This window comes from Talpa europaea (assembly GCF_964194135.1).
Source record: "Talpa europaea genome assembly, chromosome: 13".
In the NCBI taxonomy this organism is placed as follows: domain Eukaryota; kingdom Metazoa; phylum Chordata; class Mammalia; order Eulipotyphla; family Talpidae; genus Talpa; species Talpa europaea.
The window spans coordinates 61685130-61790971 of record NC_140080.1 but is presented as its reverse complement, the minus strand read 5'-3'; the positions used below and the strand labels follow the sequence as shown (position 1 = coordinate 61790971).

Here is a 105842-nt window from a genome sequence, read left to right as displayed (position 1 = left end):
CACACGTGACTACATCAGTGACTAAAGCCACAAATACAGACGCTGAATTGCCTAAAAGTTACGGCTTAATATGTCTCCTCAAATCTCCCCTTCAGAGAACACGTGTCGAAAACCAACACACTTTACAACCGCCCCGCCCCGCGCCTAACCGTAGCTTCCACGGCCCCTCTGGGGCCCGGGGAACGCGCAAGGACAACCGTGCCTCGGGCAGAGGCGGCCTCTGGGGCTTCCGAGCTCCGGGAAACGGAGCGGGCCCGCACCCCTCACGCCCTCAAGACCCAGGCTGGGGTCTCGGGTCCCCGCGCTGTGTCTGGGCTCATTTTCTTGGCGTTTGGTTTGCTTTGTTTGGTGGGGAGGGCAGTACACTGGGAGGGCGAAGGCGTCCGCAAGCCGCGGACTAGGGCCGGGGGGCAGGAGCAGCGGCGCGGGGCGCAGGAGCAGCGGCCCGGCCCCCGGAGCTCGCCACAGCCGCGCTGGCCTCCGCCCCCGGGCCTCCCACTCCGGGGCAGCCGTACTCCTGCCAGGCACTAGAGGCGCCGTCCACTGAGCCTGAAAGCCGCCGGGGCCGCAGCACAAGGCCTTCTCTCCGGACTCGCCCCACCTTCTTTCCCGCTTCACTCGTAGGAGCTTCCTCGCTACCCCCTTGCCGGCGGCTCCTGAGGGAGAAGGCGCTCCCGGGGGTCCCTTTATACCCTCCGGCGTCGTCAGGGCTTACGTCACAAAGACCCGCCCGCTCACGGCAGGCTCTGGATGATCACGGAAGTAGGCGGGGCCTTCGCCCCAGCCAATGGGAAGCCGAAAGGGACAAAGGCTGGAATTCCGCGCCTGGAAGGCGTGCTTTGCCTCTTCCGGGGAAGGCAAACCCGGACAAGAAGGAAACTGGATGTTTCCGAAGGGCCAGGAGTCTGGGTGTAGGTCAAGGCTACGGCCTGTGGTCAATCAGTCGAAAATAAGCGCTTGTTTCGAAGGAGGAAGAGCGTTATGACAGTTCTTAATTTTGCTGTCACCGCCACTCCTTTCCACAAGCTCCTTTCCTCCCCACAAATCCGTTACTCTGGAATCATCTTTCCAAAGAAAGATTTCTGCCACTATGTACACAACATAAGTATGAAGAGAATGAATGATTTTAGGCAACAGTACTTTTCCTCTTGAGACACTCGCCTGCGGGAAGAGAATTGACGTCAGTCCTGAAGTTCCCGTTTCTGTAATTAGGGCTTGCAGTAACACCTCAGATACAATTTAACAGCCCTGTCAAATCACAGTGTCAGTAACAGGTTCCAGGTCGTCCAGTACTGTGTTTAACCTCTGCTTAGATTTACCAAAGGAATGTCGACTCATTTTAAAAATACCCACTCCTTGCTCTTTCACCCATTCCGCCTAACATATTTGGGCTAGGCATTAAGTAACACCATAATCCTGATTATCAGATTACAAGCAGTTTTCATTGTAACCCATTTTCTAATGTTTAAAAAGCAACAAGAACCACTGACTTAACTGTAAATCAATTTGCTAGTCATACCGGGGCACTTATCTGATAAAATCTTTTTTTTTTTTTAATTTAGAAAAAATAGCACTTCCTGAGCACTTCACAATGATTTCATGTTACAGCCAGTCTAAATATATGCAGAAAACAGTCTTTTCTGGGGATAGTAATCCAAAAATTTTAAATTGTTACTGTCCATTTATATGGCATGCAAGTTCCATCTTCTCATGGAGACATTTTTAAAACGCAAAAAATTTATACCACATGTAGAGAAACCAGAGTATAAGAGACTATATTTTCAAGATTAAAGGAGAAATGCACTTTAAATTGATTATAGGCCAGTGGTAGGTCTGTCCTTCCTCAGAGATCCCAGCCCCACCCAGAGTAGGATAAAATTGAGATGAGGCCATTTGATTTATAACACATGTAACTTTTCAGTTTGTAACACATTTTTTTCATATTTTTTTCTTACATCATTGTAGTCCCCACAGTTCTCCCACCACCATATCACCCGTGAACCACATTTTCTCTCAATTTCTTCCCTCCCCTGGATAACACATTTAACTTAATCAAAGGTGTAATGTAACTGAGACCCATTTATGGTGTCTTTTGAAATTAGAGACATTTATGTTTGTGTAGTCCAAACTCAGTGCATCATCTCAAGTAACCTAATTATGGGTTAGGAATTGTGAAGAGTATGTAACTCAGAAGGCAAGCCTTTACTCTTTCCACAATTCCCATGACTTATTTGTCCCAGTCCTTCTGACATGCAAATTGTTAGTGAAAACCTTTAATCAAAAAGTATTAAATCATTTGCTGATTTCCTGAACTCTCAATGATTTAATGTGGTTTTACAATCACCTTGTCCTTATGTTGTTACTAGGAATCTAACCAAAATTGAAATCTATCTTGTTAGTTATTGTTCTCTGCCCTTATCCCCATCCTTACCTCTTATCTTGGACATGGATAAATGTCCAAGGTTCTTGGTGTGAGCTCTGCATGCCTCCATCCCTCATCCCATGATTCTCACTTGACTCTAGAGAATAGGAATGATTACTCATGCCGTTTGTTACCTCTGTGCCTTTTTTTGTTTGTTTATACATGCACTGGGTACAGTCAGAAGCGCGGGAGGGTGAGAGAATTCACCAGAGCCAGAGTGGGGAGCAGAGCAGGCAGAAGGACCGAAGTACACTGCTGAGGGGAGCAGCGGGCGGCAGGAGAGGTCTGCACGCCATGTGGGACCCTCCTCCGGTGGCCGGGGAGCAGCCGGGGATCGAACCGGCGCCGCAGAGGCCTCGGGCAGCTTCACAACCCAGCGCTCAACCACTGCGCCACCGAGGAGGCCCACCTCTGTGCCTTTACTCATCAGATACATGGCATGGGATATCCTTCTAGTTATCATTTTCACCTGAATCTATGCTTTTTAAAAACTCAGCAAGCTCTAAACCCATTAGAAAGCGAATGGGTTAGAAGCATTTTCTTGGCAACCCCACAATATACCTTGAGCACAAGCTTGCTCTGTAGAATTGACTCTTCTCTCAGACTTACTAACTTTACTAAGATGATAACCTAGGACAGTGTTTCTATAACTTAGACCACCTGCATTAGAATAATCCTAATGATTAAATGGTGTCCCAAGCCCTACCTAGAACCTACTAGAATCTGAGTAGGGTTAATCTGAAAAAGACTAAAATTGAAAACCTCTGGCCTATGGGAGGAGAAATGAAGAGTAACTCAGAGATCACATGGGTTTTAGAATGTTGCTTCTATTTCATACCCAGTCAACTAGGTTTATTTCCACAGAGTTTATACCTCTGCTAGTTTTTATATGAAAGCTAAGTTCACTGTGTACTGGGTGATTTTTGCACACTTTACTAAAGGGGCACATCTTTTTATGGACCAATTTTCATTCTTTTGTTCTTCCAGTTCTTTTTCTGTGTTTCCTCTTAGCTTCTTTTTGACATTTTTATTGAGATACCATTGGTTTACAACACTGTATATGATTTAAAGGAATAGGATCACCCCTTTTGGGTGTATGCTACCTTTTACCATACATCTTCTTGGGACAATGTGGGCTTCATTTTTTTCTACAAAACATACCACCACCAAGGATAAAAAAAAAAAAAAGAACACCAAACAGTACATCCTAAATGCATAAATATATGTCTTTGTAGGTACAAAGCTATTTTTGAATTTTTACCACCACAATTTGCTTAAAGAAGCAATCAACTAGATTTTATACAACAGGGAAAATATATGTGAGTATATACACACATACACATATGTGTATTTAAAAATCAGATATGGATTGCCCTTTAATTTTAGTTGGCAGAAATATAAAAGTGCAAATTCTGTAAATAATTGACTCACACAATATGTGACAATAAATCTAATTTTCTGTGACATCTAAAAGTAACAATTCTATACTCAGTTCAGTACTTATGTGTCATGTGCTAAAATAAAAAAAAAAAAACTAACCTAGAAGATAAAATCTTCAGTATAATAACCACAAAGGTGACTATTACATTATTATTAGACCATGCCTCCATGTGTGTTGATGTATAAAAATTGTGCTGAGTACATAAAATATATATTAGATAGTTCTCTCATCATAGGCACAATCTAATACAAAAACATATTTATCACTTATAAATGAAAAGATCCATTTGAGAGCTTCCAATATAGGAAAGGGGAAGAATGAGTGAGGTCAACATAAAAAGGCACACGTGGATGCAAATAATCCTGCTTATATGATTATTTTCTTCAGCAGAGGGGGTAAAGAGCATTTTACACCAAGCGAAATTACCAGGCAGACTACAGTAGTTCACAGGCTTTATAAGTCATGGCACGCAGGCCAGGTAATTTTTAAGAATTCTTAACTCAAAAGAGACTTGGATTTCAGTCAACCTGATAGTATCCTTGCATCGTGGCTTTGATATTTTAGAGTCTTCATCTACCCCTTCTCCATGTCCTACTGCCATGTGAACACATGCATACTAGGGCTAAATGCACCAAACCTCTGAGAGACTGCTCTAACTATTTAAGAGAACCAGCTAGAAGTTGGTACAAAGATGTCTACTCCTTAACGTGGGTTAACCACAAACTTATTTAAAACTCTCAAAATCTCTCTGGAGAAATAAATTTTTTAAAGCTCTTAATGCAGAACACTTTTTAAAAGAATTCTAAAGTATAGGGTTTATGTAATCTTTGAATAGTGAATAAAAGTTTGAATAATATTTAAAATGAAAATTCAAGTATGTTTAAACTGATGAACTTCCAAGATTCAGAATGTTCCACAATTGTAACCAAGAAGTTTGCAACATATATTGCAATGAAGAAGACAACAAAATGGCTTGAGCCACATGTGAAAGATTCATAATGTTCTTCCTTTCAGCATTGATGAAACTAGGTGGCTAATATTTTTAGACACCAGTTTTTCTCTTCAGAAAGCTTCTACTAAGCTCACAGATCTACTCATTCACTGAATGCAGGATAGCAATCTTTTCTCTTTACCCAGAAGCTCAAACCAGTGCAAAATTCATAACATGAAGAATTTCCATGTGAATTAATACCTTCGAAGTGAGGATACACAAATTTTAGCAAAGTTATTGAGGAAGGATCATTTGGAAAATGACCACTCCCTCAAAACTAGACTAAGTAATTAAATCTGCCAACATTCTAGCTGCTTTTCCCAGGTCTTATTTTGAAAAGAAATATAAAAGTACTGACATTGCAAGAGATCATGCTTCTGCCAAAAGGTTATGTAAATAAATGACCCTAAAATGATTGTCTTTTGCTCAATATAATTTTTTTCTTAAATTTAACCTTAAGACTGAGTCAAGTTAGTCACACAATTATGGCAGAAATATGTGAAAGTGACAGAAGTATTTATACTCTTCAAAACCCACAGGTGTGCAGTACTAAATAAAGAAGTAAACTGAATGACAACAAAACTTTGTAATGAAGAATTGCAAAATAACTTTGACCTCCTTTTGTAACACTGAATAACCTGAGCGAAGGGAAAAATGATTAAAGCCTGGTAATAGAGCACTTAGCAAACCCTTTGCCATCAAATATTTTGAAGCAAAAAGCCATATGTTCATTCAACAATAACCTTTCCAAGGAATGAACCTTTTGAGGAATTCGTATCTCAATAAAAGATTTCCAAATTTTGGTAATTAGACAATTTTTAAGAAAGAAAAACTCTTTAAAAATATAGGTATTATTTGTCTAGTTTACAGATGAGCCTTTCTAATTAAATTAGCAAAACAGTTACACTTTTGGTTATAAAACTACTTGCTTCTATGTGGGTAGCTTTCAATGGAAAAGAGTGTTCATCATTTTGAAATATTTTGTATATAATCTGAAGATCAGTGTTTCTGGCACAAGTTTAGCTAAAAAGCAAATGCTTTTAGTGATAACCTATTTTTATTTTACAATAAGAATATTCAGTCCACAGTGAGAGAATTGCACCCTATTCATAGTTCCACCGATAAACCACATTAAGTAGGATAAGTTAATTAGCTTTTCTTTGCTTCAACTTCAGTGTCTGAAAAAAGGGGAATAAACATTATCTGTGCTGCTTTTCACAGGAATAGTTTGAGGATAAAGTAAAACACTAAAAAGCACTTTTATTTTTTTTCAAAACACAATATAAATGCTATGTCATGATATTGTTAATAATTTTACAGGTACCTTTTAGTGTTACCCCCCAGTCAGATGTGTGCTTAAGATTAGGCGTTCCTATAAGAACATAGGTTGAATAGTTTGATTGCATTTTAAAAATAATAAATCACAAAACTAAAATGTTTGAACAAGGTCACTTAGCCCTCTCCCCAGGTGGTTAGTTTATATTACTATTATCATCAGTATTATTACTTTTTAGGTATATGTTTAAAAGAGGAGATCTTTAATATGTCAGCTTAAATGGAAAAATGTGTCCCTGGCACAGGTGGTTTTCAGAAGAAAAGCCGATCTTCACAAGAGCTGTGTCCTCGGTTTTTATTTTAAAGTGCAGAACCTGGGTGGGGAGGGACAGAGTGGGAATTCCAGGTCTGTCACTGAGGAACCAGCTCCCTCAGAGAGGCTAGAGCAGCATGGATGCGGACATGCAATCTGTTTTCAAAGTCGTAGCCAGAGAAATCCTCCTGTAAAACCAAAGAAAGACATTTACTGACTCTGACCTGAGTTTTTGCAATACTGCAGTGTGAACTAGGCTAAGTTTTGTATTTTCCAAAGTAAAATCCCTTACATTTCTACTAAAGTTCTCAAGTTCACTTCATTTTCTAAGCCCCAAACCTCAAACTTCTTGTTCACCTTTAAAATGCCAACCACATGTCATCGATGTTGTTGGAAAACTTTCCTCATGTTAGTCATGAAGCACTAGTCTTAAGCTCTGCTCAACATGAGCTGCTGCTTGAAATTCTTAATCCTAAGAACCTAGTTATGAAATCAAGTTATTTTCCCTGCAAACAAGAAGCGTGTTCATAAAACAGGATGAGCAAGTTCATACTGATTTTTTATGATCTTGGAAATTGCACTTAAAGTCAAGTGCTCACTGATTCAATTAGTCATCACTTTCCCTTTCCAGAAATATTTTCAACTAGAACAACCATCTCACAAAATTCCTTGAATTCAGACTCCTGTGTACACTACAGTGGATGAGGAGAACCACTTGGAAGATGTTGATTCAGTAAATTACCTTTGCTTGAAGAAGTAGAGTTCTGCCTCTTGCTACAGTCTATGAATGGAAGGAAAGATAAAATGTCTTAGTATCTATAATATGTAATTACATATAGTCAAGCAGAAAATGCCATAATGGGGTATGTTAATTAAAACAATTCATAGTAGACAAAGAGATGAGTCAATTGCTCATTCAAGTATAATGACTCAAATTTTCTTTCATATGAAGATACTTACAAGTTTACATCTAGACATTAACTGAAAAATAACTTCATAATTTTTACTACTATCCTATGAAATATTACAACTGGGAAGAGTTGTCATGATTTAGGTTAAGATCTCACTAAGTAACCTAAAATTAGTGATAATTAAAAGGCTTATTTGGAATTAGTAAGTTATATCTCCTTTTGAAGGCGTTATTAAGTGAGAACATCAACTTTTTTTCCCAAAAACAGAACAGTGTTGTTATATTTTATGTATATATGTTAAGGTTACACAAAGAGTAAAAATGTCCTTAAAATAAAGAACATCTTATGAGGAATTTCTATCAAAATTCATAAAACTGATTTTCTATTTTTGACATTGGAATTCCATATGAAAAGATTTACCAACTAAAAGCATATCTTTGGCAAAGATAGGCTACATATTTTTGGGTTAAATTAATATCATACTTCTGTTGATTTAGTTCAACCTTTACTGGGTCCAACATCTTTGAAAGCCAAGTTGAATTAACTAAACATTAGAATTTATTATTATTATTATTTTTTTTTTTTAATAGAGGCATGCTTTATTTATTTGTTTGCTGGTTTGTTTGTTTGTTTTTTTGTTTATACATGCACTGGGTATAGTCAGAAGCGCGGGAGGGTGAGAGAATTCACCAGAGCCAGAGCGGGGAGCAGAGCAGGCAGAAGGACGGAAGTACACTGCTGAGGGGAGCAGCGGGCGGCAGGAGAGGTCTGCACGCCATGTGGGACCCTCCTCTGGTGGCCGGGGAGCAGCCGGGGATCGAACCGGCGCCGCAGAGGCCGCGCGCAGTTTCGCAACCCAGCGCTCAACCGCTGCGCCACCGGGGAGGCCCCAACATTAGAATTTAGAAAGCCAGTATTTCATAACTGAGTCCTAAAAGAAGGTATCAAGCATATTTGGGCATTACTGAAATGCTATTTTTAAAAAGAAACAACTTCCCTTTTACACTAACTTAGATATATACTTAAAAAATCCCCAAAATTGGTTAATAGAAACTGACAATTAAAAAATTTTAAAACAATCACATATCATTTTTATCTATTTCACTACATCTTTATTAAATTAGTAAGACATATACTGTTTATCCTGTTCATAGGTTAGGAAGAAGGTATCTGGTTAAGTAATTTAACCAGAATGAGACACTAGAATAAGTGGCAGAGCTATAATCATAATGGGATTCTTTGTTCTTCTGAATAAGCACACTGCATCATATCACATCATTCTAAAAAGGCAATGATTTTCCCTCAAATGAAACTTTATCTGAAATTTAATTTGTAATTAATTCTAACTCTAGATAAAAAGTATTTGTCCTTCAACTCTATTTAAAGATAGGATCTTTAGGGCCTCCCCGGTGGCGGTGGCGCAGTGGTTGAGCACTGGCCTGCGAATCTGCCCGCAGCCTCTGCAGCGCCGTTTGATTCCCGGCAGACTGGCAAGGGTCCCACGTGGCACACAGACCTCTCCCGCCACACCCGCAGCTCCCCTCAGCAGTGTGTTTCGTCACTCTGCCTGTTCTACTCTCTGTTCTGGCTCTGGTGAATTCTCTCACCCTCACGCGCTTCTGACTGTACCCAGTGCTTATATAAATAAATAAAAATAAATCTTAAAAAAAAAATTAAAAAAAATAAAAAAGATAGGATCTTTATCTTCTTGGACTCATTTTACATGAAATCAAGGAAAACAAAACACTGCACTCAAACTATTTTAAAATGAAGAGTGCTTTGTGCCTGCCTGTCCGTTTTCACATTTCTACTGATGAACATTATTTAAGAGAATACACAAAGTCTTACCTCTGGTTTGTCTAATAAAAGACATCCAAGTTCATAGCAAGCATATGGCTGAACATACAAGTTATTTTGACGACACAGCTCATCTTTAACAGCTCGTTGAAAGAACTGAAAGAATACAAATTTTGTTTGAATTTATTTACCTACCTAGCTTCATTTTCCTACCTAAGGCTCATCACATCTTCAAGAGGCTGAAAAGAAGGAACTCAGCAATTTCTGTATTCTACAATATATCAGATTTTCTCTTCTTTTGCATCTTTATTTCTTCCTATTCCTCCTCATCCATGTCTTAAAAGGCCTTTTACATGCTTGGCTGATAAGCATCCTTCGGCGTATGCTATTCACTAGTGAGTCCAAATTGTGCTACTTAATTTCCAGTGGATATACCAGCCTCCACTGATTTATTGCTAAGAACATCTTTGCATCTCAAAGTTTGAACTATCGCACTTTAATAGTTAAACAACATATAAGCCAAGAACCATCCCTTATGCATGTCTCAACTGTATCTTGCTGGTATTTACGTATATGAAATATAGTTATTTAGAGCTATGGAATTAACTATCATAACCGCACATTAAAGGTTAATTAAAAATTATAATACAAGTGCATCAATGGTCCAGGATTTAAAGGCCAAAAGACTATCAGTATACATGAACTCTTTCATAGAGCACTCAAATCAATACCACAATACACTTTAAAAAAAAAATCACTCCAAATATCTGAGAATATGCTCCTTTTTCATATATGTCCACAGCATATCCTAAAACATCTTTCTAGATCTTACCTCCAGCACTGCAGTAATAAAAGAGAAGTGAACGTGCTGATGTGCCTGATCATCTTTGTTTTTTCTAACTATGGGGCTTCACTCTACTCCTTCAAAACTGTCCATCCCTCCTCCTCTAATTGAGACTGTCATTTTGAGAAATAGCTAGTGCCAGCAAAGAAGTCCATCAGTAAAGAGGTTTACTATGAATCTGAAGTTACATTAAAAACTACTATTAACCACCATCAAACTTCTAACAGCAAATAAAGTGAATAAAAGTTCACAATGCAGTAGGAAGGTTAATGCTAATACATTTAAATTCTCCTTACTCAAGGAGCACAAGGGATTGAGGTGATGGTGCACGGGTGCACTGGTGAAGGAAATGCTATGGGGACTACACCTGAGGGAGTGGGGGGAAGCAAATATTGTTTAAAAATGAACAATGATGTAAAAAAATATATTTAAAAAAATCTTAAAAAATTCTCCTTACTCAGAGGCATGCACCTAGCCTCTTTTCAGTTTATTTTCCTCCACAATGACAACAACATGAACTGCTTACCTGAACAGCATCTTCTGAGTTTCCGAGACATTTGTGAATGGCACCAAGAAGCAAATACTTTAATCCCACAACAGATGAATCATCTACTTCATGACAAGCTTAAAGAGAAGTGAAAACAGCAGGAGAGAAATACATTCATTTAATTCTCTAAATCTGAAAGTTAAGAATTTCATTGATTAGTGTTGGTGACTTCTTCAGTTCATGATTCTGCTCAACACTTAAAAGGTTTTCTCCCTCTCCTCATCCACTAGTGAGTATCCTTAGCAAAAATAAAAACAAAAACAAATATATCAAACCTTACAGTGCCAAGAAGTCTCAAAATTGCATCATATTGTTACTAAGTGAAAGAAGCCAACCTGAAAAGGCTCCACACTATATGATTCCAACTATGACATCCTGCTAAAAACAAAATTATGGAGGCAGTGAAAAGATCAATGGTTGCCAGATGTCTGAGGGTAGGGAGGGATAAACCATTGGAATTCAGGGGATTTTTAGGGCAATGAAACAACTTTGTATGACACTGTAAGAGTGGATATATGTATTTGTCAAATCCCATAGAATCTACAAGATAACAAATCCTCATATAAACTATGGACTTCGGGTGGTATGATGTGAGTGTTGGCTCACTGGCTGTGCTAAATGTACTGCTCTGGTGGGGATATTGATAGTTGGGAAAGTTGTGTGCATGGGGCAGTGGGGGAGGGGATATGGGTGAACACCAGACTTTTGCTCAGTTTTGCTATGAACACAAAACTGCTTTAAAAAATTAACGTCTGGGGCCTCCCTGGTGGCACAAGCGGTTAAGACACAACCTATGAAGCTTTCCGCAGCCACTGCAGCACGAGTTTGATCCCCGGCCAGGGAGCTACCCAAATGGCACAGCAGACCTCTCCTGACTCGCCTGCTGCTCCCCTCAGCAGTGTATTTCAGTCAGTCTGCCTGTTCTGCTCACCACTCTATCTCTGGTGAGTCCTCTCACTCCCCGCATCTATGGTCTGTACCCCAGTTCTTGTATGCATAAATAAATAAATCTTAAACAATTAATAAATAAAAATTAAGGTCTGTTAAAATAACATGATATTAATTTTAAAAACCATGCAGTGGGTGCTTTTACATGTTTGTATGAGGTACTGCACTTAGAGAGGGCCAGACCTGATTTCTCCACTTCAAGAAGCTTGCCATCTACTGTGGAGGACAGACATTCCTATTGGAGGATGACATGAAGTTTCCAAGGAAATGAAAAAGATGGAAGTTGGAAACAATGATAATACAGACATTGAGGGCCTCCCCGGTGGCGCAGCGGTAGAGCGCAGGGTTGCGAAGCTGCCCGCGGCCTCTGCGGCGCCGGTTCAATCCCCGGCTGCTCCTCGGCCACCGGAGGAGGGTCCCACATGGTGCGCAGACCTCTCCTGCCGCCCGCTGCTCCCCTCAGCAGTGTACTTCGGTCCTTCTGCCTGCTCTGCTCCCCGCTCTGGTGAATTCTCTCACCCTCCCACGCCTCTGACTGTACCCAGTGCATGTATAAACAAAACAAAAAAAACAAACAAGCAAACAAATAAAGAAAAACATGCCTCTATTAAAAAAAAAATACAGACATTGAGATTTGATAAGATCTTATAAACACACACATATCCACAGTGCTATATATATATAACAATGTAGGCGTGTGTGTGTGTGTGTGTGTGTGTGTGTAAATATACATACAGAGCTCAAAGTTCCCAAACAATCAGAAGTAGTTGGAAGAGTTGGGTAGAATGGAAAGAAGGTAAAGGTACAGTGTGCACCTAGAGAAGCAGCAGATGCGTCTACAAGCTAAGGAGAACAGCTCCAAAGAGAACTTCAAAGAGCTTAAGGCAGCAGCATTCAGGAAAGGGGATGCAGTTCATTCGCTCACTTACTCATTCATTGAAAATCTACTGAGCACCAACCACATGCCAGTCGGTTCTAACCGTCTGAAATTCAGACATGACAAAACAATCCTGCCCTCAAGAAAGGAGCATTTTACCAAGAAGACAGACAATACAAAGGAACAGTACAATATGATGTAAAAGACGTGTATTAAGGTAAAAAAATAAAGCCAGAGAGAGAGAGATAAGTGTCAGAAAGGAGCAGTTTAAGCCTCACTGAAGAGTAATGTTTCAGTAAAGACACAAATGGACCCTGGGGTTGGGGGTAAGAGCATCTGCACGCAAAGAGAAGAGAAGAGCCAGTTCGAAGCCATTGAGGCCAGTACGTGTCTGTTGTGTTCAAGAACTGGAAGGAGGGGTTTGGCTGGGCCTGGTGAGCAAGGGGAAAAGCAGTGAGAAGCAATGGCACGGAGATGGTGCAGTGTCCAGACTGTGGGGCATTGTGGGCCGCTAGGGGACTTGGGTTTTTACTTTGAATGAGGTGAGACCACAGAGGGTTCTGAGCAGCAAAATAGCTATTATGAGACTTAGGCTTGTTTTTGTTTTTTTTTAATTTATTTATTTATGAATACAAGAACTGGGGTACAGGACAGAGGTGCAGGGGGTAAGAGGATTCACCAGAGACAGAGTGGGGAACAGACCAGGCAGAATGACTGAAATACAATGCTGAGGGGAGCAGCGGGAGAGACAGGAGAGGTCTGCTGTTTGGGCTGGGGATCAAACTCGTGCTGCAGAGGCTGCAGATAGCTTCACAGTGCTGTGCTTAACCCCTTTGCACCACCAGGAGGCCCCGAGACTTAGGTTTTGATAGGACAGTTTGGATGCTGTGCTCAGAGCACACAGAAATATCTTTAAAACCCAGGGAGAATGCAAAGGAGAGGGGAGAGTGGCAGGGAAGGGTGATGAACAGCACAAATAAAGATTATGAGAATTCAATTTAATTCTACTGATGGGAGTTACAGGTGGCTGACAACTGAACGTACAAAGCTGTGTGGGGTTGAAGGAAAAGTTTAATAGATGAATATGATCACGGTCACCCAGGACCAGTTTTTCCTGGATCTTACCTTTTTCTACAAAGATTTTCACTGTACTCTATATAGTTGAACGAATTTGAATCATTACTGCTTAACACTGGTGAATGAAATAATCTAATTAATAGCTCTCAGAACTGGGTGGACATTTAACCAAGACATTAAAGAATTATCTCACTTTTATTCCAGAGCCTAGCTCCCTCTCCATGACTACCTGCTTGTTGTTAGTTTATTTTGAAACCTGGGAAGAAGTTCAGAGAATATTTAAGTCACTTTACATGATAATCATTCTTGTGCCTGCCAATTACTGCCTACTTATATTTGCATTTGTGTTTTAATTAGCTGTACGTACATGATCCTGCACTTGTGCATTAAGAAAGTACTTAAATTTCTTTAGTATTCCTTTGCATTAGACATTGGTAAATAGTCTAGACTTTCATGTGTTTAAATTATGCATATCCTTTTTAAACAAACATCACAGAACCTGCACATCCTTTCAAGTAATCTCCTTAGGAGGGTTGCCTGTCTACTCTAATTACAGGCCCCGCACAACTTTGGGAGGTGCATTACTTTGATCTCTGGAATAACAACGTTTATGAAAGTTTTGATCTACAAAAGTGGACCTTTTCCTTTTGGGTTTTTTTTAAAATTTTTTTATTTTAACATTTATCTTTTTTTTTACATTTTTTAAGACAACATTTGCTTCCCCCCACCCCCTCAGATTGAATCCCCATAGAATTTCCTTCCCCAATGTACCCGTGCACCATCACCTCAGTCCCCTGTGCTCCTCCCTCCCTCCCTCTCACCCCCTCCCTCCTCCTCCCCTCCTGTCTCTGGTTTATAATTGTCTGTTTTTGCTTTGTTGTGTTTTGTACTGTTGTTATTTTTTTTTTACACTGATATCTTATTTGGTTCCCCTGTATTCCTGTTATAAGTGAAACCATCCAATATTTTTCTTTTTCCTTCTGGCTTATTTCACTGAGCATAATTCCTTCTAGTTCCATCCATGTTGCTGTGAATGGCATGAGTTTATCTTTTTTGATTGCTGAATAATATTCCATTGTGTATATATTCCTTTCGGTTTTATTTTTTTTGGGAAATAAGCAAAAAAAATCTGCAGGGAAGTTTGATGATAAAGTAAGTGATGCCATGGGTGAAACTGTATTTGGGCAAAAATGAGTGACAAGGCGGAGAATCTGACACATTTTCTCCAGTAGCTAACAAACTCTTTGGGGAATAAATCCAAAATATTAATGCTGAACCTTTATTGGAAAAGGGCATCCTCTTTGTGAATAAGAATACATTTCCAAAGTTATTCATCTTCTGGTAAACCATCTTTTGAATGTCTGTTTTAACTTTAACACTGCAGCCTCATGTGGAATCATATGGTGAGCTGCACGGTTTTAGTCTTTCTGCACTCCCAGGAAGACAAAGCTGTGTGTAGGAACGGGAAGCTCTCCTGGCAGGGCTAGTCTGGCCAGAGAGCAGCTGCACCCACACTCCTGGGGAGCCATCATGTCATGTCCTGCATGTCCTGGTCCTCAGTTTCCTCATGAAATGGGTATGGCAATATTGTCTGTCCTTCCTACTTTCCTGCGCTGGAGTGTGGAGCAAAGAAAATAATCTTTCAGACAAGAAAGAGTTGGCCATTTAAACTAAGAAATATTACAGTGTTTCTTTAAAATAGGGCTCTCACACAGTCCTATTTTATTTAAAAATTTAGTTTATTCTCCTTGAGAACTTTTCCTACAACTATAATAAAAATGACCTTAAAAAGATTATTATAACCTATGTTTTTATGGTTTTTTAATATTTGAAACAAGGACCTCCCCCCCCCCAAAAAAAAAAAGAAAGAAAAGGGCCTTTCCCCCTGGTGGCGCAGTGGTTGAGCGCTGGGCTTTGACATTGGTAAATAGTCTAGACTTGCAGCAGCCTCTGCAGCGCCAGTTTGTTCCCTGGCCGCTGGCGAGGGTCCCACCAAAAAAAAAAAAAAAAAAAAAAAAAAAAAAAAAGGACCTCCCCGGTGGCACAGTGGGTTGAGAACAGCACTGTGAAGCTGTCCGCAGCTTCCACAGTGCCGGTTCGATTCCCAGCTGGCCAGGGAGATTCCCAAGTGGCGTGGCAGACCTCTCCTGTCTCGCCTACTACTCTCCTCAGCAGTGCTTTCGGTCTGTCTGCCTGTTCTGCTCCCGCTCTGTCTCTGGTGAATCCTCTCATCCTCCTGCCACTCTGGCCTATACCCCAGTTATTGTATAAATAAAAATAAAAAAAATCTTTTAAAAAAATTTTGAATCGCAAATACAGGCATCTAATTACACTCCTAGGCATTTACTTAAGAGAAATAAGCATGTACAGCCACATAAAAGACTGTACACTTATGCTGTACAATTTCTTTGTAGCAATTTCACTCAAGATGGGTAAAAACTCAGGCCTCCTGGAGGCCAAGGGGTTAAGTCTCAGTGCTATCACTGTCAATGCCTGATAGTGGACCTTTTCCTTTGGCTTTGTTTTTTGAGAAAAAAGTACAAGACATCTGCAGGGAAGTCTGATGATAAAGTAAGGGATTTCATGGGTAAGACTATATTTGGGCAAAAACTAGTGACAAAAAGGTTAGTTCCCTTGTCACTAGTTAGTTAGTTCCAGCCAGGGAACTAACCCAAATGGCACAGCAGACTTCTCCTATCTCGCCCGCTGCTCCCCTCAGCAGTGTATTTCAGTTAGTCTGCCTGTTCTGCTCCCCACTCTGTCTCTGGTAAATCCTCTCACCCCACCCCTGCACCTCTGGCCTATACCTCAGTTCGTCTATGAAAAAAAAAAAAAAAAAAAAAAAAAACCTTTAAAAAGATGGGTGAAAACTCAATGAACTCCATACATTAATATCTGCATTTTACTGTCTGTGAATCACTTATATGAAATGAAGGGCTTCAAGGAAAAAATACATGCTGCCAGCCAACCTCATGAGAACAGATATAATAACAATTTTAATCAGTAGACATTGCCATACACTTATCAAAGGGAGCAAGTTTGTACATTGCACTCCTTCCTGTTCCCATCACTGAAGAGACTAATTTTCTTAGTCACTACACCTTTTATCCAGGGGTGGCAGACTTGTACTTTGAACCAGACAATATCAATGAGAAAATGTAAGTAGCAGCATTGGAAAAAACAAGGTGGAATGTATAGAGTTGGGTTCTTACCTTGACTCATTCTCTGTAGGTTGGGGAAGGAGCAGTTGGGAAGGGCTTTCCACAAGTACAACACTTCAACAGACGCCAGCACGCATAGCACTTTGGTTGGGGCTTGCTTCCGAAATCTCTCTGCCTGCAGGTAGACAGAATAATCAGGCTTCACTTTTTGAAAACAAGTTCATATGAAGAATATACTCTGGAGACATTTAAAAGTGCACAGTTCTTTTGTGACAAGAATGATCCTCTCCTATTAAGCGAAAATAAAGATTTCTATAAAAAAAACTTTGCTCTCTAATTTTTAGTGTTATGGTAGATATGCCTTCATTCATTATTCAACTCAATCTACTATCAAGATCCAGAGTATATTCTGAAAACGGGGGGATGAAACTAAATTCATTTCAGTTGAAATAGCAGAAAACTATAAATGTCTGTGACACATAATAACTCAATGTGTTTATATAGAGGGTGTCATACTAAATGTGTGTTAGTTGTGGTTTTATTGACTTTTTTGCTTTCCACTTGGTCCCGGTTCTCTCAGTTAGCATTCCACATTATAATATAGTTTATAGTCAGACTATGTCATTAAATGACCATTCAATAAAAATGTATAAAATAAAATCATAGAAAACTTAATGAATTATGATACAACCCTGGGTAATTCAGGTAAGTTTTATTCTTAAAAGTGTAGAATAAGGGCCTCCCTGGTGGCACAAGGGGTTAAGTGTCAGCACTCTGAACCTATCGGCAGCCACTGTAGCACGAGTTCAATTCCCGGCCAGGGAGCTACCCACATGGTGCAGCAGACCTCTCCTGTCTTGCCCGCTGCTCCCCTCAGCAGTGTATTTCAGTCAATCCCTCTGTTCTGTTCCCCACTCTGTCTATGGGGAACCCTCTCATTCCCTGTCCCCCGCACCTCTGGCCTGTACCCCAGCACTTGAATGCATAAATAAACAAAATAAATCTTTTTTAAAAAGTGGAGAATAAATTATGGACATTATGCCCACAGTCTGGAGTCTTTCTGCTGGTACATTTGATGCACAATTTTGCTTCTGATTAGGTCAAAATGTGATGTGTTCACCATATTGAGAACCAACAGTCTGCCTCTCTCGCACAGGTTTTGCAAATTTGTATTCTCCAGAAACTACCAAGCTCTTTAGACAGACACTTTTCCTCTCCAGATATGCTCATTAGCTCTGCAGGGTCTGTAACGCTGCTACTCATCCAAAACTACAACAACTGCTTTAATTATTTGCAGCAACACAAGCACTTTCTATTCAGAGCAGAAGTGTGGCCATGGGAGCAAATCCTCTCCAAGTGGAGAACTGCATTTTGCATGGCAAGTAAGGCTCCAGCTTTGAATGATTTCCTCAAGCCTGTGCAAGGCAGCACCAGCTACAGATGCCCAATGCCACGATACATCAGGTTCCCACATACCTTTTTCACTGAGAACTGTTCAATCTGATTGTTTTTCCTTTTGAAGAGTTTCTGAACTTCTTTGAAGACAATCTGTGCCCCATCCACATCACCGGTGGCGCCCTGACAAACTGCAAGAAACCATCATCGTATTCTTAAGTATTAGGGGAAAATGACACTAAGCACTCCACACCCAGGTGGATGACATTTGGAAGATGTTGCCAAAGAAAAAATGGGAGTAACTATTTTTAAAGACTCTTACACAGAGCACTATACCATCCACCCATCATTCCATTTATTCAACAATTATTTCCTAGGTGCTAAGTTGCCAGAGGTTTGGAGGGATGTATGGGAAAGCCGTGGGCCTAATCCTCTGGTTGGAGAGATTCTCACACCCCACAAAATCCCCAGTTTGCAGTGTGGTTGGAGTCCACATGGTCAAAAAGTAGACTGAAAAGGAATCTAGGAAAGGACAATGAGGAGCCCAGAGGGTCACGAGAGTGTCACAGCAGAAGGAGACTGTCCCTGTGCCTAGAGGAAATGAGTTAGTCCTGCACAAGGTCACGCGTCACCGTCACCTACAATCCATTGGCAAGCTTGTGAAGAAGAAACACACATATTTGCACTCTGATGAAACTTAAATTTTAGCTGCAGAGATAAGACACATGCAGTCTCCGCTACAATGTGGAGGGTGATAACAGCCTTTAGAGGTAGAAAATCAAAGTGTTTTTGGAAAAGTTCAGAAAGAAAAGAGATCATTTCCCTTTGGAGTGATCAGGGAAGCTGTGAGGACCAAGGCATAGAATAGAGCTTTGGGGGATGGTAAGATTTTGAGAGTCTGCAGAGCATCTTCACCCCACCCAGAGTCCCAAGCAAAGTGTTAATCATAGCCCCTTTGCTATGTCTGTTTTTTTCCTTCTCCAAACTTCACACTGATTTGAGTCCCACCTTCTTAATGAAACTTTACTTACTCTTTATCATCATCTTCTCAACCCCTAGGGCACCAACTTCATTTCTAGTAGTCTTGTTAGATGTCTTTGCCATGCGCTGTTTTTCAATCACTGGTTGGCATACCCATTGACTTGCTAGTTCCTCCTTCTTTATTCAAGTACCCCTACAACTAGGTAGTTGGTCCTGCCCTCTCATTTTTGGGCTAGATCAATCAGAATACAAGGCCAGGTAATGTCAAAGGCAGACAGGTAGCAGCTGGGCCACTGAAGCAGAAGCAGCAAGGTTTGAGAAAAGTTGAAGGCAGTGAGGTGATGGGAAAGTCCAAAGATTTCTACGGGGCACCAGAGGGTTTAGGCTAATATTCAAAGGGAGGGACAACCCTATATACAGTTACGAGGGATGCCCTAGTCCAGCTTCGGGGATCTAAAACCATCCAAAATGACCTCACAGCCCAAATATTTAAAAAAATTAGTGATTGTTTTAGAAATCAACCCCATCAAGTTAAAGATAACAGAATGCAAAGGTGCAGAAAAGTTCAACGACTTGCCTCAGGTTACACAATTAACCAATGAAAACGAAGTGAAGTTCTGTAGCTTCTAGCTTGAGGTGCCCCTCAAATAAGTGGTATCCTTCTCAGAATCATGTGAAAAAGAAAAAAGTGAGCAAACAAAGGAGAGTGAAAACAGAAAGATTATGAATGAGGCACAGTGATAAATAGTAACAGTATCAGGTATCTCAGCCAACCTTTCATATCTACTACACTAAAAACCCCTAATCCCGTAGAATACATTACACCACCTTCTCCCACGGACACTTAGAGACAGTTGAAAGCATGTAGATGCGTGAAGGCTTGCGCATATCTGGTTTGCCTTAAATCTGAGACCTAAAGACAATTTAAGAAGCTTGGCTCTTCCATTAATCTAAGTTTATGCTACAACCTGTAAGTGATATTTGAATCTATTTTTAGCAACTTTTAATTACATGATTTCAAACCCAGAGAAGAGTTGCAAAAGTAATACAAGGATATGACTCAATAATCCTATTTCTGGATATATATCCAAAGGAATGGAAAGCAGGGTCTCAACAGACCTGTGTTCATAGTAAGCATTACTCAGAAAAGCTAAAAGGTAGAAACAACTGAAATGTCCATCAACGGATGAACAGGTAAGTAAGATGCAGCGTGAACATACAGTAGAGCATCATTAAAAGTGCATGAAAATTCTGATACAACAAAAAATATAGATGAAACTTCAAGACATTATGCTAACAGAAATAAGCCAAACAGATACAAAACTTTCTGTATGTTCTACTTACAAGAGCTACCTAAAAGTCAAATTCATAGGGATGCAAATTAGAATTGTGGACCAGGAGGAGGAGGGGTGGGGGTGAGAAGTTGCTGTTTAATAGATGCAGTTTCTGTCTGGGATAACCGAGCTTTGGAGATGGAGAGGTGATTGTTGTATGACATTATGAATGTTACTCAGGAATGCCACTGAGCTGTACCCCTAAAAATGGAAAAATAAATGGCTAACCATGGTAGGTTTTATGCTATGTGTATTTTATGACAAAAATATACTCTAAGGAACTAAGTCCCTGGTGGCAGTGTTTCTGCTTCCCAAATCCCATCCTCTCCAGCTCTGCCTGTCCACCTGCACCTGTCCTCCACGGCCAGCTCAAAAGGCAGCCCCCGCAAGAGGCCTTTTCTGTTGGTTTGACAAAATAATCCTTTCCTTTCCTGTTTATTCCTCATAGTGAGCTATTCACATGTCTTGTCATCTACACAAAATCCCTTGCAGAGGCAGAGAGCAGAGTCATTTGTGTTCTGTCATCATCTCCTGTAACTGACACTCTGCTGGAATCTCTAATATTTAGAGAATAAATATGTTCCTCTATGTAGCTGCACTGTATATTTCATGTTCCATGCTCAGCAAAGACTTAAAAAAAAAAAAAAAAAGCTGCTCACAACTGACTGTGTGACCCAATTACACCTCAACAGCCTGTTGGGTTATGGTGCAAGCCTGTCTTCTGGTTCATACATTCTGGAATGTGTTGGGCACATCAAGGTCACTTAATAAACAGATGCTACATTTTTATCTGAAATGCCTACAAATTCTTGTGGTGTGAGACAGCATACTAGCCAGCACACTGAAAATAATCCTTTTCAAACATTGGCTGGAGAGACAAATAAACCAGATGCCTTGCAGGTACTGTAGTGAGGCATGCGGCAGCAGGAGAGCTCACATTGATTGCTAATGGATTGTGGTCCTATCAGGGACTATTAATTCTACCAGACTCTAAACAAATTATCAGTTAATGGGGTTTCATTAAATCCAAATATTCAAATAAATAAGGAAATATTTTTCTTAGTTTGAATTTCAAGTAAGGGAATTACTTATGTGGCTGAAAAGGAGAGTTCATTCTTAAGAGGCAGAAAGAAAATGTTCAACCTCCTGGGTTTCTTCTTGCCACCATGGCACCTCATGCATCTCAGGGCACTGACAACTCTTGTCCACCAGATGGCAGCAGGCCTTCGCTTATCTCCTAATGCAAACAAAGTGCTCCTACGCACATCAGAAATTACAGGTGTTTCTGCGGTAATGATATGCCATTTAGAAACACCGTGTGTTTCAAAATCATACTGTAAATATAACATGTTACTAGTAAAATGAGGGTGGAGCAGACTACTCAAAATCTATATGAAACACAAATGTTAACAAAATTTTACTAATACATTGATGTCTTAAAAATTCTTTCAATTCATAGTAAACCAAAAAAAAAAAAAAATAGAAAAGAAAGGAGTGGGGTAAGGGTAAGTTGACACTATTTAGAGGCAGAATGCACAATACCAGGGAGACTCTCACAATAAGAATTTCCATAAGGGAGCACATGACCGACCGCGCCAGCCAGGGGAAAGGCAGGAGAGGGGGATGGTATTCACCTGAGTTGGTGAACGCTGAGTCCAGCTGCTATTCACTGCCATCCTGGGAAAATCTCAGGGGAAGAACGCAGCTTCTACAACCCCAGCCACTGTGCTCCCCTCTGCCAACGCATCTGAGCTACTGCAAGACAAGAGAGGTCAACTCACCTGCAGTTAAATAGGCGTAATAGCACTGAGACCACCGGGACTCGTTTTTCAGCCTCTCAAAGGCATCAAATGCATCCTTGAAATTCAACTCTATCATGCTGCACCATCCTAGGAAAGAAACATTTTCAGTACACCCAAAGGAAGGAGCTTCACACCCCGGCTTTAAGCAACAAATCACAGATGCTGATATCTTGCTCTTGCATGCTATATGTAAAGTTTAAAGTTTATCTTTTTTCTCTTAAATTTTTTAAATGCAATTTTTTGCATAAGAAAAGGCATTTTAATTCCTCAACCGATCACACAGCATAAAAGAGAGTAAGGCAAAGGTTTCTAGGAAAACCCTCCAGCTTGCTTCCTCTGGTGGTGAGAGGACTTCAGGCTCAGCAGTACTTTTCCAAAAGCAGGCACAGAAAACGAAGCAGCATTAGATTATGTACACAGTGACCATCTCACAAAGTCCTAAAGCACTCACCTGCTCACTAATAGCTACTATTAATTCTCAAGCCCTTGTGAGAAGTAGGGAGTAATCCACTCAGAAATAAAGTACCTCCTTGCCTTCCTTCTGCAGGTTAGTAGTGGAGCCGCATAAGGACCCCATCTTTCCCAGGTCAAAACACAGTGCGACTGATGTTGTGCAAGCAGCAGCAGCAAAGAAAAGGAAAGCTATCTGATCTGATCCCCATTGTTAGTAAAAGTATCTCCCATCAACTGAGCCCCAATGAATACCAAGCCTTATGCCAGGCACTTGATATCATTCTCTCTAATCCCTGCTCAGACTTACAAAGGTGGCTGATGGTGTGCCAAGGAGAAAATCTATGACATGGAGAGGTTTTGAGACTTATTCAAGGCCACCGGCTAGTAAAAGGGAAGAACTAAGGATCAAAAGCCAACACATACATGATGTTGCCTCCATAAAAAAGAAAATTCTGGTATCATGTGCATCACAAAATAGTTGTGTTATCTTAGAACTGCCATTTAAACTTAAGGGGATAAGTAAGTTCCACTTTTCCAGAAAAATTCCATGTTAAATTCTATGAGCTTAGACATGAAGGTGGCATATTTTAGAGTAATGTTGGGGCTAATTATTTCCATCCTATAAAAGACATCAGGGTAAGATCTGAATTAAGTGCAAAATAGAGGTGGGAGGAAGCGCTGAAGCTAAGAAGCCTGACTTAGGGTTTTCCTACTTTTCCCACTGAGTTAACTTTCTAAAGGGCCTAGTGTTGGATTTAATAACTCCAACTTCCTAACATTCTGCCACAGATCTTGAAACGGTACATTAAAAAAGGCCACACAACCATTTTGCAATATATCAATATATAATTGTTTATATATATTTAATCATTGTTTGCCAAAGTTATGTAATTTACAGAATTATGTAATTCATGATTGAAATTTTTCAAAGGTCTCAAATTCTCAAATCTTTACTACTTCAAAGATCAGCTCAGAAAACAGAGCTCCATGTGTGAAAAATATTAATGAAATTGTCTTAAAACTATACTTTTGACTACAAAAATTATTATGCCATAGGCATTCAGCTTATACATTTATTATAGGTCAACTTAATGAAACCAGGAGAAAAAAGTTAAGTGTTTCAAGAAAAAAGCCATCATAGCTAGGGCTTATCATTCAAGTCCTTCTACATTATGGCCACTAAACAGAATTCCAGTGGAATTTAGCCTCACAAACATACATTTTACATGGATTATACTTCATTTGCCTCCCTAACATAACAGGCATTTAAAACCTAGTGCTGTTCATTGGGCAGCTTCCCATCTTTTAGTTTGCACTTTTCTTTTAAAAGATTCAGGAAGATAATTTTGTCCACAGCAGGCAAAGCAAGCAGCATGCACCCTGGAATCACAAAGACATTTCAATTGCCTCCCCAGGGAACTCTACTTCTTCCATCCCTACAGTAATCTTTTCAGTCCAGGTTTCCCTTTTAATTTCCATCACTACCTCATCCAGTTCTCCTTTCTCTATCCCATCTTCATTCTTTTACTATGTGCTCTATGATGTATGTAGTTTGAGGCCAAAACTTTAAAAAGTATGAACACATTATTAAAAATGTGTGTTCTTTCAATCCAAAGTTGAGTTTATGCTTCTTAGCATAAAAAAAGCAACTGTAACACTGATAATAGAATTATTAATGTAACAGGGCTGGGCAATTTTCATGCCATCAGTAAAAAACCTCATGCAACAACTTAGGAGAACAAGTGGGGAAAATCTTAAGCAAACAGATGCTTCCAAGTCTGCTTATAAATCTTTCTCCAAGAGGGGAAAAAAGGAAGGAAGTAACTAACATGTGGAGTGCCTTCGGTATGCCAGGGCATCCTGCTCATTCATGTGATTTTACGTTTGCAAGAGGAGTCACCCTAACTCCAATGGCAACTATCAGGGCTCCTCAACTCGACCAGCATCCCCAAGAGCTGTGGTTGGATCTACATACCCACTTCTCTCCTAAGCCATATCTTCTTTCCAGGTAAATAGTGGGGGAAGGAGGAGAAAACAGTTTTGAACTCTAAGGTTGTAGTTCAATACGTATTTACAAATGATTGGTTGATTGAACATTATCTGTTGTCTTAAAATCAAATTGTTATAAAGAATAAGAATTAATTGTGAAAACAATTACTCGTGCTATGATACCAAAGTCCTCTTATTAAAAAAGGCAGAACCAGCATGCATTTCACAAAGATATAAGCTGAATAGCATTAATGATGAACAGGTGCATTAGCACTTGCATGACAAGAGCTGGACACAAGCGAGCACATGCATACTTGCATTAAGATTATTTCACGACAAGAAACCAGACAGGCATTTCATATTTACCAATTTCATACAGACAGACATGTTGGATTTCTCTCTGATCTATGGCAAGTTCCAAAGCAGTGTGGAAGGAAGTCAAGGCACTATTAATTTGACACTAAGGGGAAAAGTGAAAATAGAGTTACTGGCTAAGATCTGTCATAAACATTACAATCATAATTTGAAAGCATCTTGCCCCTTAGCAGTTGTTTACACAGTTGAAGCAGTCCAGGTTTCCAAGATTCCGGTCAGCACTGCCATGGACCTCACAGTTGTGAGATGAACCCAAGAACAGAGATCCTTTTGCTCAGCCAGGAGATTCCAGGAGCGAGGGGCTCAGCTCATACCCACTTTCTCCAAAAGCTCTCTCTTCAAACTTGTAAGAGAGAACTTCTTGTGGTCCAAATGCTGACCTAGCCCCTAGTAGGCTGATGCCCCATCCTCCTGTGTATACCCACTCTGGCCTGAAAGACTCAGTCAGTACTGAGTGACTATAAGGTGTCAGGCCACTGGTCCTGCCCCCACACTCCTGTCCCCCAACCACCCACTCACTCTACAAACAAGCACTTCATTTGCACTTCATTTGCTATCCAGAATGCTATTCTCTGATTGGTTCTAGTTAGCAAGTCTCCTCTCTCAATTCTTTAGAAATTCTGAGGTTCCAGAGTGCATTTCTGACTTTCACATTCATCTAGCACTCTCAAGAACTCAACAGACTGCCAAATATCTCTTCTACTTCTTCCTTCCACTAAAGATCTCTTTCAAAGCTAGCCAACCTGATACCATAAGGCCTTGATAAGTACATCTAAAAAGCATCACCAGTATAAAAAGGGTTAGATTAAAATCTAAACACAACAAAGACAGGTGTTCCGTATCACGCATTCATCAAATATGTGTGTGTGTGTGTGTATATGCGTATACACACACACACACACACACACACATATATATATAGATATAAAATCCTAAATGCTCCAAGGATTGGGGCATGCTGAGGAGCGCTGCTGTCTGGCTCCCACCAGTGCTAGCATGGCTCTCTCTGCCCAGGCTCAATGCTCCTCTCCGTGTCCCCCTGTGTGCCTCCTCTGCGCTACCACTGCCTCTTCTCCTCCCAGGCTGGAGCAAAAGAACAGATCTCAAAAAAAAGGCTGCCAGCTACCCTGTGGACCAGCCTCCACCACATTCCTCACTTCCTCGGTGATGCTCGGTCAGTGGGGAGACCCCTGGGACACAACAGAGAACTGCTGCATCAGCGCAGAGTCTCAGGGCAGTGTGTGACTTAGAAACACTGTACATCAAATGTCTGATTGCACCAAGGCCATGGCTGGATCAGTAACTGCTCATACTCCAAAGTAACACTTCAGTCTGTTGTCAGAGAGGTTCAGGCTGCAGCCCTCAAGCCCTCATCACCATCCACAAATGCTGACAGGAGATACACATCACCTGTTCTCAAGCAGCTTAGCATCTAGGTAGAGGAAGCCCCACAGGATTGTGAAACAGGCCTGCGACTGTGAACTCAAAAGTTTCAAGCTGACTTTAAGTACATGCTCAAAATACCAGCGGCAAAAAAAGTAACAACTGTGGTAATCTTCTATGCAGTGTGTGTGCATGTGCTGTAAAGCAAGACCTGCACACGCACTCTCTCCATCCCTAACTTCCCTTTCTGGATCAACAGTTCTTTCCCTGCATCATACATATGCTCAATTTAGCATAGTTACACAGAAACCAGCATTAGGGATTTTGCTTGGCATGTACCCGCCCTAACCCTCCTCCCCGCCCAGTTTGCTAAGTAAATGACAACTAACACACACTGGATATTTCAGGATGGACACCACCAAATTGTCCTTATCTGGGTTCAAAGCATGACAGTGCAATGTCCTTCAAAGGACAGAAAACAACTTGGGAACATTTATTGTACAACTATATGCCCAGGTGGACTGAGGCTTTGGAGCTACAAAGACGATTCAAAACAGAGCTATGAAAAAGAGGAATGAAAATAAAATCCAAGTAATACTGGAATCAACATTTCTCTTAACCCTCTCTGTGACAAGCATTAGTTCTATTTTCAGACAAAGAAACTTAAGTTCAGAGATGTTAAGTAAATTGGCCAAGGTCAACAAATTAGCAATTGACTAGTATTCATTCTGCTCTGATTGCCTCCAGAGTATGTTTTCTTCCAGGAGAGTATGTGCAGGTAGGATTAAAAATCTTGAGGTGAAGGGTATTGCAGATTGTTGGTAGACCCTAATACAATCACAAGTGTCCTTAAAAGAGGCAGGGACAGAGAGGGTTAATAAACACAAAGGAGAAGGCAGTGTGAACAAGGAGGCAGAGTGAAGCCAGGCACCCTCCAGCCTGGGAAGCTGGCCTGTACGAGGGCTTAAAGAGGCAAAGATTGGACTCTCCCAGGAGCCTCTGGGGGGCGTGCCACCTTATCAATACCCGAGCTCAGCCAGTGAAGCCGATTATGAACGCCAGTCTCCAGAAGTATGTGAGAATAAATTCAGTTTGTTACATAGCCTTAGAAAATGAAAACAATCTATTTCTTTAAAATACAAACTGAAGGGCCTCCCCTGGTGGCGCAGCGGTTGAGCACTGGGCTGCGAAGCTGCCCGCAGCCTCTGCAGCGCTTGTTTGATCCCTGGCCGCTGGGCGAGGGTCCCACATGGCGGGACAGACCTCTCCTGCCGTGCCCGCTGCTCCCCTCAGCAGTGTATTTTGTCAGTTTGCCTGTTCTGTTCCCCACTCTCGCAAATTCTCTCACCCTTCCATGCTTCTGACTGTACCCAGTGCCTGTATAAATAAATAAATGAATCTTAAAAAATAAAATAAAATATAAACTGCAGGAAAGTACCATCTACTTTTCATTAAAAGCACTCAAATAAGAATTTAAATGTAATGAGACCATTTACAGAATGTACTGACATTATCCCAAGAGCAAGCACAACTTGCTCATAATAAAATTAATTCTTATTCTGTTCTGATCATGCATTGAGGAATTAAAGCAAAGAGCCATTAAAAGAGTGGATATATATTTCCTCTTATTTTTCACCAAAATAACCTAAAATAAAAATGATCCATGGGAGCTTTTATGATTGCAAATTAAATGCACAACCCAGCAGAGAAAGGAGAATTATATTCAACTTGATACTTGATCCACCGTTTAATTTTTTTTAAAGTACACATGCCTTGGCACAGACAGAATATAGAAAACGGGCTAGTATGAAATAGCCATGAAGCCAAGAATTAGTACCAGACAGACTTCTCTGTGAATTACACAATGACACAGTTTATCACAGAAGCCACAGCTTTATCTGCTTCCAGAGCAAGTCATAAAGAACAAAAGCACTAGTCTTTGCCAAATTAAATGGTGCATGTTTATTGCCCAATTAAAATCAGCATAATTTATAGTTACTGCATTGTTACTAATGAGATATAACAAGTTTTTCCAGTCACTCAGGGCTTCTTTTTCTACAGGTGTATTCCTAGGCACTTTATATTCATACCAGTTGTAAAGGGGATTTGTTTTTCCATTTTATTCTCTAAGTGAAAGCTGCTGATGTAGGAGAAAGCTTTAGATTTTTGCAAGTTGACTTTGTACATGTCACATTTATGAATTCCATTTTTTTTGAGTTTTTTCTCTTAGGTTTTCCAGGGACATATTCAAAATGATGATAGTGTTGTCCACTCTTTTCTACTATACTTAAATAATTGGCTAGGATCACCAGCTGAAATACTGGATATCAGCAAGCATGGCATGTGCGTCCTTGCTGTGTTCTGTCTTTAATGAGAATGTTCTAATGTTGCACCATTAATCCATTGTTTGCTGCATGTTTTTAGTAGATGACACTTTTACCAAAGATTTCCTTTCTATTTCTAATTTGTTAATAGTTTAAAAATCTGGTTGGTAGTACATTTCATTAAATGCCATTTGAGCATCTACTGATAAAATTGTATGGTTTTATCAATTACTGTCTTCACACAAGGAATAACAGGAAAACATTTTCTGCGGTTGAACCATGTGTTTTCCTTTTTGGAATAATCCCTATTAGGTCATAATGTGGCATTTAACAATTGTAATACTGGATTTGATTTTCTAATATTTATTTAGAATTTCTATATTCAGAATGACACTGACAATTTTTGTTCAGTGCTCTCCTCAGTGAGTTTTATTATCAAGATCATGACAAAACTTGCAGATGTGCAAAATATACTCTCATTATTTTTTTCTGCTCTGGAATTGTGTACAACAAGTTCACTATAAACCCACACCTTTCAATTAAATAATTCATGTAAAATGTTTATATTACCGTACTTTAAGTTTTTACTTATAATGGACACACAGTTTAACAGAGAATATTAAATTTTGGTCAATAGTATCTAACTGTAGTGCCAACTTCATAATCAGCATAGTTTTGGACTTAGAAAATGATTGTTTTTGCTTATGTTCTCAGGGGATGTTGAAATAAATGAATTCATGTCAATAAAATGCACTTAGGGAAAGTACATTGTTCAAAAAAAAAAAAAAAAACTTGGAAGTAAATTGCAATATTGTTTTCCAAAATTTAGAACCAAGTCTTGCAGTTAGTGGCAATTCAGCTTCTAACAAATTATTTCAGACCACCAGGAAAATGTCCAGATTCTAACAGGCATAATTAAGAACTGTTTAATACTCTACCCCAGATATACCAGTGTATGCTATTGGCCTAAAACAACACACATACCTGGAGAAAGAAGACAAAGAACAGTGTGACATTTGCAGCACTGCCCACAATAGCCAAGATGTGAAAACAGTCACTGGCAGATGACTAAAGATGTATAAATTTGTGGCATATAAGTATAACAGAACATAACTGAGCCATAAAAATCAATAAATCTTGCCCTTTGCAACATTTATGGACCTAGAGGGGATTATGCTAAGTGAAGTAAGTCAGAAAAACACAAATATACCCTATGATTTTACTCATGTATGAAATACAAAGAACAGAAGCAAACAAAACAAAAACAAAGTCTTAGATTCTAACAGAACGGTGGTTATCAAAGGGGAGGAGGGTGAAGGGTGGGAGGAGCAGGTAGATTGGTCAACTGGATGGTGTGGGATGGTAATGAGACTTTTTTGATGGTTGAGTGTGGTACATGCATTTGTGGAGCGTGACATGCACTCCTGAAACTTACAAAGTTTTAAAAACATGATTTACAAACATGAAACATGTAACAGGAAGAGTGGCCTGGCAATCAGCAACATTTTCACCCAACTTTAAAAATGTTAATCTTATATCCCCTCCACCCCCCTTAATACTTTTCAAGTCCTTTAGAAGGTAAAGCTTTTGTTTGCTGTTTGTGACATGAGACAGACAGCTGCTGTGGGCATCATCAAAGCAGCGGACATGAAGGCAGCTGGAGCTGGGCAAATTACCAAGCCTGCCCATAAAGCCCAGAAGCTAAATGAATATACCCAGTACCTGCCACCCCAGTCTTAATAAATGATGGGCTGTACTCAGAAGCATTCCTCTCAATTGTCCGGTCAAGCTTAATAGGAAAAGGATGACTAATGAAAATGATGCATTGTAAAAGGAGAATCTTTTGTGGATCACTAGGGTTTTTTCTGTGAGGCAGTTTGTTATTAGTTTTTAAAATCATTACTTTTTAATCAAAAATGATTTGCCCAAAAACCTATCACAGAAGTTTGAGACCCATTATAACAAAGTTTAATCAGAAAGAAATGGAAAGTTAAAGATCTCAAAGTCCAAAAATGAAAACACACACAAAACAATTTTCAGAGTGAGCAGAGTAAGACCAGGGTCGATTACTGTTACATTCTATTCTACACAAAGATTTCTGCTAGCAATATAAGCCAAGAGGATTCATTACATTCAGCTACAGGCACAAGGTTCTGCTTCCTAGAGCTGCAAAAAAGTGGAAATGGACACAAGGACAAGATCTTTTGAGGGCCTGGCTCAGAATATTGTGTCAAAGGGACATCAAGTTCCCAACTTCCTTGAATCTGTGACACAAGATACCACTTCCCAACCAAGCCTTTTCCTTTTGTGCCACTTCCAAGTCTGGAAGTGGTCTCAGCTCAAAGCTTAATAATGCTGGCATCACTTCATTCTGCGGGGTGAAACGCCAGTGTGGCTGCAAATCAAAGAACAGTAGTTCCTGAAGGCTCAGCTGGTAGGGTGGGGAGCTGTCCCACTTTTCATTTCTGTTTGATATAAGAATTTGTAAAACACAGTCACATTCTTTCAAAATGTTTTAAACAACTAGTTGACAAAACAAACCAGTTAGTTTGCAAACAGTTTGTTAGACTGAGGCAGAATTCATGAGATGTGTTAAAAATACATTAAGTACTTAGCAAGTAGAATTTGTGTGTGCAATAAGAATGAAAGAGTCCAGAGATAGCTAATATTCAGAAGGCAACTGGTGAGTAATCTTCACCATTACTAATTATGAGACTGAAATACACAAAAAGCACCTAAATTTGAGATGATGACCCACACAAAGTCCTTGCCTTGTAAAGCGTGTGTCCCATCATATGCAGAGAAACAGACCATAAGCAATTAAGGAAACACATTATGCTGTGTGTCCAGTGAGGATTAGATCTGGGCAGACATGTGGTTGGTGGTAGCAAAGAGGATACAGAGGCCAACAGTGAGAATAAGGCTGACACGTTCCTCATCATGGCCACAGAGGATTTTCCCTGAGAAGGTAACCCTGAACAAAGTTGGAGGAGGTAAAGGAGTGGGTGAGCAGATATCAGATGTAAAAAAACATTTTAAGCAAGGACCCAGAAGGTGGCAAGGTCCTGAGGCAAAGTGTGCCCTGTGTGTTTGAGAATGGAAGAGGCATGTGAAGCAGGCACAGGATGGGGAGGGCACCAAGGGCTGGATGATGAGGCAACAGAGGATGCAGGAGCTAGTGCTCATAGGACCTTGAATGCTGAGTGAGAAGGGCAAAGCCATTTAAGGATTTTTACAGAGAGACATCACAAGATGTGACTTAAATTTTACCACAATCACTATGGCAATGATGACAGCTGATTCTAGGTCAGGAAGAGCAAAAGCAGGGTGCCAGGAGACTACCACAACAACAAGAAGAAAAACAATGGCGGCTGGGAGCAGGGAAAGGGGCCAGAAGGGTGAAAAGAGGGGGGTCTGATTCTAGATATATTTTAAAAGAGTTAAATCAACAAGATTTACCACTGCTCTGGATGTGAGACATGGGTGAAAGAAAAATCAAGGATGATCCCAAGATTTTTCACACAGGAAGAACAATTACCAGTAAGCAAGATGCAGGGAGCTTCAGGGAGGGTAGCTCTGGGGACAAGAAAGGAGCTTGGGTGAACTGTCTACTGGAGATGGTGAGTAGGAGGCTAGAATTTGAGAGGGAACTCTTACTAGGGAACAAATTTGGGGGACACTGGGACATAGGACACATCATGATGCTGAATGAGATCTCTCAAGAACTTAGCAAAGGTAGTAATGAAAAAAGTTCAAGACCTGAGGTATTCCAGCAGACAGAGATTGGGCAGATGAGTAGGAAGCAGCACAAGATGGAGGAGGAGTACCCAATGAATTGGCAGGAACGTCAGAAAGCTAGGAGCTTAAAAGTTCCAGTGGACTATGGATGCCTGCTTGGTAGGATGCTGTGGCAACACACAACTGAAGAGATGTGACCCTAATACCTCTGGATCACGTACAGTATTTAAGCCAATGCTACTTTAATAATAATAGTAACAACAACAATAATAATAGTATTAATAATAATAATAATAGATCCCTGAAGTCAAGGAGAGGAAATGAAAAACATTGAACAGAGGAACAAGGAGGAAATAATCCCCTTAGAAATATGGTTGATGAGAAATACGTATTTTAAATGAAAATGTTGAGCAAGTGTAATGGATATAAAAGAGGCCTTGGAAGTTTCCCAATTAATAAAGTCCCTATATGTACGAAAGAGATTATCCAATGTGAACAACAGGAGATATGAAAAGGATTCAGCAAAGTCTGTCGATGTAAGATGATGTTGACCTTCAAGTGTATTTCTTAGGAAATACAGCACAGTATTTCGATTGATTCCTAAAAACTGGATTATAATGAATACCTTTTTTTTTTTCTGATTACACACACAAACTACAGTTGACTAAATTATAGATTTTATTCCATAGGGATGTTTTGTGAATCTCCACTTGTCCTTTATGGTCTGACATAAGAATTCCTCCAGAGGGCCTCCCCGGTGGCGCAGCGGTTGAGCACTGGGTTGCGAAGCTGCCTGTAGCCTCTGCAGCGCCGGTTCAATTCCCAGCCGATGGGCAAGGGTCCCACATTGTGGGCAGACCTCTCCTGCTGCCCGCTGCTCCCCTGAGCAGTGTACTTCATCACTTTGCCTGCTCTACTCCCCGCTCTGGCTCTGGTGAATTCTCTCACCCTCCCACACCTCTGACTGTACCCAGTGCTTGTATAAATGAATAAATAAAGTCAAAAAAAAAAAAAGAAAAGAAAGAAATGTGAGGATCCCAAAAAATCTTAAAAAAAAAAAAAAAAAAAAAAGAATTCCTCCAGAACCTTTTATGGATGACTATTTAGAAGACATAGATGTCCACCTGACAATTATAGTCAATGTTTTGGTATTCAGCAAAAGGTAGAGTAGTCATTTCTGGAATGCGAAATTTTTATCTGCCCCTTGATGTACTTTTGTGTTTTACTTTGTTCCCAAGTGATTGTGCATTATTTAGAAATAAAAACATAGTTGAAGGCATATTCTGATGCCAAGATGTTTAAGATTGCTGTCTTGTAAGCTTCACGCTAGTGTCACAGCATCATCTTAAGAGCTAACATGTGTGGTGCTTGGAACCAGGTGCCTGGAAGATAGAGAACACTTTCCATGGATCAACAGGACAATCTGTGTGTTCTGCTGAAGGTCACACAGTTGTCAAAGGCAGAACTGCTGAAATATGCCACAACATTGTACAGCCTGCCTCTTCCCCTGGGGCACACCTCTCCGCCTCCACTTCCCAGTCATCCCCACCCATTCATCTGGCACTTTTTGCTCATTGCCTTGTGCAATAACCTTGTTCACACATTGCTAATCTTAGCCTTAATTAAAATGAATTAAATTCAATTCACATTGCTATCTTCATAATTAGAATATAAATTTCTAGTGGGGTAGTGCTTTTTCAATTTCTCTTAGAACCTCTCCCCCGCCCTGTGTTCTACATCATAGGCAACAAAATCCCTGATTAAGTACAAATAATGGAATATAGCAGTTATTTTTTCAGCCCCATCCACATAAAGGACAGCAATCCCTTTGAAAAATGAGTTATGTAACAGAATCTATCACTAATGGCTGGAAAACAGAATAATATGCCAGTTACAAGATTCCCTTGGTCTCTCATCTGTTATGTGTATGACTGACAAAATATATAATGGACAGTGCTTTCTGCTTGGATTTACAAGCCAGAAACAAGTCTGTCTAAACAAGAACAGCCCTGACTGAAGCCCCACACTGACTTTGAAAAGTACATGAAAGGAATTTATAAGAAAATGGCATTACATTTAAAACAAGTGAGCTCATTTTAAAGATGCTATCAAAGACTTATAAAAATAACAGTGATAAAGATAAAGCATATAATTAACCTGGAAAAACAAGCCAAGAGAAACACAAAATAGACTAACTTATAAAAAAGTCATACCACACAAAAGACGTCAGCAATTTAAGGTAGAAAACTCTAGAAGACAGATAGGAAAGGTCTAACATGCAACAGACGTGAATGACAAGAGGTAAAGAAAAGCCATCATCAGCAAAGTGTCTTTGATGGGTTTTCCTGAAACATTTTCAGGTGTGCCCTGAAAATGACGTCAGTGGCCAAAATACTATATGGATTCTTTTCCCAGAGGAGTTAAAGTAAAGTTGTGAACATTTTGAAGAGTAAAAAAAATAACAAAAATTTCTAAGTTTTGTTGAAATACATTTATCTATTTACCATGTCACAAATGTATCCTTTTAAAGTGACAATTAAGTGATTTTTAATATATTCACAGAACCATAAAACTTGAAAGTGAGAGAAAATCTCTAAAATTTTGTAGTTTAGAGTCTCCCTGGTGGCGTGAGAGTTAAACTTCAGCGCTATCACTGTTATGGCCTGACTTATGAGTTCAATCCCTGACCAGGGAGCCAACCCACAAATGGCACAGCAGGCCTTTCCTGTCTCACCCACTGCTGCCCTTGTAGCGTACTTCAGTAAATCCACCTGTCCTGAGCCCCACTCTGTCTCCGGTGAAGCCTTAACCCTCCCCCCACATCCCTGGCCTACATCCCAGTTCTTCTATACATAAAAGTATGTAGTTTAATGTTTCTCAACAGATGTTTTAGTGAACCTCACTAGTCTCACAGGCTCCCATGTGAAAAAGAACTTTTAAGGTCAAGAAAACGTATAAATATAACAGACCTGCATACTCTCTCATGATGCAAAACTAAGTCTCTGAGATGCACCAGGATATCCCAATGAACCTGATATGGACCCTCTTTTTCATGGAACATGGGCTATTAGTCCATCAAGTCAGTGCTGCAGGGAAGATGCTAGAGAAAACATTTATTCTAACCTCCTAATTTTTCAGGCAAAGACCTAATGTGCTGGAGAAGGTCAACAGCTTTGACCAAGGTCTCATAGCTTTCTCCAATTGTTTGATGTGCAAACAATCTTTTGGAAGTAGAATGTGTTCTTACTGATGACAGAGCCAAAACCAGATCTCCAGACTTTAAGACCTGAGCTCCTTCTACAATGCTATACATCTAAAACTGAAGCTCTGAAGCAATGTTGACAACACATCCTCAGAGCTAGCAAGTTCTCTACAGGAAACCACAGAGAAACAAAGACTACTTAACAGAAACACAGATGTATATAAGAAATCAGTGTGTTTCTTACATCCGTGTAACACATTACAACTTAAGTTCAAACATTAAGTGTCCAGATCATAAAGAAAAATTAACAGAAAAGGTCAACATGATACTATGAGAAAATATGAAGGTTCAGAAGAATTCTGAACAATGGGTAGGTAAAGGTTAGAAAAACTGTATCCTAAAGCTAGACTCTGTATCCCACAGTGAGTGGGGGTCCTCCAGACACTTAGCAACAAGAACACTGACTGCATGGATGTGTAAACACCAGGCTTAAACTATAAGAAAAACAAGTACAATATTGTGATATTTTTTTGACTTGCTATTAAGGAGAAACCTACCCCAAATATGTCTATAGAAATGGAAGCAATAACTGTAACCCTGAAGGGCAAAGAAAAACAATATTCGTGTGACACATATACTATCAAGTATGAACAAGAACTCCTGTGAGAAGGGAGATTTGGACTGATAAATCAAACCCAATGATTTGCAGCTTCTCAGATCACCCTGTTCCACCTGCCTCTCTCCACTGAATGCTCCAGTCCCTTGGGTCTCCCCCACATCTCTTCTCGCACCTACACTTGTATGCAGGCTCATCTCTCCCATGCTTTCACCTCTACCTGAAAACTCCTACTGACTGTTCAAGAACCAGTCCAAACACCTCCACCAGCACCTCTGGGTCATCTTTCCTAGCTGTGAGGGTTGCCCCAGAGAAGAGCCACACCATGTTTTATATTCCAATACATCTGTTTTAGGTTTCTCAAAGCCTGGCCACAACTCCATTTGCTTACATGCCTGCCTGTCCTGTAGTTCTGCTCTCCATGCCTCCCCCCAGTATAGAAGGTCTGCCACTGTTACCAATGGAGTCACAGCTCTGCATCTGCCATGGGTGTGCCAATGTCACAGCCAACAACAACCAGCACTCAGGTGCTGAGCAGCACCCGCCCCCCAGATTACATTTCACTAAATCCTAACAATACAGCCATGCCCTCAGCCACCAGAGTCCCCAGTTCACTGAGGAGGAATGTAGGGTTTAAGGAAATGTAGGGTCTTATCTAAGGCCACTCAATAGAGGAGAGGAGCCAGGACTCAGTCTGGCAGTCGTCTCTGGTGCTGCTCTCAGGTATGGGCTTTTGCCAGGCAGAGCATGAGGGTCACATAGACTCAAACAAGGGGACCACACAAAGTGGCCCTCACCACATAATTTACCAAATTATATAAATGAGATGAATCACAATAACAAAAGAGTGTTTGATAACACTAAACCTTTAGGTTACCTAAAGGAAAACTATTTCTTCTACTCAACACACTTCTGACTGTGAATGTGGGATTTTCCTATGCCAACAAATTCACCAGTTCTTTGCAGAAACCAATGGGTACCTGACAATTTCATTCAACACTGATACTAACTACTTGGAATTAGTGCAGTCCCAAGCAGATTAGGGTGTGGGTCTTACTAGACTGGCTCCCTTTTCAGATGCCAATAACCAGCAGTGACTCCCCACATACCCACACTCGAGTCTGATAAGGAGACAAATAAGGGGTTTCTATGACCCACTTCTCAAATGTGATAATTAGCTACAATGGCTCACAAAACTCAAAGAAACTACTTAGTACTGCCAGCTATTTCAAAGGATAGAAATGAAGATGAGGGGGGTACACAAGATGAGGTCCGGCAAGGTCCCAAGCTCAGAGTGCTCTGCTTCTTTGGAGTTTGGGGTGCATCACCATTCCTGGCACTTAGGTACATTCATTAAACTCTCTGAATCCCATTGTTCGGGGTGTTCATGGAAGTTCAATTATGCAGGATTGATTAGAAACTGAACTCCATCTCTAGCTCTTTACCTTTCCCAGAACTGAGGGCAGTAGGATGGAAAGTACAATTCTCTGATGACAGGGTCGGTTCTTCTGGAAACCAGGCCCCGTCCTGAGGCTGCAGAGAAGCCACCAGTCACCACATCTCAATATAAACTCAGGAAGGTTGAGAGGTGCCCCTTACAAGTCACAAAAGACACGCCTACCACCTCTATCACTCAGAAAATTTCAAGAGCTCTATGTGCCTGGAACTGGGAACAAAGACCAAATATGTACCTAGTGACAGCACAGCCCCCAAAGAAAATAATGAAATGCAAGGTAATTTCAAGGAACACAATCAAATACCTAAACCAGAAAGCAAACATGTCATTATTCTAATAAGACAAAAATGTTATAATATTAATAAAATAAAAAATTAAAAACCTATAAAGAAAAGTAAAAAATGATAAAATAATCTATCTCTCTGTAAAGGCCAACATGATAATCCAAAATTCTGATAATAAATTAAGGAAATATAAATTTATAAAATATAAATAATAAAATACCACATATTAAAAAAACTGCATTTTTATATATCTGGAAGAGTATTCACTGAAATGTTTAAAATGTAATATGTGGAAACAGAAAAAGTAAAATAAAAAACCAAAATGGATATAATAAGTAAATATATTAAGACATTATTAAAGAAATGAGTAAGGAAACTGATTTTATTTTTTTTTTATTTTTTAAAGATTTATTTATTTATACACAAACCAGGGTACAGGCCAGATGGGCAGGAGGGTGACAGGATTCACCAGAGACAGAGTGGGGAACAGAACAGGAAGACTGACGAAATACACTACTGAGGGGAGCAGCGGGCAAGACAGGAGAGGTCTGCGGCCCTATGTGGGATTCTCGCTGGCCGGCTGGGATTGAACCTGTGCTGCAGAGGCTGCGGACAGCTTCACAGTGCGGCGATCAACCGCCTGTGCCGCCAGGGAGGCCCTGGAACTGATTTTAAAAGCGTATTTAATACCAATGTTACAGAAAAATGTTTTCAAATGTTTAATTGTTTAATTACTTTAGGAACTTGCTTTTCCACAGGTAAAAAAGTATTCTATTAGCCAACAATTAAAAAAAAAAATCAGAGTTCTAAAGCCCAATAAGACTAAGCTACCTTAATACTTACATTTATATCCATATTTTTAAAATGCAGATATCTGCTAATGATTTATATATCATTTTACATGACTTATTAGCAAATGAAAGCTGTGATATAAACTAGAAAAAAATCAGATCGAGAAAGAGGGTCAGAATTCTTTAATATGAAAATAACTACATATAGTGCACGTATTTATCATATCTGAGCCCTTATTTACACAGGACAGATGTAAGCAAAAAAAAGTATAAAGTATAATGGGAAAAATAAAGAGTTATATACTCAGTGATGAATAAGAACTATTATTGACATAATATGAATTAAAATTTCCCTATAATATACAGAATCTGATGGAACTGATAGTTAAATATAAGTGACAAATCAAGTGAATAAAAAAGACTAAATACATATTTTTAAAAGCAATAGCAATGCAATTTGTTATATTTAAGACATTATAAAATTATATTTAAGACAAAATCAAAATTAAGGAAGCTATGTAACACTAATTTTAAAACAGTTGTATAAAAAGTATAGACATTTCAAAGAGATTCCATATATTTCTTGGATTTAATTCAATATGGGGAATAGAAACCCCCTTGAATCAAGCCTATTAATGTTCCTGAGGCTTCAGAATTAAACCACGCTTACAGCACACACATAAAAAAAGTATAAAAATGTATTAAGACAGTATTTAAACTATCAAGTTTACAATGTAGAAGAAAACAGAAGAGACTATAACGTCCTAGTTTAGAGAGAAGATAAATTTTATTTTTGAAGAAATGAAGTCTACTGCAATAAAAAAATAAGTGTAAGTTTGAATGTTCTAATGCTAATTCTCAAAATGAAAGCAATACAAGGGAAATAAAAACATTGCTAATGATTTCAGTATAAATTTAGAGTTTGGGCAAATATATAAGAAAAATATTTCTTACTCAAAAGTCAAAACTTGTTTAGAACAAGAAGTTTGTATCCAAAGAAAGAGAGTTTGCAGTCATAAAGAAAACACATAATCTTGGGCCTCCCCGGTGGCACAGCAGTTGAGCGCTGGGTTGCGAAGCTGCCCGCAGCCTCTGCAACGCCAGTTCGATCCCCGGCTGCTCCCCGGCCACCGGAGGAGGGTCCCACATGGCGCGCAGACCTCTCCTGCCGCCCGCTGCTCCCCTCAGCAGTGTACTTCGGTCCTTCTGCCTGCTCTGCTCCCCGCTCTGGCTCTGGTGAATTCTCTCACCCTCCCGCGCTTCTGACTGTACCCAGTGCTTGTATAAATAAATAAATAAATCTTCAAATCCTTTTTTTTTTTTTAAAAAAAAAAAGAAAACACATAATCTTGGGGCATTCCTGGTGGCAGAAGGAGTTAAGATGCAACCTATAAAGCTGTCTGCAGCCTCTGCAGCACGAGTTCAATCCCCGGCCAGGGAGCTACCCACATGGCGCAGCAGACCTCTCCTGACTCGCCCACTGCTCCCCTAAGCAGTGTACTTCGGTCAATCTGCCTGTTCTGTTCCCCACTCTGTCTCTGGTGAATCCTCTCACCCCCGACACCTCGGGCCTGTACCCCAGATCTTGTATGCATAAATAGATAAATCTTTAAAAAAAAAAAAAAAGAAAACACATAATCTCAGTAATACTTCTTTTTAAACATTTTCATTAAGATGTAATTCAGATACCATAAAATTCACCTACAAAGTATACTGTACAATGTACATTTCAGTAGCATTTAATGTATTTGCACAGCTGTATAACCATAACAATAATCTCAGTTTATATAATACCTTCATCATCCTAAAAAGAAACCCTGTACTACACACTATCCCTCATCCATCCCCACATTCAAGTAAGCAATTATCTATTATCTGCCTTCATATCTGCCTTCACAGATCTGCCTTTTCTGGAGATTTCATAGGAATGGGATGAAACAGTATATGATCTTTTTTGGACTGGCTATTTTCACTTAGCAGAAAGATTTCAAGGTTTTTCCAAAGAGTAGGATATATTAGGACTTCATTTTTTTAATTACTGAATATATTATGCCACTGTATGGACATATCACATTTTATTTATCCATTTGATAAGTGGATCAATGATGGACATTTGCATTGTTTCTACTACGTTGTTACTATGGTTCATATGGATATGTTTTCTTTTCTCTTGGATATATTCCTAAGAGTAGAACTGCTGTGTCATATGATAAATCTGTATTTAAAATTTTGAGGAATTGCCAAACTGTTTTCCAAAGTGGCTGTACAATTTTCATTCTCACCAGCAAAGAACAAGGGTTCCAATTTCTGCACACGCTTGCCAACACTTGCTATCGGCTGTCTTTTGACTGTCGCTTCCCTGGTAGATGTGAAGCAGTATCTCACTTAGTTTCCATTTGCATTTCTTCACAATGAATTACGATGTTGGGCAACTTTTCGTGTTCTTTGTCACTTGCGTTTCTTCTTTGGAAAATTTTCTTAGTTCCATGCTTGATTTTTAAATATTTTAATATGCCTTTTAAAAACGGAGTTGTGACAGTTCTTCACATATTTTAGACACAAATGTCTTACCAGATCTAGAACTTGGACATATTTTCTTCAATTCAGTAGGTTATCTTTTCACTTTTTTTCACCTTCTTGATGGTATCCTTTGCAGCACACAAGTATTTAATTTTGATATAGTTTAATTTCCATATTTATGTTTTGTCACTGTGCTTTTGAGGTCAGGCCTAAGACAGCCTTGCCTACTCAAGGGATTTTAGTTTTAACTTCCTACATTTAGGTTTCTGATGCATTCTGAGCTCATTCTTGTGTATGGTGAGGCAAGGGTTGAATTTCATTCTTTTGCATGTGGACATCTGGTTGTCCCAGGACCATTTGTTGAAAAGACTATTCTTTGCCCATTAATTTATCTTAGTACTTTTGGCAAAAGTCAATTGATCATAAATGCAAGGATTTATTTCTTGACTTTCTTTGATCCATATGTCTATCCTTATGTCAGCACCACACTGAATTGATTACTTCGTGGTAAATTTTCAGATTAGGAAGCTGTCTTTTAACTTTATTCTTCATATTCAAAATTGTTCTGACAATTCTGGGTTTCTGAACTATAGTATCAGCTTATCAATTTCTGCAAAAAAGGCAAGCTGCAATTTTGATAGGGGCTGCAACTAATGTAGTGTTGCCAGCTTAAGACTGAGTCTTATATATGAAGATAGGATGCCTTATCAGTAAGATTTTAAGAACTATCTTTAAAACTGCTTTATAATTCACACCATCATAGAAATAAAAAGATAACCATGTGGCGACACTGCTGCTGATACCAGGAACACAATAATGATAATATTTTGCCCCACTATTTTTTGAGTATATTCTCTCACTATTTAAGAAGAGCTATGAAGCTCTTCTTACTCAGATCCTGATAATGATCCCAGTGGAACCACAGCCCCAGGAAAAAACTCAAGAAAACAAGAGGAAAAATATGCTATGATATTTACAGCAGTACTTACTATCACAGAGAAATACTGGGAAATAACAAGGAAACAACAATAGTCAAATATCCCAACAACAATTTCCCAGTGATAAGGAAATATCAGTGTATTAGCACAATGGAAATCTAAGTAGTCTATGTAGTAGTTATTTTAAAAAAAGTGTTAAAACATGTATTAGATTTGCAAACAAAACTGCAAAAAGTTATATGTATATGTATTAAAGATCACAAGACAGTCTGAAGTAAAACAGATTGGAATGTAAATATCACTGGGTTATTCCTACAAAGTTATTACTTAATATCTTAAACTAGTATGTGCTTTCAAATGAGAGGCCCTCCCTGTCACCCGTGGCACGTGGAAAGACAAGTTGTGACAGCCCACTTACTTCCATGTGATTCAACATTAATGTGCTGAGCAGCAGAATAGGCTTAGCCATGTTGCTATCAAGGACACCTACCAACAGATAATGCCTATGACCCCTCCCCTTAGGACGAAGGCTAACACAGGCAAGGGCAAGCTCATCCTCTTAGGCACATTTAGGGAAAGAGAACAATATTAACCTTCTACTTGCTTTTCATTCCTGGTGGGAATGAAAATACAGTAAGTGTATTTATTTTCTAGCAATCTGGGTGCCTACCATCTTCTCATTTCAGTGAATGGAGTCATTAAACCACATGATATGGATTTATATCACGTGGAAGTGAAGACAAATACATCTTCCATCCTTCCTATTATGCCAGATTAAATCAATCTCTCATTTTATGTACTTCTAGAATAAATGGCAACCCTATTGTTTGGTGCCTGGAGTAATAAAGAGAGCCAGGTAGGATGGAGGAAGAGAGGACTACAATTAATAGAACTTCAGGGAATTATTTCTCTTCCTGCATTGCCTTTTTCCTGATTCTATAAATAACAGCATGACATCATGCTGACAAGGCAGACTGCTCAGACACAGGCGCAGGCCTGCTCATCAACAGATACAAAGAATCACTGCTACCAAACAGCTCTGCAAACGTCAATATACCCCAGAGGCGAGAATAGGGCTCCGGCCTCCTCTGACATTGGCACATTTGCCTGACCCCACTCTCTATGAACCCCCAGGCCTCCAGTCTCTTCTCATCTGATACATTAATCACCAAAGGGATCACCTCCATGGTTTCCATCTCTGTCACAACTATGAACTGAAGGTCTACAAAGCAACACTGACCTCCCACTTATTCTAGGAAGCACCGACCAAAAAAATGTAATTTTGTTTTTAAATAAAAGTACAGACAGAAAGCACTGCAGCCAGTTTGAAAAAGGTATCTCTGGTGAAGAGAGGGAGCCTGAAAAATGGGTGGAAAGAAGAGAGAACACACGCTGGGGTAGGTGTGAAGACCTTTCCCTCAGAACCTTGTAGGTAACAGAAAATAAAGCTGAGCGCCTGACCCTCAGGAGCACACACCTAGTGAAGGGCGGCCATCAAAGCGGCCCCTGCAGCGCAGCTTAGGGGGCAGGGAAACCACATCTTATCTGTACCTTTTTCTCAGCAGGAAGGGGCGGGAGACAGAGGAGCAAACTGCAGTGAGCAGACTGTGTTTTTCAGAAAGAAGGCAGCTCTTCAAGTAACAGAAAGATGACATGATAAGGGTATACACACACACACACACACAGAGTGAAGTTTATAATAACATCCTCAGTGTGGCCTTCACGCCTTGCTCAAACTTGCCATTTTGTCTTCAGGAATCAGAACTATAATGGCTTTAAGTGTCTGAGAGGTATTATTAGGGAAGTGTCTACATTTGTGGGGTACAGGTTGGCTCATGTCACCCCATCTCTGTACTCCCAGCAAAGAGCACCAACTTCATTTAAATCTAATCTCTTTTTAATTCATTTAAATTTAACCTATTTCTTTAAAGTCACACTTCTTTGGTCAATACATCAGGATTTAAGTAACTGATTACACCCTCCTTAGGAGGTCCTGCTTTTATTCCAATCATCAGTCTATTTTGCATCTTCTTCAGAACAGGCATCAGAAACAAGTTTGGGTGACAAATAAGAAAAGTCAAAAATCCTTGACAACCAACTTCCTTTCCTAGTAAGTAAATAACATCACTCATATTCATCAATAGATTAACTGCCTGTAGACTCAACTACTCATTTAACAAATACACAGTGAGGGCCAGGTTTGTGCCTGTTCTCAAAAGCCAAACCTAAAGTTTAAAAACTCTAGAAGGCAGAATAGTCAAAGTATGGGTCCAAGCTCAGAAGACAGTTTCCAAATAAACATTCTTGAAACACCTGTATAATAGCAACTTCACAGAATATGTTATTAACTTTCACTGATTCAAATATTTGAGCATTTAGAGATAAGACTGTCAAAATAAGTTCCATTATTAAATAGTGTGTGTATGAAAGTATATATACATATAAAGCCATATACTCAGTTTAGAAGATTATAAGTAAAGAGAGAAACTGAAAATTTATATTGTTTGGGGAAACAAAAGAGAAATGCAGAGGAATAAAAATAGCTTCTTAAAATGTAGATACAGCCCAAGAATTTAAAAATAATCAAGAAAATATTCATTAATCACTTGTCTGCTAATGAACACATCACTACCATTGATTTCACTGAGTGAAAATTAATAAAATACATAAAAATTCAAAATTATAAATATCAATTCAAATTTTAAAATTGAGATTATTATATATACCACGGGTCAACTTCCTAGTCGTTTTCTGCATTATGGAGATTTAGGGAGACATAAACATGGGTGGTGTTCAGTACCAAGAGCCCCCCGAGTTGTGCACACACTCATTTTGCTAACCACGGGGCCAGGCTTACTGATGACAGTTTTCAACACCAAAACAAGTTCTTTCTTCTCAGAGAGAACATACGCCAGTCTTACTTCCCAGGCTTCAGTACTCAGTAAGAGTAACAACAACCATCACACTACTGCTCAATGTTTCTCCCAGGCTATGTCCTTTCTACATTCATTTATTCCTCACAGCAGCATGAAAAGTACATGGGAGAAGTCAACGAAGAGGTAATTAAGAGCAGCACAGAGGGTGAGAATGTGGAGGTGGGGCACCACAGATGAGTAGTGGGGAGAAGCAAAGGCAGTAAAGAAAGAATTTGCCCTGCAGTCAGGCAGAGACTTGTGTGCTTCAGCAGCCCTAAAGAACAAAGAGGCACACCCTGCTGAGGTGCAGTGGTACCCCAGGGACCACCAGGCCTGTCCTCCATTGCTATGGCAAGTTAGGCCTTAAGAAAACTATAATGAAGCCACTACAGCAATGGTTAGCAACAAGCTGCAGACAAGGGATGGAAAGACCATCTTCCTCTGTGGATTCCAAACAGTTCCAATAATGTAAGAAGTTGTTAAAGAAGTCAAAAGTGGAAGAGCACAGATGTGTACATAATGCATTTAGGGAAATGAAAGCTGATCAGTACATACTGAGCTGGTCACTGCGCATGACAGGAAACTTCCACAAAAGCAGCTATTCAAAGGATTTTGCAGATTCTAAGTCACTGAAGAAACTAAGTCAGTGCCATATAGCACTCGTTAAATTAAAGTCCCCGAATCATGTTCTGTGAGTGTTGATAAAGAGATCTCAAGAGACCTTCGTCTCTAACCTAAATGCTCACTGAAGAGCAACATTCTTTGCAAATTTATCAGCTGAGCCATGTGTGTTTTCATAGCTGAGTTGGGACCTTAGAGGCCTTAGAAAAAGCCTGTGGTGAGAGCACACAACGGTCTCTGGACAGAGTCCTCCACTGCAAATGAAGGCCACCATTGCTAACAGCTTCCTAAGTAGTTATCTGGGAATATTAATGAAGTGCTAGCACCTGTGCCCCTGGAGGGTAATAGCAATAATATTATCAAGTTAGCCCTAAAATCCTTCCATCCTCTGGACTTTTGGCAAGGGCCAAACAGCAAAGTCACATTTTGCTTGGCCCTCAGGCTACAGCATAGTACGCAAGAGTAGTAATGGATGCCTCAATTTTTTTTTTAATCAAAACCAAATAAAATTATCAATGGGAAAGCAAGATGCTTCATGGTGACGGAGTTCTAGCATCTACTACACTTAGATAACATATATCTACCCCAAAAGAGACAGGGCTCCTGCTAAGGGCTACAATGGTAACTATGTACCTCCCCAAACACCTAAAATAGAACACTTTCTCGAACCACTTCAACAAGGAATGCTGACTCTTAGCATTCCCCCAGTGCAGAACAGGAATGAATTATGGCACACACTAAAACCATGTCAAGTTTTTGCAAAGAAGTTACTGGTTTAGCTAAAAGTTAAGCATATTTGTTTTAAAATGAAAAAGTAAAATGGCAAGCTAAATAAAATATAAATCCTGACTTTTACATTTCTTTTTAAAACCTGATTTAGTATATTCAAGGATCAGTGGAATTAAGGGATAAAATCTAATTAAAGTCTAGCGACTTGGAGCTGTCTTGCTGTGTAGCAACTAAGTGTGAACTCCAGGGTCTCACCCCTGTCAGCGATTGTCTGTGGCACACTGCATAGCAGCATCATGCTGAACAGGTATAATGCTGCCCTTTAAGAAATTTCCATCTAGGAAAGCTATTGCCCTGCACCCACCTCTCATTTCAGAGGTGATCACTGAAGTAAAAAGGCTCAGTCAATTCAAATTTTCCCTTTACAGTGTTTTCTCCTCCTGCACAAACCCAAGGGAGTAAAGAAAATTGAACAGTCTGAACATCCTTCCCGACCTGTAAGACCATGACCCTGAGTTTGAAAGAAAGAGAATATAATAGTCTGGATTGCCCAAGAGATTGATGAGAATGCTCTTTTTGTGAGAGCAAAAGAAAAAAAAGAGAAATACAACTAAAGCCTCATGAGCTTGAAGGCAAACCCAAAGAGTTTCAAGATAACGAAAAGAAAAATAACTCTGATATGGGTTTGAATAATTCAAATTGGATGAGCTTTCTGTACTGTGTTGTAATGATAAATGATTCGTGTAATCTCCAACTATCATATATAAAGGTGAGGGGTTGCTCCTAGGTTTAAGAAGGCACTTCATGAAGAAAAAGGACTTATTTCGGATGTAATATATACTCCATTCCCAACCAAAAAGTATAAGCAAATCCCTCAATTCTCATGAAAGCATTCTAAGGCAGTCTTCGAAACCATTACTCATGGAGGCTGCTGGGGCTATTTTCTAGCTTTACATGGGGTGGTAAAAACCTTACAGTGATTTCCAAACATCTGTCTGTGAGAATATGGGTGGTGCACCAAGCATAACAGTCACCTTTTTTCACCAGTATGATTTGTGTCATTTTTGTCCAAACCCTCATGCCATCAAGCATGTGTGCGCACTCATGCAAGCATGCACACACACACACACACAAAGTGCAAAGGAGGAGCAGAGTCCCCTCCAAAGGCCAAGGTCATGTTCTGTTTCTGAAATGAGACAGCCTGCCCCACTCACAGGGTGAGCCCTTAGGTTCCCTGGTTTTCTATGTCATAGGGTTTTTCTGAGAATTAAATGGGATGGTGGGTGTGACGCTCCAGCCACAGTACCTAGCAAATGAAACACATCAGAAAGTAAAAGTAATCACTATTTCAAAGTTGATCCTATTCTTGACACTTTCAAGTTGTGTATAAAGTAATAGTTAGCAAGGTGAAATTTAGAATTAGAGTATCAGTAACTCCAGAGGAAAAAATGTGTATTTTTTGTTTTTCAACTTAAGAGACTTAATAACGCTCCTGTGCTCTCAGCGTAGAGTACACTAATCTTGTCTCATTACCAAAGCGGAATCTCACCCCTGCTTCGCCCACATCTCCTGAACAGAAGGTAACTGACTAACATCCTGGGTTCCTGGAAGAGTCTTCTGTAGCAATGATGCAATGAAAGGCACAAGAACAAAATGTTTCTCGGCCTTCTGACATTTGGGCTCATTTTGATATTAGTTCCCAAGTGAGAATCATAGATCTAATAACAGAAGGGAAGGCACAATACCTCTAATCGTTGTATGCGTCCCTTGAAAAACATAAAGAGGGAGGAATTTGGATAAGCAGCTTCTTTTTTGAGGAGAATTTCCTTTGCTTCATCCAGGCCTGCTTTGTTATCACTGCCATCCAAGGCAAAAAACGGGCGGACTACAGTATGATACCAGAGCAGAGCTAATCTAAAGGAAGAAGGAGAGAAGCATAAGCAAAAGACTTTTCTTAAACAATTTCTACTTTTAAAAATCTGTATGCACTCTCCCAATACACTCTGCTTCCAAATGTTTACTATGCAGTCTCTGAAGAGGTAAAATCAGACCATCTTTCCCCATTTTCATTTTATCAATACTTGGAAAACTGCAACTTCAGCACAATGTATAAATCAGCATATTCCCATGAGTTGAGAAATAACAAGATAATGGAAACAATGAGCTCTTCTAAGGCTCCTGGATGAGCCACTGAAGATGACAGATGAAAATCTCTATTCTGCACCTCACTCATCCATGAACAAATTTGTGCACTTACTATCCCTTCATAACAAAGGTATGACTTTTGGTGAAAGGAAAATGTTGTTCTCTCTGTGTCCACAATGGTATGGCATAAGCCTCAGAATGCAAATTGAAGTATAGGAACCATAGACACAAAATATACTAAATTGTGTTAAAAGAAGCGAGAGGACCAGATAAAGGGTCCTTTCTCTAGTCTTTGAGGATGCTCAATTTGAAAAAATCAACAAATAGGTTTTCCTTACTTCAAATTCACCCCTTTCCAGGAAAAAACCATATTAAACTACATAAAACAGATTCAGTGAGGTCAGCTTTAATGAACAAAAATGTCAACCAGCACATCAAGCATGTGTGCTTCTAGTATGCTCATAAATGTGACTCTCTTCTGGAGATCAGAATAGTTTAAATTATTAATTCAATCTATTCCTTCCTCAGGAAATAATATTAAATTATGAACAGACAAAATATCACAGATTATAAATCTCTTTTGTCAAATTATTCAAGAACTAATGTGTAATTTAATGAATCTGGGGAAGCACAAATATTTTTGGAATAAAAAATTGATTTTTAATAGCTAACAATTAAGAGTTAACATCCAAATTCCCCAATGCTGACATGAGAAAAAAACAGAGCTCATTTTTATGTGATATCAACATTAAAAAAATTTTGACAAGCGGTATAATGGCACAGGACATCTACTATCTGATAATATTACCTATATTGCAAATGGTAGATGTTTACTAGATTGGAAAAAAAATCACATCATTGTTAACTGAAGGAGAAATGAGTGAATCCTTGCTCTAGACAGTTATATCCGCTGCCCATACTCTCCAATTTAAATAATTATCATTCCCATAGAGTAAGCATCATAACATGACTTAGTTCAGTTGATAAAAAAATAAAATATCCAAGTCATATGCAAGAAGGCAATGGGACTATCCAGAATTATCAAACATTACCCAAGATGATTCTCTTTAAGAATAAAAATTTCAGAATCATAGAAAAGGTTTATCCAATTTGTATCCCATAAGACCAAAAATCCCAGAGATGGGTCAAAGTCACAAACACTGCTTTTTCAATCATTCCAGGTTGAAAAACATGATTACTTTACCTGTTCAAAAGGTAGGACTCATGAGACTTAAGAACAGAGCCCTGTTCTCTAAAGTAGCTTATAAACACCACCAAAACCACAGTCGTTGGCATTACATTAAAAGACAAGGCATCATTTTAACCACCAAGCATTTTACCTGAAGTTTCCTTTAAAGGCTTTGATTGCTGTTTACTTACTTTCAACACTATATTATCTACCAAAGCATTGCAATATAGCTACTCACGTAGCTAAAGGGGCCTTCATGTCCTTACTTTCGCTTGCATACATCAGTGAAGAAAGCCCCTGTAGGCGGTCTCCAGGAAAACCCAGCAGGTTGATGATTTTGAGCAGGTTTGGGGGCACCATGGATATGCAAAGATGAAAAAGGCCATATCCAAAGCTAACAGCACCTTTCAGTCTGTTTAGAGACTCCTCAGACACCCCTTCAGCCACAATGTGATTATCATTTGCAGCATCAGAAGTCAAGGGCTCTTCAGTTAGCTTCTTCTGATACAGCTCCTGAAGGGCATTGATGTCCAGATAGCACTTATTGTAAATCTTCCAGGCTTTCCTAAGGATCCACCCACCCTTTATATAGGCTATAAAGAGAAGGGGGAGAAAAGGAAAAGTAAATAATCATTCAAAATAACTTTTCTGTATTAGTAAAAGATACTGAAGAATGATCTGAAACCAAAGCAAAATTTGTGTGTGTGTGTCACTGCACCTTATTTTCTTCACAGGACTTAAGTTTCTTAGTTCTTGTCTGTTTTTCTTTACTATACTTGATGACCACTTGGCAAGAACCACATATTTTTTGTTCATTATTGTTTCAAGTCCCTCACATGGTAACTAGGCCACAGTATTTAGTATTTGCTGAATGAATGGATGAAAGCAAGCAAGCATCACTGAATTAAACTTATTCCCATGTAGTCTGTGGAACTCTCCAGAACATCTTTCAGCCACCAAGCTGTTTTTCTGAATACTTTTATTATAACCTTTACCTTCGTCTACCCAGTATTTGATTCCTCTTCAAGAGCAAGGTCTAAGTGTAATTCATTGTTAAATTTATACTCAAGCACCAAGAATGGCAACTTGCCCAAAAAAAAAAATAAGCGAAAGGATTAATATTTATTGGATGAGCAAATGGTCAGTTTATTAACAAAAAAGTAATTTGTATTAAATGCAGAAACACAAAGAATCCCCAATTCATCTTTATCTAATGCTTTTTGTGTGGTTTAACCACTCCTTACTAAAATGGCCTTACTTGGTCTATGACTTTGGTGCTTCCTCACTCCCCTCGCCTCAAATTAGTGAAGCAGGGTGGCAAAGAAGCTACTTCACACCAGAGGTTCAAAGTCTTATCTTTAGGGCCTCCCCTGGTAGCGCAGCGGTTGAGTGCTGGGTTGTGAGGCTGCCCGCGGCCTCTGCAGCACCAGTTTGATCCCCGGCCACCGGCGAGGGACCCACCAAAAAAAAAAAGAAAGATAATCTTATTTTTAAAGACACTTATTTCCCACTTGGCCAATTTTCTTTTCTTTTTTTTTTTTTTAAATAAATGTTTTATTGTGGTACCACTGGTTTACAACGTGGCTAGTAGTTTGAAAATACAGGAGACCAATTTTTCTTAAGAGTCTTTGGGAAAGTATATGCCCTAAAGGGACATCAGAGACAGTACATGAAATTCACCGCTCTCTGGGCACTCACTGGCCCCTAGACATGCTTCAACCTTCCCTCCCATGGAAAATTCTATCTTCTGATGAGGAAAGGAAGTGGGGGATGGAATTCATCTGTGCTTATCTGACTGCATCCTCCCCACATTGAGAAAAGGGTCTTCTGTGAGGTATTTTCTGTAAAACAATTTTCTTGTAACACAGAAGAACGCTTAACCCCTCAGCACTGTTACTGACATGGCACCAAAGCTCTGACCCCAATGCACCAATGGAAGACAACAAGTCACAGATTCCAGGCTTTTTTGAACAGCAGGAAGTTTTAACAAATTACTTTTAAATTACAGAAAATTTATAACATAGAATCTGATTGATAAAGTCCAACTCTGGACTTGAAATGATCTAAGAATATATAGCAGGGGCCTCCCTGGTGGCACAGGCGGTTGAGCGCCGCACTGTGAAGATGTCCACAGCCTCTGCAGCGCAGGTTTGATCCAGGCCGGCCAGCGAGAATCCCACATGGTGCGATAGACTTCCCTGCCTCACCCGCTGCTCCCCTCAGCAGTGTATTTCAGTCAGTATGCCTGTCTCTGGTGCATCCTCTGTCTCTGCTGAATCCTCTCACCCTACCGTGCATCTGGCTTGTACCCCGGTTCTTGTATAAATAAATAAATCTTAAAAAAAAAAAGAACATATAGCATATGCAGAAGAGTAACATGGCAGACCTAGAAGCTGTAGGCCTGCTTACAAGGCTGCCCTTGGCTGACATCTGGGAACGTGGATTTGAGAGGCTTCCCTCCATTCCTGGAACCAATAAGAAGAGCAATTTGCTGTGTCTGCACTGCTTGTACACACAGTATGTTTTATTGTTTTATTCTGAACACCTGTTTTCCTTCAAGGCATCTAGAATTTGAGTATGTACAAGACAAGAGGTCTGACACAGTCATCCTCCAATAAAAATTGTGGCCATTAAGTCACTAGTGAGCTTCCCCAGTTGGTAACATTTCACATGTGTTATCACAACTCACTGCCAAAGGAATTAAACACATCCTCCTGTGAGACTGGTCCGGGAAAGGATGCTGGGAAGTTTACGGATTTTTTTTTTTTCCTTGAAAGCCTCATATCCCATATCCCTTTGTTGCGTTTCCCTTTGTATCCCTTTCACTGCAACAAAGCATAGCCATGGAAATCATTATATGCTGAGCCCTCCTTGCAAATTATTGAAACTAAGGGCAATGTTGGGGACCCCCATCCATATAATCAATTTATTATTTTACTTAAATGTATGTAGCTTTCTGACAAGTGATGACTATTATCTCTTATAGGATCATATTTCAAAACATAACCATTGCATAAATTCTGGGTGACAAATGTCCTGAAGTCTAAGTCCACTGAAAAGAATGCTGTAAGACAGATGAAGAAACAAATTAGTCTATAAAAGCTTTTTTAGGAAAAATTTTTATAACTTAATAAAAGTAATATATTTTAGAAACAATTCACTTTCATTAAATATTTCAAAAATATTTACCAAGCAAATATGACATTTTAGGCACTGTTCTTAAAGAATCAGGGAGATAAAGGATATAGATCCTGTCTTTGGAAGGCTCCAAGACATTTTCCCTCCTAAATGTGGGGAAATTAAGATTTGAGAAAACCTGAAATTTATTTGTAAGCTAACAAAGATAAACAAGAAAGATGATCTTCAGTTCTGATGCAAAAATGTCAAAGATTGAAAAGAAAAATAGCTAAACTAAAATATATATTCTTGAGACTAGAAAACAAGTGGAACCTATTGACTACAGATAAAAAAGAAAAAGGAAAAACTTGCGAACTCCTAAAAATGTTAATCAGTTATTGATGCAATTTCTACTGTGCATTTAGGTCTGTGCTTGGTACCTGAGGGATACAAGTGATCAGTAAGGCATAATGTCAGCCCTTCAAATGTCCACAATAAAGTTAAAAAATAAGACAATTGAAACAAATAAGTGTGCAACAGTAGATTATGTATGCATTTGCTTATTTTATATGTTCCATTGGGTCATATATAGAAAAATGAAAATAACATTGAGACTGTGGGTGAATTGTTCTGTCATTAAATTGTTTTCTATGTAATAAGTAGCTAAATAATCAGAAAATTCAAACTAAATATTGCAGGATTTCAGTAGAAAACTTTACTCCCTCTTACCCTCATCCCTAATTGAAAATTTGGAGGGATATACATTCCACTTTATCCTGTCTTTTCCAGGCTGCTAGAGCTTTATGAAGGACCTGGGGCTTCCGCTTAGAAGGCAGCATTTCAGGAATGCAAGTATGAAAGAACAAATGGACAAATGAGGTGGGGTGCTGAGATCCCCCGATGTCCAGCTAAGGAGTGGACACCTGAGATTGAGGAAACACGGAACTCTATGGGGTTGAAGGAATGAGTGTCAGAAAGTCATTTACATCTCTGGTGATAAAATTATAGAAAAATATGGCAGCAATGAAAACAAAAGTAAAAATGCATCAATGCCCAACTGTGTGGAACTCAGATGATAGAACAAAGAAAATAACATGGTAAAAACACCAATTTCACAGAATAAAAATGAAATTCATTCAACATGTGTCTAAGATAGACGTTTAGGTGCCAGTCTGCAGCACACATGTTAAAGTCTTTAGGAAAAAGTTTTGTCGTCTTTGAGTCAGATAAACAGATCCCCCAAATCTTGACTAAACCAAAGATTATAAATTTGAAACTTGTGCAAAATGCATATCCTGAAAATTTGGGGTTTTACTACCTTCTAAGTTTCCTGAGTCACCCTACTCCCCCCACCTGAAATACTGTAAACAAAACATCTACACAGACAGACCCTGACTGCAGGAGCAAAGCTGAGTGAGGATCAGGCAGAGGACAGCGTGCCCCACGCACACCGCTCCTGCAGAAGGGAGCCTGACTCAGCTCTGTGTAGAAGAGCAGCTCATAAGAACACATCTTCCCAACCAGCAGAGAAAACAGTATTCAAAAGCCACGCAGTTTGCATGGCCTTCCATCTGGCTCATCCGAAAGGTCAAACATAAATCATTCAGCCCTCGTTATCTCCCTGTGGAGGAAGGCAGAGAGAGCAGAAACCCATAAGCTATATGCCCTCCCCTGTTATGGCCAGAGTAAGCCTACTAGGAAAAGGGAGATAGAAAAGTCCTGTCCCCATAGTGGGGAGCCCCCCATTAATGGGGAAAATGGAAATAGCAAGTTATACAAAATTGACCTTAGAATAAGTTTTGTAGATTTTTCAGGAGGGATTGTAACAGTGAAGCGCCTAGCCTAATATTATCTGTTCACTTGTAGATGAAGTTGGTAAACCCTTCCTTGGGACTCATCTAAGAGACTTTGGAAGAAAAAAGTGATTAATTTTCACCTGTTAGCCTTCCTCCTCATTATTTTCTTTTCCCCAATCAACAGACTTCTCATAGATTCATTTCTCCAATTCTAACTAATCTTGGCCTTCTTTGGGGCTCAGTGTCATGAAATCCTTCCTTAATGGCATCACTCTTCCTCCCATCCCTCCCTTTAATTCATGTATCACACACCCACATGTGTGTGGCAAAGGCACCATCTCAGGTACCAGGGACACAGAATAGGAAAAGGACTTACATTCTTTATAAACCTACACTGGGACAAGAGCACGGTCCCTGGATATGCTTAGGAAGAGCTTGGTAATCACTCATCCTATGACTAACTTATATGTCTACTGATTTAAGTATTACCATGAATTAGAATCTATATCCTCCTCTTCCTCCACTAAGAAACCATGAATTTCCTGAGGGAAAGAGCTACATCTCATTCCTCTCTGACGATTAACATCCATCTCATCTGAGAGCATGTGACATGTAGTAAGTACTCAAAAAATGGGGAAAAGACAATAGGTAGACACAGTCCCTGCCCTTGAGGAGTTAATAGTCTAATACCATAGACTATAGACAGACACATAAAAATCTGTGTTGCTGACAAATGCTCTAACCAGTCATGTATAGGCACATGTAGAGTGACAAAGTCCAAATGATGAAGTCACTAAGAAAGGAGTAAATGAAGGAAGTAGACCTGGGCTGCACCTGGATACTTGGGAGAGAAAGACAAAAGGGATGGGATGTGCACATAGTAGGAGGCACAAAGGGCAGTTTGAGAACTGCAAGGGGTTCTACTTAGCCAGACCCAGCAGTGGGAAGGCAAAAAGGCTGGGAAGGGGGCAGGTTCTTACAAGGAAGGAATTGGATTTTGCTTTGTAGATGGACACAGAACAGCTAAGTGTCTACAGCATAGATGTTGAACAAGTTTTCAAAAGATGGCTCCAGTGGTCATATAGAGAAAGTGGCCTGGAGAAGCATGTGAGTCAACAAAAGGCTGTTGCACTGCAGAACAGAGGGAGCAGATGGGCAAGCAGTGAGGGAGGAAACCCTGAGAAACCAGGGTTTCTGAGCCACTGGAAGTTGGTGGCTTTATAACCAAGATAAGGTGACAGAAAAATAGTGGAAACACTGGGAATTCAGACATGAAGTAAGAAACCCATGGCTCGGGTCCTGGTTCTGTCACACTAACAAGTTGTATACATATTCAACCTCAGCTAAATCATTCAGCTTCAACTGCCAAAGCTGTAAAATAGGGAAAAAAATCACATTTGAGAATTTATTGAGCATATATTATGCCAAGAACGGTAACACAAGGGGCCCACCTTCAAGTTTAAATGGAAATAAAAGAAACATGATAAAAATAAAAGAAACATGATAAGACAAAGTAGCAAGTGCCATAAAATGGGTTTCAAAACTAATTTTTTATTATGAATGTAACTCATATGTGCGTATTGCAAAAAAAAAAAAAGTCTTCGGATAATGAAATAAATTAAAAAGATACTTAGAAGGTAGTTTGAGAAAATTACAAGACAATTCATTATAAAATAGTTGAAATGAGATAAGGCACAAAAGAACTTCTGTAACTATGAACCTTGTAAAAATTTACACATCTGCCCTCATAGGGAGGTCTGGTCATGAACCCCAACCAATTCCTGTGCCACCCACTCACACGGTGGGGGAGGGGCACCTAGCACAAACATCCCCGAGAAGTTTCTTCCCCAAGAAAATTATCCGTCAAAAAAATGTCCTCTGGGCCTCCCCTGGTGGCGCAGTGGTTGAGTGCTGGGCTGCAAAGCTGCCCGCAGCCTCTGCAGCACCGGTTCAATCCCAGGTTGCCGGCAAGGGTCCCACATGGCGAGCAGACCTCTCCTCCTGTGCCCGCTGCTCCCCTCAGGAGTGTATTTCATCAGTCTGCCTGTTCTGTTCCCCGCTCTGGCTCTGGTGAATTCTCTCACTCTCCTGTGCTTCTGACTGTACCCAGTGCTTGTATAAATAAATAAATAAATCTTTTAAAAAAATGCAAGAATGGATCCAATAAAGAAGTAAACATATTTTTAAATATAATTTAATAACCCAGGGGGTTCTGAAAGACAAATGAAGCATGTTTTTGTTTATCTTTTAATTTCATTTCAATATCAGTATCCACATCCAATAAATTATAGACCTTCAGGAAAACCCAAGAACACTGTTAAGAATACATAATAAGCTGGATTAAATAATTGGTTATTAGCGACCAACTAGGAAAGTTGGTAAAGCCATAAAGATTGCTTGTAGAAGAAATAAAATTTGGGGGTAAAATATAAGAACAGGTTTGGCCATGTTAATAACCAAAACAAAAAGCAAAGCAGAGAACACCTGAATGCCCAATAGGAATTGGTTAAATAAAATACGGCACATTCATATGACAAACTAATATGCTATTATTAGAATTATATTTTGAAACTGAGTCACAGGGAAAATAAATAACAACCTAAGAGGGGAAAAGGAGCATACAAAACTCTACAGATTCAATTTTGTACAATAGAGAGAAATATAAAGTAGAACACTGGCAATAAATAATTTTTCCAAGTGGTAAAACAACAGATGACTTGCTTACTTTTCCACTTTTCTGCATTTTCCAAATTTTATAATAATACTTAGCTGTTAGTTTAAAAAAGAAAGAGTATTAACTGATGATTCTAAATTTCATCAGGGGAAGGAACCATTGTCTGTGTTTACTCATGTAACACAGAGGTTAGCACATTGTAAGTACTCAATAATCCTTTGCTGAATGGACAATGCATGAACAAATGAAGGACAAATATACACACTTCTAAAACTGATAACAGTTTAGACTTAGAGAAGAGCTGAAAGATTAATACGTAGAATTCCTAGATATCCTTCACCCTGATTCTCCTAACATTTTACTACATTTGAATTATCCTTCTCTTTTAACAGATATTTTCTTTATGGTTAAAATTAGCTCCTTAAAAAGAAGGCAGCCCTGTATGTCAGAAAAAAGAAGTACAAAATTACAAAAAATGCCAGAGCACCTGTCTTAACCAAAGAGGTCCAGTAGTTTCATTGGCCTTCTGTCTGTCTACCTAGCTACCCATCCATCCATCTATAGCATTGGCAATTACTCTAAATATGACAAAATTATCTTGATACAACAGACTTTAGCACTAAAGCTACTCTACTAGACACACATTAAGCATCTGTGATTTTAATTTCCCAAGTAATAAATCAGCACCACATCCCAAAGAGGTGCCACATGTTTTCAAACACTGAAATTCTTCAAAAAAAGAGCATTACTAGTTATGTCCACTGAAGAACAGAAGTCATGAAAAATAATTCTTCTGCCTACCTGACAGTTCTTGCTTTACAAATGACAGCACAGCCAGGTAAACTTGACAGTCGGCTATGATGATCTGCCTCTGAAGTCGATCAACCATAGATGGGGTGGATTTTCGGGCATCAACCTGTTTAGTGGGAAGGTGATCACTGACAAATCATATGCGAAATGCTCCTTCCAAGCAGCTACTAACTTTACTGTACAAAATTTTCATGTAGGAATTGTGAAACATGGCAGGCAGTGAAAGCCAAGGCCAAATTTATACTACTTGTAGTTCTATATTCCCATTAGCTTTATCTTGTTAGTAACACAATAGTAAAGAACAAATATTTTAAATGATAAAAACTGAATTAATGAGAAACACGAAAGCCAATCCAGAACTGCAATGTTTTATCTTTTAAAAAACAATGTGAGCTCTTACTTATCCAAAATAAAAATCACTAAGGGAATAAAATATTCCCTAACTCAGGTAACCTGAAAAGCCACTTCCAAGCTTATCTACTTTCAGGTAGGATGAACACTGGGATTCATTCATTTGATGTACAGAGCTGAGATGTGAGGTTGGGAATCTGGTTGCATTTAATTAAGAAAAAACACCTTAGAATTAAAAATGAGTTTTGAATGACTCATAAATGGAACTTGAAATTTAAGTTGCAACCTCTAAGAGGGAGTCCCTCTATAAAACAAGTAAAAAGTAAAATAAAACAAATATAGCTTCTATAAATTGTTGGGTTTTGTTACAAAGAATGTTTCTAAATGAATAAAAATCAGTCTGAAAAAGGACACTGAACTCTAGATGCAAAGTAAACTTGAAAAAATTAACTAAATAGCTTTCGTAATGATATAAGAAATGATAGGAGTTTGGCAAATACAACAACACTATAAAGAGTATCCACAATAGAAGTACTGGTCTCCCGTGTTTCTAAGCCAGCATAATTTATGGTCACTTGTCTGGTCCCCAGCACTCATTACTCTTATAAGTGTCACTCTATTGATGCTTCTGTTTCTTTGCTTACAACACTGGCAGGATTGTTGGAAGGTCACTGTGGGTAAAAATGTTTTTTAAATTGCAAGACTCCATCTCAAATGTTAATTATGAACATATGCGAGGCATGATACTGAAAATGGACATGCAAATACATCTAATGAGGGTATGCAGAACTTACCACCATGTAATGTACGAAGTGCTCTGAAGGATAAGATACAAGGAGCTCAGGGAACCTATAGACGGTATACTCAACAAGGATCGGGGGTTCAGGCAAGAGTTCTTGAAGGAAATGACATCTGGGAACAACTAAAGAATGAGAAGGAATGGGCCTCCCCTGGTGGCCCAGTGGTTGAGCACTGGGCTGCGAAGCTGCCCACAGCCTCTGTAGCACTGGTTCCATCCCTGGCCACCAGCGAGGGTCCCACATGGTACGACAGACCTCTCCTGCCACGCCCGCTGCTCCCCTCAGCAGTGTATTTTGTCGGTCTGCCTGTTCTGTTCTCTGCTCTTGCTCTGGTGAATCCTCTCACCCTCCCGCGCTTCTGACTGTACCCAGTGCTTGTATAAATAAATAAGTAAAAATCTTAAAAAAAAAAAAAAAAAAGAATGCGTAGGAATGAGGTCAAGGAGGAGAAGAACATTCTAGAAAGAGGAAAAGTAAATGCCAAGTCAATGATATGAAGAATTTGAACTTTATTTTTATGGCAAGAATGGGGGGGTTAGGGCACTGAAAATGAAATGAGCAACAGCACAGTATTTGCATTTTAATGACTGCACTATGGAAATGGAATTAGAGAAGAGTGAGAGCAGAGGCAGGAATGCCAGTGAGGGTTGACTTAGGCAAGTAGAACTGGTGACTGACCTAGGGAATGGTAGTGAGGACTAAGAGAAATAGATGATTCTGGGGATATTTAAAAAAGGGAGTCAGCGGGATTTGGTGAGGGCCTGGATGCAGAGATGGGAAAGAGGGGAATTAAGGAAAGCTCTGGCTCTCTAGAACATCAGGAGACCACACTACTGGCCCATCAGTGGTTTTCTCATGGTGGACACCATAAGCAAGAGGAGAGAAGCAGCCTGGACTGATGTGAAAGAGAAGAAAAGGCAGATTTGATGCTATATAGAAATTTTGATGACTGACCAATAGATCAGATTGGGTTGTCAGCTAAATATGTGAAATATAAGACGCTGGGGGCACTCCAGAAATATCAAGGGTAAGAGGGTACCTCTCCAAACCTAGACCTTTTGCACTGAAAGGTGAAAACAAAATCAAGAGGAGTGGTTTGTGACGTTATGGTGACTTAATTTGTGGTGAGGCCTGGAAAAATTTAGGTACACTACTGAAATCCTGAAATACACCAAGATGGAATATACTCGAACTTCATATAGGATAGCCTCATTAGAAAAGTCTGTGCCACATGGTCCGTTATGGAAAATAATTTTAAGATACCAAAAGAACACATATTGAATTGCTCTAATGACTGAAGGGAGCTTCTATTGTTTCTCGCAACACATTTTACATAATCAAAAACTATAAGAAACATTTAGTGCTTTCAGTCTTATTCTAGATGCCAAAACCCAAGGAAATGAGCAATGTTCTGTTCTAAATATGTAAGTAACATACAGTTCAGAATCTAAAGACACTTACATTCTTCTTAATTTTATTCTTGATTGTTTCAATTACTCCAGCCTCTTCACTTTCACATAGCTTTTCTGTAGTTTTTAAGTCATCACATGCCAACTGCATTTTTTCTTCCTCAAATGTCATCATGGCATTCTGTCAAGAAAGAAATAAGGAAAGAATGAATGAATCAGTAAGTGTCTGAAAATTTAGGCTAATTTACTGCAACAAAACTTTAAACTAGAAAAAAAATTATTTGTGGCAAGTAAAACAATCAGAATGTTACAGCACACCCTTGTCATTAAAAAAAACCTATAATTCAATATGAAATAAGACTATATTTCTATTACATGAAAAATATATGGTGATAAATATCCTTGAAATTACTGTTCTACAATTTTTTTGTTATCATACACATTAACAAAACCCACATACTTTCTGATTGGTCCCTGAATTCAGTTTCTTTTTTTTAACAGTTTCACCAGAAAGTACATCCTGCCCACACATGGATCCTTGGCTCCATAAAGTACTGCACAGAAGCAGTGATGAAACATGGCTCGTAGGTGTTCTTTGAAAATCATCACTCTTTTCAGGGATAATGATTCCAGTGGGTTCACTTATACCGAACTCATGTTATATTGTCCCTAGTGAATTCCACTAACAACTAGTTTCTTGGCACCTGATCCTGGTAATTTTTTTCATGACATATCTAACTGGGTAAGGAAGGTTTCTTTTTTGTGCTGAAATCTGCAACTTAGAGGCAGTAGAACTGAGCTTTCTGAGCTGAATGGCATCTGGTGCAGAAACAGGACACTGGTTCTTGGAAAGGCCTAGTGAACTCATTGTATCTCGCTCTCCATTTCCTATCAAATTCGGCCAGCCCCACCCGCACATTCTAGACCTCTCCTCATGTTGCTCTAACCTACTTTTCCATACTTGCCAAACTGAACCACAGCTACTTTGCCCAAGTCTCCCCATCACACTCCCCTTCCTAAGCAAATCTCAACCCTGCCAGGCCTCTCCCACCTAGTCCCCTCCTCCACCCAGCTAGGACTTTGCTTATGTTCTTCTCAAAGTCTTAGTAGTTATGTGGGGACTTACGTTCCCAGTCCCACATACTACTATTTTCCTTAAGGTCGGGAACTGTTTTCTTGTACACAGTAGGTCATGACATTTTTGTGTATTACCTGGAAGTAAGAGGAAAAAAGAGCTTGGAAGGAAATTCATGTCACTGGAAGCTGTCCTGATGCCTGGGGTTGGGCAGGCCAGGCTGGGGACCCCCTACCCTGCCACTAGCTGGCATTGATGAATCTGAGTGCTTTCTTCATTTGACTCCTCTCATTCTCTACTCTTGACTTTATGATGCTTTTTAAAAAAAACTACGTACTTGGAGGAAGTTTGTACAATGTTTTAAGTGTTTCTGGAAAATAAAAGCATTCCATTTTCTACATTCCCTAATTTGAAATCTAGCTGTAACCTACCCCCTCAAATCCTAAATAATAGTATTTGAAAATACAACAATGAAGTTTAGCTCAGTCAATTAGTCTTCCAGTCCACATTTACTCAGTAATTTTAGCAAATCCTTAGTATCCAAAGTCTGGCCTGTTTTTCCTCCCTCTAATGCAGTTTTATTTTGAAAAGGTCTTTCAATTACATGTCCACTTTTGAAAGGATTTTGGTTGGGAAAACATAATACTCTAGAAGACGCAAGCTTTTCATCTTTAAAAATAGGGAAGAAAGGGTCTCACATAGGTAAAACTTTATTCCAGTTTTAAACTCTAAAAAATGTCCACAATGGTGTATCAACACAGCCAACAGCCACTCAAAAGACTTGTATTTGTTCCCTTCTCGCCAACACAGCTCCCCAATTACTTACCAAAAAACTGACAAAACTGGCTCCAAAACTCATTAGTGGGCTGTGATTTCTGTTAAAAAAAAATAAATAAAATTATTTTTTGGTAAACCTTTGCTTTAAAAACATTTGCTAGTTCTGATTCAAAAGAACACCTGTACACCTTATTGCAGCACTATTTACAATAGGTAAAACCTGGAACAACCCAAATGCCCAAAAATAGATGACCGGATCAAGAAGATGTGGTACATATACACCATGGAATATTATTCAGCATTCAAAAAAGATAAACACATGCCATTCACAGCAATGTGGATGGAGCTAGAAGGAATTATGCTCAGTGCAATAAGCCAGAAGGAAAAAGAAAAATATCGCATGGTTTCACTTATAGCAGGAATGTAGGGGAACCAAATAAGACATCAGTGTAAAAAAAATAATAACAGTACAAAACACAGCAAAGCAAAAACCGACCATTATAAATCAGAGACATCCTGCAGGGGAGGAGGAGGGAGAGGGATCAGAGGGAAGGAGGGAGGAGCACAGGGGACTGAGGTGATGGTGCACGGGTGCATTGGTGAAGGAAATTCTATGGGGGCTACACCTGAGGGGGTGGGGGAAAGCAAATATTGTTTAAAAATGAACAATTTTTAATTAAAAAAATTGTAAAAATAAAAAAATTTAAAAATTAAAGCATAAAGAATGAATTTTGAGACAAATATTAAAAAAATTGCTATATTAGGTTCACGATAATTCCTAATGATTGGATAGAAGAAATTAAAGCTTTCGTGCAGGTTAAATTACCCCCAAGAAAAAAAATTAAAGAGGCAAAGCAGTTCACCGGTCTGTCTGCCGGAATAGAATCTGCCCGAGTTTTCAAAGCAAGGCAAACAATATAGTCAAAATAGAGCAGAGGCAGCCTTAACAAGCCAATGTGACACCTACAACTATATAGCCAAAGAAGGTGATTAATAATCATTTTTTAAATGCAAGACTTGTTCAAAATTTTAAACACACAATGTTTAAAAGAAAATGAAAGGATCTTACCCCTGAGTCAGACCTCACAAAATCAGACTTCACAAAATCACTTTTCCCAACCAAAGATCTAAGAACACCCTCCCTAGAGACAGCATTGCTGGTCTAGTCACTACCCAGTTTTATATGTAAGCCATATATGAAACTAAATCAAACTAAATACAATTCAATTTAAAGAATCTAACAATGTAAACTTTCTGCTTAAATTCACCACCAGCACAAAATCCAAATCTCTACAATTTGCACTAAAGGGAAAGTTGCAATTGTATTCCTAAAAAATTTCACTGATTTTTTTTATTATATAAATAACACATGGCCATTTTTTTAAAGGCCAGTAATAAAGTATTCATTCAAGCCTCTATTGGTAATTTTAGGTGAAAGAAAAAGAGAAAGAGAGAGAGAGAGAGCAGAGTGGTAGAGAAGATCAGAAATGCAATTTATTGGGCCTCCCAGGTAGTGCAAGGGGTTAAGCACCGAACTATGAAGCAATCCACAGCCTCTGTAGCACAAGTTCGATCCCCGGCCAGCCAGGGAGCAACCCACACAGAGCACCAGACCTCTCCTGTCTTGCCTGCTGCTCCCCTCAGCAGTGTATTTCAGTCAGTCTGCCTGTTCCGTTCCCCACTCTGTCTCTGGTGAATTCTCTCACCCTCCTGCATCTCTGGCTTGTACCCCAGCTCTTGTATGCATAAATAAATCTTAAAAAAAAAAAAGAAATGCAATTTATTTGGAATGTTAACCATCCACTACATTTCCCCCATCTATTTTATACCTATTCAAATTCTACAGTTAACAGCAGTTGTTTTTACCTCTAATTAACAGGATACTAATATTACAAGAAAAAAAAATGGGAAGGTGACCTCACTTGTGAAGAACCACACTCACTCACACACGGGCTCCACAGCACTTCTAACAGCAGAGACTATCACCCCTCACCTGGCACCAGAAGGGATGTTGACTTCCCCACTCTGCAGCTCCTATAAGCTCCCACCCCTCTAGATTACCATTTGGTTTGCTCATCAGTGTCCCCTTGAGCATGATCATTTCTGCCTCAGCTCTCAGCATCGTGCCTGACACAGCAGGCTTTCCACAAACAGGAATCAGAGAAGGCATGAATGAGAGACTCCACCTTTCAGGAACATGCATGTGATGTGACTTCTGAAAGCAATGGCTATTAATTATTCCTGGTACCCTCGCATACCCCTTCGTATTTCACATAGCATCTCCCCATTTAAGTGAAAAACCAGCCCAATGGAAACATTTTTCCTCCTTGAGGTATTGGGTCTATACATCCCACAGCACAAGGGGCACTAGAGTCTCAGTAATGACCTGATCAATATGCAGGCAGCACTCGCGCTGCACATGAGCTGGTGTTCTAACAGCACAATCTTATAAGGTGCACTCGTTTCATTCATTTGATTTTTTTTTTAACCCCACATGCCTCAACCGATCCTACATTAATTTGCTTCTTCTTAACCAGTTCTGGCCTTCACTATGTTACTACATAAACCCTATTCATGGGCTTCCCCTGGTGGCGCAGGCAGTTGAGCGCCACACTGTGAAGCTGTCCTCAGCTTCTGCAGCGCCGGTTGGATCCCAGCAGGCCAGCAAGGGTCCCACATGGCACAGCAGACCTTTCCTGTCGTGCCCACTGCTCCCCTCACAGCAGTGTATTTCGTTGGTCTGCCTGTTCGTTCCCCGCTCTGTCTCTGGTGAATCCTCTCATCCTCCCGCGCATCGGGCCTGTACCCTGGTTCTTGTGTAAAATAAATAAATTTTTTAAAATTAAAAAAAAAAAACCCTATTTATTTTGGAGATTTGGAAAAGTTCCCAAAAGTAGAATCACAACTTTAAAATCAATGCTGGAGAGGAGAAGCAAGAGGGTCCTGGCTCATTTCAACAAGCTCATTTTAGGAACCATCAAACAATCCAAACCAACAGTGGAGTGAAAGTATTGGGGAAAGTATGCGGATAAATGTAAGTCAGGGTGTTACCTACTGAGCACAGAGTTCCATTTTGACAAGACATCTGCAGACGGGTTGCACAACAATGTGAGAGTCCTGAATACTGAGAAACTGTACCCTTCAAAGTGGTTTAAGTGGTAGATTTCATGTTATGTGATATTTTTTATCACACCTTAGAGCTTACTGAACATACAAAGTCTACAACAGAACAAATGCCTCATAAAATAACCAAATGGAATATTACTTTGCTTTAGAAGAATGCCTCTGATAGAACTTAATGTAGAAAGAAGAGTTGTTTACACATATGAAAATATTTGTTGGAGGGGCAATACAAATAAAGGGGATTTTTTTCAATGATAAATGTGTGTATGTGGGGGAGATAAACAGTCACGACGACACCTGCACTGATAATCATCTTTGTTTCAATACCGTCATGGTAGATATTCTCTGTACCTTCAGAGACCTTTTAGAAAGAATATGCCTCATTTAATAAGTCAATTTGTTTGTTCTAAATATTCCCTGTGATTCACTTGTTGCTTTGATACAATTTCTCAACAGAATATATCATCCAGCCACCAAACAGATTAATGGAGCAATTCAACAGCAAAACAGCCAAAGCCCGATTATGTGGGAGTGCGTTATTTACTTAGTGACAAGCTGAGGCTTCACTGTGCCCAGCTGTGGCCCAGGCTGCTGTTAGCTCCAGGCTAGGAGAGGGCTGGCCCCCAAAGTAGAGACACAGATGAGGTTACTCTCATAACAGTCTGTTTCCAAAAACAAATGTAAATGATTTGGGCATCGATTTTTATATTATCTATATAAGTAATGTAAACACAATCTTATTTTTTTTTAAATGAAGTGCTACTGTTTTACACCCTTGTTAATTTTTTGACAGTATAGGATTTCTCCCCTCAGGTGTGGTCACCATAGCTCTACCACCACCAAAGCAGCCACAGTCCTCCACTGTAATCCCTCCCACCCTCCCCTCCTGGCTGCCTCAGATCTATGATCAGCTTTCAAGGGCTGGTTTTAAAGTTTGTCTTTGTCTGATCCTCTGTTTGGTTTCTCTATGTTTCACATATAAATGAAATCACTTGGTATTTATCTTTCTCTTTTGGGCTTATTTTACTTAGGATAATTCCTTCCAGCTCCATCCATGTTGCTGCAAATGACATGAGTTATTCTTTTCTGATTGCTGAGCAGTATTCCAACATGTTTATACCATATATTTTTGATCTATTCATCTGTTTTTAGGCATTTAGGTTGTTTCCATAACTTAGTTATTGTAAATAGTGCTACAATGAACAAAAGAGTGCAAATTTCCTGTCAAATTAGTGGGGATTTTTTGGTAAATATTTAGAATGGATTGCTGGATCATATGGGAGATCCATTTTTAGTATTGATAAGTGATTTAAGTGATGAATTTTTTTTTAGTGCCTGATGGACATCTGCATGTCTCCTTTGGAGAAGTATCTATTTAACTCTTCTCCCATTTTTTCATTGGTTTTTTTTTTTCTTCTTTTTTTTTTTTTGAGTTGGATGAGCTCATTCTAGATCATTGATATCAGTTCTCTGCCAGATGTATGGTGTGCAGCCATTCAGTAGGGTGTTTCTTCATCTTGATTACAGTCTCTTACAACTGTATGGAAGCTTTTTAGTTTGGTAAAGTCCCAGGTGTCTATATTCCCCCTTGTTTTCCTCACTGCTGGGGATGAATTCACAAAGATATTTCCGATATTTCACAAAGATATTTATGTCACAGAGTATTTTGTCTATTTTTTTTTCCTATGTACTTATGGTTTCAGGGTAAACAATTTTAAAAGTATATCCTTCAAGATAAAAACAGGCCAGTAGGACACCAAATTGAACCATATCTTTTCATACTATCTGGATTATTTACCTTATTTAATTCTTTTTCATCTTTAATAGTGAAATCTAACCTCAACCTAGCTCTCCACTCTGTCAATAAAAAACAGTAAATAAAAGGCTTTGTAATAACAACTCTAATGATTGCTGAGTCGACAACAAAAATATGCCAAAGTCAGCACTAAATAAAGCCTTGAAATATCTAAATTTCATGGGATACTTAATACCTGCATATAAACCTCACTTACTTTGTACTTGTGGTTCCTGGGTTATTAACTTTATTTTTACTATCCTATATTTCAAGTTCTTTAACTTTTATACACTGTGTTAGCAATCCATAGGTAAGATTAATTTGATTTTTCTGCAATGAACTATGTTTTTCAAATATACTGGACTTGCTTCCTAATACCACCCAGAAATGGGAAAATACTATTGTGAGTTCTATGGAGGCCTCAATTTTAATTTGAAGATTTTGCAGCAATAACAGAGAAAGGACTATTTGGCCTGCCTCTGAGCATAAAAGTTAAGAAATGGAAAGATTGTATTCTACTCCGATTGTGAAAGCAGGAAGTTCAGTGACACGGTCACCACCTGATTCCTGTTATCACTCATTCAGCAGTTACTTACAGGAGCATTTACGTTATGCAGAAAAGGAAAAGAGGCCTGGAAATGGTGAAGGAAAAACTCTAGATCGAAGGTGCCCTTTTCCCTCATAGGCTGGCTGCAGAAAATAAAATGTGAAAAGGTTCATGCAAATGTTTTTTCCTGACATGACTTACAAAAGCTATTAAGAATATTTTTCAAAAGGAAAAAATCTAATTTACTCTGTAAACATCCCACTTAAGAAGACCAATGTTTCCTTTACACATTACATATCATATCTCTAGTGATCTAATATATGATTGAAGAGCATCAGTAAAATATTCCCTTTTGAAGCTGATTACAATCAGATGATATAAAAGTCATTATCCTATTCATGTCATTCTCAGCAACATGGATGGAGCTGGAAGGGATTGTGCTCAGAGAAATACTTCAGAAGGAAAAATAAAAATACTGGATGGTTTCATTTATAGGAGGAATATAGCAAAACTGAACAAGGAGTCGGGCAAAAAAGGCAAAACTGGCAGGCAAACTATAGATCTGAGACATACCGCGGGGTGGAGTTGGGGGGAGAGGCCAAAAAGGAGAGGGAAGCGCATAAGAGACTATGGTGATGGCTCATGGATGATTTGGTGATGGAAATTTTATGGGGACAATACCTTGGGGAGAAATCAAACATTACACAGAAATGAACAACAATATAAATATATAAATTATAAATGAATAAAATTCATTATCTTTGTTTCTTCTAAAGTTAAATCATTCCCACAGGAATCCCAATGGATCTATCCACTCACTAAGTATCCTCCTCCCGACAAGGCTGAGAGCTAGTTAGCCAGTCCGTGTACCCAATGTCGCTCATCTAATCTCCATGATCAATGTCCAGTTCGAAAGCAGCTTCCCACAGCACACAGCTGAATCTGAACCTACGCAATGAAGGATTAAAATGTCAACCCAACCCAAGACAAATGATCAGGAGGGTAAGAACTCAGGCCCAAGAAAGGCAATACAATTTACTATCAAAGTCAAAGATAATGGATGACTATCAAGGTGTTCCTGGCTTCCATCAGCAAAGTTGCCAAAGAAAAAACTAAATTTTCTTTGGAAAAAGAAAAGAAAAGATGTTTTTGAGAAAAAAAAAAAAAAACCAATGTTTAATTTTAAAATCATACACCTAAGTCATATCTGGATAGTGTTCAATGTAAAAGTAACTTCTGTACATGGGCTATAGAAAAAAATCTTTAAAATTTAGCTTTGTTTTATTCATTCACCCATTCAAAATATACTTGCTGAGCACCTGATGTATGGCAGGCAATGGAGATCTAACTTGAGTGAGATACTCTCCTGCTCTTCAGAGCCTACAGTCCAGTTTGGCTGCTGGATAGAAAGATTCCAGTGATGATAAATGGTTAGTGGCAAGTGGGTAGAGATGGCTATAAGTTTTACTAACAAAATCATTCTTTGTCACCATAATTTTGGGAATGAGGTCTGCTCTATCATTAAATCTGATGAAATCTAAAAAAAGTTACATGCCATCTTTGATTTCCTCTTCTCTAGTGTTCTTTAAGAGGATACAATAATAAGCTTCCAATCATTCTATCATATCTCTGAATTTTAATTTGCCAAGTACTTACTGCTACTTGATATTTATCTCATTATTTATTGCCTATGCTTGAACAAGTAGAAGTTTGCTGAGAGCGGGATTCATCTCTGCCAGGTGCCATTGACCTAACCACACAGGACAGAGCCTGGCACGTAACAGGCCCCCAGTCCAAATCTGTTTAATAAGCCAACATCTCCCTCAAAATCTATGTTTCACAATATTTCATCAGATGACTTTTCCTCCACAGGTTCAAAACATTAGCAGATGTAAGACTGTCATCAACTTGAGCCCACAAAAATGATTTTACTCATAAAAATAAATGTGCTTGTTTCCTTTACTAGAAGGTAGCAGTGGGGAATTTCATGCAATGGTTCTAACCCTAGTTTTCAGACACAATTCAAAAAGTGTGATCCTTGGGGCCCTTGTATCTCAGGGACAGCATGGAAACAACATCACCAAGTCATTTAGTCTGTGGCTGATGCACCAGCCAGTGTTTAGAGCAGGTCCAGTCTTCTGCTCAGACTTGTTTTTATCGTGTACCAATCCTTCCTGGTGACATGGAAGCCTTTAGTGCACCCACAGAGGCACCCAATTTCAGGCCAGGGGTGCCCCGGGCAGGCAGAGGAGTATGCCAGTCCTCAGGGACTGGCTCTTGCGTGTGCAGCTATGTTTGCATTGACAGCCACTAGAGTGTCTTGTTTACTTTTGTGACACTAACTGCTTGTGATATGACTATGCATCTTATCAGAACACAGCCTTGTAATTCATTGTCTGGTGCCAAGCAGCCACAAGAGACTGTCCCCGGAAACAGTAAAGCCATCAGCTTGTGATGGAAACTGGAGGATATCTAAGGCTGGGGGCAGGTCGAGACTGTCTCCTCCCCACACAGGGGCAGAATAACAGGAACTTCACAGTCTGTTCCTACGGCTTGAGGTGTAATTATCTACCAGTAGATAATTAACGAACCACTCCACGGAAGTCCTTGAAAAAAGTAACTAGGCCCTTGATCCTTACTTCCTGTGGAAAACCATTCTGATCAATACATTTCAAGGAGGTACATACATTAAGGATGCAGATGGCAAGATACAGCCCCTGCTGGGCCCCAGCCACTATGGTGGTTTACAGTATGGACTGCATAACCAAAATAGAATTGCACTTTTCAGGCTTGTCTCTGGTATGCTGCAAAGGAAAAAACTAGCAGATTCAGGGGTGTGCTTTAGAACTGGTGATGGAGGAAGGTTCGGGCAATTCCAAAAGAGATGGTGACAAGCACCAAAGACAGGGCATGCTTGGCCTGGGGTGGGAGGCTGGGGAGCAGGTTGCCCTGAGAGTTGAGCACTATCTCCAAATGGTGGCCCCACTACCCCAGTGCCCAGCCAGCCTGACCGCTGAAGACAACGAGATGAGAAGAGATGGAGAAAGTGAAATGAAAGCCTGGGAGAACAGTCCCAGCCCCGGAGCCCATCTTTTAACTTCCATATGTAAGAATTACCTGGTCTACAAAATATGACAGATTAGTAAATTGACAGGTAGGAAATAAAATATCTATATAAAAATTAAGTTTGTCTTGGGACAAAAAGCAGGGAAAATAGAAAGTGTGTCCATTTTATTTCCTTCTCCATTATTATTTTAATATTGAATATTCCCAAGTCAAGATAAAAATGATAGGAGGGGAACGTGATGTTCTTTGACCTTGGATTTTGGCAAGATAAAAGACTTCCCTGCCACGTCACTGACCTTTCCACTCTCCTGCTCATCCTCCAAGCAGTGCTGCTTCTAGACCACCCTTCCCAGCCCTCAGGTCAGGCTGACCCTTCAGGTCAGAGGCAGTCTCTCTCCTGGGCTCACATTGCTCCCCCCTCTTCAGAATACAACTCACACACGATTACTGCCTTTCTGACACAACAGTATCTAGCACAGGGCCTGCATCTCGAACACCCTCATGCGCACATGTGGAATGAGTAGTGAGCGAAGGAGGGGTGGAGAGAGGGAGAGAGTGAATGAGTCAGGCTAAAAGAACAAGTCAGTGGAGAAGGGGAGGCAGAGAGGGAAGGAGGCAGAGAATGCATAGCCTGACAAACAACTGAAACAAAGAACTAAAATAAGGCAGAGAAAATGTTATCTCTGTGGTAATGAAGGTAGCTATGTGATAGGTGAAATTGTTTTTATTTCTTGTTGTAAAGCTGTTTCACTGAGTGAAAATGTTCACTAAAATACTGACTGGAGCCTCCCTGGTGGCCCAGGCAGTTGAGTGCAGCGCTGTGAAACTGTCTGCAGCCTCTGCAACACAGGTTCGATTCCCGGCCTGCCAGGGAGCAACCCACATAGTACAGCAGACCTCTCCTATCTCACCCCTGCTCCCCTCAGCAGTGTATTTCAGTCAGTCTGCATGTTCTGTTCCCTGCTCTGTCTCTGGTGAATCCTCTCACCCTCCTGCACATCTTGGCCTGTACCCCAGTTCTTATATAAATAAAATACTGACTGGCATATAGTATGTAAAATATAAGTGTTTGTTTGTTATATGAAGTTAACAAATAATGCACTGTATAAATAAGGGAAAAATCTTTTCCAGGCCTAAGAAGCTACTGCTAAAAACAGAATGAATATGTGCATGGTCCCTGGAGTACACAAGATGCCTAAAATGATTTTCTGCCTTTATTGTTAGTTAGTGCTCTTTAAAACATCACTCTGTAGATCTATTTCTTAAATTGTTCATATATGGGACTCAAAATTATGTGGTATTATAGAGGCAGTTTATTAAACTAGGACTCTTTTTCAAGATTTATTTATTTTTATACAAGAACTGGGGTACAGGCCAGAGGCGTGGGAGGGTGAGAGGATTCACCAGAGACAGAGTGGGGAGCGGAACAGTCAGACTGATGAAATACATTGCTGAGTGGAGCAGCGGGCATAACAGGAGATGTCTGCCACACCATGTGGGTATCTCCCCAGCTGCCGGGAATCGAACCTAAGCTACAGAGGCTGCAGACAGCTTCACAGTGCTGCACTCAACCTGCTGTGCCTGGGGAGGCCTAAACTAGGATTCCTTTTATGATATAAAGTTGCTTTGGAAAACATCTTAAGAGCCACCTAGTCATGTATTAATTAAATAATGCAGTATATAGTTCATTTTATAACTAATTTAAAATATTAACAATTTCAATTTTAAATAATTTTATATGATTTTCATAAGGTATGCAGTCTACACAGAAAGTTAAAAAGTCAATTTTTTTTTTACTTCTGCAGTTATAGTGAACCCCAATCTAAAAGAACTCTCTGCATCTGAAATGTCCAATTAAGGAAAAAACTCAAAAGAGCAATCACTGATGCTATCCATGAAAGTGGTATCTTAAAAGATAAATACTGCTAATTATTTCATGAACAGAATATTAGTGCACAAAAGAAAGCAATATCTACTTCAATAAAGTTACACTAAAATTAGTTGCTATTCCAAAAGAGTAGAGGTAGAAAAGTTATGCTTTAACTAGAACTATTATATTTAATTCAAATGTTTATCACATCATTCTTTTTAAGATAACAAGTAATTCAAAATAAAATGGTAAAGGCCTTTCATTTTCTATTCCTCCGTGCTGTGTGCAGCCTTGCATAAAAGAGAACACAACAGGGGAAAACACCTCATTTATTAATAAGAAGTCAGAAATAGGGTACTTAAAAAGGATTTAACAAAATGCCCTTAACTGCTTATACTTCTATTAATACCTTTATAGATTATCCAATATTTAAAATTTGCATAACGTCATGACATATTTTTGAAAGTACATAGTGTAACTGTGTTTTCTAAATTTACTGTTTTATTAGTCTGACACAGATTATTAAACTATAATATTATTGTTTTAATACTGTATTATTTATATCCGACTAGAGGCATCATCAAAACCACAAAATCACACATATAATAGATAACATCTCTAAATGATTCTGTTCAATAACAGAATGAAAGATTCTTGCCAGGTTAAAGATGCTGTGATGATGTTTGGGAAAGCTATACTACAGATAAAAATAAACAGACAATGTATCGAGTAAACATGACTAAATAAACAAGATGGTATTCTATTTCATATACTTTAACTTCCTTTACTGGTCCTATCCCCAATACAATGCTGTTATATTTTATATTAATTCATAATTCCAGATTATTAGCAGCAGGAGATATTTTCTTCTGTAATAGTTCTATTAAAGTAGCAATAAAGATTACATTTATAAATAAGTGTTTGGTTGGTTGTTTTGCTGCTATTGCTGCTGTAATGTTCACAAGCTTTTCCCCTGTAGACCATCCGCCTTCTTGTCACAAAAATGTATAGAGGAAGAAAGATAGGGACGGAGGAAGGGAGAAAGCAAAAGATAAAAGGTATACCACAGACTAAGAATGACAAGGATGCCAAGATATTTTAGAATCAGTGCCTAAATAAACATTAAAGTTAGGCAAGGGCCTCCCCGGTGGCACAGCGGTTGAGCGCTGGGTTGTGAAGCTGCCCGCGGCCGGTTCGATCCCCGGCTGCTCCCTGGCCACCGGAGGAGGGTCCCGTATGGCGCGCAGACCTCTCCTGCCGCCCGCTGCTCCCCTCAGCAGTGTACTTCGGTCCTTCTGCCTGCTCTGCTCCCCGCTCTGGCTCTGGTGAATTCTCTCACCCTCCCGCGCTTCTGACTGTACCCAGTGCATGTATAAACAAAAAACAAACAAACAAACCAGCAAACAAATAAATAAAGCATGCCTCTATAAAATAAAAAAAATTAAAAAAAAATAAAGTTAGGCAAGTTGCATATCCATAAAAACTCACAATTTATTAGAAGAATTCTGAGCTTCAAATATATAAATCAATGTAAATGTGCATCTTCTTAAATTGTAGACTTTATTAAACCCAAATTTTGAGTAGGGCTGCATAAATGTCAAGCTAAATTTCTATGTAATATAGAAACTGATATTTAAGATAGCTAAATATGTCAGTTGTAAATATCACATAATATAAAAATCATTACATGAAATGAAAGTCAAATAAATGATTAGAAACAAAACCAAAACATTTAAATGATTTTTTTTCTAAAGAAGCATGGCTGATATATCATCTTGCCCATATGCACTCAAATACATAATGTATCATTTACAATGACTGAAGGGATTAAAAATTGGTTCAACCGTTTAGAAAGTTCTATATATTTATCATCTACTATATCCAATCTATCTCTCAATTGACTAAATGTCACTTGACAAATGTTTCTAAGAATCTACCCTAAGAAAAAAGAAATATAGAAAAAAATTAAATTAAGAGTTATGCTCAGCGAAATAAGCCAAAAAGAAAAAGAAAAATACCGGATGGTCTCACTCATAGCAGGAATCTAGAAAACTTAAATAAGGGACCAGGAAAATGAATAACTATAAGAAAGTGAAAATCAAAATCAACAAACAACTATGAACCAGAGACACTTTTTGGGGGGTGAGGGGTGGGAGGGGAAGGATTGGGGTCAAAATGGGGGGTTGCAATTGTATGGGGAATATAAAAATAAAATTTATTATTTAAAAAAAGAGTTATTAGGAAATAAGAATACTAAAATGTTTAACAAATTAGTATGAAAAAAAATTATGGTAACTCTTTCAGTAAAATATTTTGCTAGGTGAACATTGCAACTCAAAAAAGCCTTTTTTGGTGGAGGAAATTCTATGGGGACTATACCTGAGGCAGCAGGGAAGCATTTTTTAAAAATGAATAAAGTAAAATATAAATAAATAAAAAAGAAAAGCTTTTTCCAGTGTTTTATAAAGCATGGGTTCTAGAAAAGGACCCCCAATTAAAATCTCACCTTGATCATGGACTTTGTGACCACTAGCAAGATACACTAACTCTCAGTCTGTGTTTCTTCTTTTGAAAATTTGAAGTAATTACACTGCCATGCATGGGTGTAATAAGTAAATGAGAGAATTATAATGTCTAGTCTGATGTTCAATCTCCATATATTGGAGGTTTTTCCTCCTTTCATTTTGTGGTTGATTTCTAGCTTGACACCGTCATAATCAGAGAATATATACTTGATAAGATTTCAATCTTCAAGTATTTATTGCTCTTTTTTGTACGCAAGCATGGGGTCTAACCTGAAGAATGTTCCATGTGCACTTAAGAAGATGTGTATTCAGCTTTATTGGGGTACAGTATCCTATAAATGTCCCCTAAGCCCCTAAAATTTAAGGCTACCATTTTCTTGTTTATTTTCAGTCTATTGATCTGCCCATTGGTGAAAGTGGGGTGTCAAAGTCCCCAAACACTATTGTTTGGCTGCCAATGTCTAGTTTCAGATTTGATAATAGTTGCTTTATGCACTTTGATGCTTCTTCATTTCATGCATATACACTGATGAGTGTTTGGTCTTCCTGATATACTGATTCCTTAATCTTTATATGGTATTAATCTCTGTCTCTTATTATCATTTTTGAACTGGAAGTCTATTTTAATTAAGTATGGCTGTCCCTGCCTATTTCTGGTTCCATTTGCTTGTAGGATTGCTTTCCAGCTTTTTGAGTTTATATTTATCCTTGGAGCTCAGGTCAGTTGTGTCTCCTGGAGACAACAGAAAGTTGTGTTTTGTTTTTTGATCCAACTGGTCACTCTATGTGTTTTGATTGATGAACTCAGTCCACTTATATTTAGGATAATTATTGATATATGAGCATCTTTGATTGACATTTTGTTTCTGGTTCTCTGGTTCTATCTAATTCTTTATACGTTTTCTGATAAACTTTCCTCTTTAAGAAGAGCCCCTTTGGGCCTCCCTGGTGGCGCAGTGGTTGAGCGCTGAGCTGCGAAGCTGCCCGCAGCCTCCGCAGCACCGGTTCAATCCCCAACCCCAGGCAAGGGTCCCATGTGGCGTGCAGACCTCTCCTGCTGTGCACGAAGCTCCCCTCAGCAGTGTATTTCGTCGGTCTCCCTGTTCTATTCCCTGCTCTGGCTCTGGTGAATTCTCTCACCCTCCCGCGCTTCTGACTGTACCTAGTGCTTGTATAAATAAATAAATCTTTAAAAAAACAAACGAGCCCCTTTAAACATTTCTTGTAGAGGAGGTCTGATAGTGGCAAATTCCCTCAGCTTCTGCTTGTCTGATAAGATCTTTATTTCTCTCTTATATCTGAACGGGAGCCTTAAGGATATAGTATTCTCATCTGGCAATTTTTTTTCACTGCGTATTTTAAATACATTATATGCCATTCTCTCCTTGCCCATAGGTTTTCCTTCAAGAAGTCTCAGTCTTAATGGGATTTCCCTTGTGTGTTATCTGCTTTTGACCCCTAGTCACCTTCAATGGTCTTTCTTTCTTGGTCTTGAATACTTGGTAGTTTCATGACTCTGTCTTGGTATAGGTCTCATGATATTCCATATTGTATTTAAATACAACTTTCTAAATTTTAATGTTCATTTTGGCATCATGGACTAGTATATTTCCTCCCCTAACTTTGGTAAGTTTTCCTCTATTATTTCTTTTTTTTTTTTTTTTTGAGATTTTCTCTCTCTCTCTTTTTTAAAGATTTATTTATTTATTTATACAAGCATTGGGTACAGTCAGATGCGCACGAGGGCAAGAGAATTCACCAGAGCCAGAGCAGGGAACAGAACAGGCAGACTGACGAAATACACTGCTGAGGGGAGCAGCGGGTGTGGCACAAGAGATCTACGCACCATGTGGGACCCTCACTGGCAGCCAGGGATGGAACCGGTGCTGCAGAGGCTGCAGGCAACTTCACAGCCCAGCGCTCAACCACTGTGCCACCAGGGAGGCCCTCATCTATTATTTCTTTGAATGAATTCTCTGTCCCCGTCCCTCTCTTCTCCTTCTGAGATATTTATTTTAAGATTTATTTATTTATGCATACAAGAACTGCGGTGTAGGCCAGAGATTTGGGGGGCAGGGTGAAAGGACTCACCAGAGCAAGTGGGGAGCAGAACAGGCAGATGTACTGAAATACACTGCTGAGGGAAGCAGCAGACGACACAGGAGAGGTCTGCTGCACCATGTGGGTTAGCTCCCTGGATCAAACTCTTGCTGCAGTGGCTGGTGATAGCTTTATACAGCTATCTTTAACCCCTGCGCCACCAGGGAGGCCCCATGGGATATTTATTATCCTTATGTTGCCTTTCCTAATGGATTTGGTTATTTCTTCTGAGTATTTCTTCATTTTTTTTTCTTCTTATTTCTCTTTCTTCTTCCACCAGTCCCTTGTGTATTATGATCTTCAAGGTCATTAATTCTAGAACTCCCTGAGTGCACTCCCACATCTCTCCATACCTGTTGCTCAGGGAGTTTTATGTGCCTGAGCATTATGGAAGGGAAGAGAATTTAGCAGACTCTGAGTATGAGATGGTATGAACTATCCATGAAAATGTTGAGCATGGGACAGCAGGAAAAGCTCCTCATTTTGCAGCTTGGTCCACACAGCAGGCTGGAGCCTGGCCTCCCACCCAGCGCCTCACCCAGTGTTCCAGACCAATACATGCCCTGTAGGCTTGGTTTTTTATCTTCTTTGATTTGTAAATGTGTTGCAAACTCTAATATCTTGCTCCTCTAAATGTCTAGGATGAGGAGGATAAGGAAAAAAGAATGGTGTCACCAAATTTGTTATTTTACTTTTCTCAATGTATACCGTTGCCATTTAATTTTCAAGCTATTCCTACAAATTATATTTTCTGCTCTCTTAATTTGGTTCATTAGTGTACCTTTCATGTGTGTATACTGTATAGTGCTGGGTGAGACTCTAAACTTGAGAACAGAGACCATGCCTTATTTTTCTCCACATAATTTTTATCACCAGCATGTACTTCTTTTATCACCAGCATGTACTTCACACAGAAATTATAGTCAGAGACATGATACCTGCTCTCAAATTGCTTAGAGTAGCTCCCAAAATGCCTCAGTACACCACTGAATAACTTCTAATTTTTAAGTAAGCATACCCCTTACTTATAGCATATAAGTATATATAGCACATTTACTACTGCTTTTTAGTCTTATTACGTCAAAATTAAAATTACATGTAGGAGATGAGAGATCATTAAAAAAAAAATCTATACACCCCAGTAAATGCCCTAGGACAAAGGTATGGCAATATAAGGTAACACTGATCCATTGACCAAACAATTCCGTATCTAGTCACATTCCTAGGTAACCTTTTACACACTGAAGACATGTATAAAGGTGTTCACTGAAGCACAGCTAGAGGCGCTAAACAGGGAGAATTCACATAAACAGTTATTGGTAATGAAGATGCATATTATTTATATGATGAAACACTATACTGAATTATTTAAAATGATTATACTTGAATTTTACATATCAACATAGGTAAACTTCAAAAATAAAAATTGAGTGAAAAAAATGCAAATTATAAAGGAATCTTATATACATGTAAAAAAACATCTTTATGTTGCTTATAGATTAGAAACATGCAATATAAGTGCCTGGCACTTGATGGAAAAGCCACATACCAACTTGAGGACAGTGGCTGCCTCTGAGGAGGGAAAGAGGGAAACTAGAATTACACCGGAATGCAAAAGGAATCTTAATGCTATCTATAGTATCTTGTTTCTCTAACAAAATTCTGCAGTGAACATGGCAAATGCCAGCATTTACAAATACTGGATATGAAAGGGGTTTGTATTTTTATAATATGCTATATTGATTTTATGTTTAGGGTACTTAATTTTAAAAGAAAAAACCTATTGTACTTCCATTAAATTATTAAAGTTTCAATTTCTCTCCATTGTTAAAATGACTAAAGCAAACCAGGGAAATAGATGAGAGGGAAGAGGTCACTATAATGTCTCACAGTTACTAGCAATTTCTAACCTAATGAATGACAAAGGCCCATGCTCCTGCTAGATCATGCATCCCAGAACTTGCTACATCGTGCATGTGCTTAGTTTCTGTGGAACTGGCAAACAGCACTTCCAGGCTTCTCTTACATTACAAACCCACCACTGGCCTCTGGCTGGGTACTCTTATCTACTGCCCAGTGATTCTTGAGAACTCCATCAAAAGCTGTTTCTCTGCAAGGTGGAGTCAAGTATTCTCAAAAGCCAACTACATTCTCTTCCTGTGCTAATCAATGCTAATCTGTCATCAAGGGAAAATAACAGAGTTTCTGCTATAATTGCCTGTATGTGTTAGGCTCTTTTAGAAGCTACAATTAGCCATGCTTTTAGCATAGCTAGAAAGTAGGTGGGCTCATTTTGAAGCAATGATCATTTTAACTAATGGCATTAGGAACCAAAGAAGACATAAATTAAGAAATGACATATATAAAGCTGGCTTACAAAGGAAATACTTCCCCTCATCTCTCTCTAGTAATCCAACAGTCCCTCAAGTCCCCCACTTTTTTTCTTGAACTCAATCTATTTCATTTCACAACTAAATCTAATGAGAAATTCCGCTAACATCAGTTACATTTTAAACTATTATGGCATAATGCTTCCTAAAACCTACACTTCCTCTTTGTAACTGCTTGTAGGGTAAATGATTTTCAGGCTTTTCTGCCCTCTGCCATTAGGATTGCATGCCTGGTGTGGGCACCTGCATTTTGTTACATTGTTATTTTCTGTTGTATAGTTTACTTCTGTGGGCTGTGGCTGTCTTATTGGTATATTCTCCAAGAGAAACTGAGGCAGGAGAGAGAACAGCAGAAAGAAGGCCTAAGAGCCTAGAGTGAAGACTTGCTGGGAGTTTGGAAGCCTACCCACCTCCTGGGCCCCTGCAACCCTTCCTGTCCTGTACCTGGTTGCTGCACTACATGTAAAAGCTCAATAAAAGCCTGAGAAAGCCACACACTACATGTAAAAGCTCAATAAAAGCCTGAGAAAGCCACCGAGGGCTCCAGGACTCTCCTTTACCCCATCTGCTCGAATCAGAGAGAACCAGCTCTGTGCCCATCCTGCCACTACACTGCTCTAGAACATAATCAGAGATTTAGAACAGAGATTTAGAATTGTAGCCCAGAAAAAAACAGGTACTGCCACTTCATACTAATGTCTACAATTATTCTTGTTTTCTCTACATACACACATACAAGATACACAATAGAGAATCTCAACCAACATCCACTCACCTAAATCTCTAGATTAACTAATCTGAGAATGAGCTGCTCTTCACCTACTGAACACTGAAGCTAGTAGACTCCTTCTGTGCTTGCTAAGAGTCCTGCTGACTTCACTTGACTTCAACATTGCAATTACATAATTCATTGCTCTTTTACGTAAATAATTAGAGTATGAAAAAAGTATATATATATGAAAAACTAAGAGCTTTGAATGGCTTGATAAAGGTGCATAAGTTTAAAAGGTCCTTTCACGATTAGTGAGAGGGAGAAAAAAACAAGACCCTTCCACCCAGAGCAGAGTACTTTGCAGTGACTTCAATCTCAGGTTCCACTTTAAAGACCCGGATACTGCAAATCACAGGACTGCATTATAGGTGTGGTTAGTCAATTGAAAATCCATCAGCAAACTCACAAAGGAGCGGCTTTGGCCCTACATCAGAAGTCAGAACAAAATGCTTACTAGGTGTTCTTTCCTTATTACACCCATATTAAATAATCACTAGTGACATAATCACGATAGTTAAGAGGCCTTTGAAATAATCATCTACCCACTTCAAGTGCTTTTCCAGTATCCATATACCACATGCATTTCCTTCTCAAGAGAGTAAAAACACTGGGTGTGACATTTCCCAATTGGTGGACACATTGGGATAGATATGGTTACATTACTTAATACTTCAAATGTGTTCCTTTTTCTGTATTCCTTCTTTCTCTGAATGGCAGCATCATCTATCTAGCTAGTGACCCAGAACATTCTCAACTTCCCCAACGACCAAAAAAGTTCCCCATCAAAACCAAAACATGCCGTTGATTCTATCATCTCAAACCTTACACCTGCATCTCCCCACCCTGGCAAACCCCGTGTGAACTGTGCACAACTGCTACCTAACTTGTTTTCTGACTTTCAAGGTTACTGTGTACATTGCCCCTGGAATTAGCTTTCTAAAACAAAAACCTTATGTCACTTTTCTACTGAAAAACTGCCAACAGAACCTTGGTCTATTGCCCAAGGGTCAAGGTTAAAAATCCCTGGTTTGGCTAGAACATGGCCCCACCTACTTTTACCAGCATAACCCCTATCACTGCTTTCCTGTGCAGTCAGGGAGCAAATTCCCCTGCTCCTGAAAACAACACAGGTATTGGAGGTGACCAGCCCTCAGGGTCCACATACCCCAGGCTACCTCCCTATTCACCCCCAAGGTATCTCCTCTGACACTCAATTTCCAGGCCCCGAGACCAAGGCCTGACTCTACAGAGTGAGGGAGCTTGAAAAACAATTTCTTTCTTTCTTTTTTTTTTTTTTAAAAGTGTTTCACTCCTGAAACAATTCTTTTTTTTTTTTTTTTTTTTTTTTGGTTAAGATTTATTTATTTATTTATACAAGCACTGGGTTCAGTCAGAAGCGCGGGAGGGTGAGAGAATTCACCAGAGCCAGAGCGGGGAGCAGAGCAGGCAGAAGGACCGAAGTACACTGCTGAGGGGAGCAGCGGGCGGCAGGAGAGGTCTGCGCGCCATGCGGGACCCTCCTCCGGTGGCCGGGGAGCAGCCCGGGAATTGAATTAGCGCTGCAGAGGCTGCGGGCAGCTCTGCAACCCAGCGCTCAACCGCTGCGCCACCGGGGTGGCCCAACAATTTCTTTCTTTCAAGCTTCAGTTTCCTCATCTGTAAAATGGGAGGAAGTTGTAGTATCTATCTGAGGGACTATAGGGAGGGGAATTGAATAAGAACATGAAACATTGTATCTGGCACACCCTAAATCCTCAATAAAAGGTTTGGTATCCAACCTTCCAACAGGCAAGCCCCTCAAAAAACAAAAAACAGGGCCTCCCCGGTGGCGCAGCGGTTGAGCGCTGAGATGCGAAGCTGCCCACAGCCTCTTTGGTGCCCGTTCGATCCCAGGCTGCTCCCCGACCACTGGAGGAGGGTCCCACATGGCACGCAGACCTCTCCTGCCGCCCGCTGCTCCCCTCAGCAGTGTACTTCGGTCCTTCTGCCTGCTCTGCTCCCCGCTCTGGCTCTGGTGAATTCTCTCACCCTCCCGCGCTTCTGACTGTACCCAGTGCATGTATAAACAAAACAAACAAACAAACAAATAAATAAATAAAACGTGCCTCTATTAAAAAAAAAATAAAATAAATAAAAATCCTCATACTTTGAAGTCCTAAATCCAAATGTGACTGTGTTTGGAGCAAGACTTTTAAGAGGTAATTAAGGCTAAATGAATCATGAGTATGGGGTCCTATTCTGATAGGACTGCTAATCTTCAAAGAAGAAGGAAGTCTCGGTTTCCTTCTCTTTCCCCCTCCTCACAGAAAAGGCCATGCAAGGATACCATGAGAAGGCAGGAGAGAGCAAGCCAGGGAGAGTGTCCTCTCCAGAAACCCCATGCTGGCACTGATCTCAAACTCCCAGCCTCCAGAACTGTGAAAGATTTATTGTTTAAACCACCCCGTCTGTGGTGTTTTGCTATGGCAGTCCAAGATTAATACACCTGTTGTTTCTAGTCTCATCATGTGACGCCATTTAAATAAGATGTCATGTGGGTCTTTTCACCAGACTGGTTCTTTGAGCACAGGCATTGGATCTTACTTTTATCTTCTTTAAGCATCTGCGGCGGTGATTTTAACTCTGAAGGTGGTCAATAAATTTTTAATTTACAAATGACGATTTATTTTAATGACCTGCAATTTTAAGCAAACTTTACTCTTCGTAATTCATGAATTATAAGAGCTAAATACTATTGCTAGACATATATTTGACTTTTCAGAGGACATAGATATGCAGTACAGCAAATGTCACTTTCTTGATGTATTTTTACTGACTCCACACTGAGGTCCCTGCAGAGAAATCTCAACATGTAGTCTGAAGAATGAAAAGAATAAGTCTTTTCTCATGATCTGATCCTGGTACCTGCTTTCCACAGCCACATGTCAAAGCAAAATACTACAGTCCCTTTATGATCTGCTTGAAACACTGGGTTCACAAGAGTGACCTTGCTACCAACTATACTTTACTACTACCATACATACTGGATTTTGTATTTCAGAAGGGATCAGATCCAGTTTAAGTGTTAAATGGATAATATCAAGGTTACAAGATCTAATGAACACAATGAAGATATCTAATACATGCAAGTTTTAAAATAAATGAGAGGTATCAACTCGTAGGCTCCTCTAACACTCCTCTAGTGATACTATTTATCCTCATTGCTATTCTCCAATACCCCAGACAAATCATAAAGAGATCCACACATTTGAAGAACTGGGGATACAAGACTCATTCCAGAAAGCAAAGATCATGTGTACCCCACCCCATTTACTGACTGAGCATCTACTACATGCCAGACATTAGGCTAAGTGCTGGCACACAACAGGGAGGAAAATCAAATGATGTTCTTAATTCTAAGGTGCACAGTCTGGTGAGGTATTATGTTAGGGAATGTAGGCAATGCTTATTTAACATGATAGCGCAAGAACCCCCGAAAAAGACCCCAAAAACCAAAACCATGTAAAATGATCCTAATAGTAAATGAGGAAAATTACATTTGTCCTATAACCTTTAAAAATTGTTATCAAAACATTAGGCCCACAGCAAGTAAGTATCACATATTCTATAACTAAAGACTGAGAGTTTTTCCTCTAAGATCAAGAACAAATCATGGGTGACTACACTCACCACTTCTACTTAACATAATAGTACTAGAAAACATCCAAAACAGAAACAAAATTATCTTTTTGCAAATGATATGAACTTATATATAGAAAATCCTGAGCCTCCCTCGTGGCGCAAAGGGTTAAGACGCAACCTATGAAGCTGTCCGCAGCCACTGCACCACAAGTTTCATCCCCAGCTGGCCAGGGAGCAACCCACATCGAGCAGTAGACCTTCTGACTCGCCAGCTGCTCCCCTCAGCAGTGTACTTGGGTCAATCTGCCTGTTATGATCCCCACTTTGTCTCTGGTGAATCCTCTCGCCTCCCATACCTCTGGCCTGTACCCTAGCTCTTTATATGTATAAAATAAATCTTTAAAAAAAGGAAAGAAAATCCTAAATGCCACAAAAACCATTAGAATTAATAAATTAGGCAAAGTTGCAGAATACAAAATCAACACAAAAATTAGGTGCATTTCTGTATTTTAACAATGAATACTTTGAACAGAAATGTAAAAAAAAAAAATTCCATTTACAATAGCATCAGAAATAATAAAATACTTAAGAATAATCTTAAGCAAGAAGGCAAAAGACTTGAAAACTATAAAACACTGCTGAAAGAAATCAAAGACACCAATTAACAGAAAAGCATTCCACATTCATAGATGGGAAGACTTAACATTGTCAAAAATACAATGCTACTTAAAGCATACAGTTTTGATGCAATCCATATCAAAATCCCATTGGCATTTTAAGAAACAGATAAATTCCTATGAAATTTCAGTGAACCCTGAATAGCTAAAATAATCTTGAACAAAGTTGGGGGGGTCTCCTACTTTCTGGTTTCAAAACCTACCACAAAGCTCCAGTAATCAAAACAGTGTAGAGCTAGCACAAAGACAAACATATAGACCAGTGGAACAGAATGGAGAATCCAGAAATAAGCCCCTGTATATATAGCCCAATGATTTTTGACAAGGGTGCCAAGCCCATTCAATCAAGGAAGCATAGACTCTCTTTCAGATGGTGCTGGAAGAAACTGGATATCTGAGTGAAGTTAGGCCCTTACCTAATACCACATGCAAAAATTATCTATATATAGATCAAAGACCTAAATTGAAGAGTTAAAACTATAAACTCAGAAGAAAACATAAGCGAAAAGCTTCATGTTCATTAGGTTTGGCGAAGATTTCTTAACTATGACACCAAAAGCACAGGCAATGAAAGAAAAAGAAATTGTACTATATTAAAATTTAAACTTTTCTGAATCAAAGGACATGATTAATACAGTGAAAAGGCAACCACAATCCATAGAATGGGAGAAAATATTTGCAAATCACATATTTGATAAGGGGTTAATATCCAGAATATAAAAAGTACTTGCATAACTTAAAACAAAACAAAAAATAAAGAATTTGAATATACATTTTTAATAAGCACATGAAAAGATGCTCAATCTGACTGTTGATTAGGGAAATGCAAATCAAAACTACCATTAGATACTACCTCACACCCTTTAAGGAGGTTATTATAAAAAAAAAAAAAGGAGAAAAAGAAAAGATTTAAGTGTTGCCAAGAATATGGATAAATTGGAACCCTTGGGCATTGCTGCTAGGACTATAAATGGGGTAGCCCTTATAGAATACAGAATGGAAGTCCTCAAAAAATTAGAAAGAAAATTATCAGAGCCCAGCAATTCTACCTCTGGGTAGATATGCAAAAGAACAAATCAGGAACTCAAAGATATTTGTATAACCATACCTTAACAACATTATTCCCAATAACCAAGGCATAAGCAATCCAAGTGTCTATGAATAGATGAATTAAGAAATAATATGTGGTAATACAGATAACAGAATATTATTCAACAGGAAAAAAATGCTACAAAATGAAGCTTGAAGACATGATGCTAAGTGAAATAAGGTAGTCACAAAAGAACGAATTCTGCATGATTTCACTTATATGAGCTTTCTAGAGTAGTCAAATTCAGGGAAATAGTAAAATAGTGGTTGTCAAAGGTGAAAAGGAGAGAAGACTGTGAAGTTAATGTTTAATGGATACAAAATCTCCATTTGGAAAGTCAAAAAAAAGTTCTGGAGATGGAATGTGCTGATATTTACACAACAATGTAACTGTACTTCAAGTCATTGAACTGTACACTTGAAAATGGTTAAAAGGATAAATGTTTTCTTATGCCTATTTTATGAGATTAAAATAATTTTAAGAACTGCCAGTTACAAATACACAGGGAAATGAGAAAATACTGAAACAGATTTATTTAGTAGGGTGTAAAATATCTGAAACACAATGATATTGAAGTGTATTACTTCTTTGTAAAAAAAAAGACTTATCTAGATTTAAACAGTGCTTTTCTTCTCATTACATAATCTATGGTGGATGGTGAGAATATTTTCTAGGTCTTGGTGGATTGTCATACTTAGTTTGGATCAGCATCTAACACTTCAGGCTCTGTGCTTTCAATATGGAGAACTATCTCTAAGAGTTTCTTTAACAAGCAGTGTTTTTGCCTCTATCACCTTATATGGGTCATCACCATCTTTCCTTACTGCCTTCCTCCATTTTGTCAATAACCTCACCTTCCCTAGGCACCCAACCACACACATAACAGTCTCTTCAAACAGTGGCAGAGATAACAGCCCCAGGGAAGCGCCTCCTTTTTATAGTCCCAGCTATGATTTATTCAAAATTTTCTTTCAGCATTTTCACTTTTTCTTTGCTCGACTTTCAATTCCCCATTTTGGTAAAATGTCTTATGCATTGACTAGTAGGAGACAACACAACACACTTTGCTGTCAGTGTAGGAACTGAGTAGGAGATGCACAGTGACCAATCACAGGCAGGCTCTGAGAGAAGTGACATGATTGGTCACAGAGCATGAAGAGCATCTGGTACAAATGTGGTGACTGGTAGTGGGCTAAAGAGGTAGCAGCTTGTGCATACACTGACTCACAGGGGTTCATACTCACGGGGGGAACTGAAATATGAACTGTGTTATTGGGGGACTGGTGATATGTAACTAATTTCTGATATTTGAAATTCATTAAAAAGTTATTAACAAATTGTCTACGTACATTTACAAACTAAAGTAAAAAACCCAGAAGAAAGCAACATGATGCCTAGGGAATCTGACAGAAGACCAAGGAAGCTGGTAGACAAAGAGCACTGAAAGCCCAGCAATTCAGAATAAGGCTGCTGAGTAAGAAAATGTCCTAGTGTTGACATTTTCTTTTTCTTTTTAAAAAATATTTATTTATTTATTTATACAAGCACTGGGTGCAGTCAGAAACGCGGGAGGGTGAGAGACTTCACCAGAGTCATAGCGGGGAGCAGAACAGGCAGATTGATGAAGTGCACTGCTGAGAGGAGCAGCGGGTGTGGCAGGAAAGGTCTGCACGCCATGCACTATCATTCTGCACAGCAAAACAAGCAAACACCAAAAGAGAGTTGTGTAATTATAAGACTGTAATACTTCTAATTTTATTCCAATTTCTCTCTAGCTTTGCCAGTTGATATTTACTTATTGCTAAGGCCTAGTGCTCACTTAAAGCTTCTGATATACTCTGAAAATAACTCTTCAGGCTAAATAAAGGCAATTTTTTTCACAGTTTTCATCATCAACAATTATTGTGTATTAAATATCTCCCCAATTCGTCATCATTTGCTAATTCTCTATCTTAAGTAGCACAAATATCAATTCAAGCATCTCCATTCCATACTAACAGTAAGAGTCTACAAAGAGATTATCCAAACCACATTTGTCAACTAGCTAAAATGTCTTTCCAACCAATCCTTCAGCAAGGGTTATTTTAAAAGTAACAGATTTGGTTAACATGTTTTCATTATCTTTCTCTTCTTTAGGTTACAATAGTGTCCCTTTATTATGTGTGGTAATAATCCACACGCCTCACAAATACTTAGAGGATTAAACATTCTCAGCTATTTATACTCAAACCATTTTAGATAATCATTTCAATATTTCCCTAGATTTTTCCATTTTCATTTAAAAAGCATTTCCAACTGAAACTAGAGACTGATTCAAAATAAAATTTTAGTAAACCAGTTCTTAGTAAACAACTCTAAATGTCACATGAAAATGTTTGTTTTTCATCAGGGTCCCTACATTTTCCTCTAGTTGTTAGCAGAGGACAGGTCAAGACAATTTCATTTCCATTTACTTCATTATTCATAAGTTTCTTTAACTCTAAGCTTAGATTTTAGCAGAATAGCAGGTTTTGTTTTGTTTTACTTCGAAATAAAACTCAACATTCTCCTATCAAGAGAAAAGCTGACAATTTAGTCTCAACTACTCACTCATAAAACCAGCCAAGATCCAGGATTTCACACAAGGCCTACAGAGAAACACCCAACCCACTCTCCTATTTCTTGCCATTTTTACATTGGCAATTTCTCTAGAACTAGAATCTCTATGAATTCCACTGCTGCAGCACTGACTCTTGACTGAGTATTTTCTCCCATCTCATAGCCCTTCCCTCTTTTTAGGTATGTGCTACTTCATGAGGAGTGATTTCTAGCGCAATTTGTAGTTTTGATAATTCAAAAGTGTCTCATCAATCAGCCATGCAGAAATAACAACAAAAATGGGATCCACATGGTTGATAGCTGAAGCCAATGGCATTCCCCATAAAAATAAAATTCATTTCTGAACAATTATATTGCTCAAACTAGCTATGAGAAGGAAGAAAATGAGACATTCAATTATTCCAACAACTGCAGGCCTAGAAAAGCAGTCCTATTCTCACCTTGGATAGCTCAAGAGTCATACCAAGTAAGTATGCCGCTGTTGTATTCAACATTATTTTCAACCTAAATTAAAAGGGTGAGCATGATTTATAAGACACAAAGATACCAAGTTCTTTTTTGCTCCAGAGATCAGTTGACAACACATCGCTTAAGATTTTGCAATTCACTGTTCAAAATGGGGGTAGGGGAGACAGAGCCTTGACAGTGACTCACTATACTGGAAGCAATCTGCAAAAGGCCATGGATTTTAGTTTAATGCAATTATTTCTCAAAACCCGAATCTGTCATTTAGCAATTTCAAGTTGGACCCAGAAAAAAATTTATTTTCCCTCACTTTTTAGTCCTGTTAGAATAATACCAGAAGTTTTACTTATGACATAAAATGATTGAAAAATTAAAAATATGTTTACCTGGTGATGGTTACTTTGTATATGGATTATTTACATGAAATAAAACCTGGAGGAGGACTGCTGCAGAAATGAGGCAAGAAGTACAATTCCAAAACAAAAGGTATCTTCTTAACTAAGAAAGCCGGAGTGGAAAGAGAAGCAGCTAATGCTCCTTGTCAACCACAGAAACTCAAAGAAGCATGGTGCACAGACTCACACTTCCCTAGCAGAGCCCCACCCACCAAGGAACATGATGGTGCAATCAAGCAGGTAATAAGAGGTTGAGTTAACATGCATTACAGGGCACCGTTGATGTCATGGCTGAGGGTGGGACCAGAGAAGTTCTAGATATCCATACTGAAGCATCCTATCAAAGATAAGTGGTGTGTGTATTCTTTCTTCCATCAGGGGGTAGGTGTTTCCTAAGCACCAGACAAAGTCATCATGAAGCGCTCCACCCTATTTTCTCCATTTTAAAAGAATCAATTTTGTGGTCTCCTTGTAGGTAACAATGGGGGAACTGTGCCCCAGTTCCTGAGAGAGAGAGAGAGAGAGAGAGAGAGAGAGAGAGAGAGAGAGAGAGAGAGTGTGTGTGTGTATAGAACCTACTTAGCAAAAAGCTTGCTCATTTATTGGGAAGGATGTGGTCTACTTGGTACCAGGAGATACAAAGTTACAAAGATCCACGGGAATGGGGCAGGGGAAATAGTCAGCCCAGGCGGAGAGACACAGGTCCCAAAACTTACCTTCACACTCAGAATGAAGAAGGGAAGAGGCCAGGAGGTTTTCCATTTACATAGTGAGGGAGGAAAGAACTGGCACTGATATTCCATCCTGGAACAGTTTGGGCACTAGAAGCCGACATGTGTGACGTGGAAGAGTAGGTGTTTCCAAGCAATAATGTGTGTTTCCAGCACTGAAGGAGCCTTACCCCCAAAGAAACCCTGGCCGGCCCAAGGACTATGCTCTGGCATTCAGGATCCTTAACGCAATGGAGGTACTGCCTTCTCCACTGTGCGCCTTCAGCAGGGGCCTGGGCCACCTCTCCCCCTTCCTAATGCCCTATGTTGTCAGCAGAGAGGACACCCCCATACCTTCCCAAAGCCACAGGAATCTCAGGCACAGGGACCAAACCTTGTCAGGGACCTTATGGCCACAAGCTCAGTGGCTCTTAAGGTGTTTATTGGAAATAGATGGGCAGTTTGGGGGTGACAGAACAACTGCCACGGAAGGAACCACATCCTGCAATGTGTTGAGATAGTGCCTTGCATCATCCTAAGTCCCGCACAACTTCTGAACATCAGAAAACTCATATGGGTGAAAACATGCTCAAAATTATTTAGTCCTAAAGCCTACTTCTGTTGACACAGAGGCACAAAATCATCCTAGCGCTGTTTAAACCCTTTATCTTGTTCATAATCTTGGAAAATCATGTCACCAGCACTGCTTGTGGCATGTGAGTTGTCCATACACCACAGCTATGTTAGCCAGAATCACACACTAACATTAACAGGACAATGGCAAGTTCCTATTTTTATATATCAAATTAAATAAATTATTAAAAATCCATGAAATACTGGATGCCAATTACTTGTTAATATATTTCATTTCTGCCACCTTAAGAATGTGTAGCACACTGCCATCGGTATCACAAAAACTGTATATAGAGTTATTTCTTTTGCTTTCTTATTTTGTACCGTGCTCTGATATTGTCCTCAGGGACTGTGATTCTCCATCCGACCTGATTTTTTTCATAAACCGTTTTTTTCTCCCAATTTACCCTCTAATTCTGGACACCCATTAAAGGATTTGGTCTCCAAAGTACATGGTTTAGGGAGGGATTTAAAGATGAGAGATCAATTTTCTGAGACACTGTCATCACACATCAATATCCTAACAGAATTAATTATTCTGACACTACCCTGATTTAGGTAGCCTAGCTCATTACACAAATGTCATGCTTCCTTATTTTCTCCACTTAAAGTCAGTGTTTTGCCTTGAAGGGTTATCCCTATTTCGATGAAGATTATTTCCGGCAACATATCCAGACGTGTTCGATCTCTTACTCCTTTTAGAGTACAACTGTTTTCTCTTTTCTCTAATTCTAACCATCAGAATGGTTTCTGATCTTCCTTAAATTCAATCTATTCATTATATGTAGGTACAAGCATCTAACTCCTTCACTCTGCTTTCTGATGGTGTGCTGAGCATTTGTATGTTGGAATATGTGTAATTATTGTGAATTTTGATGTCTCTGTTGTATTAATTTTGGTCATTCTATTGACTTCTAGACCTCGTATGTATGGGCAGGTCATTCCATTGTTCAATTTCATTTTAGAATCACAGAGGGGGATTTATAATATGTTAATAAAAAGATATTATAGATACTAGATCTGTCAGAGTCAAGAATCACTGCTCTAGAAAGTTTGCATTTTTAGCTACCAAGTTTTTCCAGAGACCAGTTCATCCTGAAATTCAGGGCAGAGATTCTGGAGTAAGGGAGCTGCTATACTTTTGCCTTCTCATGCCAGAGAGGCACATAATACCAGTGCTTGGCATGCCACCACTGTCCCAGGGCCGCCCAGAGCCCTGTAGTGGTTGATGAGACAAGAAAAATGGGGATAGTTAGGTGAGGCCTCTTCCTGGCCACACCAAACGGTGGGCAGGTGACTCAAAGAGCTTGTGATCCAGGAGTCACAGTGGTAGAGGAGGCACTGCTGACACCTGAGACCACTGCAGAGGCAGGAAACCACATTTATGCATCAGCCTTCTCTTTGGTGGCTGTCAAAACTCCATTTGCACAGCCACAGTTCTGCTCCCCACAGCCCCACGCGAAACTCTGTGGAGCCGGGGTACACCAAAGGGAAGAGCTACCACACAGGGTTCTGTTACCTGCTTAGGAGAAGCAGAGCACCATTTGGGTGATACACAAGCATCTCCACTAGGGTCAAAAGAAGAGGCCATTATGTCTGTAGAAGTGGGGGTAACAGGAGTTAAGGCTTATGGAACTCCTAAAGGGCACCATGTCCTGGCTTGTACTTGCTGCCTATAAAACCCCTCACAGCCTGCATTACTCCAGCAACCCCAGGAAGGCCAGGAACACCTGGATCGGAAGTACAGGTATCACCTCTGTCTACTCTCAGCCCTTTGAGACTGCCAGATGTGTAAACAATGTCCATATTTAAAGCCAGTCCTGGATAAAGAGGAGGATGCTATGGGAGAACGGAGGAGTCACACCAACATGTCACAGAAACCTGAGCGGTGTCCTGAGTGGCAGTTAGAACTAGTTAGATGATGCAAAATGCTCCAGCACAAGTAGGTGGGGGGAGAGGTCCGAGGAAGGCAGGGAAGCAGACAAGCCAGATCACAGGGCATCCTCTGTCAAGCCAGGTCCTCTGAGCACATGCTACAGAAGGTGGACAGGGAGCCACAGGCTACACTTGGGGTGACATTTCCTGCATACAAAACTTACTAGTGGTTTACAGGGCAGCCTCCGAATATCAGAGTATTGTTTACATATATGCTGGGGGATCTTACCCCCAAGCCCCAAAATGATTTTATGCAGCACACAGGTAAACCTCTTATTGCAAAAGTTACTGACTTTTAAAATGAGAGGTAGAATGCTGGTTAAATAGACCCTGGAGCCCAAGGGCAGGGGGTTCAAACCTAGTTCTCATGTCCTGTAAGACCCTTGGGCGGGTCACTCAACATCACTATGTATCCCCACCTTCCTCTGGAAGTGCAAAGTAGCAAGAAAACTCCTCAGGGAGCTGTGGGGAGGATGAAGTGATGAAGACACAGGGAGCACGAGGGTGTGGCTGTTCACAGTAAGCAGATCTAGGATTTACCAGAACATGTTCATTTTAATATGTATTAGTAAAATTAAATGACTTAAGTCAGTGATCGCACAGATACTACAGCTTTGGACAAAACTAAAGGTTAAAGTAACTCTTTGAAGGCCTCCCCTGGTGGCGCAGTGGTTGAGCACTGGGCTGCGAAGCTGCCCACAGCCTCTGCAGCACCAGTTGGATCCCCTGCCCCCCGGAGAGGGTCCCACATGGTGCGCAGACCTCTCCTGCTGCGCCCGCTGCTCCCCTCAGCAGTGTATTTCGTCGGTCTGCCTGTTCTATTCCCCGCTCTGGCTCTGGTGAATTCTCTCACCCTACCGTACTTCTGACTGTACCCAGTGCTTGTGTAAATAAATAAATAAATCTTTAAATAAAAAATAAAAATAAATAAAGTAACTCTTTGAGGTAGCATTAAGGAAAGATTAAATAAGCAATTTTTCCTTGGTACAAGAACTTGCTTCTCACCACTGTGTCCTGCATCTGATAGACTCTCTCTGGGGCTCCCCTCTGTAATAACTGTTTTCCTGTAAGACAGGAGTAACTACCTGTTGGATATACATATTTCTTGTGTCTGAAATTCTTGCTCAAGAAGGAAGAAATGGAGAAAGCGACCTTAGAGAACAGGGCCCAGATGGCAAACCATCTTTACACATGAAGTTCCTACATCAAGCTTCACATCCAATTTTAGGAAGTCATGACTTTATTACACAGCAAGTTGATGAATAATTTCACATAAAAACATGAGTCAAAGTCAGTTATTTTTCACAAAATTGGGGTATATTTCTCCCTATAATAAAGAGACCTGAAGGGGTGACTCCATCCCCAGTTTAGCCCACAAAGGTCTACTGAACCCCAAATCTGACCTTTGTTCCAGAATGAATAGCATGACTTGAGAGTGTTAAGAAAGAGGGGAGTTCTTCCTCCATGCAACCCCTTCACTAGGTAGAGCTGACGCCAGGCAAAGTTTTGAAATAACAGAGAAATTCATCTTTGCTTCACAGCCATCTACTTTCTGTACTTCCTTTATACTGTCTTGTGCAGCACTGGCCTCTTCAGAGTCCCACTGCAGTTGCTGCAGGACAGTTACCCTGACAGGAGGGTTGGGGTGTGAAAAGAGTATTTCAGGATGTAAAACAGACGGTGCAAAAGGTCTAGCCCTGAAACACAAAGATTCTGGAATATACAAATGGCTTCTTACACGGAGAACAGAAAGTGCTCAAGTGCTGCTTCATGACTCAATATTACTTTCCTCTCCATTTTGTTCTTATCCTCATCAAAACTGCATTTTGCTCAGTAGCACTCCTCTTGACTAAGGTAGGGAAAGAAAGCAAACTCACTAAACTACTTGTTAATACGTCTGGGGACTCAGTACACAGTTTCTTTCAAGGGCTCACATCTTTTAACTGTTTGTGCTCAAATATACACACACATCACAGTATAGATATTCAATTTTTCCCTGATATATACTTTATCTCCCTTTACAAAGGTCCCATTGAGCTGAGAAGGATGGGGAAAAAATTCAACAGATGAAGTTTCCTGTCTCTCCATGTGGTTCCCTTATACCATTTCTGCTTTTCATCACTTCTCCTTTGCTTGTATTTCTGTGTCTCTGGACAATCTATTGACTCCAGCAGCCAGGCATCGACATGCTCATGCCTGGGAGCAGTCAAATCACACAGAGAACATGGGCAGCCTGCAAATTCTTCCTCTCCTCCAAAGGGTCTGATACTGCTTTAGACACAGAAGAGGCTCAGATGCTTGTGCTACTGTGCCCCCCACCCCCACCCCCGGCCAAAGCCTACACATGCCTTTTGAATTTTTCCAGGGAGAACTATGGTTTGTACCAGGAATCAGTAAACTTCTATAAAGGACCAGGAAGTTAACATTTTGGTCTTGGTTAGGCTACAGTGTCTTGCTACCATGATTCCGTCTGCCATTGTATTGCACAGTCACAGAAAATACATAACCAAGTGAGGTTGGCTGTGTCCCAATAAAACTTTATTTATAAAAACAAAGCAGACCAGATTTAGCCCATGGGTCATAGTTTGCAAGGCCTGGGTTACACTGAGCCATCTCAACTCTACATACAAGTAAGGCCACAGGTCATCTGGCTTTGTCACATGGATCACAGCTATGATAAACAAATTAGGACCCAAACATTCATCATACACACACATCTAGCATGAATATTTTTTGCTTGTGATACATTTTTGGTCATTTTAATAATTCTATATAAAATCCTTATTTATCCAGGCATATTTATCACCAATTAACATTCATTATAACCAGTATATGCTTCTTGTTTTAGTTGGCAATTACTAAGTCAGAGATCAGTGGTAAGATTGACAAGAACTGTAGATGTTTGAAGGTCAGAAAGAATGCCAGGAGCTAAAGCAGGAGATGAAGACAGTGGTCTAAAAGGGAGAAGGGAGTCAGCCCTGTGGAATAAGAATACAAAGCTCGCTAAGGTCAGGAGCTCCTTGTCTCCTGCCTTCCTCACAGCTCAGTGTGCTCTGCCTCTCTGGCTAGTCCTCTGATTAAAAAACTAAGCAATAACTCAAACGAGAAAGAAAAAATGGTGACATCAGGACACTGAGGTCCCAAGTAAAGAGGAGTTCATTATAAAAGTGAGGGACGCACTGTGATGATGTCATCACTAAAAAGTGAGTGACTAGATGCTTAGCAAAGTCACCCTGTGACGAAGTACTGACTCATAGACCAGCCAGTGGATCTGAGAAGAAAATAACCAATGTAGAAGAAGCCGCCAAACGTGACAACGTAGTAATACTGGGCGGCTTGTGATCCTCATCCCTCTTCTTCAGGTACCATTTCAAATCCCCAAATGGTGGGTTTTTCACCATTTCCTCTCTTAGATTTCTACTTCCACCGCACCACGTCTCCCATTTTCCTTCTATCCCTGCCCACTCTAAGTCCTCCTTCAACACTTCCTTCCATGCCATCATGATGCTCAGGCACCATTTCCTCTACAAAGCTTTCCTTCAAGCTGATCTTACATCTACTTCCCTCCCTCTAGACAACAGTAGGCCACATGTGTGTCATGTGTCTCCCAGTCTCCTAACACTACCAGTCTTACTGACACCACACCTAAGAATCAAGGCCTGGCTAACACACAAAATCACAGCCTATCTCATCACGTGTCTGAATACCCCAAGGTCTGAGTGTGTGCTGCGCAGATAAACATCAGATAAGAGGGAGTGTGGGGGTCTGTATGTATGAATTGAGCACAGCTGGATTATAGCACTGAAACCTAAGAACGAGAGCCCATTCGTAACCTTTTTTTTTTTTTGAGGTAACAATGGTTAACAAACACTATATATGATTTTTGGATATAGCATCACCTCTCTTTTCACAACCACCACCAAAGTACCCATGATCCTGCACCGTAAGCCACTGGGTTCCCTGTCCCAATCTCCCCCTCCTACCCTTCCCCTCTAGTAGCCTCAATTACTCAAGTCTAGGGTTTGCTTTGGTTTACTTTCATAAGAGCAGGAATTTGATGTCAGGTGAACTTACACCTTTGACCTTGGGATCAAAGAGGAAAGGTCCCAAAGCAGAACCAATATGTCTCAACCGATGGGAATATATCTCAAAATGCATGAAGGTGGGTCAGCATCAACAACAGGGCCACTTGTTACATTATCACCGCAATACTATAGCAGCACACTACTGAAGTCATAACAGAAGTGGCAGCCATATTTTAAAGTCCCAACTATGGCATGCTTCTAGGTCAAAAGACAAGTTTCTACTATGCACATATTTCTAATTTCGACATGTATATCTGAATTATACAATCCACACTTTGACTGATTCAGAATGACCTTCATGATAATCTGTTTCTATAAAGTAGCCATCTCTCATTAGGTAACAGTCGGGACATTTTATCTTCTCAGTAATGTGGCAGGAGAATATGACCTTCTTGCTTCAATATGTGATTGTTACACTAGATACAAAATATATTCTCTTGTTAAACTTTAATAAGATTCTGGAAGGTTTACTCCTAGGGGAACAGAGATCTTCTGTGACAAAACAAACCTAAGAAAGGAGATACAACAATTCAGTTATCTCTGCTGTAAACTGAGTTAGATGTGGTCCCAGGCACTCAACTTTGAAATGAAGAGAGAAGCTATAGCTTACAAATGCAGTATGTGAAGCCAGCATTAAATATAAAAGCTATGCACATACAGGTCATTTTATTCTTTTACTCAAACTATGCCTTAAGAATAAAACACACAGTAGTAGTAAAGGCATCAAGTAGAAAAGCTAGCTGGAGTTTGCGTGCTCACACTATGTATGCCAGTTACAACCATGAATTATTTCTTCTAATAATCATACTATGGCACATGCTACTCCCATCTTATAGGTAAGGAATCAAGTTGAGAAACCAAAGTCACAACTATAAGAATAGCAGAGTAGGATTGCAACCATAGTTGCAGGATGCTGGGCTCCGTCCATGACCACACTCTACACAATGATTGTGTCTTCCAAAACCTGAATCAGAAGCACATTTTGGGAAGTGGGAAGACCGCAAGGACTGTCCACATTACAAATAAATCAGAGGCCTAAGGGAAAGCTGATAGGATAATGCTGCCACTATCCACCCTTAAAAGCTTTTAAAAGTTGCTGGAAAATAAGGCCATAGGGCAAATTAGAAAATATAAACTGAGTCAGGCAGAGTCCTTGATTTAGAGCCACACTGCTCGTGTCCTGGTTTGTGCTACACACTGGGTCTTGGGTCCCATATTATAAGATTGTTATTATAAAGTATATCTCACTCTTTTGTTATCACTAGAACAGTGAGAATATAGAAGAATGTACGTAGCACTGTGCTTGGCAGAAAAGCGATTTTACAATTTTTGCCCTTCTTTCCTTCAGTTCTCATTTGAAAATAAAAGCAAAGACCTGCTCATCTATACATAAGAACACCTTCTCCCCTCCTTCACTACCAACACGTCCAATAACAGAGAAACACCTTTCAAGGCACATCTCTCTGCAGTTCCTGTGAGAAGAGTTTTTCTACCACTCATTATCCGCCCTCTATTCACAGTACATGCAACTTTTCAGACAAGGCAAAACTATTATTTCATGCTTTAAATGTATATAGGACCCATGAGATAGTATCAAAGTTTACCACCCAGGTTAGAAGAAATAAAGATTAAGTAATCCAAGACAATTTAAAGCAAGCAGCGTAGTAACATGCAAGCACAGTATCTGATCAGCAACTAAAGGATATATTTGACTCTAAGCCTGTTTCCAATCCTCTCTGACTACACCAACCACAAAGTAAAAACGGCATCGCATAGCATACGAAGCATCCATACTTTTTTCCATGAAATACATTTATAGAGGAATAAAAAACCCCCTAAGATGTGATGGTGGGACAGGTAAATCTTTTATATGTATCTGCCATGAAGAGCCTTGATAAAACCCTGGCTTGAATCAGATTTGCATGTTTAACAAGTAAAATGTTCTGGGTAAAGCTAAGAAGTTTTCATTTTCAGAAAAAAAAAAACTGATTTGAAAGTAAAATGTCTTTAGTGGAAAGTAGTGAGATAACTTGCTCTGCCATTAAGAATGTCAAAGTTCCAACCCATAAAAATGGCCTCGTTTTCTTACAGACTGGGCTCTCTCAATCACAGGCCACCTTGGTCCTTCCAAGGTGTGAAGAACATGGCCCTTCAACAGCTACAGAGACGCTGCTAAACAACCTCCTCCAATCTTGTCAGCACTCAAACGGCAAATCACAAACTCCTTCCTAAGCCAGAAAGCAAATGGTCCTCCAGCGAAACTGAAGGCACACCCACAAGAAAACTACCAGGTTTCACTTCTTTTGCTTCGTGTTTAAAGAAGATTAATAAAAAATAATCAAGAGAACACACGTGTTCTTCCGTGCACGCTCAAATATGTACATATATAATCCCTCCATTTTCTTTAAGTTTGAGAGATGCAAATAAACATGCTCGCTTGAAAGGCATTAGGAACTCGTTTTAGACGGCTGGGTTTTAGAAGTCAGGCGGAGAGAGGAATAGAGCCAAGTTCGGAAGAGTTGTTAATTCCTGCAAGGTAAAGCAATCATGCGTATCTGTTTTCTAACAATAAAGGCGTTCGGCATGCACACGATGCACAGCGATGCGAGGCACGGGAACCAGGCACGATGCAGCCGGTGGTGTCGAGTCACAAAGCCGGCTCCAGCAGCACGCGAGCCGGCAGTCCCGGGCTTGTCGCTGCCTCTCAAATCGCATCCGGTCCCAGGTCTCAACCCCCACGAACTCGGGACCAGAGGGCGGGAGGGCGAGCCGCGAGAGGGAAGAAGACAAACGCTGGGCACCCCTCGCGGAAGGCGAAGCAGGGGAGAAAGTGAGGCGAGACAGCGGGAGCGCGGACTGGACGCGCCGCGGGGAAGGAAAGGTGGGGGTGGAAAGGGGCGAGGTGGCACAGGCACAGAAAGTCGGCTGCCGCTCAGGCCCAGGGACACCCGGGGACTGCGGATGGGCCAGCGCTTGGCGACCCACAGGAGGAAGTCTCGGGGGCCAGCGGAACATGGAAGCGCGCGTGCCAGACCCGAGGTGCGCGTGGCCCGGGTGGGGGAGCAGGGCGCATCCGTCACCTGTATTGTTTGAAAAGCTGGTCCGACTCCCTGAAGCCGTTGTTGAGCAGCATGTTGATGCCGGCCAGGGCCAGCTCCGCGTCCTGCAGGGGCGCCGCGGCGGCCGAGTCTCCGTCGTCCCGCCGCCGCGGCCGCTGCTGCTCGGAGCCCGCCATGGGCGCGCGCGCAGGGCCGAGGCGAAGTCGGAGGCAGCCGCTGCGGCCCCCGCGCGCCCGGAGCCCGGCTCTACCTGCCCTGAGCGCGGCGGAGCGGGGCGGCGGGGGCAGGGCGGGAGGGCGGAGCCGCGGCCGGGCTGCAGCGCGGCGGGGGATTACTCAGCAGCCGCCCGCCCGCCCGCCGGCGAGCTCGCTCCTCCCGCTCCCTGCGAGACGCCCGGCTGGCGCGGGCACCGGAGCGGAATCTGTTTCCGGGTGTTTCTAACCTCGCCGAGCCGGGGCCGGAGCGGCCGCGCCCCTGCTTCCTGCAGCCCCCGCGCACCGCCCTCACGCCCCCCGCCCCGGCCCGGGTCCCCACGCGGCGCCCCGCGCCCACCGCCCGGGGCCAGCGCTGCCGAGGCGGCTCTGACGCCAGCGAGGCCCCGGGGCTCGGAGCTGCGCCCTCCCTCCCCCTGGGCCGGATCGGGGGTCCCGGCAAGTCGGGGGGCGCCACGGGATGTGGTGCGGGTTGGGAAGGCAAAGTGGATTTGAAAAGAGGACGAGGAACTCCCCGAGCCCCAGCCACAGCGCGCGCTCGGCGCTTTTGACCCGAGTGCTGGGAAGCCCGCGGGGCCGGCGCCCGGGACCCCGGATTCCATCCCGACCCTCAGGCCGCCCACTAGGCCCCAGGCGGCTAATCCGCGAGGAGGTGGGCGGCGGGGGCGGGCCCTGCAGGCACCTGCAGTGCCCGTGCGGGGCCAGGCGGCCAGCCAGCTCCCCGGAGCCCCTCGCTCAGGACTGGGAAGGGAGAGCGCCTGGCCTCTTCCCACACTGCTGGGGATCCTGGTCCCCAGCAATCTTTGCATGATGGGATGAGGGAGGCCCATGTGGCCTATACATAAACATAAATATTTAGAAGTTATAAATTAAGCTGTTAAAGTGCATTGCATTCTCATCTGACAATTATAATTTAATACCAATGCAACCGAAAAAAAGGTATAAAGCTATAATTTTTATAGGACCCAAATCAGCAAAATGTCAAAAATGACTATGATTGTTTTGGTGGTATTTCTGGTTGGGTGAAATTATATTATTTTTCTAGGCTTTGTTTTAGCAAAATCACTGAAAGTGTTTCAATCAAGATTATGTTTTCAGAGTCAAATTAGAGTGTGTGTATTGTTTTCAATTTGGAGAAACTGCTCTGATGAAGCATTTACAACTGAATTTTTTTTAATTAAAGCAATAGTCCGCTTTAGTGATAACCAATGTGTGAGCCTTCTAATGGGATCAATATAATTATCATAGAAAGTACTATAAAATGCTTTCATTATATAAGTTGCTATCAATTATTTCATGATTTAGACCATTCCTTGTCTCAATCCAGATGGTGTTGCCAACATTTATATATACACATTTAAGAGTAATGTGAATTGCTGTTACTCAGCTGTCATGTGTAACTGTTACAAAACCATGTTAATTTTTGCATATATCTAGAGCCACAAATTGGAACACCAAAAGAAGCAAGAAAATGATGATTCTCATTCCTGGGAAGCAGTGTTCTGTACTGCAGGAATCATTATATTTATGCGATCCTTGAGGGAATGGACAAATTAACCCATGTTTTATCTAAGCAATCTTGGAATTTTAAAGTGTTAGTCTCAAACAGCTGCATTGCCACAGACTTTCCTAGCATTCAGAGGCTGTATGTTTTAGGACATTGGGCAAGAGATAAGCATTTCCATGGGGCCTGAATAGTGTCCCATGGATGAATGGTCACAGGATGGATAGTGAGGGTTCTGGGTTCCACTGTCAGCATTGAATGTCAGATACCAAGTGACAGGGTACCCTCCCATGTGTTCTCTAATTTACGAGTGTGCATGTTTTCATGGAAAAGGCCCTCTAAAGCAGGTCTTTGATGCTGTACTGGCCATGGGGCTTGCATTGGACTTTTCCCAGGGAGGGACTCCTGGCCATTTCCAGTGGTAGTAGGGGCTTGCAACATCCTTAGCTCTAACAGTGTGCCTGAACTTTAAATGTGTGGAATCATTCACCCCCAAATCTCTGAAACAATCAACCAGGAAGGGAAGCCAAGATAGTAATAACAAACTAAACTAGTAGCTTGTACTCCCCCACCACGAGAAAGCAGCTAGCACAGTTCTTTAAGTCCTCACTACTGAGGAAAGGAAAAAAGGACGCATGGCCCGTGGCACTATTAATATGGGTTTTTTTTAAGATTTATTTATTTATACAAGAACTGGGGTATAGGCCAGATGTGCGGGAGGGTGAGAGGATTCACCAGAGACAGAGCAGGGAACAGAACAGGCAGACTGAACAAAATATCCGGCTTAGGGGAGCAGTGGGCATGACAGGAGAGGTCTGCTGTGCCATGCGGGATTTTCGCTGGCTAGCCGGGATTGAACCCATGGTGCAGAGGCTGCAGAGAGCTTCACAGTGCAGCGCTCAACCGCCTATGCCACCAGGAAGGCCCAATTATTAATATGTTGTACCTGCAGCTGAGGGTGTGGGGAGGGGTTAAGAAAATAAAACAATCCATCAGGCTAGTTCTGTCTCAAGAACCTTGCACAATCGGGCATGCAGACTTAGAGAAATATAACTTCAACAATTGGGTCAATGCAACTGCTTAGCACCCCACAATAGGTTAGGGAGGGGTAATATGGATAGAGGATAACTCTGCCAAGTAACACACAGAAGATATGTGCCAAGTGGCATTTAAACAGATACCAAAACAATTAGATTAAGCAGCAGCAGCTTGAATGTACATTTTCAAATATTTGCTCTGTGATGAGGGGCACAAAGAGAATTCAAAATGTGCCCCACACAAAAAAAAATGTGCCCCACAATCCTGAAAGGAGACAACACCTGAGCCAGTGATTATAACAGCCATACACTGGCTGGAGGTTCACCTAGCAGGTGGGGAATTAGGTTGATTTTGTTTTCTTAACTAGATAATAGCAGCTACTGATGAATATTTAAGAAGGCATAGTGTATATTTAACAATAGAACAGCAAACTTGTTATGAAAGCCTAGATTATAGCACATTAGGGTACCATGCTCTAGAAATTTTGAGACTCATGACCTCCTTGCAGAATTAATGTAGGATTTGATGCACTTGGCTTAAGCCTAGTAGCACTAGTAGAAAGAGAATGGAGAGGAGGCGAGAGGAAAAGAAAAGCTCTCAAGTGGAGAATGAGCCTATGTCCTTTCTAGACACCTCCTGTGGGGTATTGTCAGTATATTGTGTTTATTTATTTACTTATTTATTTATACAAGCACTGGGTACAGTCAGAAGTGCAGAAGGGTGAGAGAATTCACCAGAGCCAGAGTGGGGAACAGAACAGGCAGACTGACGAAATACACTGCTGAGGGGAGCAGCAGGCGGCAGGAGAGGTCTGCGTGCCATGTGGGACTGTTAGGGGGAAATGATGTCCTGAGTTAATCCCATACAGGCTTTGTGGACCCCACCCCCACTCCAGACTAAAGCCATCAAGACATTGGGAAAGACAAATCCCATCACCACCAAGGGAGGGTGGCTGGGACCTGAGGGTGGAGTTGGGTAGCCAGGCTGGATATAAAAACCAAACACGTGGGCCTTGGGCTCTCTGGCTCGCGATCGCTTGGCTTCACCACTCCTGGCTGGCGGCCAACTCTGAGAGCGCCATTTTGGGATTCCTGATCAGCGGATCGGGTAGGACTCATTTAAAACTTTGTCTCCCACTTTTCTCCCAGAGCTGTACATTTCCTCATTTCCCCTTCCCTTGTCAATAAACCTTTTATTAACCTTTCATGTGTGCCTGCAGTAGAGCATTGATAAGTCCTTTTAAGCGCACGGGTGAGGACCCACAGTCAGGCACCCCGTTTTGTACCGGGGTTGCTCTACAACAGGACCTTCGCCCAGGCGGCAGGGGATCGAACTGGTGCTGCGGAGGATGCGGGCAGCTGCACAACCCAGTGCTCAACCGCTGTGCCACCAGGGAGGCCCCAGTATATTGTGTTTTTACATAGATTTCATTATGAAAATAAAACTCCAGGTCCAAATGAACAGTGGAATATTTTCGACATACGTATTATCCTTTTGTTATAGGACAGGGAGAGGGTCAGCCCAAACCCTGCAAACCTGCCTATTCTAAATGGGTTCGGCCATCCGCCGCATCAACACAAAACACATGAGACTAATGGGAAGGATATTTAATAAAACTAGGAAACAATACAGGTAAGGCAAAGAGTCTAGTTTCTAAATGAAGTATCCAGAGTTACCCGTCCCCTCGTGGGTAAAAGTCCATCCAAATGGGATTGGCCCAGAACAAGGCCCCAAAGCCTGCCACAAGTCTAAAGCATCTTCCAGTGGGGACCCACAGAAAAGGGTCACAAACAACTGGACAAGCCCGGAAGGAAAAGAGCAAAATCAACATCAAGATAAAAGCTGCCATGGTCACCTCCCCACGGGTCTCACCCACATCTGTGTCACCTAGTCCACGACCAAAAGACAAGTGCAGTTTCTTCACGTGTCTTTAGGCTCCATGCGCCTCCTCCAGGTCTCCTTGCTCCATCCTGCTTCCTTCCTCAGTTTCTTCTGCAGCTTCTCCTCTTCCTGCTTAGCTCCACCCTCCCTTGGGTGGGGCAGGGAACCTCCCCCTTTCCTGGGACCACCCTGTTACACTTTCATGGTAGTGTTTGTTCTTTTCATAAATTGTCTTGGTTGCAAGTAACAGAAAAACCTGATTCAAGGTGCCTCAGAGAAGCTAATGTACAGATTCATGAGGCGGATTTCCACAAATCGGGCTACACAAGGGCTGTAACATACTTGTAGTAACCAGTTTCTCTACCTTTCCCTCTGCCATCTTGGTGCTTGGAAGCTCTATTCTCAGGCAGACCCTCCTCTCCTAGTGCCCAAACAAATGCTGGAGCCCCTAGGGCTACTTGCTTGTCCCTTTGTGTCTATTTGCCCTTGTCCAGTGCTAGGGGAAAATTCCCTACGTGAATCTCACTGGGTTTGATTGGCCCCATTATTGTGCTAATTTTTGCTATAGGTGCTAGTTCTTGAAAAGATCAAAGTGGGAGGTGGGAGGAGGAAGAGTGCTTCATAGTGATTGGATTAAACCAATCAGAGCCTGCCCCAGGATCTGGAATGGGAAGCCAATTCCAACATCCATGGCTTGGAAATTTGAGGCCTATTAGGGAAAGTGAGGTAGGGAATGTGTAGCAGCAGGGTGGAACAGAGCAGGATTTCTATGATTGGAGCAGACCAGACCACTAAAGGAGAGTCCTGGTGCCCTGGGTGGGTTTCTCAGGCTTTTATTGAGCTTTTACATGTACTGCAGCAACCAGGTACACAGCAGGAACGGGGGTGGGGCAAGGGTGGGGGGGGCGGTTGGCCTGCAGGCCCCAAGCCCCCTGCAAGTCTTCACTCTGGCCTTCTCTGGTGTTCTTCCTCCCCTTCTCTCTCCTTTCTCCTGCCTCTGCTTCTCCTAGGGAATATCTCAATACTGCTGCCATAGCCCACAGAAGTAGACAACATAACTTATAACAATGTAACAAATGCAGGTGCCCCATCAGGCAGGGTAATCCTTATGGTTGTGTTATAGAGCAACCCCGATATTAAATGGGTTCCTGGCTGTGG

At 40.3% G+C, this 105842-nt stretch overlaps 1 protein-coding gene across 1 annotated transcript; it reads right to left on the bottom strand.

Annotated features, from left to right (window-relative positions):
• Nucleotides 1-6503: 6503 nt before the first annotated feature.
• TTC39C (tetratricopeptide repeat domain 39C) lies at nucleotides 6504-100225 on the bottom strand (the record flags this gene model as incomplete). The annotated part of the gene is made up of 14 exons (XM_084251922.1): nucleotides 6504-6630; nucleotides 7185-7223; nucleotides 9202-9306; nucleotides 10521-10618; nucleotides 16656-16779; nucleotides 18081-18190; nucleotides 22096-22203; nucleotides 24925-25018; nucleotides 48196-48364; nucleotides 50023-50377; nucleotides 58173-58287; nucleotides 60794-60922; nucleotides 62643-62691; nucleotides 100071-100225. The coding sequence occupies 14 exons, from the start codon at nucleotides 100223-100225 to the stop codon at nucleotides 6541-6543; spliced, it is 1740 nt and encodes a 579-aa protein (XP_084108048.1). The 3' UTR covers nucleotides 6504-6540.
• Nucleotides 100226-105842: the final 5617 nt, after the last annotated feature.